This window comes from Trachurus japonicus, chromosome 8 (assembly GCF_045865225.1).
Source record: "Trachurus japonicus isolate A0001 chromosome 8, Traja_1.0".
Taxonomy (NCBI): Eukaryota; Metazoa; Chordata; class Actinopteri; order Carangiformes; family Carangidae; genus Trachurus; species Trachurus japonicus.
This window is the reverse complement of record NC_140914.1, coordinates 15,324,970-15,441,288: the sequence shown is the minus strand read 5'-3', so window position 1 is coordinate 15,441,288 and position 116,319 is coordinate 15,324,970. Positions and strand designations below refer to the sequence as shown.

Here is a 116,319-nt window from a genome sequence, read left to right as displayed (position 1 = left end):
TGGGCTCCAAAGTGAGTGAGGTCATTTAGCTGTGTGGTCAAGGAATGAAAGAGGAGCTCAGGGAGAGTGAGTTCACTGTGACCTGTGTCTGCCCTGGAGCTGAGGACTCTGGGGTTTGGGGTTTTTGGCCATGTGTACAAGAGGAGAGGAGAGAGGTCAGCCCTGGCGGCATCGCGCTCTCCTCAGCTCTTGGCTTATTCTTCAGTTGTGGTTCAGTTTACTTGTTGATTCCTTTCCGTTTTCCTTTTTGCCTAATCTCTCAGTATCTGTTCTCCAGCTGAGGACACAATGTGGAATCTATCAAAAGTGCCATATGAAAATATCACCCTTCTCTTCATTGTACACAGGGAACCAAGAGTGCAGAACATTGCATGCTAATAGAGGGAGAAACAGTGTGAGATGCAGATTCACCGTCTGGTCAGGTGTCACGACCGGACGGGGGGATAGATGTAATGTCTAGACCGTAACTAAACAAAACCTGTGTAATTACCCACCTCTCACTCTCCCTGGGATTTGGCAGAGGTGTGGAGCATACTGTATGGAGCTTGATCACTGGTGGTGGAGGAGGGTGAGGTTATGTGAGATAAGTGGCTGTCAGAGCTGTCATGTGAACACTAGCTGGATTAGTATGATGAAATTAAAGGAAGAGTGCATCCAGTCATTGTATTCACTGTTTTTGCAACTATTATGAATGTTTTGAGAATTGCATTAATCTGTTTAATCTGTGTTTGTACTGCGCTCTTTTTTTTTTTTTTTGATACACGCAGACATAAACACTCTCAGTCACACCCTAATACCTCCTCCTATCACTACTTCAACGCAGCGGCTCCTCACCTTTGCCACCCCTTCCCATTTCTCTCCATCTTCTCTCTCATACTCTACTCCTCTCTTTTGCTCTCTGCTGTTGTAAAGCCTTTCCGTGACTAGCTGTCATTAATCTTCCCTCTCTAGGGGCAGGATCTTGACTGTGTGCCAGCAAGTGCTCATACAAAGCCAAGACAGCCATCCAAAAACAGAGCCGCTTTTCTTGTTTCCAGAGCACCACATAGCTCACACTCATGCTGCTGCAGCCCTAAGGGCAACACTGCTGCACACAACAAAGGAATGGCTTACACATCACACCTAGGCTAATATCCATACATTTAGATCCACACTCAGGCATGCAGGTTGGCACGTACAGTACAAAAATCCAACTCTTTTTTTTAGTCTTCTCCCACTGCAGCAGTTGTGCACAGTGTTATCCGGATCATCGGATGCAGGCTGCAAGGATGTGTTGGCTTTTGCCTTTGTTTTCCCAAATCCTCTGTGGTCTATATTTTAGCAAACTTTGTTGTTGATACAAGTGACAGTACCTGCATCTTTAACTATGGTGGTCCTGAGAACTCACAAATGCAAATGCTCTGCAAATTCAGAATCATCATATTTATAGTGTTATACAGTGTTACCAGGTGACTATTAGTGATGGATCAGTTGTGACTTGTCATGTTGGCATAGAATGATAATAACAATGCTACTACTACTAATACTAACACTAATAATACTATTAAAGCAGAAGTAAGCGATATTTTTGTGTTAATATAAGTCTTAAATAGTTATATCTTCCGACAGCAATCACTTACATAGAGTGTTTGGACCGAAACACGGGTCTGTCAGTCACTCTGCTCTGCTCTGAGCCGAGGAGAAAACTTTTCTTGTATCCTACAAGTTTTATCCAATGAGGAGAGAGAACGGCATAAAGGGCTGTGTGTGCAGCCAAGGGATGCGCCTGAATGTGGTGACGTAGGGACGAGGACCAATAGATCCATGACGAGGGCGGGGGCTGCTAACTCCATCGGCTGACAAGAAGTTATGGTGCGTTCAGGGCAGCCCGTAACTCGTGTTTTTCCGACCTGTGAAGTCGTACCAGTTTGATCTGGTGCGAGTTCACGGGTCGGAAGTTACGAGTGGCCGTTATAGTGACTTTCACAGGTAAAACAGGTCGGAAAAACACGAGTGGGTTGCCTGGAACGCTACAAAGTCGTAAGTCGTGACTTGAAGCTGTAATTTACGGTTTCAAAAGCCTGCCTGGAACGCAGCATTAGCCAAAACGACCGGATCGCTTACTTCTGATTTAATAATGGTTTGCTTGTAACCTATAGTTTTAAATAAATAACGTGTGTCAGAAAGTTCATCAATTTTTTTTTCTCGTAATTTATTTTTGCTTTAATTCTGATGGAGAGAGAAGAAAGTCGGAGAGAGAGAGAGAGAGGATGATGTGGCAGAAAGGTGATGGGTTGAACTTGAACCCAGGTTGTTCTAGTCAGGATAATGCCTTCATGTTAACCCCCCTCCTTATGCACACTCACGTCAGCTGAAAATACTTCTGTTACATTGTGGGCTTAAATTTGCATATATTGTGATTTTTTTTTTATTTCAACATGTGTAGCCAAATTGATTTTTGTATTTGCATTTAAACTGCAGTGTGTTGAGCTCTCAGGGTCACTGTACCTGACAACACCTGCAGCAGCTCCCAGGAAGGAAAAAAAATGATTATTGTTACTACGAATACGTGAGTCAGAGCCAACCACTGTTGACATTTGAGTGTGATATTATCAAGCCATACACACACACACACACACACACACACACACACACACACACACACACCTATGTAGTACAACAATGCTGTTTATGAGAGAGAACTCCCAAAGCAAAAATAGCTGGAATTCTGGTAACGCTTTATATTAAGGTCCTTGTAATAAGCATTAGTTAATAGGTAATAAGGCTCTTATAAGTGATTACAAGATGCTTATTAACATTATTATGCATTCATAAGACTATATATGTATTAATAGACTCATAATAATATAGTTAATAGCAGACTATAATTGATTTATAATAACTTATAATAAACTTAGTTAACTGTTTGTTGATGCTTATGAACATTAATAAGATCCTTATGAGTATCTTATAATTGTTCATAATAACATTACAAACACATATATTGACTCAACTAGCCCAATCATTATGTCTTTGTTATGCCTTTATTAATCCTAAGGTATGTGTAATAAGCGTTAGTTAATAGGTAATAAGGCTCTTATAAGTGCTTACAAGTATTAATAGTCTCATTATTATATAGTTAATAGCAGACTATAAGAGATTTATAATAACTTATAAGAAACTTGTTAACTGTTTGTTGATGCTTAAGAACATTAATAAAATCTTCATGAGTATCTTATAATTGTTCATAATAACATTACAAACACATTGAGTGTAGCCCAACCATGATGTCTTTGTCATGCCTTTATTAATCTTTTTTGTTTGATTTATTAACATTAATATATACTTTATTGCTCATCTATTATAAATTAACTATGCACTTGTTAACAGTTAACTATGCTTTTTGCAGGTACTGGATCTAAAGCGAGAACAATGTCTTATTAAGGCTGATAAATATTTTTATTGTGCATTATTATGCCCTTATTATCAGTTAACTATGCACTTGTTAACAGTTAACTATGCTTTTTGCTGGTACTGGATCTAAAGCGAGAACAATGCCTTATTAAGTCTAATAAATCTTTTGTAATGCATTCATTAATGGTTAACAATGATTTTCACAACTTCCACATCTGTAATGAACAATACATGTGGTCAAGGTTGATGAAATGTAAAGAAAAGATTGCATAGTAATACAAATGTTTCAACAGTGAAGCCCAACATTGTTTTATTCATTGCTGTCAAGTAAAGAGACATTTTACTGAAAATGTATAAAAATCTAAATCACCTAAAACAGGTAGAAAGCACCTTTAAAACATTTAGGCATATTATACAAATAATTTAACTCAAAAAAGTGCAATTTTGCAAAGTGCAACATGATTTTTATACTTAAAATGTATAAAAATAACCTAAAACAGGTCTTTGAAAAAAAAGTACACTTTTATTTTTTTTAATTTTTAATTCCATTGAACATTTAACGCAGCTGCTCTTTTGCACTCTTGTTTGCATCAAAAGCAATTCCCTCTTCCTCTTCTTCTTGCCATCATCTGAGGTTGAGGAGCTTGAGGAGTCTGAGGAGGGGTCGGGAGAGAATGAGGATAGAGGAAATTTACATCTGAGTTTTCATAATGACATTTTTTTTAATGAAAAACATAAAAAATAAAAGTCTCGATATATCCTGCAATAACACTTTACAGTTTAATTTTCAAGCATTTTAAATAGAGTCTTAATGTAGCACATTTCATTAAACTCAAACTCAAACTCAAATGACTGTGCTGAATGTACACAGCAGTAAGTAGGCTATCATGTACAGAAAAGTGTCAAGAACATATCAGACGGTGCACAACGAAAGAGAGAAGTTATATATTTCGACAATGTACATTGTATGTATATAAGCCTAGCTGGAGACAAAATAAACTACATTTTAATATAAAAACGTTCTCACTGATACACAGAGGAGCGCTTCCGTAGGGCAGCAACAGTCTTGAGGCGGCTAGGTCTACACTAGCTTCGGCTAACGTTAGCTATGCATGTTTGAGTTTGTACTAACAAGTAGCAGCAGTTAAACTTACCAGAAGAGTCATCCTCCGTCTCACAACGCTTCCTCTTGTCAGCTGCTTCTTTTCGAGGCCCAGAATGGGTTTGAATTCTACTCGGGGGCAAAAATGTTGGGCAACTACCTCCATTTTACACATGGGCATGTGTTAAGCTATCAGCTGCTAGCTTAAACCGGAACTTCCGGTTTTGCTGTTTGCCTTCAAAATAAAAGCGAAAGGGTAAAATGTTTCAAGTGAGAAGAAACTCTACAAGTCTGCTCTTCTCCTCCGACGCACCTTTCTGAAAACCAAAATCAAATGCATAATAAAAGATTTATCAGCCTTAATAAGACATTGTTCTCGCTTTAGATCCAGTACCTGCAAATCAGTACTGTAAACAAGTAAACTTATAATACGTAGATGAGCAATAAAGTATAATGTTAATAAATCAAACAAAAAAAAGATTAATAAAGGCATGACAAAGACATCATGGTTGGGTTAGATTGATACTCATGAAGATTTTATTAATGTTCTTAAGCATCAACAGTTAAAAAGTTTCTTATAAGTTATTATAAATCTCTTATAGTCTGCTATTAACTATATTATAATGAGACTATTAATACTTGTTAGCACTTATAAGAGCCTTATTACCTATTAACTAACGCTTATTACACAGACCTTAAGATTAATAAAGACATAATGATTGGGCTAGTTGAGTCAATATATGTGTTTGTAATGTTATTATGAACAATTATAAGATACTCATAAGGATTTTATTAATGTTTATAAGCATCAACAAACAGTTAACTAAGTTTATTATAAGTTATTATAAATCTCTTATAGTCTGCTATTAACTATATTATAATGAGTCTATTAATACATATATAGTCTTATAAATGCATAATAATGTTAATAAGCATCTTGTAATCACTTATAAGGGCCTTATTACCTATTAACTAATGCTTATTACAAGGACCTTAATATAAAGCGTTACCGGAATTCTTTCTGAAGTGGTTTCACATAAGCAACAGCTCAGTCATTTATACATACTGTACAGTACATGAGATTTTGTTTTTGTACATAATTGGTTGTACATATTTAAGGTCAAAATACCCACCTGCATTCATCGCTTTCCTTGATGTCTCTATGACCCAGAGAAACCGGGGGTCACATGACTGTGCCAGTAATCTGCTGTGACTGGTGTTCAGGTGAGCCAGTGCTCCGCGTCATCCTCAGTGTGTTGGCAGCAGACTCTGGACTTTGTGTCACAGGCAGAAATCGCACATCGCAACGTGCAGGGGAAGAGAATGAGTAGTCATTTCAACAGTGGCCCCTAATAAAAACGCAGCTCCTTCGCCACCATAAAGAGCTATTGTTAGGTTAACAATCCATTGTTGGTGCTGTAAACGTCAGGTCAGGTGAATGAGATGAGCGAGAGAGAGAACAGGGGAGCTCACACCTTTCAGCTTCTATTTGTACTTGTCTTAATGTGTGTGAGTGATTGTGATTGTGTGTATGTGTGGTGTATGTGTGTGTGTCTCTCAGGGGCTTAGTATTACTTATGAATGGGTCGGATCTTTGTTATCTTATCACAAACCTTTTTTAAAACCAGTGCCCGACCCTGGTTTCTCCTTTCCTGTGAGATGAGATCCTGTGGTCTACACAATAAAGAGAAAGAAGGGGCCACCATCAGTGGGTGTATTGCAATATCTCCTCTTCACAACAAGTGCCCCATTCAGCCCCCATCAACCACTCCAAAACACTCGCATACTTTGCTTCCCCAGAACACATCGCCCAACCTCTACAGACCACCACCACACGCTACTTAACGTACCCGCTTCCCTTTTGCCTTTTTGATCTTTTAAAGCTCGCTCCCTACGACGTAGCTCGACCACTATGCCCTAAGAGTTCCCCACCTCTCCAGTGATCCGATGACAGGAACCACGCACGGTTTGCAGTCATGACTAAATAAACACAACGTGATTATGACGTTGATATGAATTCCTCTCTTTATGGGTTTGCGTTTGCACACTGGGCTTCTATACGGGTGCAGGTGGGGTGAAGTATGTTGCAAAATCGCAGTCACTGTGTGTTTTTAAGTGTGTATTCTGTTAAAACAAAACCTCACAGATCAATTCATGTTGCTTTGAAATGAACTGCTGCTGGGTTGAGACAATTCAGGTGTGTTATTTTCCACAGCCGTGACAGCCCTCAGACAGGCTGAACAGCATTGAAGAGCTAAAGACACACTCGTGCATTTATACAATATGTGTTTGCAGATCCACAGTGCGAAGGTTGATTTAGACAGCTGCCTTCAAGAAGTCAGACATGTCAGACACTGTTCTGTTATTGTTTCTACAGCCCATCATCAATTAACAGTATCACTTGTCCCCTTCAGAATCTGTTTGCCCTTGAGTCTGCTCACAAGCTTGTGTTTCTAAGATTAACTCTGCCGCACAAAATCAACATTAGCCGTGATAAAAGTTGACATTTGTGTCAGTTCTTGAGCTGAATAGAGTTAGTACTGACATAAATGTTAGACACTCCTAAGGGTTTTAAGCTCAGAGTGTTCTCTGTCTGCCCAGGGGGGGCAGGTGAGATTTACATCCGCTCATGGATTCAAATAGGATTGTGATGATCCTTCACTAATGTGTGCACTGGTGTGCGTGCAGTTAGTGTACTGTGCTAATTGCTCTGATGTCTCAAATGCAAAGATGGGATAAGCCCCATGTAATTACTTTTTTATAAAAGGAGTGGATGTGAAAATAAAAGTGTTGAAACAGAATTTTTCTTTTTTCTTTCGCACTTCATGTCCTCTGCCTTTAGGCCACAATCTGTCAGTTGTGTTTTATTGTGTTTGTCTGGAGGGGAACACATTAACCTGCCTTGGCTGTCACGCTATAGCTCAGAGCTGAGTGAGTCAGCGTCAGCCAGAGAAGCTGGACCTCAGCATACCGTTCCCACACATCAAAGCCAGGCTAAAGTGACTCCATACGCTGGTATTCACACATTCAGTACTGGGCTCTTTCCTGATTCCTGGTTCACACAACATGTTGTCGAGTGTTGTGATCCTGGCTTTGTTGTCACGCACCTAAATGGGCAATTATGACAATATAGTCAATACTAATCATACTGGATTTGCCAGTCAAAAAAAAACTCTAATGCTCCTTTGATGTGGTTGTTGGATGTGTTACCTGTGGGTGTTCCTTCACATGGCAACAAAAAAATCCTCTAATCAGATGTTGTGCAGCTGTGAAGTATTGTTGTTTGTATTTGAGGCGGACAAAGTGTAGCACAACTGTACAAAATGTGTTGCATACAAACTTAGGCAAACCCCAAATAGGGCGTCTTTGAGCTACTAAGTTGTTTATGGGAAGTGTTCTCTCTTAATGATGGGTCGTCATGACGCACTTGTTCCTCCAGAAATGTCACTGTGTTCTCAGATTTTAAGTGTTGTGCCTGGTTATTATAAACACAAGTTGAACATAAAATTATACATGGAGCAGGTTTAGTGTAATTGTATCGATGCATCATTTTGGTTTTTACTGCCCACCATTCAGTGACTGGCTATGTGCTGTACTTCTACATTAAAACAATATCTTTGAAATACTGTGTGAATGTTTTATATTACTTGATCAGGGGCCATCTTTTTATGGCTCTCTCATCAAAACACCTGAACAAGAAATCTTGTAACTGTAGTTCCAATCTAGGGAAGAGAATCAGCAGTATTATCCCACGAGCAAAAGACACACCTGTCTTCTCAGTGAGTGGCAGAGTAGCAGTTTGTTTCCCAGGATGTGCGTTGTGTGAGAAACACAATAAGAAAGACACTTTGTCATGTTTTAATTTTCTCGTTGACAGAGTAATTTTACAAGTAAAAATCAACTGCATTGTGACTGTTAAATCAAGATTTCAGCACCCGGGCAGCAGCTTGGAAACGGGCCACACTTCAGTCACCATTTCATACATCTTCATTTAAAGATCCAAATACAGTACAATGACATTAGTGTAATGTGTCATCATAACATTTAGTGACTTTTCAAGTAGGACTCTGCAGCAGTTATGTAGATGGCCACTCAGTAGGGGACATACCAAACAATCCAAGATACGTCTGTCAGGCTCAGATTGTTATCTCAAAATGAACTGGAATGTACAAAATGTCTAAACACCATAAATGTGGGTTTTTTCCCCCCAATATCTTAACGTTATTTCCTTAAGTGTTGAAAATTTCCCCATCTCACTATGTTGAGGTAAAATTACAGAAGAGCAGAACACAGACACAGACAGATAACCTCAAAGGCAGATAGCTACATCTTCAATTTCATACACTGTTCATACAAAGTCCTGCTATAAACTTGGTTAAGACCTGAACTTGTTTTGTTGTTTAAATAAGTAAATCAGTAACACACGAAGCTACATGCTTGCCATGAAGAGTTGCTTGCGTGCAGCTACTAATTCTTTCATAGATATGCCAACGAACCAAAATATATCAGACAAATAAATGAGAAAAAAATGAGAAACTGGTTGAAATTTTACTGTTTTTGTTGCTGATGAATGTCTTGTATTGATTTCAAAGCTGCTTTGTCAGTGCTGTTCTTTTCTCTGCTAGAGCGTGCCAGGAAGCCATTGTATACCAGCTCAACCCTGTCATTAGCTGGCTGTGGTGTGGGGAGGACTGTTTACTAACAGCTGCCTGACATGACCAGAGAGAAAGTGACACACGCTATGTGCCACAGCATACCCCAGACTTCTCTGTATCTGGCTGAATCACAGTCACACCCTATTTATAAAACTTTACAGTTAAAGTGTCAAAACACCCAAGTAACAATGGAGTGTTGAAGTAAACCAGTAAATATGTCCTAAAAAAGTACAGTAAAAGTGTATCAAATAACATAATAATAGTCGGAATAATATGTGGCTTTATGGTAAAACATGAAGACAACATTGCACCAACATCAAGTGTGTTGGGTTTTATGTTTTTTTTTTCTTTTTAAATACATAGAGAAATATTTCATTACCCACTTGATGTGGGTAATGAAAAGGAACAATGGTTCCTTTAGGAGGCATGTGGTACAAATTTACAGGGAGAGCGCATTTCATCGTTGCGTTTCCCCGTTGTTGGTCCGTCTCCAAGCACACCTTGTGGTGTGAGGAAGGACAATACAGCTCTTTCACAGCTCTGACCCAAACTGTCACACCTTATATCCAGGACATTCATTGGCTTCACGGACAAAAGCAATTGTTCCCAAGGAGAGTAGAGAGCAGATATGAACAAAGCAGGAAACAATAGACACAGGCGGGTTGAGTTGAAAGGTTAGAATAAATGGAACAAAAATATGGTAAAGTTAAAATGACAAAAGCTGCATTTGCAGAGGGATTTTTCTTGTCTATGAATTTGACGTGGAAAACTTCAATTTCTTTTGACTTTATTGTTTATTTAACTTATTGCTTCTTGGTATAGCTGATATGTTGCCTCTGTGTGTATATGGACTGGCTGAAGCTGCAGAGGAACTGCTGCTCTTGGGATTAATGAAGTTGTCTGTGTCTGAATCTGAATTTATTAGGGTCACAGTGTTTGTTCTGCATCCAGGGGTCCAGTGACAAACAGCGGATACTGTTAAGAAAGTATCCCTTTATTCTCCCTCACCAATTGCTTCATATTCCCAATCAAACAGCCCCTTTGTCTCAGCGTTTCGTCCGAGCATGGGGAAACAGTGCGCTGCATTGACGAGACGCAGACAGATTATCTTGTTTGAATGGCTTTTCCAGAGCAGCAGCAAGGCCGGCATAACAATAGGTAACTTGTTGTAGGCACAACAAATCTAATATTCATTTAACATAGCCTTGTAGCAGGCTACCCATGGGGGCTGCTCATGCTGGTACAGTAACTGTTTGTATTTGCATAATACACTCCACCTCAGCAGGGCTACTAATTGGGCTGGTTGGAGGGAGCCAAAAGCCCCCGGTGAAAGAGAGCCACAGCCACAATTATCATAGGAGACACAACAATGTAGGGATTGAAATAATTTCTTTTATGCGGGTACAGGACAGTCTGACTTTTCCAAATAAAAAGAGCAAGGAGGACTCGGCCAAACTTCAAGTTCAGAAAGAAATGTTAAAGCAGAGGACTGACTGGATGTCTTTTGATAAAGAAACAATGCAGTATATTTGGAAACCAAGCAGGAATCTCCATGCACTAAGTTAGCCCTCATGTCTGGGTTTGCCAAGAAGCAGCACGTGTGTATGTGTGCAGGCATGCAAGTGTGGGTGGGTATATTTGGTATCACTAACAGGCTAAAAAGCTTCTTCCCTGCCCATACGTTCATTAGCCCTGATTGAAGTCATATGTGCTGCTGGTAACACTGGCAGAGATTTGAGATTTTGCGTTTCTCTGCTTGGACATGATGGTCGATCATGCTGTGTCAGAACCAGCCAGACCTTCCCTCACTCACTCCTGGAATTTTCGTTGTGGAGTGCAGCTCGAGGGATGTGCGTGACTGAGATTGGCATTTGTAAGAGAGCTGGAGTTCACAGACCAGATTTGGACTTGTTTTATTACCTTCCCCTCAGTGTTCAACATCTGTTAGATCCCAATCATTCACACGCAACAATAAATATTTTGGATGTCATTCACACATATTGTCTTAGTAGAAGCTGCAGCAACAACACATGAATTACCAAAGGAAAATTCATTCTGATCTCATGTGTGGGTTGGTATGAATTAATTAAGGAGATGAATGAAGCATACATTTTTCATTATGGCTCATTGTCTATATTAAGATGTTACATTAATGGATCATAACAGAAAGAAAGAAACTTGTTTTCTTATTGAAGGTTTATTACACAAGGAGTGAACTGTGCTGCTGGCAACAGCTGGTTCTTGAACAAAAGTCAGGTCGGATTAATAGACGAACGTTCAGCAGTGCTGCTGATGTCTTATTCTGGTGTAAATTGAGGGTTGGCCCACCTTTTTTTAAGTTCTTTTATTTTTCTATAATAACTACATTTTTTCCTTTGATGCTTTATATTGCGAGAGACAGAAACACGTTCAACCTATGAGTTCCAACATATTGTAAGATGCCACGTAGATCATGCAGCATATTTATAAGGTTCATTAACCCGGATTTACTTGAAAATAGAATTTTACACAAAGTTTGGGCTACATTGTCTGATAGATGAGTTATTACACTAATGTTAAGACCCACAGTGGGCTCAAATTCAGTTTTCTTTTCTGAACACCTTTAAGAGCAAAAAGAGTTCAATGATGGGAATAGTGAGCAAGTGCTGTCAGTCAATTGTAAAAGTCAGACAGTCACTCAGCAAGATAGTGAGAAAGAAACTTTATAACCTCTGTAGGAAACAGGTGCTGAGTCAGTGAGGAGATGAATGTTAGAAAAATGGGGAGGGAAGGATAACTTGTCTGTGTGTGCATGGGCGAGAGAGAGAGAGAGGTGTGTGTGTGTGTGTGTGAGTGAGAAAGAAAGAGGGTGTGAGTAATGCTGAGTGGAAGCCAGGGAGCTGAGTAGAGAACAAGGGGAGGAGACTCTCTGGGGATTGCGTGCGGACATCAAATGTTTACCTGTAACAAAAAGAAAGGGGAAGGTGTAGAAGGGAAAAAAAGGAGAGGAAAAAAAAGGCCGTGGTTTACAGGGGTGGGCGGGGACCCAAAGCCTAAAGCATGAGCTTCGCACGCAACTTAACAATACTACCTTTATGAAGACTGTATTGCGTTAGCCAGTGAGCACACACACACTCATATTCACGTAAGATACCACTAGTGTTACACACACACGCCAACACACACACTTGTCAAGGAATTTAACAGGAATAGATAACTAAATGATGGCACTTGGGCTGAAGCTATGCCCGTGTAAAAAAAAAAGGACATAAAAGCAGTAAGGAAAGGCTTCGTGACTTTTAGATAATGGGATCAAAGAGGCTCAGCCACACATTATTCACCAAATGGGAGCAAATAACCGACCCCATCTGTGGAACAGCTGGAGTTTCTGTTTGACAGAAAGGGGGTACTTGTGTCCATCTAAGCTCAGCCCCAGAATGAAAAACTTCTGAAAGCAGATGTTCAGCATTCCCTCTCGTCCCCCGACCCTCTCTGCGGTTGCCCTGTTCATATTTCATCATAATTGGCCAACAAATCAAGACAAAATGAGAGTCAGCCTTTGTTGTGGAAACCATGGAGAGCCCCCAGTGATTTACCGACAGGCGGCCCCTCTCATGCTTTCTCTCTGGCACTCTGTCTGTCTGTGTCTTTCCCGCTGTATCTACATACACGGCATCTTAGCTCTCCATCTCTGGGCTGTCTTATCTGCACTGAGAACAAAAAGCCTTGAAAAAAACCTGGGCTGGTGTAGAACTGATGATAGATTGCTGGACAAAAGTCACATCACGGGTTTATATTTGGAGTAATGCGTTCTCCATTACGATGGGCCTTTACAGTAACTCCTATGAATCACCTCTGTGTAGGTGTGTGTAGCTGCAGGCAGGGTGATATTATTCACCATGATACACTTTTATATACATAAAACTGGACTCACTCCTAACCAGTATTTTCATTTTATGTGTATTTCAGTTAATTTAGTAGTCATGTGCATACAAAGTGTTCACAGAACAATTATGCATTTAACCGAATGCAACCTTTCTTCTTTTGCCAATGTTCCTCTTTGATTGAGAGTAAAACCTGTCCATCAAAGCTCTGACTGGCACCTTGCGTGTAAAAGGCAGAGTTATTGGGATTTAGCCTGGGGCGCCTGCGGTCAGCACAATATGTGTACTATAAATAATTTGACTGTGTATGCGAAGTGATTGTGTGAGCCGAGAGAGAGAGAGAGAGAGAGAGCTGCGTACACATTGGACTCAGGGTTTCCTCTCCTGTGAGCGTCTGCAGTCAGAGCGCAGGTACAATGGAGAGCATTGTTCAGCTGGCAGGCCCCTGCGTGCCGGCTCCCCCTCCGTACCTGAGCACAGAGACAGGTGTATTTCTCCTAGTCACGCATAGCCCTGCCACACTCCCAGCTGCCTACACACTGCTTGCCACTGAGATCACACACATACACACACCTAGAAAAGCATCCAGACAAAAGCTAGCATATAAATGCAGGCTGATTACAGATACACATTTTTCCCCTCATAGGTCTATTTGAACCCTTAGCCGTATCTTTTACCAATTCAAATTTTAACATAAAACCAAAGAACAGCTATTTTATAAGTTACAAGATCAAGCAAATTAAAAAAGGAAAACAACTCCACACATGTACTTACACTCGCTGCGTAGTGCTTTCCTTTAGGAAATTAACTTGTTTTTTTGTGGATCATTAGCACTTTCCAATTTGGTGTTTACAAGTTTTCCCCTTTGACACAGAAACCCAATAAGCAAAGCACCTGCAGGTAAATAATTCTCACGAACACTATGGTGAGGCTCCAGGAAGGGTGTGTTTGTCCAAAGAAATCTCCCCTTTGCCCAGTGGAAGTGTGTGCGTGTGTGTGTTAGGAAGCAAGAGGGAATGAGTCATGCACATGTCAGTTGTGCTGTGCAGCCAGTCCGGCCAAAAGTTCATTTAATTTCTCCTCAAGTGAAAACATGTTTGAGTAAACATTTGGTCCCCTGTTATAGTTTGACATCTCAATGCAGGGTGAGATGGAGCAAGGGGATAAATATAGATGCTGACACGCTCAGAATAAAAGAAATTATTACCAAAATCTCAATGATTAATTTGAAAAATAACATGCTAGGAGGGGTTGTGGTGGCGGCGATGGTGGTGGTCACTGATTACATGCTTTTCTTTGAAAGAGTCTCCCTTCCACAGGCCTGACTCCCTGAGGTGCTGGAGGGAGTCCAGCACTATCAGTCTCATAGCACAAGGGGATTAGCCCTTTATCCTGGCTCATTCTAAAGAAAAGAGGTACACGCCACATTATGTCTTATTATATAGAGCAGGCACAAGCCATTATTATTATTTTAACCAGTTTACACATGAGTAATCTGCACCCACGTCACTCTGAAACCTTGCCGTGACCCTCACTTAGCTTCTCTCTGCCCGTTCCCACGCAGAGGCCAAAAAGAAATCCTGATGGAACTCTGCATGTTGGCTGTACATGGAATTACACAATTCCCACCTCAGGCGTCCTGGCTGATATTTACCAAATTAATTCCCATGAGGATGTAGAAATGATAACACCCATGAAAAGTGGGAGAGTGAGAAAATAAGGAGGCTAGCGGGCGTGTGGTGGGGACCATGCCAGTGAAAGGGCATACTGTTGTTGGGGAAATACTTGTAATTTTCTCATCGACCCCTCGGTTTCCATGACGTCATGACGTGTTCCACATCTATTAATGTAGCTCACATCATACTATAAGATGGGCTGGGTGGTTAAACAGCAACAGTATGGCCTGCATCATTGTAACCTACTCTGTCTTTTGGTCTCATAGGCTCTTGCTCTCTATCCTGTTGCTGGAGTTTGGGCACTCAGAGCCACATAAGGAAACATTTGTTCCCAGTCTCGTTGAATAGAGCCTTGTGTTGGAGGTAGTCAAAGAGATACAAGGGGATAGGACATCCAAACAGTCCAACACAAGAGCTCTGCTCTGAAGCCCCTCTCTGTCTGAGCCGGGCCAGTAATGAATGTCCTCTAGTCTTAATCACTCTCAGAGCACACACTGGAGATATGACTGACTCCATTGTCCTCCTCTCTATGTTTTGTATGTTGAAAGCAGAAGTCGTAGAGGTCATCGCTTCCAGTAAATATTAGATTTGTTTCACCAGCGCCAGGTGGTCACGGTGACACTTACGCGTGCTTTTTGCGCAGAGTAAGTTCCCACGTATCCGGATTTTTACTGCTGCATTGGAGTGCGGTAGAACTTCAGGCGATAACTTTATGCTGCTTGAAAATATCTTAAGTTTCTCTTTACTCAGTAGAATTTCCCCTGGATTCTTTGATGCATTCCTTCATTTTCTTCCTAACCATCTGTCAGGAGCAGCGGACAGAATGAGTTTTGTGCTTTCTGGATATGATTATCCTTGTCACACTAATCTGGAAAACATTTGTGTCCACATTAGCGCATACCTACATACACACAGTGGCCTGAGTGGAGACATGGTGCAGGGAGATGAGCAGAGGTGGGCACATACGCTCACGCAGGGATTTGCATACATATTATAGGGAAACCTGCAGACACACATGCAATATACACATGCACATCATTAGAAATAATGTGTGTTCATTTCATCTGGCTTTGTTATGACTCTGGCTGATTGATAATCATAAAAGTAGGAGGAACTGCTGGCTGTGTTGTTGAAATTCATCACATAGTTTCAGATAAGAGATAATTACCTCTAGAAGATAATTACCTCTACTAATACTTTATATTGATATATATATTTATGTTATTTATTCTAATTCAGCCTTGAATGAGTAATGAGGTAAGGGGGGAACTTTTGTTGCAGGAAAGGGTCAACACAGTGAACCAGATAAAAATGTGTAACCTTCCTTTTCTTTCTTTCTTTTTCTTAAAAGGAAAAAAAACCCTTCACACAGCAGCGGTGGCTTAGGAATGTGAGACAGGAATGCTGTTGAGTTACTATAAAGGGGGTTTGATCACTGAAAACAATGTCTTTGTGTTTTCATCCCCAGCTCTAGTCACGCAATGCTGTGTGCACAAACCTCCAGCAACTTTTCAACCCCGGCACACAAGAAAGCCATCAAGTACCTGCAATTGACAGAATCGCGTGCAATTCAGGTACTCCTGGATTGTGCTGGAGCACGACCAAATGGGGAGTGAACAAAAAGTGGAGTGGAGTCTCACCTGGTTAAAATGTAAGAGGCACCGCGTCTTGTGTTCAGAGACAAACCATAATAATGTGGTCGAGGGGAGAAGCCAGTGTTATGCTGATAAGAAATCAGATGTTCTCAGATTTAACATATAAGATACAATTTTATGGAAGTAGCAGGCTAATTGTTTGCCCAATCAAGTTCATTTGATCAGCTCAGAGTTTACCCACGTTATCTCAGCTGTGTGGTATGGTTTTTATTACACTGAAATAAAACTGACTTATGCTGTTGGTTCACTTTCTTTATTTTCAAATGATCATTGAATGCAGATATTCTCTAAAATCAATCCACATAAATCCATAAAGATGACACATATTACAAAGAATGTTCGTTTCTGATACACATTTAATGATCAGTAACCCAATTAAACTTCACATTTTTGTCAGGCAACCATCCTTGGTTGTATTATAGTTCAGTTCTGCTCTGATTGTACAGTAAATCCTCTGACTTTGTGCTCCATTCCTCAGGATCCAGTCCTGGTTTTGAGGTTTAGGCGAAGCTATGATCCCAGAAATACAAGCAAGCCTGGAGGTGGTTAGGACATGAAAGTGAGGTAAGAAAGACAAGAGATTCATTCATGGGAAGGTGATTCAAGGCACCGACATCCCTGTATCTCTGCACAGCGACAGATGATCATTATTACTCACACTGCACACACAGGGCTCACACGCAAGCTGGGCTCAAACTGACAGACGATGAGTGACTGAAACTAGATCACAACAGCCTACATCCATGACATAATTCACTTATTCTGGTGTTAATATTATGTTGAATATCAATAATTATGATAATAATAATTTAACCGGAGTGATTGCTTGTAGCATATTTATAAAACAATTGATGCTTTAATTTAAGTTAGTTAAATCACCTATTATTTAAATGCTACTTTTTTTTAACGCTACAATATGAATCCTTAGTGTTATTTTTTCTCTTTAAGCTATGCCAAAAGTTTTAATCTCCTATCATTCTCCCGTTTTCAAATATTTGCCAGCAACAATAATAAACTCCACTTACCGTCATGCCTTGCGCGTCTGCGTTGGGCTGAGCGCAGCATGTGCTTCAGTGCTCTGTTCTCACTATGGCTCAGTGCTGCTCAGGCTCTTCACATGAGCGCATCGCACCCGCTGCAGAGGAGCTCGTTGGAGCTGAAGCAGGGGAAACCATCACTGCACCGGACTGTAAAGAGGAACTATTACTTATCGATTATTGGAAATAATCACACTGATCGATCTGCTTTGATTTGCCCGAGGCCAGATCAGTTTACGCACGGATTTTTGGGTAAAGGATTACATGCGAGCCATACTGCACTGACACGCGTGGAGTTAATGTTATTATTGTTGTTATTGGTAAAACTTGATCACGATGACGATGGCGACAGCTGCTGGATTCAACAGTCCAGCTGTGGCTCGTCCTGGAGGATTTAAGGAAATAGTGTCTCTGACACGGGATGAGCGGTGTCCAACACTCCCGCTGCCCCAGTCCTGCTGCTGGACAAGCCGTTTGTCGGACAGACAAGTCTCTTGGGATATTTCACGCGTGTTCGCGGGTGGTCATTGTTGCAGATGGCCGATACCATGATATACGCCCATGGAAATTTGTTGTGGCGCGTGGAAACGGAATATCCAGGGAATATATATTTTGGAAGCCGATGCTCAGCAGATGTCAAGCTATTTGGATAATGACAGAGCGCATCAACTCATCCAGCAGGTAAGTGACAGAACAAAACTTCTACCTCTTGGCAGTGTGAGGTGTAGACAGGGGAGGTGTAGACTCACTAACTGTTATGTTGTCATTTTGTATTTTTAAACGTGCAGCTTAGTCTCTTAGTTGAAGAACTTGATCCAATCAGCTATGATTTAACAAAAACAATAAACTGTTACACAGTGGTTGTTTTGACCAAAGGTTCTGTCGTTATCTCCCTACACACCCATTTGGCCTACATCTTCATTACCAAATTACACCTAACAATCAAACTTGTCTCTTGGGATTCCTTAGAGTAGCTCTTATCAAATTGGGGTCTGTGTCTAATCTGTATCTGTAGAGATGGGTGTGTTTTGAGAAGACGCTCCACATGTGTAGGTTCACCTGTTCACCGCTCCGTTATTCTCTGGGTTCATTAGATGCACAGCCCTCCCGCTCACAACTGATATATTTGTATTTCACACACAAATTGAACACTGACACAGCCTGACATCAGCAGTCCTAATCCACCTGCTTGGAAAAATGTACACTCTTATATCCTGCACATACACCTGCGCTGCCAGGTGTCCACAGCCCATCCACAGAGTCGTGACCTGTCATAAGCTGTGTAAGAGCAGGTGCAGCAACATAAATGAAATGTGTTGGGCACAGTGTCCATAGAGAGCCAGATGTGGTCCACCCACCACTCCCACAGTGACTCCAAACAGGTGAGAGGAAATGTGTTAGAGCCCCTTGTGGGCAAAGTTCTGGAGCTCAGTCATTAGTGCAAGCTGCTGCTGTTACCTGACACATGGCACGTACTGTATCAGAGATAAAAATCGTTGATACGCTTCCAACTGAAATGCTGTTTTTAGATGGAAGTTGGGAACTACAGGTGCATGAGACCACTTTCAGCAGTGAAACCTGTATGGTCAGGATCATACGAGACTGTTCTGCAACTTGGCATTTCCATTTCTAAGCATGAGCATACTATACATAATGATTTAATACATAATTTAATCTATGGTCTATAATGGATATAATGACAGTGTATTCATAGGAGGTGTGTGTTTGTGCAAGTTATCTGAAGAGGCTTCCACCTACTCAGAGCTCCTTCCTCTTCCTTCACTCAACCCCATCCACTTCCTTTGCAGTGAAGAATTCCATCTATTGTTGGGGTAGGGGACAGAGCCCCACTATATGTCTGTATACAGCGCTGAGCGCAGACCGAGCACCACCACCACCGCTCTAACTCAGCACCCGTCCCCTCCCACACACCCCCTCCATTAAAAATCTTCTCCAAACAAGACCCCCTTTCTCCGCTGAAGAGGGACCCTCTGTCTAATGCCAAGTGACTCTCATGGCCAGCATTGACGGTGGGACACTTGCTTCACAAAAGGAGCTGAAGTGTCAAATAAACTCGGTCAGAGCCCCCGACACACAAGAATTCCTTTATCTGGCACCCTGGGAGGCAGACAAAGACAGACTTTGTGTCAGTGAGCAGGCCTTGACTAAACACTGGGCCTTTTTTTTTTTTTTTTTACTCCTCTTCTCACAACTTCTGCCTCTTCTTCCTCCTCCTCCTTTTGTCATTTGAACGGCGGAGCGGGAGCATGCCTGTTGACATGACCCCCGCTCACCCAGCATCTGTCCTGCACATGGCCAACATAACCCTTGTGCTGTGTCAGCGCCGTGCGAACGCAGATGCACCCCTGCACGCCCACTTGCATACGCCCAATGTCTGTTCGACATCAAAGGAGCCGGAACATTGCAGTGGATGTTAATTCCTTTTTGATACTTTTGTTTATGTCTTGGCCCGTAGCTGAGAATAGTAAAGCAGGAATTTGCTTTCTCACAGGGCTGAATGTGCTGGCTGTGCTGTCATATGATATGCTTGTGGTGAACCGCAGTCGAGAGCCATATACACACCAGACTCAGACTCACTTAACAACCCCTCTATTTACTCGTCTCAACATTTCCGAGGAACTTTCCCATCACTCTCATTTCTTCTTAAAGTTAAGATCCTGCTGTATTGTCATCTGTTTCATCCTTAAACTAACTTCAGGCCTTAGAGATTGTGTTACTTTTTGTCAAGTTGCAGACATTTGTTTGATAATGAAAGCCAGTTTTCATTGCATTTTAATGTCACCTGGACAAACCAGATACTATCACACACTATTCTATAGAGCTTTGTAGTCTGGCCCTTGAAATGAAAAACCTAGTCTGTATGAAGTGACCCCAGAGTGGTGGAAAATGACCTCATACAGAGTTTAGACGACATTGAAGCAGCACTGCTGAGACAGGTTTGTGGCCCAGAGCTGTTGCTGGCTGGCTGGCCCCCAGTGATGGACGTATGCATCAGGCCCCCAGGCATGCTAACACAGGCCTGCCCAGAGAGCCATAGTCCCCCAGCACAGTGGTTAAGGTAAACAGATCGAGTTGCTGTGGTCGAGCGTGTTAATGGTGTGTTTATGAGCTTAACTTGAGTGGTGATTTATCATGTCTAAACTCAGGGCTCACCTCTAGGCCTTGGCCTTGATCAAGCTCAGTATCTGCAGTGTGTGTGTGTGTGTGTGTGTGTGTGTGTTTGTATGTGACATTGCACACAGGTGACAACACTGACCGTGCAAGCGTGAACTCCTGGTGAACTGTGTCTCCATGTCACAAGTGTTTCCGACCACTGGAGGGAAATGGAAGACGATAGAAACATTTATTACATATTAATTACGCCCTGTTTTTGTAGCAAACGTGCCCTCAGCATTACCTCATCAGGTCTACGGGGGCACACAGCTCAAGTCACAGGAAAATATCCTTCCATCATTAGTGTCAGATAACCTTTTAATGAGCTCCATGAGAAACGTCAGGCTGTAAAAAAGCTGTTGTGTATCCTCTCATATAGAGCACCATTTACACTCAGTTTTGTGTGTGTCTGTGTGTCTCTGTGTGTGTTTTTAGAATGGGCTCTAAAGTTTGTCTGAACAGGAGAACTGTCATTTATTAGTAGTGCAGGAACAATGGGGAGCTTGTCTCCGGGGGTGGTGGGAGCCAGAGGGGGGCCAGAGGGGGCCGGTGGAGCCAGGGGAGGGTGGCCTGAGATTGGGCAGCAGCCTCTGACCAAGAACAAGCCCCTGTCTGATGGAGAGAACTGCTGACCCTTCCTGAGTAAAATGGCACCTTTGTTTCGAGGTGTATGTGTTTGTGCCTATGTGTTTATGTGTGTGTGTGTGTGTGTGTGAGAGGGAGAAGGAGAGAGGGTTTGAAAAGCTGGGAGCGCTGTATAAAGTGTTTTTTTTTTCTCCTTCTCTGTACTTTGGTGATTTTCCCTCCATTTGTGATTTTCTCTTAGCTCCAAGTTTGTGTTTTGTCACAAAAGCAGTTTAACGACTTGGTTTCCAGAGTGGTCATCCTTTCTTTTTTCATTTTTAGACCATCTACTCACAGAACTTGTTGTCAGGGTGTGAGAGAATTAACAAACACATTAGTGTATTTATGATACTACACAGCGCTGCCATGACACCAGACCACCTCTTAAGACTGATTAGCGGTTTTGTGTTTCCATCCGGCCTGCTGCTGCCTTTTGTGCGGTGCTTTCTTCCTATAGCCGTATAAACAATTGTCTTTTCTCTAATGATGCTCATGAAGGAGAGAAATTGGAGGGAGGAGGAGAGAGGAGGAGTAAGTGCTGGTGGGTAATGGCAGCAGATTGCTGATTTCCGACAGGGAAACCGCACTTCAGAGGGAGGTGTGTTTGTGTTTATATGTGTGTGCGTGTGTGTGTGTTATCCTGCTTTTGGGAGTTATCAGGAAGTGGGGAGGCTGAGAGAGAGACAGCCAGTGAGTGAGAGAGTGTGGCAGGGTGATTTAGAGGAAGTGGTGAACATGAGTGGGGATTCTTCAGAGCGATGCCTCTGGGTCCGACACTTGAAGTCTGTCGTCTTTGATAAGGCTCCCTCTGCACCTGGTGCTCAGACCTTTTCAACTTGACTTTCTGCCACGGGGTTTGCCCCTCCCTGTTGGGTGATTTAAATATGGCACGCTTCCTCTGACTCTCCTGCCATCCCTCCTGTCCTTGACCTCCTGAGCCTAAAGAAAGCATATAGGCTAGATGGAGAGCGCTGAAAGTTGAAAGAAGGATGGGTGGAGGACAGGATCAGTTCCTCGACGCGCAGCAGTAAACAGCGAGACACACAGTGCAGCACAGGGCCATCTCTGTCAGCCCAGACACAGACAGACAGCACTCCATTCAGGGCGCCGCTACAGGAAGGCTGCATGCACCACCCAGCTCGCTACAAGGACACTATGGATCTGCAGAACAGTGGTGAATACGAGATGCTTAGAATAGACAGAAAAAGTGTTAAACGTGTAGGTAAGGAGGCTGCTGTGAAGCTTTGAAGTGTTTTCAGTACATTTACACAAGATACATTTACTTGTGTCAGTTGAGCAACCTTTTCTTGTTTTTTGAGGGCTAACATCTCTCTTCAGGTGTCTTCTTGACCTGCCTTGTATGCACAAGAATCAAAATTATCTGCTATGCTTTAAATACCAGACATTCCTCCTTCTGTTTTCCCTCAAACTAACCTCTCCTGATCTTCTCATGCTCTTGTTTTGGAGGGAAAATTCCTCCCTTTGTGTTCTGCGCTCACAAATGTCACATTCCACCAAACCTGTGACCCCACTGGGCCTTTACTTTGGCGGGTGTTGGGTCACCATGGCAGCGTTACAGAGTTTCAACGAGTCACACCTACACAAGTAAGCCATCCTCATTCAGGACTTGGGTCTTTTTTTTTCTTTCTATCACTGGTCTTCCCTTTTCTTTCGCCCTCAGTGGGGAGGATAAAGGAGACATTTTCAGTGTGAAGAGGAGCGTGAAATTTCCTGTGTGACCTCCCCGGGACACAGCAAGACCACCAGGCTCCTCAGTCGACTGTGTATGAGTGTGTTGAATCCAGCGCTTGTGTAGGAGATCTGTGTGACACTGACGGCCTTTACTGCGTGTCTGTTTTTGTTTGGTTTGATTAAAAGAGATTGAATGAGGCAAGGTTACACTCCGTTCCCCATAAAAAGTCTGATTAAGATGGATTGTTAAGTATCCTGACATTCAGAAAGTTCACACAAATTATCATGTCACTTAAAAGCGATTGGGAGGCAGATGCTAATATTCTCAAGTCCATCCTGGCAGCCGTGTGTGCTGGGCGGTCAAGCTATCACAGCGAGCCCTCAGCTTCTGACAGACAGGCTGTGGGAGTCGATATAGTGGCTGTCTGTGTGCTTGGCCAGAAGCTCAGATAAGTGCACGGTGGCAAAGTGCTGTAATGACAGCTGAAACGACATGGAGGCTGGCCAGATGTCAGGCTGTCATCACAGGGCATCACTCATTCAAGGCTGCACAAGGGTAGACTCACTCATGTTTCTCAATGGACAGTTGCTAATTAGATTTTCTGTGATCTTTTTTCAGAGCTTGGTTGATGAGCTGCACAGAGTTCATATTATCTGACAAAATAATTGTTACTTTGTGTCTGTCAAATCTTTATTTTGCAGAAAATAAAATTTGAAACCCTGTATGTTGTTGTCGTACAGTTTAGTGGTGGGGTTTGAAAAATGCCCATGTGCATTTCTTTAACTCTACTGCACCCTTGTGGACAAAAAAGGGAACAACAGAATACAAGTCTACAAGGCTGCAATTCCTTCTTGGTCCACATGAGGCGATGTTTTCAACATTAGTCTTTGTGAAGTCTGGTGGCCATAGACCTTATTATCCACAGTAATAGAGAAATACTTAAAGAATATTGTACTCAAACAGAATTTACCTCATGATTTTTTAAATTATATTGAATCCGCTGTACAATCAGACAACTGCCACTAATCTGATGTGCATAATTTGGTGCTGTTTTAACATATAAGACCATATTCACATTTAAAACACATTACACATTAAAATCACAATTTGCCGTTTCCCTGCAGGGGGAAAAGAAACACTCTTTAATTATGTTATTCCAACAACTCAGCCTTGAAATGTAAATAATCCAAACATGATACATTTTAAGTTGTCTAGAACTAATCTGGACATGTTAGATGGTTGAGGAAGCTTCTGTTTCTCAGCATCTTCACGACACAACTGTTGTGCTACAACACAACTGTGGGAGGAGAATGGAAGAAAGAGGAAGACAAATGTATGACGTGAATTCCTAGTTATACTGAAAATGGAAAGTGTAATAAGCAGCTTACAGGAAAGCAGGAAATCAAAAGAGGTTCGACAAAACAAAGAGGAGACTTAGATTAAAACAACAGTCATTGTATTGCTTTTACACTACCCTGAAAATAGAGAGCTCAGGTAAGGCACTACTAGCATGTCTCTTTCTTCATGTCACCACTAGAGGTCAGAGTTTGATCTTTGCTCTGAGACATACTGGTGTACTCACTGTTAACTCCTTCATGAGACACATTATGGTACATACAATATAGAGATCTGGTAGTCATCTAATGTCCTCAGTGGCTAGGCAGATGAATTGTTACTTCACCTGCATTAGACTTAGAAGTGAGAGTTTAAACCTGGGATTACTGACAATATCTATTATCTAATATATATATATATATATATATATATATATATATATATATATATATATATACTTACTGCAGGAAACTTACTGCATTTGTTTCTGTGCTTAGATTCACATTATGACAGAGCCTCCCTCCTTTCTTTTTGTGTCCTTTAAGATCACCGCTGCATGTTGCTCTGTTACCCACTAGGTGTCTCTCTTGCATAACAAAGTTTATAACCTACTTCTTTTGAATTTTATACTTGTTGTTTCAACAGTTAATCCGCAGTTATGATTTGCTGTGCACAAAAGCTGTATTAGAATTTTTCCACATCTTTAACCTTTACAGTTTAAAATACATGCACACAATTAGTGTAGTGTATGGAAAAATTCTGCTTTGCTGAAATCTGTTGCAAAAGTTAACCAACTACTGTGCATTCAAGACATTTCCCATAGGTTCTTCAGTGAAGAAAATATGAGCCTTAAGCTGCACCACTAGATGGCAATGTGGTAACATGGAAAACAGCCTCCCGGTGGAAAGTAAAAGCTACTTTGCATATCCGCAGCCCTGTGATCTGCGGAGTAATGGATGTAGACTGGCATTATTATCTTCTTATTGCCCCTCATTCTAACTCATCTCCCTTTGAAGATCAAAGTAGCCGTGTGCCTCTGTGTGTACCGACACAGATAAACCCAGAGTGAACTTCAATAAAGCCAACTGTTCACTTTGTACATCTGTCACTCCTCAGCCTTTTTCCGGCCTTATGAGTAGAAATGCTGTTGATCAAGAGAGTCAACTGTTGCAGCATTTCATGTGGATTGCCGACACAAAAGCTTTCAGTATAATTTCAGCAAAGATTAAGATATAGTTTTAAATGCATGGTAGTGTAGCTCAGTAATGAAAACAGCAAACACACCAAGTTACCAGTCTGGTTTTTTGGTTTAGTTGTTTTAACTATACAGAAACTTGGCAAGTGCCATAGCTCTCTGTTGGCTTAGCTCCTGCTCTGTCAGACACTGCAGAACACAGAATGAATGAGAGAGACACACAGGTGACATGGCCAAGGAACAGGTGTGGCACCTTATGACTTGGTGAGAGTAATTGCACAAATATCATGCCACTTACAGCTCAGTTCCCACAAGTCCCCTTTCATTATTATCTCAGGTGTATGTCAAGCACATTACGACCAGGCCCAAGTGGCAGGGCACGCTGATTGTTGTTTAATGTCTTGTGCATGTAACTGAACTCAGAGTACACTCACAAAAGTAAAAAACAAAGCTTAGGTTAGTGTTTGACCTCATGGCTGCTGCCGACACATGACGGTTTGATTTCATCTGCTGATTTTGAATGAATTTCCTTTTGCATATTGAACAGTTTCTTTGAAGAGGCGTGTTGGTCATGCTGGAAGGCTGAGACTTCCGTCTCCTTGCAGTGTGCACACCGCATTGTTGAACACTGATCAGTTCACCTTTTGATCAGATTTCAGAGTATGTTGTTACTCAGGTTCCTGTCAGTTGGAGAGTATTGGAAAAAAGTGTCATGGGAACTAGTTGTAATCATAAGTGAAGCATTCATTTGTACATTCTGAAATGTCGTTGTGCACACGCAGCGCACCGGCAAGAAGTTAAATTATCATACTTTGTATATACACGTGCAGTAAGATGTCTTAAGCCGTAGGTTTAGTGGGTTTTTGTATCAGAATTGTGTGTGTGTACTTTACACATGCCACACCTCTTGCACTGGCACAAGTGTATGTCAAGTTGTCCACAATCTACAGCAAATCAGGTTTCTGCTCTTGGGTTTGTCAAGGGAACTTTAGCCACCTTGAAGAGCAGCGCTGTAAAATTGTGCACACACAAACAGAAAGGCATGGAAACACAGCCCTCTGCTTAACCTTTGCAATATTTCAAACACTGTACAGTTCCTCCGGATCCCTCTTATCTCCTCCTTGCTTTCTAACGAAAACCCAAATCAAATTCCAACCTGTTGGCTTATCGGAGCAGTTGGCCATTATTTACTTTTGCTCCTGTTCTTTGTTTTTTTTTTTTTTGGTCTTTTTTTTTTCTATTTATTCTCAGTGAAAGTGCAAGCTTGCACTGCCCACAGTTTACTTTCAGGTCTTTGTGGAGAGCTTGTTGACATTAACACCTGCCTCAAATCTTTGTTCGTTTTCAGAGTGGCAATTGCTAACCCCAGCGCCAGGAGAGAATGGTTGCAACACTGCTCCCAGCTGCTTATCTCTGCCATCTCTTCCTCTAAGCTCTCCAAATGTTCTCATCTCTTCGCAATAATCGATCATCTAAATCCTACGGCAGCTTCTGATAACAGCCACTGCAGACTAGCTGAGCTGAGAACCTGACCAGACGTGCCCTAGGCAGACAGACAGGCAGGCAAGCAGGTACTGTAGCTGCTCTCTTGCCCTTAGGGAGGAGAGCCATGTTTTTCCCCCACGCTGCTTATTGCTGACAATATGTTGAGGCATGGCAGAGCGCGTAGAGTGAGCAAGGCGAGGTGGAGTTTTGGTCGAGATACGGAGGAGGAAGTCTGAGTGTATATCTGTCTAGTCGATGGCTCAAGTAAACCTTCATCTACTGTTCAAGTTAATAATTGACTCTGGAGTTCACTGTCTTTCTGTTCTTTGCAGGCAGGCAGGGCTTTCAGAAAACCTTTGTTCATTAACTGTTTTTTAAACCTAATAATGCATCTGCTTGCACATTTTGCAGCTGTGCAATAAAGCATTACATGGTGAACCTCCCTTTTTTCTGTAAATATGTCCTATTGCTGTGCGTATTTGCTCCCTGTGGTTGATGTTAATGGGGTGTTGTTGGTGGCAGCATCTCCTTTACAGGCCATCTTAGTGTATGCTGCAACCCCACACTCAACACTTTGTTCACCCTCCATGGTTAACCGGCATCACCCCAATTAGAAACCAAGGGAAACGCTAGCGCAATGAAAATGAATAACTACATCTTCCCCCTTATGCTGTTACCCCCAGTCAGGGCTACAGATCTCAATCAGCGGCTGCCTAAAATGGGGTGCACGTGTGTTGGGGGCGTGCACAGCTGGACGAGGGGGTCGGAGAGGTGGTCTTGTAGTTTAACCGGAGTGCACACATAAACACATGTGCTTGGCTTGCACACATAAACGCCGACTTCTCCACACGAGGAGGACATTAGTAGTGGTGCACGGCTGTTGTAGGCTCTGGGTTTTTGGTTCAGTGTGTAAGGGAGGGGAGCTTGTGTTAGGTGGATACGTATGTTTGTGTGTGTTCCTGTGTTCGTTTACAAAGCCTGCGCTCCTCCACCATAAACTCTGCCAACCTTGCCTCTTCCAGACATCTGTCTCCCTCACACACACACACACACGCCCGTGCACATGCCTACGCCACCCTCTCAGTTAATCCCCGAGTCAGTACAAGCTGCAACTTGAAATCCAAACCCTGTGTCCCAAAAATCTTTGCATATGAAAATGGATAATCCACATCCAAATATAATTACAGCTGTGACATTTCTAAAATCGGGATACACTGTGTTAATTGTGTATAATGTGTTCTGAGTGGGGAGGCGTGTGGAAGTATTGATGCCAAAGTAGCTGTTTACTGTTACTCTGAGGCTGGATTGGAGAGCCCAGTGGCCTTGAGGACGGGGCAAAAGTCACTCTGGGCGAGGATGGCCTTTTTCGGCCTCTCCCGCACCACACGTCGGAAGCAATCGGCCAAAGCTCTGGAGGGCCGAGTCCAGTCGTACCAGGAGAGGAGAAGCAGGGAACAGATTGAGGAGAGAAAGAGAGAGAGAGAGAAAAAAAAGGTTTTGGAAAATGTGAGCAAGGTGGTCAGGGACCTGGTGGTTACTGATGGCAAGCTTTCCTCCTGCCAGCTGCCAGCTTATCGACTTTAACGATGTGAGCGAGCGATGGCCAGTCCCTCTGCCCCCTGGGTCTCCGTGTCCTTCATGCCCGCCAAGGCTGCGAGAACGGCAGCGGCACACCAATAAAGCCCCACATGGTACTGATTGAGAGGTATTAAAGCTCTGTTTCCCTCGTTTGCGTTCACTCGTTCAATGAATCATGAAGATGAAAGAAATTGGAACAGCCCAGTACTTTTTGATAATCTTTCGGCCTCGGATGTCTTACTCAAATTGCCTCCATGTAGATTTCTTAACCACTTAAAGAACTGGTTTTCTAAAATAATAATAATAATAATGTAAACACTACCTGGCGGCCGCACTGCTTTTCCAATCAAGAGTTTCATTCAACAATGAACAACAACTTTTTCTTTGTTTTTGTTGGTAAAACTTGGGCTCTGGAGCACTGCAGGGCAAAATCATTTGCCAGTCCCCCTCCTACTGTAATTTTCATCCCACCTTCCCTATCACCTCCTTACCCCCTCCTCTCTTCTCCTCCACTCTTTGACTGAGCTGTTTTGGAAGGAGCTCCAGGGGCAGCATTCATTTAAGAGTCACATATAAACAGGCATTAAAAGGCAGCGTGGTCTTAATTAGCTAGAGCTGCTCTTGTGTTTGGTGTGATTGTGTAATGTTTATACTTCAGTATGTGTGTGAGTGTGTGCATGTTGTGTCAGGCCACCATGCTAATCGCCTAGCCTGAGTTTTATTGCTATGCGATGTTGTAACGACGCTGAGGACGACGAGCAGTTGACGTTCACACTGAGGGTGAAGAGCGAGCAGACGCCCGTCATTCACATTAATGATGATCTGTGCCACCCGAAAAAGAAAGGTGCAGTAGCAGCTATATACAGTATGCACCCTATTGCAGCATTGTGCTTCCTGTAACATCACAAAAATGTTGCGAGTGAGAAATAAGTGACACTAATTTGCCTCCTGTGCAAGCGGGTCTCCTGCAGATTTGCACATTGCTTCTAAGTGTAACTTAGTTTTCATACTTGATAGTTATTTTGTTCTGTTTTTTGTTTTTTTCTTGAAAGGCAACAGAAAACACATGAGCTGGCAGGGTTTGTGAGGCAATGTGCTGTACTGCAGTTAAAGCTGTGGTCGTCGAGTGCAAACTGTTTGCGTATGCGAGTGCCAGCACCAGTGATCTACTTGTCAAGGCTCCCTCGTCCTGACCACAGTTTCTCAGGCCTGTGTCAAGGATCCTGCAGTGATTATGAAAGCAAAATAACTGTCTAGTCCCTCCTCTGTCAAAATTACCTGCCCCTTTCCTTTGCAGTACAGTAACGCAATGACATTTGGCCCCAGTCATAAAGGAGCTACGGGGGCCATAAAAACACCTTACGATGTCTGGGTTTCTGTAGCTGGGCTATTAAGCTGTAAAGCTCTATTGTAAAAATCTAGATTGAACCGATATAGTTGAGGAGAGTGCAGGAAAAGATGAAAAGGGCCTTGCTCAGCCATACTTTCATAAACCTACAGTGGGCTTGGTTTTTACCGGTAAGCACACGAGAAAATTCTTTGAATTCCCCGACCTCACACCCTCACTCTACTTTTGCCGCCTCGCAGCCAATACCCCTGGCGAGATGGGCTTGTTTGTAGCGCGTTTGACGTCACGGAGAGTTCAATTAGTTCCTCAAATGAGCGAGTTGTTGCTTTTCCCCCTCCAGTTTTAAAAGATATTTTACTTTATAGTTTGTACATTGGACTGAATCTGTAGATAAGAAAGAGCACAATGTGAGAATAGGAACATTTAACCTTGCACACACGCTCGCACTGAAACACGCCAATATTCAGCTATTGCTGTGTAGTTGGGCCAGATCACAAAACCATACTGGAAGTCATCCACGTGTAAGTTTGGACGCACTGCTCTCCCACCCCTTTCCCTTTGTCTCTCACCTTCTCTATCTATCTTTCTATAATTGTGTCCCAGACCCAGACATGTCCATAAATAAACGGGGTCTCTTTCTCCTCAACCAGACCCAAGCCATGTTTATGTTCAGGCCTGTGTTGGGGGGCCATCTGGACCACTGGGCCCGCCTCGCTGCTCTCCAAGCTCAGGTGGAATCAAGATGTGCCACCAAACACCAGCATCTGCTTAATGGACGAACGTAGGCTTAAAACATAAGCACTGGGTCAGTGGTGGAATATATTTTTTAAACTTTTATTGAAGGTTAAACAATCCTTTACTCCAGTCCCACACTTTTTTTTCTTTTAACACTTTACAGTCTTTAGCATAGCACAGTCTACAGGAATAATAAAGATCCAGTTGTGCATTATATGAACACATGCACATATTTTTGTTAGATGTCATATCAGAATACAAACTGTACCTTTCAGGATGGCATTATCTCCCAGTTCCTGCTTTACTTATCCACAACCTGTAAAGAAAAGTGCAGAGATTTTTTTTTTCAAGACAGACATTGGTGGAGATTTCTGGTTTATTTACATTAGCTGGATGTGGTCTCTTGGTCTTTCGTTTCATTTGGTTCAGGAGCCAGGCTATTAAAACTAATGAACACTTATTACCTCGAGTTGGATCCTGAGCTCCTTGCTAAACATCCCCTCTGTAGCTGTTTGTTTTACTTGTACCTGATTATTCAAACAGAGCAGTAAAACATGTGGCGGAGCCTCTGCCTCTGGTCTTTACAGTCTGATCTATGATACATGATTGGACATGAGAGTCATAGTCTTTATGTGAGCAAACACGGGTGGTCTTCAGTTTTCTTCACTAATCATCTTGCCCTGGATCTAGAGTTTATTTTAAGGTCTTTATGATGCATTGCAATATCATGCAGATACTATGTTGTTATCAGAAAACAAACTGTTCTCCTATTGAGTAGGATACAGTTTTCAATTGAGTTAACTGTCTGTGTGCATGTGTATGTCCCTGGTCCTGTTGAGGAGAATGACATATTTGCTTGTTATGCTCTAATCAAGACATCTGCTTTGCAAATGTGAGACCACATGGAGCTTTGGATTCCTTGGCTGAAACAGAGTTTGTTATTAACATTTAGTTGCAGATGTGAAAAAAACTAAATGCATTTACTTGAGAATGCATACGTGTCTCTTTTGATCAATCGATCACTCTGATAATGTATTGACGTTTTACAGTATGCCTCCAGGTTACATTGTGAAACCTCAAACCTGCCAGAAGCTTCACCTCCTGGCCTTTTTATTATGACACCACCAGGATTTTCTAGCTTGATGGCTTTATAATTGTTTGCTGATCACCAGGTGTCAGATTGTCCACATGCTCCTGTGTACGTGACATCTCCGGTGCGTCACTACAGTGCAGATCGGTGTGTTGGTGAGTGACACATGAAAGTGTGTGCGTGTTTCTCTTGCCTCTCCGAGACCTTTGGCTGCATACATCAGCCTGAACAGCTCGGGTATTGTCGGGGTGAAGGAAATAAGCCCTTTCTTCTGACTCCTCTCCTGACACTTGTGGTTTTTTAATATGATATGTGCGTACGGAAAGCATGGTCAAATAAACAGCGTGTAAAGTTTCCGCATGTCTGTACCAATCCGTCAAAAAAGAGATGGAGCTCAGCTTTCACCAACCCCTCCTCAGCCACCTTCCGCCCCACTGATTCGCCCCCTGAACCAAAACCCCTCCCACTACCCCTGCAGCCCTTTTCATCCCCAGCCGGAATTTCCCTGGAATCAGAGTTGGCCATTTTGACTTGTTTTAGCCTAATTAAATATTATCAGGAGGTATGCTACTTAATGGCACCTTTGTTTGTCAAATACAAGATAAAAGAAATGTGCACCTTTCTGTGAGAGAGGGATAGAGGTTGCATGGAAAGAGAGACGAGAGGAGGAGAGAGTGAGCTTAGACAGAATGGAGTGATAAGCCTGAAAATGAGAGGCAGATTGAAGGAAGGACAGAAAAAAAACTTTCCTGTCTGCTTTTCTGCCAGTTACTTTACCTTTGCACCCCTGAGGAGGAAGCATATCAGGCCTTTTTTCATTGAAACCCTATATGGTGAAATTAAAAGGTAGGACTTCATGGGCTGCTATGTCTAGGTCAAAGCAGGGGTTCTAACACTCCTGTATTACATTTCACTTAACATGCTATCATTGTAAAAAATCTGTAATTAGATATAGAACACAAGGCACCACACCTATAAATCTAGCACGATTATAAAGGCCTGTGTTGGCTTGATACTCCGGACTCCACCTACGTCAGTGGCACAGCTGGCACTCTGTGACTGTGTGTGTGTGTCTGTGCTCACAGGTTATAGACTATATCAGTCCCTGTTGTATTTAGTCATTCTAAAGCTTTGCTCTAAAGAGTTTGGAGATCTCACAACAGCACGAAAACCTTCTTTTATGACCCTACTTTCCTTGTTTGTACTGAAAATCATAGAATATACTGGCAACTCGGCAAACAATGGAAAGAACAGATTACAACATTACGGCATGACGTGACGACCAAATATTTAGTGCACGATTGGGCCCTGGGCAGCTGTGTAAAGCAACATAAAGAAACAGAGAGCAGAGAAAATGTGGGCCAAGCATTGTGGGAGAACATGGAAGACAGACCTATGGAAAGAGTTTCAGATCCTCGGTGTGTCTTAACTGTAGCTACTGGTGGAGGAAATACTGAATCCTCACTGCAGGGGCCTTCCTCTGTTCTCTCCTGGAGAGCCGGTGCCTCTGAGGTGCCTGATAGTGCACGTTTGTCTTGGACGCCTCACAAAGTTTTTCCTCCTTCTCCCCCAACATCTGAAGATGTACTTTTTTATCACAGAACAGATGACAGGGGTAATCCTTTGGTGTCTTGCCACCCCCCAGCTGACTGTTTACTTCCTCTTTTTGTTTTGCTTTCTCTCTCTTTCTTTAGCCCCTCTTATCAGCTAATCCCTCCCTGTATAGACCGGTCAATTAAGAAGCTTAGTTGATAGAAAATGAGTCCATTTTGGATGCATGGAATGTGTGGAAATGCAGTGAAAAGGGGGGTTGTGACTGGTCCTCCAACCAAAGAAAAGAGGGAAATCGAGCCTTTTTTGTGGGATTCATTTGATAAAGGAGAGTGTGTGTCGCCTCAGAGAGGTTGGATGTAGCCTGTTGAAAAGCGGAACAAAAATTGAGTCGAGAAATCTTGCATCCCCGGCCGGATTTGTTACACAAGTGGTTTAGATCAGGATTTTTTGGACGTCACAGTTAGACACTTTTGTAACTGTAGCATTGCTGACCTTCATCATGGATGCAGGAGGAAAAAAAGGGCACAGCAGCATCTTGCACGGTGAACACACACATGCAAAGTTCTGATCTGCTTACTAAGATTAGACACAAATGACCTGGCTTATGACGCTGCTAAATGGCAAGATTAAGATCCATAGAATTATGGTTAAGCTTGTAGTATCTACTTTTGTCAGGAAAACATATTTCACAAGACTAGTTCAATTAGTAGAAGGCCTGAGGATCAAATATTAAATCACACAAAATTAGAATCACACTTACATGCATTTCTATGTCTCTACTGTAGTTCTAGGTGTTTGCTTTTGGTATCATACAAGCTGATATAACATCATTTATATATCATAACTAGCAATGATTTTGGTTAGATCTTTTCTTATCCTTCTCAAACGAAGGAATTCATACTCGACACACACTTTTCCAGCAGTACACGAACATCTAATCCACCTTAAGTCGATTGAGTGCCAGGCCATTTTTGCTGTGAAGTTTGAGATTCGGCTGGGTGGGGGCGAAAGAAACACTTTCTGTGTACAAAACATAAACTAGATGTGCTTTGGAACAGACTCCGTGCTGTGCTGCTGGGAGAGGAGAGAAGAGGTGAGGGAGAGGGAAGAGGGGGTAATTGCCACATTAAGGGGAAGGAATTCAAAATAAATTTAATCTCCCAATCCCTTTCACCCCCCAAGAGGTTTACAGTGAGCATGCTCCGTCTTGTTGTGAGACACAAGGAGAGCACAGAGAGAGTGAAATGGAAACGGGGGAAAGAAAGAGGGTGAGATTTTGACCGAGGCAACTTGAATGGCTCCTAACCAGAGTGAACTTGTGTGGGAAGGGTCTGGGAGAAGAGACAGCTTTTCATACATAAGCAGTGTAGCCATTTCGGAGTTGGTTGTGGCTGCATGAAGTAGCCCTAAAGAGCTTTGCTGCCAAAACCACATTTGCATTTACTCGTCTCTGCCGGCACCTTTCCCTCAGTGCCCCACTCAGTAGCTGAATAGTGTCATCCAGACCCAGGAGCGTGTTTTTAATCTAGCCAGACACACTACACTGGCTAATTGCGCTGCCTGGCACATCAACAAGAAAAGTAAGGAGTGTGGACGTCAATAAAATCAGCTGCTGAGGTGTTTGGTTGGACTTAAAACCTGCAAATCTCTCGGGTCACAGACAGAGGATGATTGAAAACCAGAGGTTTAGCCAACTGAGGGCGTTCTAAAGCTCAAATTCTCCCTTGTGATGTCTTTCAGTCCTGGTTTTCCATCAACTAGAGACTTGCTGAATAAGCAATTGCAGTCTTGGATAGTCACTTCATCCTGTCCTTTTTCTGAAAATAACTTTAGGTGAGTGGATCACCCAAAGCCGCGGTGAGGCTGTGTCAGCTCGTGAGGTGTAGAGGCAGGGTTAAAGGCCTGCTGGATTCTACTGTATGTCATCGTGTGGTTTGGGCTCTCACTAGGACATATGGTGTGGTGTATTTTTATAATGTAATCATTCCTCCTCCTGCAACAACACTGCTAAAACTTTGCGCATGCTGGGGCAAGAATTCAGTCAAGAGCCCCGCTGACCCAGACACAGCAGAGCATAAACCATGGAGCTCGGGCCTTGGCGGCGCACACAGCACACATGGACACACAACAGTGCACAGAATTGCAACTTTTGTTGTCACCCAAAAGCCATTTCTGCCTTGCAAGTTTGTGGCAACATGAACCTCGACCAAATGGATGTCTGTCACGCGTGTCAGATGTTTTCTTTTTTCTTTTTTGATATTAGTTTAAACATAGGTCAAAGATGAAAACAATGTGGGCCCCTTCCAGTGGTTTTATTGGTGTGGTGTGTTTACTTGGCCAAATGTAACCTGTGGCTTTCTGAGGTGAATCATCTTCCGCTGTCAAGGAGGGATGGTGAGGTCACCTGGAGTTCTTCCAGTTTAAGTGACATTGATTTGCCTTTCAGGTTGTAAAGGTAAAGACAGTTGCCCAAGCCTGTAATTACAGCCTTTCCCTATGCACCGCCACCACCCATATACATCCTGTCTGTCACTTATCAGCTGTAAACATCTACCTACTGTACCGTACCTACAGTTGAAAATGAGGTCACTGATTCCGTCATGGGTTTTATTAAGAAGCTGTTTGTTTATGGTGTAGCTACTGAGAAAAAAAATACTTCCTCAGAAAAATACTTCCTGTAGAAATGTCACCATACCTGCCGCTGTAGCTCAGGAGGATTGACAGCATGATTGAACGGGATAATGGGATTGTCTCCGCCATATCCCCTCAGCTCATTGGGGAAACACCAGGCTGTGTTTTCGGGGTGCTGACAGGCTGATACGACGTGATGGGGTGCCCTGCGCATGAACACGCTAACCCCCTTAGCTGCCGGGCGAACACTGCGCTCTGTGTTGATGTGGACGACGGGCATGCAGATCACGTTTCCAGCAGAAGCAGGAAGTGAGAATTGGAGGGTTCCTGCTACCAGGCCCCTTCTTTCCTCCCGGTCCTACACGGGGCCAAACTCAAACCATGTGTGTTCTCACCCTGTGGACGTCCACATGCAGCCGGCCTGGCTGCCTGGCTGCCGGGTTGGCGAGCTGGCAAGTGCTGTGGTCTCCCTGTGATCTCAGGAAACATTGAGCCCCTCCCTCTTGTCATTGTTATTTGAATCCCTTCTCTGTATAAGTCCAATGGGGTCTCTTGAGGAAAGTGGTAAGTGATTCCTCTCTGTGTCCGGTCTCTAAAGACACACCCCTCCCCTTTTTGAGCTTTCTTTCAAGCTTAGGCACACGATGGATGTGATTGGGGAAGTACAGTAGTATGTCCCCAGGGCCAAAGGTCATTTCCTGATACTCAAACTGCCATGGCTTAACTAGGACCAGATTAAGAAAAATGTCTTAAATTCACAGTGACAATGGAGGAACAAACCACTGATAGTTATGCAGTTACTTGGAAAATACATTAACTGATTGGTATATGTGAATACTATTAAGCATTATAAAAAAAAATCATTAGGCTATGTATCTATTTTGATTGAAGAAGCTTTTCGATGTCTTCACACGTCTCTTTCATGTTGGATTGGGGCCTTTAGTTATTGTGACATGTCCTTCCTTCCCCTTTAAAACACATCATTCCCTTAATATGCCCCTATGTGATTAACAGTGGTGAAAAATGCAGAATAAAAACACCTCACAGGCCTGGCCTCAGTCGTCTGTTTCAACATAAACACGCTGCATCTTTGCACCAGATGGTCAGCGTTTGTGCATTGAAGCTTCCTCAGAGCTTATAGGCTGTGTACAGTGTCATCAAAGTCAGAACATTGAAATCAATGGTGACATGTTCTGGCATGGGAATACCTTTAAGATGAGGTATTTATGTTGATGGAAAGTGAGGGTGTATGAGGCTGATTAGGTGAAATACCTGTCTCTGCTCTCAATCCTTCCACTTCAAAACTGAAGCTGTTTACAGAAAACACAGTCTGTTGAGGAGATAATCTATGAAAAATACATGTACTGCCACTTCTGTCTTTCTCTCGGTCTTTCTCTCCCATACTGGCTTTTGTCGCTCTTACATTTTCAGCACAGAGAAAGCTGACTTAACTGCAGCATGTGAGAGGGTATGCACACATACAAAATAGGGAGTTTTCTACTGTTTCTGCCGTCTTCGGGCCTTTTGTCTGCCTCATGTGAAAGTCATGCACGAGCCACCTCCCGTCACCCTTTTTTTTTTTTTTTTATGAGACACATTGTATGGACACCTGTGGGCTGCCATTTCCACAGTGAGGGGGCGGCTAAGGGATGGGGGCGTGCCAGCATTGCTAGCTCTTAATCGAGACGCGTTGACTAATCGCTGAAGGATTAGGCTCTTAGACAAGGCCTCTTTCATTCTGACACTCCATGTACCGCAAAGACTCTGCATGGTGATGGAGAGGGGCGGGGGGAAAGTAAATTGGGGTCTGGGTAGGGGAATACAGATGGCATACTGTACCTGGATGTGCTTTGTTTGATCATGCCTGAGCCCCGTGCATGTACACACACATACACAACGCACACATGCATTGATATCCTGAGGCTGGATCTTTCCCCAATTCTCTGAGTGGAGACAGCTCTGCATATTTCTCACACCAATCACATTCTGAGCCCATGACAGCAGAGGGGCAAAGGGATACTTTACCCTTGTGCTCAGCAAGTGCTTAAATGATTTTGAACAATAACACAATTGTACCATCTCACTTTATGCCTCCTAAACACCCTGCTCACCATACTGAATGAAGATGACATGTTTTTCGGGAACCTTGCCCTTCCTTCGGCCCACTTGCAAACAAACATGCACACACTCGTGCACAGACAGGCTCTGACTGAGATTGAGTTTAGCGTGCCGTGAATGGTTTGTGTATGTGTGCTTGGGAGTGGGCTGTGGACCTGTATATTGTTGTATGTAAATGAAGCGGGGAGACACCGTCGGGCCCTGTGGCATAGCTAAGACCTGATGTTGCCCAGGCCTTCGCTGCTGTGTATGGCAAGGTTTGATGAGGTCATTCATAACACACAGTACATACAGACACATAGGCAACACAGACCCCAAAAAGAAGCCATGTATTGCATAAGAAATTATCTCCCCACTGTAGGTTTGAGTACTGTATTAAAACATCTGCTTTTAAGAGCCTGTTCTCTAAATGTATTTTTTTATGGCTTTTATGAATGATGAGTATCTAACAATAGCTTTCATATCACTGCAGGAGACCGTCTGTTTTATTCCATACACACTCCTTCATTGTCAAAACATTGTGCCCACATTACCCACAATGCAACTCTATGGCTCATGGAGTGATTTGGGTGTGTGGCAGCGGATGTAGGTTTGAGCAATTATTTCTGAATCCATACCCCATGCATTTTTTATTTCTCAGACTTTGTGCAGCTCCCTCTGAAGCCATAAAAAACCGCAACTGTATATAACTTTTTTTTTTTTTTTAAATATGAAGCACTTTTCTTGAAATAGTCTTTGATGTGTAAAATTACCGTTTAAGACTACAAAAAAAACTGAAACTATCCTCTGAGGGAAAAAGAGATGAAATGCAAGATCCATTAGACAAGTGGAACAAAATTCCCAATGAAGATAATGTCTGATCTGCTGTCTTGGCTCACTCGCTGCCATAAAGCTAAACGTCCTCTGCAGATTACTGCTTCCAGCCGCTCTATATTTTATACACATGCATGTCATTAAACAGCATGCTACAATTCGTCATTTTTAAGAAGTCTGTGACATTGCGAGGGTGTTTTTTGCATTGCAAGTTAATACATTGATTTTCTAGATAATCTGTTTAAGATTTTTGGCAATTGAACCTGACATGGTGTGACTCATTGTATTTCTGGATTCATAATTTGCACCGTTTGTCTCTTAAGCCTGCGAGTTTCAAGTTTCACACACCTATCAGAGCAACCTGCTACACACTAAGCCCCCTTTGAATAGAACACGGTGCAGCGCTAGCATCAGCCCAAGACAACTTTGTGACATGACAAAGGAGGGCAAACACCTCAGTGATTCTTGTCTTTTTCAAAGGCTTCTGTTTGTAGTGTGCACGTTCTGGAGATCTTCCTTGTCCCCTCGATTAACTCTGTCACAAGTGTGTATTTGCACAGAGCACCCTTAAACAAGTAGGGCTGGAAATCTTCAGAAGTCTTTCTTGTGTCTGACCTGTCACGGTGACAGCTTTTTGTAAAGGTCACACATGAGCGGCCCCGTGGGGCTGGTCTCAGGTGTGCGACGTCAGCTGCGTGTTTGCTCAGTGGACTTATGTGTTCTCTCGAGCGTGTATACACTCTCAAGTAGCCCCGGCTCAAGCAAACATGGATGAAGGGAACAAGAGCGAGTAAGCCATCCTGGTTAAATATCAGGCTCGTAGAACTGTAATCTGCCACCTGAAAGTGGATTAGAAAGTTCCTTTTCTTTTGTTGAACTGTACCATTCAACTTCTCAGAACCCATTTCTCTGTACTGTGTTTGCTCTTGAATGCACACTGTGGCCTGTTGTTTGTGTAAGTCATAGGAGCAGCCTGGAAGTGGCTGCCAACTCGGCGCTGCAGTTTTTTTTGTGCTGTTTCACTCAGCTGGTGTCGAAATTGATAACAAAGGAAATAAATTAAATGGCACTAAAGCATTTGCGGTTGGGGAGATAGAAAAGCGAGACATACTTTACAGAGGATAGGAGGGGCAAGGTAGAAGCTGAGGCTGCAGGATATGAATAGGTCTGTGTGTGTTTACGAAGCACAGAGCTGGGAACTAAGTGTTTGGCCCTCCAGGTGTGTGTGCCAGTGGTTGTTGAGGCTTGTGAGGCCCGCTGCGGAGGTGGCTACGTGACAGCGGTAATGATAGGTTGTGGCGGGTGAAGACATGAGTGTATGTGTGTGTTTGTGTGTGTGTGTGTGTGTGTGTGTGTGTGTGTGTGTGTGTGTGTGTTGCTGCAGGCAAGTGTTAGCTTGGTTCCTGATGACATACACATTCACACACACAAAAGCCCATGCACACAGTTCACATCCCACGCAGCGCGAGCAATTAGACACATGACATCAGGACGAGTGAGCACTTGCCAAGTGAGGGAGGGCCAAGTTCTACAAGTCGAGGGTAGCCAGCGCCGTCCAAAATGCAGGTTCTTAAATAAGGTGACAGAGGGGTCAAGTTCAGGTTGAGCTGTAATCAAGCAGGGAGGGTCAAGTGCTTCTGCCGGTCTGATTACCTCTGACCTGTTGACTAAACAAGGTGATCAGTGTTTTTAGCTCTTCAGGAATGAGTCAGTCAGTTTCTGGAGTTTTTACTTGTTTGTTTTATTGGTGCAAATGAGAATCATTTCAACATGTTAATGTGTGCACACCATAAAAAAGTTTTCTAAACAGTCTATGGCCTGTTTAATCAGATTTACACTGAAATCACTGCACCAACTGCAGAAAAGGAGCCTGAGACATTTAAAACTGTTTTTTTTTTTTTTTTAAATGTCAGTCTCTAAAGGGGTGACCAAGATGCTGCCTATTAAACAAAACATTTTATATTCAAAAAATGCTTGCTGCTCAAGCACTTTTTTCCACTTGCAATTGGCAGTGTGAAGTTAAACAAATAATGAAAAATATGCTGCAAAATAAACATTTAATCCGTGGGTTGTGCTAGAGAGAGAAAAACTGTGTGATTAATATAAGCAGTTTCAGTTTATTTAAACTTAGATAAACTTAAACTTAGCTCACATTGTGTGGACTTAATTTCCACGGAGCTTAAGCCTTTAAAATGGTGTCCTGTAGTACCGGTTGTATACTCCTGTGCTTGTGAGTATTGCACACAATATGATAAAAGTGTTTGTCCACTGGTTTTAAGTGAAAACTGTTGCACCAAAGTAGAACTGTGTGGATTATAGGCCAATGTCTTGAGAAACTGCATGAAAAAGTCTACTATCATAATATATTAAGGCCAACATATCCCTGACTCCAGCTGTCTCCTGTACAGTGAATACAAACTGTTACCAGGGGTAAAGGCTCATGAGCTCAGATCTGCAGATGTTTGAATGTATTTCTTGTTTTATGACAAGCACATACCTGGTGCTCATTAAGTGGGATCCTCAATGTGCTACCCTCTCCTGTCATTTACAGTAATGTCTAAAGATAATAGCGCTTCTCGACAAAGATGCTCATTGTTGTGGCTTGCAGCGAGGACTTTACATCTCGGGGAAACAGAACTGTTTGCGGCTAACTGCCCCACACAATAAAGCTCCTCAGGAGAACCTTTGCACAGCCGGGGCCTTCCACAGCGGTTTCACCACTCCGTCCGCATCCGTTCTTCCAGTTCTGCGCTTCTCTGTTCTGTGATACCGCAATACCTGAAAACATACTCACACACAACCAAATGGAGAGAGAGAGAGAGCGAGAGACAACAGGCAAGCCATTGTCTTGTCTTACATAGGATGGACTCAGAACTACTCATGTCTTTGTGTCTCATCTTAAAGCTCCAGCTGTGGTTTTATGAAAGATGTTTGCAGTTACTGCTGCTTCATGCCAAGGTGAGTGTTTAACATGTCAATGGCCATTTAACCTCCCAAAGATGAGACATAGTGTTAATGATATAGAGAGAACTGACTTTTAGAGAGCATCCAGTTGTTCTCAAAGTGGCAACTTGCCACATACCGTGGAGTAATAAAAATTTACTCCATGACAGATGAGCAGCAGGAAACCACTAGTTTGATTTAGAAGCTTTTGTCCACAAAGATCAGACGCTATTGTCAGATGGATCTGTATGAGTCCTTGTGAGATTATTTCTCTATTATTTTTATACTCTGAATTGGATTCTAATGGGGCTGAGTTCAAAGAAGTGAAGAGGATATTTCCTGCTGTCTCGGGGCTTAGTGCTAGTTCAAAGATATCCAACTGCTGACAGCAGCTGGTCTTCTCAGGAGCTCCGACTTTGTCCTACTGTATAAAGAAGCTACTACTCGACTGCTTGAGTCGATCCTGAACAATACATCACTATATGTGCCCCCATGTGCTGCAGTAGAAAGCTTTATGATTTAGACAGTATTAAGCTGTCTGGAGAGATATCAAAGCTTCCTTCTTCCATCACTGACTCTTGTTGTTTCTCTACAGTTAATTTCTTTTCCAGTCCCAGAGACAGCAGTGCCCAGAGGCAGTGTCAGTGCTTATATTTGTGATTCTGTTGGCAACGGAACAATAGTTTAGTTTAGACAGTGCATTCCTGATTATTGACACACTGGTATGGAGAGGGATTAGTGAGTGCCTTGGCTTTCTGATTCTTCAGTGCTGGCTCGTGAGCAACACCTGGCTGTATCCATGGCAACACTGAACAGTGATTTCGCCACCAACCGGTTCGACAGAGAGTCCGTGATGGTGCTTGTGCAAGGAGGGTCACTTGAGAGTGGAGAAGTTGCTGATTGTGACTCCTTGCACAGGTTTCCGGCAACTGCAGGAACTTAAACTTTCCCTGCTCTTGAATGAAAGTCATTAAATGTCTTTTTTTTCCACATGTTTCTATCCTTGATATTCAGTGACATTTTTTTAAGGGTGGAGATGTTGGTTTATAGTTTCAGCAAGAGGAGCTGGTCCCACTCTGACAGCCCTGATTACCTGTGTCCGGCTAGCCCACACGTGGTCTGTGGTGAGATGGGCCGATAGCTGGGACTGAGGCCGCATTGTTTCAAAACCAGTTTGCTGAGGGTCTTCTAATGACCTGGTCCTCAATCTTATCAGCAGGAGCCCACAGGGCCCATATCAGGCATCCTGCAAAAGTCTCCCACTGACATCATGGCCTTCACAGTCTACCCTGGTTATGTTTTGATGCTTGAGAACCTGCCACTCGGTTCTATAAGGAAGCATTAAGAATGTGACAACTTAATTTATTGCATACAGCCTTACATTTTGCACTGCTTATCAATGAGTTGCATAACTTTACAAGTTCTCTTGAACTGAAATTAAATTGAGGATATAAGACTGACTGAGTCAGTATTGAAGGCCAAGTGCAAGGCTGATCAAAGTTTATTGTCATAGTTTTTGAATTTGAATCAATGTTCATGATGATGTTGAATAGAGACACATCTTAATGTTTTTATTTTTATTTTGACATGACGAAAATCATGTTTGCTTTAATTTTAAAGAATGGTCTAATCTTGGCCTTTTCCAGGGATATTGTGACAAAGAACACTTGCTCATGATTGACTACTGAAATATACATTTTTGATAAGAATTTAATTGTGTTTTTATTGTATTGATTTTAACATGCCATGTTGTACTGTATAGCTCTTTGGGACCAGGTGCAGTGGTGTCATGTTCAGCATTTCTGCACAGGGTTTAAGCTTCCCTAAAATGCAGCTGCACTGCACTGGATTTGAGACATTGATTCACTCTGGTAACTTCTGCACCGTCTCTTGAGTGATGCACAAACCTTGAGAAGAAGCAGATAGATGTGACAGCCTGTTGTGAAGGAAACAGTGTGTCCACATGAAGTTACTGTCTATACAGTACATCCCAGAGGTGACTGTAGTTTACAGCAGAAACTCTATCTTTAACTGGGTTACTAACGAGAACTGATAAGTGTGGTATTTAGGGCATTTGCATGTTAGAGGTGAACTGGTTGGCAGGCCAGACAGCTGACAAATATGCTACGACGGGGAAAATCCCTCAGTTTGGAGTCCAACTGAGTCATGTTGACTGACTGTTAGCTCACCTGGTGTGTGTGTTATAAAATAATGATTTGCACTTTCAACAGATTAGAATTTTCCACCTTTTAACCATATTTGGTACCTTTTCCCTCAAGACTGCCAAGCAACAATAAAGGAGGGGCCATATCTGTGCACTCATCTACATCAATAAACATGATTGATTTTTTGATTTCTCACCATGCAGACTTGCCCAGGTATTAAAATGTCAAGTCATATGAGTAATTACGTGTCAGTCTCTTATAAAATCAGTTTGTGTTTTTTATCTATCCACTAATCATTCCAGTGAGCCATGAGTGGAAATCAGGGCACGTCCTTGAGCTGCTCTTACTAGTCTGTCACAGGAATGGATACAAAAAAAAAAAAACTCAACCGTATAAAGAGAGACAAAGAATAAAAAGAGCTGAGAGGTCATCTGAGTTAAGTGTGGGTGGCTGCTAAAAATAGCAGAGAATTTGTGAAAGAAAAAACACATGACATGTTCTTCCTGATAGCCGAGATGCGCAGGAAAGACATATTGTGACTGGAAATGAGGGCTGAGCGGAGCGGAGTGGAACCGGACCTAGCCTGTTCAAGAGCCGACAACGAGTGGTTTTGTTTGGCCCTGTCCCTTTTGTTGACACTGTCAGGTTCTCATGCCTATTAGGTTGCTGTCGACGAATGGGCACCGCGATGACATGGGCCGCACAATGCCATCGGCTTGCACTGTGTCATTGTCAAATTATCACCTGCTTGCTTCACTGCGGTGGTTCTCCACGGCTCAAGCAGAGAGGTTCACTTCGTGCATTATAGTGTTACACTTTCAGTAGTTGACGTACGTGTAGGCTGTTGAGTCACTGCATTACGTGACATTACTAAAATAGCTCTCACATTATCTTTGATATTCCTGTGAGAACATTTATTTCCTATGAGAATGTTTGTCTTGCATCATGATTGTAATTCATGCGTTAGCATAGTCATGCTGATGAGGAAGTTTTGTATTTTTTTTTTTCTGATTGCTCATCATAGGCTGGGCACAAGCCCTTTTGGAAAAAAAAATCCTGCCAGTAATGAATGTTACAAGCTCGAACCATGGTCTTTTGGTGCAAGGCAGCGTGGGAAGTTTGGTGAACTTCCTGACCCCACGCACCACCGCAGCACATTGACCCTCATCACGTGACAAAGGAATGTTCCGCATCTTTTGTTTTAACATCCATGGCACTCATGGAGTTGAGAGCAATTTTGCATACTATAGAATAATCACTAGCTTGGCATTTTGCCTCCCTATTCTCTTCCAGTGTTATTCTCAAACAGGATTTGCAGGCAGCTCTCTCCTGCATCTTTTAAATCACTTCAAGCGCCGCTGAAGCCTTTTTCACCCAAAGCGGGCACCAATCTAATGGCATCATTTGGGCCTGCACACATCGAGGGAATCAACCCCTTTTTTTTCTGTGCTTAAGGTTTTGTGAAGAGGGGAAAACAAAAGGCTGGCCCAGTGAAGCGCATCTCTGCTGGCGGGCTGAATAGAGGGGCCCCTTTCATGGCTGTTTATGAGCACCCCTCTTCAAAAACACACATACAAATCACATCCAGTTCTCCCAATGGCTCCTCTGATACGAGGATGATGGCAGGGAGCAGAGGGGAGTGGATGGGAGGGCGCTGCAGTCTTGCGGTGCCTCTCCCTCTCTTTTCATGTGTTCCAATTGATGGATTTCCACCCAGTGTCACCCTGACTTTACTATGGGATCCATCAGCTTGTTTTTGTGGGTTTAATCACATGTTACATAAGAGCAAGTCCGGCATCTCTGCTGAAAACATCGTTAAAATATTTTCAATAACAGATGCCGGACAGAAGGCAGAAAAAAGGGCACTGTTATTCAGCTGTCGGATGCAGCTCATAGGGTAAATCATGCCACACCGAGGCCTTGTGACTGTATGGAAAACATATAAATCACTAAACAAACTTGTGGATTCATACTGTACCTCTTTCTCTGGGTGAGACATGATGGTCAGAGAGCTGACAGTATTTTAACAAATTGCAAGTCATTCCACAAAGAAGCAGATCTTCTTGTAACCACCTCTTCCAGTTTGTGTCATATCTTGTTCAACAGGTAGAGTTTGATGGACAGGAGGAATGCAGGCTGAGGGATTTGTTTTGTAATGGCAGTCCATTCTTTTGGTGTTCTTAAGCAAACAGAGCGGCGCTATGTCCTGTTTTTACGGGTTTCACACGTCACTGTTCAAACTCTCAAACAGGCTGGTCCCCAAGAGTACATGGAGGAGAGCAAACAGAGCTCTAATACTTCACCACTTTGACCTTCTGCTAACTTGATACACACATGGACAAACACACACACACACCTTTTGCTAATGCAGTCGAGCAGTGTGGTGCCAAAGGATGTGTGAAATGTTTCATTTTAATCTTGGGATTTTTGTGGTTTATTTATTGTGCAGCGGACTGAATAGGAAGCGAGAAAGACGCAGATGATGTTGACGCATAACCAAATGTTACCATTGTGTCATATCAACGAAATTAAGCCTCTGCAGGTGGATAATGTGAGCATGGGGATCCACCTCACACACACCCACTCAGTTATACTATCAGCTTACAGCTTTAGTTGTTCCTCAAAATATCCAAAATGAGAATTTTTTGATTCTAGTGAATGAAACACATTTTCTTAATGCAGCAGTGGCCTCGTAAACATGGGTGGTGGGTGCTATATGTCATGTTTGAGTAGCATATGAGTGCTCCATTCCATTCCAGGCTCCGTGTGCCGGCCTAATTGAGTGCTACTTTTAATGTGTGTGGGTCAAATGCATGGAAAAAAAATGGTGAGAATTCTGTGGGAAAGTTTGAAAACTCATAAAATGATGGATTTTCAAGTGCTCCCTAAATTCCAACAAAACGTATTGAAATAGTACGATGTCTGGTTATATTAATGGCATGGAAAAATGTAAGGGGAAACGTGTAGCGCTCCCCGAGTGGTGTGGAGAACTGTGTGTGTGTATGTGTGTCTCGGGCTGATTTAGTTTATGTAAGCATGTGTGAAGTAGTTAGGCGTGTATGCGTCTGGGCTTGTGTCGCTGCAGTGTGTCTTTGCATTAGTGCCAAGCGCTGCCATCTTGTCCCTTTGAAACACATAGAAAGGAACTAAACACCTACTGCTGGTGCAGATCCCTCTGTGATCCTCTCTTTACTGTTCTTTTCTTTTCTGCTTGTTTTAAATCAGTCTGTCATGTACAAGGCATTTCTTTGTGGTTTGTGTAACATGATTTGAACACAGAGCAAGAAAAAGACAGAGGGAGAGAAAGAAAGAGGAAGGGAGGGGGAGAGGGAGAGAGAGAGAGAGAAAGAGAGAAAGGTTTGTCTTGCTGGGTTTCATGTCCTACTGTGAGCTCATATTTCTCAACCCGCTTCACAGTTGTGGGTAGCTGGCTTATCGTTGGCCTCCTCAGCTCTTTCCGTCATGCGTGGCCTACCTTAATCTCTCTTGTGTACTGTAAACCGCCCCTAATAACCCTGCACACGATTAAAGCAAACATCTTAATAACGGCCTGCCTCATTATCAACTCACACTGGGAAAATGAGTGGTTCAGCCTTACCTCTGTAATGTGGCCCACAAATAAGCCAGAGAACAAGACAACCTGCATACATGTTTTGTTAAAAAAGATTAATAGATAAAGCCTCTTGTCTGATTTCTTAATTTGAAAAACTAAAAGTTAACAAAGTTTGTGGCAGTTTATTCCATATTTATTATCATACAGAGAGCCAGTCAGCAACAATGAGAATGAGGTTCAGGATTTAATGTAGGGTGCTGCTCTAGAGGGAGCTGTTTACTGAGGAAATGTGCTCGCCCACTCCTTTCCTCCCTGGTGCCTTCACTAAATCTTCATAATTTTTGCTGTCTGACAAACACAAAGCTTCAAAAACATCCCATCGATGTAAACCAAACCTAACCGTTTCTGTGCAGCTCATGGATTTTCCTGCTATTAGCAAATGTGTCCAGAGTTGAAGGATGAGGTCGGAGTCGACTCTCGAGGGAAAGACAAAAACATGATAAATAAGACGATCATCTGCCAAAGGAGAGATTTTTACAGTTGTTGAAAGAATGTGCGGTATTGTGCTGCGAGGCGCCTTCAATATGACATTAGACCATTGTAATCCCTCTATGTGTGTGTCGTCCTCACCTGTGGCTTCCAGTCCACACACACACACACATACACACGTACACACACACAGACATACAAACGCCCGCAGATGTTTACACAAGTTTTACACAGCCAACAAGGCTAAATGATGAGCTGTCAGTCAGACCTCCACCGGCAGAGCGGAGATGAGGAAGAATGCATCCATGGCCATGTCACGGTTACACCTGTGCTGTCTGTGGTTTCCTGCGGCGGTATTGCAGGGTGTAATCCCTAACATCGCCTGTGTTTATGCTTGTGTTTTAGTTACAGGCCTGATACTCACATGCTTTAGAGCTTAGATGGGACTTCTGCTTCACTTACTCCTCAGCCTGGCCTAGGGGCATCTTCCCCAGCCTGCCACACACAGGCTCATCCCTGGCATGTATGGAACCGGTAAACAAACACAGTAGCATCTTACATGTTTCATACAGCCTTATTCACTTCACATAGTACACACAGTCCTATGCAGCATTAACTAAAAGACTAGCTTCTTGTCTATAAATGAAATCTCTCGATATTAGACTAGAGTCTGTGTTCTGATTAAGTCTGTTATGTAAAGGGTTATTTATGCTCAAACTCTTTTCTAAAATTAGAATGTGAAAAACCATATTTTTCTGTTGATTTGGACTCGAAGTGCTGTAATAGGATCATTTACAGGGAACATTAAATTGTGGTTGTTTCCTTATGTACTCTGAGTATTTGAGGAGGTCTTTTTTTGTTGTTTTATATGGTTAGTATTTCGTCATGAGTGACGCCGGCTGCACCACTGAGGTCATGAATGGGGAGGAGAACGTTCCAGTGCCAGTGACTGAACTCACTTTTTTATTTTAGCAAATATGCTAAATTTAGAGCACAGCCGCGGCCAGGAGTTCGTCCCAAACTCCCTGAATGACACACCTTTCGAGAAGTGACTCTTAACATCTGGTATTTTTATCATAACCCTACTTTTTTCCCCTGTTTTTGTCCTTTCTCTCCTTTCTTTTTCTGACAGACACTGCACTATAAACGACAGGGTCCTGTTTTTCATTTGTAAGATTTGTTGGGTGGATTATTACAGACAGTATCCTAATTCCCACTAAAGGAAGAACATGCTTCAGCAGTGTTTGTGAAAACAGTGCTCTGACGTGAGCAGCAGTGGAGAACCAGTAACAGGTCCTCTCTGCTTACACACCCTCCTCACACCGCTGCCCAGTGAAAGGTCTGTTGTAATGGTGGCATTTCAGCCCTTCAAAGCTAGATGGCCAATTAGATAATGGGATTTGGTTTGCCATTCTGGGGAGTGGACCAAGCCGTGACAGTGCATAAAGCTGTATATGACATCTTGTGCTGACTGAGACAGAACCTAACACTACATAAAGTCTAGCCGAATATAAGTACTGTATTGAAGTCTTGTGGTTCCTCCTCTGTATGATGTGACACTGATGTGATTCACCCATCGGCCATTTGTTATTTCTGCCTCTGACCCATTATTGTCAAGCGGGGCTCTGCTCCACCGTAAAGTGGTCACTCTTTTGGATCCAGGTCCTGTGGGTTGAGGCTTTGAACCATTTTCCATTTGTACCTAATACAGTAGTATATGCTTTAACACGGTTTTACCTAAATGAACCCAGCTGAACAAATGGAGGGTGAAGAGTTAAGCAGATATAGCAATGGAATACTATATAGTAGGTATGTGAAATGACGTTTATCCTCTTATGATTTTCTTTCTCTTCTTTTTTTCAGTGAAGGAATCCAAATTCCTAGAATGAGATGTCAACTTTTAATTGCTTCTCAGGGATCTTCTGGTGAGTATAATTGCACATATTCCAAGTTTGTCTGTAGTGGTTCAGTATTAAAGGTCCCTCCTACAAACCTCTGCAAAGAACCACATGGGCTAGCCCAGTTGTCTTAAGGTCATGTTATGTCCTTATCTTCAAGTTGTTTCTGTGTTGTTTTTGTTCAGTAGTGTTTTTTTTTTTTTTGCCAAATGTTCTATCTATGTAACAAGATGGATAGACGCCAGGAAGTTAGTGTTACTGTGGTTTAGGCTTATAAAACTGATGCAACTCCCATTTTACCGTTGGCACAATTCGTAGCCAAATGTCGTTAACGATTTAGCTTAACATGAAAGCTTCCAGCAGAATGTGCTGGGTGACGTTTGTGGTGTTGTTCTTACAGAGATTGTTCTCATTCGCAAAGTGGCATCTTAACACAAATCATTTAATTACACTGCATCATAAGGCCACAGGCACCAATACTGTGTTAAAACTGTGTTTTCAGCCTGTGGTACTCTGTGCGCTTAGCCACTTTCCCCACATCCAATCAACCCCCTACTCCCCCAAAAGAGTGCCCCCCATCCCTTACTCTGGCTTTCAGCTGGTCCACCCTTTACCAATAGTGTGTGCCTGTCAGTGTGTCACCCCAGGGTGATGCCCCTCTCTCAGACCCTTGGGGCCCTTTTGACTCTGCAGCACTCCGTGTTTGCCCAATCATTTGGGAGCCGGATATGGGAATGAATTGTTAACTACAGCAGGTCAGCCTGTGCCCCACAACCCACGGCCCGCTCTGCTCTCCCCCCCCGACCTGCTGTTGACTCATCTCCATGGCAATGAGGCAGGAATTTGTTTTTTCTCATGTGTTTGCTGCCAGCCAGTTCCCCGCTTCCCTCCGCCACCCTTCATCTTCTCTGCCTCTAAGCAGCCAATCAGATGGCAGCTGGAGGAAGTCACATGGTCAGGAAGTGCTAAGGGTGCCTCCCACAGAGGGGAGCGGTGCTGTCACTGAGGCTTTGCTTTCCTCCGCTGGGAATGACGGGCCTTGAGGGAAAGTGTGTGTGATTTGTTTGGTAGGAAAGTTAGTACAGTCATCGATGATTCCCTGACACACGAGCACAGTCAGAAATGCACATCCACACGTAGACACAAAAAGGAGGCAAACTATATTAACCACATGTAGGTCAGGGCCCACAGACGATGTATAACTAATTCTAAAACATATTCTGTGTCACATTTGCAGTCTTTCTCCTGCACTCTTAAAATGAATCTGTATCTGTTATTTTTATTGTGTAATGATTAAAAACACTGTTAAAAGAGCTGACCATTTAAATATTGCATAGCTCACTAATATAACACAAATAATCATGGATATCTCCTGTGATATCTTGACTTTTGGAATGAAAATGCTGCAAACCTCTCTCTGACATGGGATTGTTTTTCTGAACAAATCCAGTTCTATTTTTATGCTACCACAGTTTTGCGCAATCTAATTCCAATCATTGTCTCAGCCTATCGACAGGCCCAAGTGTGTGCATGTGTGAGTGTGTGTTTGTGTGTGTGTTTGTATGTTTGCCTCCACATGCGTTATTAGCTTAGGGCAGGTGAGTGTTTGCCTACCTGTCTCCCTTTATGAGGTGAGTGTTTGCCCAAGGAATGCACTGCGTCCGATTTGTCATTGACTCTTATTGTTCGGCTCATCCAACTGGTGCCTTGAGGTTGAGTTGTGCTGTGCCCTGGCAAGTGAGAAATATGTGCTTTTCTTCCTTTTTTTTCTCCTCTTTTGCAGATACTTTTGGATTAAAATGTGACTTGGTGGAAAAGTAGTAAGGGTGTTAAATGCACTTGGGGTGAAAACGAAAGGCATCGAGAAAAGTGGAAAGTGAATTCATAAACATTGTGATCAAGCTGAATGTCACCCATATTTTAGAGAATTTACAAAATGTTTTGATGGAAGCCAGAGTCAGAACTTGGCTTCTGTCTCCCCATCTGTAACAGTGTTGAAGGCACTTTTGGACCTGACTTGAGATAAAATTGCACAAGTCATCAGTCTTCAATTATGCATTATGCAAACTAAAGTGAGGAAAAAGAAATAGTAGAAATATTATGATGTGATTGAGTGGAACTTCTTCCAACCAGGCACATCCTGTAGATACATTTGAAGTCTGATGAGCAAAGCTGGCTCCCTCCTGTTGTGGTAATGAGGAAACCTCAGCAAACTAATCCCCCCCACTGCACTTGACTGTTTAACTGAGCTGTTACACACTGCATGTGCAACTTTTCAAGTTTGGCTATGTTCAGAAAGTTAAATCTTTAATAATGAATGTCTTAAAAAGCATGATTTTATTTTCCATTAAGTCATTATTTGTTTATTTCTGTGGATTTAGGTGGATATCTGTGCAAAAAAAAAAAGCACATATAAGTGCATGCTCGAATGCATAAGTATATCTGAATTTGCGTGCGTGTGTGCCTGTGTGTGTTTGTGCCGCTGTCATCCTGTGCCACCATCTGGGTGGTCCTCACGGCTGGTTTGATGGTAATCCCCCTGTCCCATAAATCAATGTCCGGGCTCGGGCCGGGAGCTGATGCTGTGTGACCACTGGAGCGAGGGGCTTGAGGCACTAAGCCGAGACCCCAGCCGCTGCCCCGGCCTGGCCTGGCCACACGTCAGCTCTCCACACCACCTTTAAAATAACTCGTCATGCATGGCCAGCTTTGGGAAATGGCCTCGGCTCCAGGTACATGTGAGCCGCCAAAGGTATAAGCCACAGTAGAAAAGCAGGGCAACCCCATAAACTTTCATTTTCACAATATAGTGTTCACATTTATAACCGGAACAGTTTTAACATGAGTCCAAAACCTTTCCTTTCTGAAACTTTTTGATTATAGGTGATTTTCTTTTTGCAATTTTCAAATATGATACAAATGTATTTGCTAATAATACATTCTGTTTGTTCTGACTAGTGGCTAACAACCCCAAGTGACTTCTGATAGCTTCGCAGAGAGCTGCTCCGTGTTCAAATGTTTCTGTCTGAAAGTGCTAAGATTAAAGCCATATCTAAGTCTTTGTAGGGACTATACCGCTCTCTGAGAATGAGGAGGGAGGATGAAGGCCTGCCCAAGCTGTCTGGCTTGCATACAGCTCTCCGCTGAGCTTTTATCTAGGGAGATTGGTTGCAGCTCTGTCCAGACCCGGCTCCCAGGGAGTGCACAGTCCTGAGACCTGTGGCATTAATAAAGATAATGCTGTTTGGAATAATAACAGTCAATTCTGCCCAATAGAGGAGAGAGACAACAGACACAAGTGTAGCAGAATACAAAAGAAGACAAGATGAAAGGCTTAAAGGTACGCCTGTGCACCTCTCTGGTTCTCTTGTGGGAACTGATGGAACCTATATCAACATGGTCACACACAAACAGCATTGAGTGGGAGTCTTTGCCGATTTTGACCCTCGGGTGCCATGACGCAGAAATGCAATTTGTTCTTTTGTCTGCCAAGATCACAGAGGGAGAGCGGTGACTTGTCTTTCATTTTATTCTTACTCATTTTTTTCCCTCTTGCTCCCCTCCTTTTCATTCTCTCTATTCTATTCCCCATTGCCTTCAGTGAGTGCAATTTAGTTTGATGAGCAGGTGGTCTTTTTTGAATCTCACAGTGCTTTTGGCTCCCACCTCTGGCGTGTGGGGCTTTCAGTTGGAGTCAGTCATGTAGGCCAGGATTAGAAGGGTGGAGGAGAAAGAGGAGGAGGTCCGGTAAGAGTCTTGGTATTGGCGACCTCAACGCCCTGCAGTCAGAACCATGCAGAGTGCAGATTGAAAGAGTTATTTTGTTGCTAAAGCTCTCAGCTGCGCCCCAGATGGCTTTTGTGCTGGCCAGGGACATGCTTAGGGACAGGGTTAAAGCAACAGAGTCCTTCAGGCTTGGTGAGTCTCTGGGCTCAGCAGCTAAAGCAGTGTGGGCCAGACAGACTGAGAAGGCAAAACGTTGCAGTCTAGGCACTTTTCCACCGTGATTCTGAACAGTGGACCGAAACAAAATAGGTGGATTAGTGCAAAGGGAAGACTTTACTTCTCAGCGTACACACAAACACACACGGCCATGTACAGAGTGAGATTAGAGGCCTCCGAACATCCACCTAAATTAAGACTTGGTAGAGCGATTCATCTGATGTCACACAGCACAAAAGAGAAGAGATGGAGGAGACATGCTGTGTCTGCATTTCTAGTAAAACTTTTTCTCCTCCTGTACATTTCCTCATTGCAGAGAACTGCAACTGCACATTTCACTGTGTTACCTTTGAACTCTATTTCATCACAAGCTGCCAATTAACCAACCCTGTTACATCTGAAGAGAATTTATGGCCCATTACTTTATCTGTCCAGCATTCCTCTGAAACAGTCTCCATGGTGACGGGCTAAACAAGCAATCAATATTTGTCAATAAGACTCAACAGGTGTGTTGCTCTGCTGTCTGTCTCGTGTTGACTTGTGACATCAAATCCTATTTGCTCTTGAGCGTGAGGACTTTGTAGCCCGGTCACAGACCCTTAATTTGCCACTGTCGTCATAAAGTTTATCAAGTGATACAAAAAAAAAAAAAAGTGTTGGTGTGGAGAGCGGCTGATTCTGTGGTTTGTGACAGCTAGTTGTCCTGAATTAGATCACTTTCTGAGTTACAGATAAACAGACAAATTCCAGGCTACAGCATCAATTTGATTAGTAAGTTTAAAGTGAGTCCTTTAGTCTCTAAAATAGGAAGCAGTGAGAAATTCAGAATCAACTGTTTTGTTTGACTAAGGATCTTTATTTCGGTACACTGCTCATGCAAAAGTTTTCTTCAGCAAAAAAAGCTAGTGACTGGGCCAAGTGAAAGTTCATGTTCTGTCTATAAACCCATCGATTAAATTGGCCAATAGTTACAGGGCTAATCACCAATACAAACAGCTGATGCTAATGCTAACACCGGCTATGTACTGTAGCTACAGCACAATTGAATAGAATTGAAGTTCAAAGAATAACATGCTTTCTGAGGTCAGTTTAAGACGACACCTAGTTGTGTGCCATATGTAATGTGTGTAGGAGCAGCTTGGTTATACATAACATGTGTCTGTCACTAGAGGCTGGTTGGGGCAAAATAGTCATCTCACGAAAGAAAATGGCCAACAAACAGGCAATGTAAGAGTGAATGATGGAGTGGAAACAAAATGACCATTTTGGTCAGAATATTAAGATGTGAGGTCTGTGCTGTAAATCAAAGTGGAAGGAGTGATTTAGCTCAACTGCTCTGTTCCCCATTCTGGGTTTGTCTCCCAAGTGTTTGTCATGGAGGTTTTACAAGTGACAGCTTCTGCTTGCACTGATAAACAACAAGGATTGGATCCAGACCCTGCTGGGCTCTAGCTGGACCCCGGGGGCTTGTAACCACACATACCGGGAATGTTAGTCATTTGTTTATTATTGGTGATATTTGCCCGCTTCTAATCCCTGGCTGGATTAGCCTTGATATGTTCCTCATCCCACCTTTTTCCACCATTGCAGTCCCTGACATTTACATGAGGAGTTTCCTGGGCTTCATTAATGTGTGTGTGGGATAATTATGTGCACACACATGTGCATGCAATGGCATGCTTCTGGGCTTGTGCGTCGAAGCATAAATGTCTGTTTAAGTGTGTCTGCCATTTACCATGTGTCGCTCAAGGATGTTTGTAATCAAGGGAGTTTGACCCTCCAACGCTGTGTATAACTGTGATCAGTGTCGGTAGGAAAGTTTTGTAACTGTGGCTGATATTTTATCCCATGCCAGGGCATCTTGCACTGTAGTCTCGCTTGTGGCTGGAGGCATGTTTGTATCTAACAACTCAGAGCTCCAGAAAGCGTTTTTTTGTCATTTAACGGAAACTCTTAGAGCCCTGTAGGAACCAATTAATCAACGACACTGAATGTCAGTGTAGCGTCATTGGAATCGGAAATATAGGTGATGTCATGAAAACAGGAGAAGGTGGTCAGATTTGTACTTATGTATCTGCCCCGTGTGTCATGAAACTATTGGCAGAGAATCACCTGGATCAGGGAGGGAACAGGGTTTACTGAGCAGAGCTAACGTGTTCGTTATGACCTTTAAAAAGCTGATCCTGAACACTGCATTTCCAGTTTCAAAACACGACCATGCACATGGTCATTAACGTGCCATACACACCAGTGTTTGTGGGTGAGAAAGTTCTACAAATCCGCACAAACACTCCGGCCCCTGCAGACAATCCCCTGCTCACCAGTTCCTCCCACAAACACACAAAAGGAGATACACCAGCACTAAAAGACTGACAGACATGTACTGTAGCATGTAATTATCTGTGTTCATGTGTGTGGGCCTTCCGGGCCAAAAGGTTAAGTTTGACAGGTCCTTTTTTGAATACTTGTCTGTATGAGAATCCCATTTCATTAGGTGAAGCAAATTATACCAGACTTGACTTTAAGTAATTTAAGGAAAATTGGAATCAAGTAAATTAGACATTTGATCACTTTCCTTTCATCCTTTCCATAGTTTTACATAGCTATGGCAAAGCTATGGAAAAGCCCAATGATTTGATTTTTATCATGTCCAATCTTGAGACGTGATTGCTTTGGCATTCAAATCTCAAGGTAAGTCAAATTAAGTCATGATGTGTCTGTCAAACACTAGATGGCCATCAATCCCTCAGACTAGAGACGCTCACTAATGAGTAAGACTGACAGGGTAAATGTTGGACCCACCCTCTACATCCCCTCCGAGCCTACCCTGCACAGAAATACTTTTTACTCACTGCATATGGAAGCTCTCCAGCTGAAGCGGTCACAGCTGAGCTTCATGGGGTGTTGGTTAATTGGCAGTTTTTGGTAAGTGCAGATATGCTCCACTATGCATATCTTCCTCAATGTCCCTTGCACATTTTGCCTTTATAAAGTGTCCTTTAATTGGCTGCACAGTCACAGTCTCCTGCTTTAACTGTTTCCCCTGTGGTACCTGATTGTGGCCTATATGACCCTGACGCCCTGGGGTGAAACCCTCGTACTTTGCAGCCAAAACCAATGATGCATTACCTATTTTTTTCAGCTTTTTGTTTTCAGTCTAACCCTTTGTTCATTTATTTTTCCTCTATCCCTGGTTTTATTAATATGCTCTTACAAGGTGATCTCTTTACATAAGAACAGTTTTGGGCCTTTGAAAAGCAAAATCCGCTCCATTTCAACACCTTTTCATAATCCTTACATACCATTTGTTTGTGTGAGGTGTCTGCCAGCCTCAGTCAGGCTCTTCTGTCAACATGGTAACATGCCTGCCTCCTCAGCTCCAAAGAAAGGCATCAGATTCAGGCTCTAGAGGACCCTAACTAGTTCATCTGATAGATCTGGTTATGGCCTCTTCCTACACCAGCCACTTCCAACTGGGCTGCATCAGTAGTACTGACCTGTGAGGACTGTGATCCCACCATGGGGTGTATAGCCATGGCTCCGGCTGCACTACACTTTAATCCCCTTCCCTTTTAACCACAATGGGAAACATGTGCTTACTCTGTGTAGGGTACAGGCCCACCATGGGAGAGGCTGTTTACCTTACTCTAAAACTAACATTTCACAGCTCCTGTGACCACTCATGGTCACTGCTTCTGCTGGCTTAAAAAGGAGATAGAAGAGTAGGCTACTTGGTGACATTTTTGTAGATGATTCATCAACACTCTTGCTGCTGAATGAAACTGTCTGCTTGCTTCTGCCCTTGTAAAAATTCAACACACAAAGCTGTCTAATTTGTCATATTAAAGAGCTGGTTGATGTAATTTTTATTATTCAATTTAATTTCCATTCCAAAGGTGAGTTTTGGGTCAGCATATGACACCAATACTCACACCTCCTCTTGTTGAGAGAGTGAGAATGAAGCAAAACTGTGCCTCATCAAAACTAAAATGGAGGGTTTTCCCAGATGTGTTGCATCTGTCTCATTGCTTGAGATTTTCAACACCCACGGAAGTAAAGTCTAAGGTCATCATGCCTGTCACCAAAGTTCTGTCCCGGTGTCAGAGATGAGACGGTTGTTTTTCTAGTTGAGGTACTGTGGTGTAAAACAGGAACCAGTGGCCATATGCCAACCTGGTGGGCAGGAAATGCACTCCAGGTGAAGACACTGCATTGTGGTTTATTTTACCAATGTTTGTGTGTGTGTGTGTTTTCAGGAATGTGTGCTGTAAGACTAACCATATGTCTTCACAGCTTTTCCACCTCTTCCCCCTTATAAGCACTTCTGGTTTTTGATTGATTTACTGGATTAGGATTGATCATTCATCTTGCTCATAGTCGCTGTCAAAATTACAAACACTATTATTTGTTACCAGGGTTATTTTGGTGATGTCACATGTTAACGTACTTTATCTGTATAGAAATAATCAGCATAGGAGTTGTCAGTATCGGCCATTGTCCCTGAAGGCAACAAAAAGGACCAGACAGCGACACAGCTTTGACTCAATATCACATATTTATAGTTTTCCTGTAAGTTCGATTTTAAGAAACCAATGGAAGCCCAGCAAGTTCAAAACTTTAAATCTTGGTCTTGTATCTCATGAGCCAAAAGCATGTAAAACCATCAGTACAATAATTTATTGTCCACGCTTCTGTGACCAATTCCCAGATCCTGGCTGGTGCCACTGTGGATCAGATCCTGACCTCCACAGGTGTGGCAGGTGATCTGAGGGATGAGTGAGCTCTTCCTGGGGTAACAGTAGCCACAACCGGCTTTCCCTACTGCCCTGCCCAAATCTGTCCTTTCCTGTCGTCTTATCTGTGCACCAAGTGCAATCTAACCCAGTGCACAGTCCCTCTGCTCCTCCATTCCCTTCACTGGTAGTGTCCATCGCTGCTGTTCTCAGATGTCACTGTGAAGAGAAAATGACCTGCTTGAGTTGAACTGGGCTGACTGACAGAGTCCTGGGACCCCATTGTAGCTACAGCTATCTCAGCTTTCTGCCACCCACAACTTCCCACCCCCTGTCTTCCATGGCATCAAGGGCAAAACGAGCACAGGCAAACAGCTAATCTAGCTTCTATTTAGTTCATTGCAGTGAATACAGAGACGGTAGTGATTGTTTTTTCCAGACTGATGGAGAAGTAATTCAAATTTCCTTAAAAAGTTGTAAAGACAAATGAGATTTGGTTGTTGGTAGGGGCCAGAGGGGCATGCTGATGTAGTTGAAGGGCTTTCTGATTAGAGGAGTGGAGACTTAATGCAGGGACAGAGACTTGTACTTCCTCCAACTGTCTGGGTATGATTAACCTAACCAGTCAACAGCAGCCAGCTAGCTAGCTTCTTTTCTACTCTGAGTACTGGGATAGCTGCATGTTTGATTACTGAATCCATAGTTTTCAAAGACATCAAAGGTGTTCAGCATCATCAAGTACCAACAGTACGTAAGGATTCACGCACCCGCCAAGTTTATCCCTCTCACTTCAACCATTCATGTGTTCTGTTCTGCTAACTCAATCTCTTAATGGAGTAATAGCATGTTAAAAAACAAAACATGAAGCATAAGAGCATAAGAAAGCATAGGAAATTAGTTGTCCGCCTTAAAAGTGCTTGATAACCTGAATACAACTTTTATCACTTGCAAATCATCTATCGTTTGCAGTCCTACTAAACACACTATAAACATGTTTCCACATGTGCTCATTCCATAGCAGAGCTGCCAAACAGCAGTCGAGCGCTGCTGAAAGGTGACTTATCACGGCCCTCTATGATTTTCTTCAACAAAGAAATTGTTTTGTTTTTCATTCAAGGGCATTTGTGGCCTTAGTAGCAATCTTTAACTGTATACAGTATACTCAATGCATGCTGTATTTTATTTACTGCATTCTATAACAGCATGGTTGTATTACATTCACAGAGACCCAAAGTTTTGTTGGGCAAAATCTGATTAAGCTGTGTACGTGTTTGTGTGTGTGCCTGTGTGTTGTGCAGACCTACCGTGCTTTAAATGTGCGTGTGGACTTGTAGGCTTCAGCTTGGAGATGTAATCTGATTTGCAGAAAGAAACGGGTCGTTTCACATGACTGGTTTAAAGGACCACTGGCGTAAGGTTGTGGCAGTGTCCTGTGTGTGTGTGTGTGTCATAGTATTTATTTGCTTTCACAAAGAGCCCTGCAGAAATATGAGCATGTGTTAGTGTAGGCTCCTCAGCAGTAGAGGTAGAAAGGTGTTGAAGTCTGTGGTGTGGTTTGCAGAAACCAAAATGCTGCCTTTTCTTGGTTTTAAATGAGATTTATTTGGAGAAGCTACATGAAAGTAAGGCCACTGCTAATTAAGAGTCGATTACTCATCTGGAAAAAAGTACAGCTCTGCTTCAGACTACGATGCAGGTTTTGTTTGCAACTTTGTTTACACATCTCATATAATCAGAGCTTTATTTTGAACTAATGGACCATCAGAATTTATATCAAATAATTGAAATCATCCTATAGCCTCAGCCCTCTTTAGAGGGCTGCTAGCATCAAATCCCCTGAAAGCTTTGCCTCTGAATCCTCTGTTTTTTCAACATTGTTTGTTGATGTTTTTTTGGGGTGGAGATTCCTGGTGGATTTTTTTTCTTTTTTCAGAACTGGATGTGGTCCATCATGTGATTTTCATTGGAGAGTGGCCGGAGGAGACGATCACAGTAAAAGAAAGTGAGCGTGTGTGTGTGTGTGAGCGTGTGTTTGTGTGTCATCTGGCCTCGTTAATAAATGCAGGTTGTTTTCCATCTGGGGGTCATCAGTTGCGGTCATGACATACACAAGTGGAAGAGAGGAGGTGATGTTTGCAGCCATATGTGTGCCTGTCGGTGTGTCTGTGTACATGTGTGTTTACACATAAGCATGTACAGAACACGAGAGTTGTACATATGATCTCTCGCTGTTCATGTCCGTCTTTTCCGAGAGCTTTGTGTGTGTGTTTGGCTGTGTGTTTTCTCTCCTGTGTGTGGAGAGCTCATAAGCAGGACGGTGCAGCGGGCAGGAAGCTCTGATCCCATCAGGCGTGTCAGCAGGGGCAGTTTTTCATAAGGTAGTAATCTCACCACACAAAGGGGTGTCCAATATTAGAGAGAGCCCCTACCCCTGAGCTAATCAAGACCTGACCAACCCTTCTCCTGGCTCGCCAACCCCGTAAACATTACCTCATCTGGAGGCTTAGCCTAGCCACATGCAGCTCCAGCCTGCTGGTGTACATGATAACTCACTTAGCTCAGTACGATAGCTAGAAAAAAAGGAATATATAAGAAGGAATATAAAAGAAATGAGACCAGCACGCAACTACCTATGGTGCCTGGTGCCAGGGAAAGGTATTTTAAAAGGGAAAGGAAAGAAAGAATTATTTTACCATGTCCTCCAGAAACTCTGGGAAGCAATTTGCTGGTATTCAGTTTCTCTCCCCGCCGTCCTGTTATTGCTGTTTTCCCCCTCAACTCTTGGAGCCTTCAACCTGAAAGGAGGTTCTTAAGTTCAGGCTTTGTGTCACTCGGAAACAGTCCATTTGTTTCCAAGGTAACAGGTCTGGGACAGTGAAACTCAGAAGCAGAGAGCACCTTTGTCCATGACTGGATGAAGAGGGACCCAAGCTGTCACTGGTCCAGAGAGCACAGCTTTAGTCTTAAACACGTCTGTATGAAGAAACCTGCAATTCCCCATGATCCAGTATCTACCTGAACCTGTTGACCTTATAAAATAAAACCAGCACACCAAGTAAATTTTAATTGGTACAATGGAAAAGCCACTTTGACTACTTCCATTCTCCTGAACTGCCAGGTACAGCAGAGCTCCACTGAAACCTTAGATTTACATAAAACAGAGTTTGGGTGATCTATGTGGCTACTCCAGGTTTGACTTTTTAAATGTTCTGTGAAGATACTCGAGAAGTCTGAGTCATGTGGTCATTATAAAACCTGTGTCTGAGCGGGAGCCCTGAAGACAATGTGAAGTGTGGGCAATAAGGGCAGCTAAGTGATAACTGAGTCTAAGGGATTTCCTTCCATTCTGATGGTGGAGTGACAAACATTTTAATGATTGGCAAAAGATTTTATTATAGATGTTTAGAAAGAAATGACCTGTAAAACTGAGCTGATGTGTACCTGTGGCCCATAATTATCTGTTGTATATCAGTAATTGGTTAATCAATCTATAAATTATACTACACTATAAAGTTCTTATAAAACTGATAAAAGAAAACAATTTTCTCTCTGTTCGACATTGACAGATAAACATTATTTGAAGTGTTAATACAAGCTCAAATCTGATTTTTAGTCTTTTTGTTTGTTTTTCTTTTTTTTTTTGGTCAACTTTTTTGAACTCCTCACTCAATCATTTCATTTCCCCCATCCTTTATCTTTTTTCAGATTATCTCAGATGAACAACGAGAAGAGGCTGACTAATGGAAACATGATCTCAAGGGATTCAACAGGTAGAGATGACTTGGGTTTTTGTTTGATCTTGCTTCAGTGGAATATGTGATCGCTCACAGCACACTCTTATTATGAGCAACCGACAGTTGCCATAAACAACCAGAGTTTGGTGGATTCCCTGATCAAACAGAGGAACTGTAGCTGTGGTAGTTCACATGTAGAGGAGACATGATCAGGGTGGTGGCACTGGCATTATGCCTATGTCTTGCTTTTTTTTTTTTTATTGTGTAACTCAAGTCATGACAGCACAGTAAAGAATGCAGTGGCACAGAGATATCACTTCAAACACGGCTTCTCTCAGGAGCCTCAGATCCTTTCATTGGAACTGAATGAAGATATGCTTTGATGGCCCACCACAGAGTCGGTGGCCTTCAAAGAAACCTGTTGATGGGACTGTGCGGGGCAGCAAGCAGGCTGAATGAGTGGTACTGTATACGTGCGCCTCTCAGGGTAACCGTGGGTGTTCTCAACAGAGGTCAAACATGCTTGACCCCGACATGAGTAGTCTTTTTTTTTCTGTAGATTTTAGGCTTGCATTATCTTTTTTTTTTCTCTTCTGCCTGGCTCTCTCAGTAAATGAAGCGCGACTGTGTGTGTGTGTGTGTGGATGGCAGCGGGCCAGCAGACAGGTACAGTAGATGTGCTGATGAGGGAGGGAGATAGGATGACGGCCTCAGTCACAGCTCCAGGCACAGACAGGCGTACGCGGGCAGGCTGAGGCTCAGAGGCAGGTTGGGACCTGGTTCTATGTGCTGATGCTGCTCTGCTGGCTCTGCTCCAAGATGAGGCATAGGAGAGAAACGTGGGAAGGGAAAAACCAGAATGGAGGGCAAAGGAGAGATAGAGAAAAGCAGGTAAAAGGAAAGATTGTTCAGAGGCGAAGCTTAAAAAACACAGACCGAAAAAAAATGAGGGATAGATAAGAGGGCCGGTTGTGGCTTAAGCAGTGAGAAGCAAGCTGGATATGGACGGTGATGTGTGAGGCCCGAGTGAAAGAGAGTGGAGTGCCAGAGGAGGGAGATGAAGAAAGAGTGTGAGGCCACATCCTGTACACCGGTGGAACGTGACTCCTCGCAGGTAAAGCAGCTCAGAGGTGCAGACAGGCAGAAAGAAGATGAGAGACATTGATGGATGACTACTTATCCTCTGACATGTTGTTCCCTCCCCGGGCAAAGAACGGGCAGGACGGGCCGGTCCTGCCACTTGTCTGCCGTAGCAACCAGTAGGGCTGAGCTGATGGTGTTGTGTTGGGGCAGACAACATTATGTCATTACGTGGGAGGTTGTATGTGCAAGCAACAGGTAAACCGGAGCAGGGGTTGTCAAGAGGCCACCTACCTGCATTACCTCACCCTTGGGATGTTCTGACGTTGCTAGGAAGCATCTGTTGTACGCAGATCGACGCTTCTCTCATAGGACAACAACATAATCATCCAGCTGTTGTTCCCGATATAAATCAGTTTTCCTATCTCTTTCCTGATCTGTTCACACACACACACACACACAAGCTATAGACATATACATGACATAATCAGGACATTCTCTTTTGTTTTCTTTTTTTTTTTGGCCTAAATTCCCAAGACTGACATCTTAATTCTGGTATTGGACTGAAAAATAGCTTGTTCCAGCTGCACAATGAGGAGGCCCACTTATTCGTATCCACACTGCTGGAAGCAAAATGCACAGCTTGGATTTTGCCACCCCTTATAATGTGATAATTTCGGCTGCGGATGAGGCTCTGGGTGGTTCGTCTGCAACTTCTTTATGCCAGTTTGAATCCTCAGCCTGGTTTTCTTTTTTTTTGTGTTTGTATGTGTGTGGAAAGTTAATGATAGCAGCCAAATCTGTTTAGCAGTATTTTCTATTGATCAGTTTTAGGTGAATCTCCCCTTACTCAAGCTAACAGTTAGTTGTATTATTAAGAAAAGATACAGCCAGAAAAGCCTGTAATTTTCTTTAGAATTTGAATGAGTAACATGTGTCATTGTTCAAGCTGCGAGTGGTTTTTGGCCTCAGTCAATCATTATTTTCTGTATTATGTTTCTAGGATCATACTAAATCCTGGTTTGGGCTGTGGAGCAGCAATCCCCTGCAGCAGATGTTTGCTGCTGGCATGGCAGATGACAGCATGAGCTCCATCACTGACAATCGTGCGCTCAGGATCCAGTGCCAGCAGCTTGGACTTGGAGAAGCTGCGATGAAACTCAGCGGGACGGGAGAGTATATACTGCAGCTCAGACATTATGGAACAGATCAGTCAACCCTGTCTGGGCGAGGTGCTCGATAGGAAAGTCAACTCGACTGCGTTTACCGTCGTCCCCACAATGAATCTACATATTATTTGACTTTTTCTAAATTGAACCTGGATTAATATTTTCCTGTATGTACATCTGCTTCTGATATCCAGTGTTTATTCACACTGTTGCTCATACACTTGTACTGTAGTTGTGACATTTACTGTGTCGTTCTGGGAGCAGTATCAACAAGTGTTGGAACCGTAAATGGAAAATAATCAGATGCTATTTTCTTTTTTTAAGTTTTTTTTTTTTAACAAACTGAAGGCAGTGCCTGCATCGGTGTAGGCACGTTGTATCTGATGAGGGCACAATAAATGCCTGCTCCGGTGCAGAAGTAGTAAATACACATGTGGTCAAGATTCCTCACAATAATTACTCACTGGAAATGTCCATAATCATCTGACATCGTGCTAATGTCAGTAACAAAGAAGCTATTATCATCAAGGTGCTGATGAATGCAGCCCAAAACCTCTTCCTCTTGACAACACATTTCACTGTGACACATTGACAGCCAGTATTCATATTGCTTAATAAACCTGTCAAGCTGCTTATTATGATGATTTGTTTCTCTATAACGTTGTTGCGTCTGTGAAACGCTATTAACAGGAATTAAAATAATAATAAAAAAGTGTATCCAAGCTGCTGTGTGTTTATTTTGTTATTGCAGTGGCACATCCCTGAGATTATTAACTGATAAGATGACCTCATGATGTTTGTAATGTGCCAGTAAATGTGTGCCCTCTGTTATCGTCAGTCACCTCGCCTACTTACTAGTTAAACCAGTAACTTGCCAGTCTGTTACTGTCTGGGAACTGTCAGTTTTATCACTGTTTTCCTTTTGTCTCTTTAGGAAATGAGATGCAGAGTAAAAGTGAATCTTAAAGCTGAGGTGGGGGAAGTGTGACATTTAAATGTTTATAAACTGAATTGTCATTGGAAGTCACAGGGTTTTACTTCTCCGTGTTGATAATAAATCAGATTTGAATCTAGCACAAAAACATAGTTTTCCCTTATCACAAATCTGTTTTCCTGAAAGAAGGTGACATCATGGAAAATCTGTTTTTGCCTGCTGAGTTTACTTTCTGTAAACTATATGTATGATGACAGAGAAGTGTTTAATGTCACAGTCTAGGTCAACACAGGTCAAACTGCAGGGAGTTTTTAAGATGTGGATTAAAAATCCCCAGAGCTGCCAGTTTTTCTGCGGAAAGACATTCCAGCGTACACAACAAATGCATTTATTGTTTTCAATTAGTTTGAGGGAGTTCAGCGATTCAGCAGTGACTTCCCATTCAACTGTCGTTCACTGTCAATTTCAGCTGTGATTCAATAAGGGTTAGCCTGGGCGGGGGGGCCGCATTGGTGCAAGAGTGTGGGGCAGCAGAGTTGCTAAGGGGGTAATTATTCCTCAAGGGGTTGCTTATTGTTGTCTTTCTCTCTGCAATAAAACAAAGCCGAGCGGTCTGGTCTCCATTGCTCTGTGTTCAGGCTTTTATTCCAGTGTTTGACAAAGTCCTGACAAGTTATTCAAAGCATCATAGGGCTCATATTAAGAATCAAATTTGTGAGGGACGAGGTCACCGCCATCTGAGGAAAAAAAAGGGGTGTGATGGCTCCAGTGCTGATGGTTTCATGACATCCTTATAGCCTTGCTTACGGTCAACAACATTAGCATGTCGACAATGCACTTCCCTGCTTGCCTGCCCCCCCTCTCCTCACTTTTTTCACACACATACACACATACACAGCTCAGGGGAAAAATGACCTCTCTGCAGCTCTCAATTCACTGCACTTCTATAGCCTTGAATGGACCGGCTCAACAAAAGGTGACATAATTTTCTCAGGGTTTGATTGGCCCCCCTCCATGCTACAGGATGACATCATGCAACCCCCCTTCCCTCCTACAACACATCACAACCAGCACCAGCTCACAACCAACCAACCAACCAACCAACCCCCCCCCCTCGCTCCATGTTCTTGGATGCTGGGTTGCCAAGACAACAGAGTTAGTCCCATGCCGTGGGGCAGGACTTGGCACTATATTGCGGCTTGGCCGTCCATAATGAGCTCAGGCAGCGTTGCTCTTGTGTTTGTGGTAAACAGTCTTGGGAAATGATAGGGGGAGACAGAAAGAAGGGGAGGGGGCGAGAAACACCGTCTTGGATATAATGGCTGGTTCCCTCTTCATTCCATCTGTAGGGAGTGTTGATGCAACTCTCTGCAATTGGAAAAGCATTTCAGCAAGTCAGTGTCAAGCCACAATCTTTTAGAGTCAAGCCTTGTGTCCTCCACTCTCACTTGAAGCTCTGCCAAGTTTTGATGCAAGTTTCATTGTGTCTCACTTTCTCTTGCCTGAGTTTCAAGGAGGGAGTGTGTGTGTGTTCAAGGGATGTAAGATGTGAGGGCATTTGAAGGGTGATGTAGGCTCATGCTGTAATTCTCTGTAATCAACTTTCTGTAATTAATGAAGGCATTGTCATAGCGCAGAGGATTCATGCCTCTTTAATCTGTCCTACTTTGACTTTTCTCTCCTTCATCTGTGCAATTTCTCTCTTTTTTATTAATGTTCCAATCCTGATTTATTAACACTGAAGTTTTATTTTAAATATTAAATTTGGAAAATAAAAACAGCCAAAGAGATTCATGACATGTTTTTGCAGATAAACTCCTTTTCCCCAGTTTTGTTTTCTATGTACCCACAATGAAATGAATTAAATGAAATAAGGGCAGTTAACTGGGGTGTTCCTCTATTCATCGGTCTATGACGTCAAGCAACAAATCCTGGGTTCTCCCACAGTATCAGAGCCAGAGGAGCTGCTATTGGCTGCCTCGCTTAGTTCCGTACAACCTGTGACCCTGACTAATAAATGCCACTTTTCATGCTGGTGTGCATCCAGGACTATTACAGAGTCTGTACACCAGAGTATCACACACATACAAATGGCCATTTCCCCTTGGAATTGTCGTTAATGAGGATAATTTGAAGTGAGGTTGACATGCAGCCCGGAGCCAAACCTTGTTGGTTCCAAACACTCCTGCAGCACAGACGCCTTTAAGCACACTCCAAACCATTTCCTCAAATTGGGGCTGCATCCGAAGAAAAAAATGACACAATTACCACTTGGTCTTGGAGAAGCTCCAGGTTTTGTATAGGACGTTTGAGTAGCGTATGATGCATGGTAGTGCTTGTACTGGTAAATACTGGTTTTAATGGACAAGGTAAGATAACTTTCTCCTTTTGCTCTTCCTGCACAACTTTCTGTCTTTATCTTGTGCATCGTGCCAAGTCTCTTACCCACTTTAAAGTGCCCCTCTCTGCAGTCTTCATGCGTTCCCTGTGGTGTGATGTGATTAACTGTGGTGTGCCGCGAAGGCCCCTCCTTGGACTTCCTTGGAAGAAAGCATAGTTTTAGTGGGTTTTCGAGCTTGGATGAGCGTTGACGGGGTATCGGTTACCTCTGGCATGCTGAGGGTGCGTGGGCTCCCAGTGACCATGACGTTGATTCACTCAGCTCTGCTTGCTCTGGAGAAATGGTGGGAATCCACTATTTTCCCTTTTCTCTCTATTTTCCACAATTGTTCTTTATGGAGGTAACCTATTTTCCAACAGGTTTTCACTTTCTTATGTGTCATGGGATTTACCTTGAGTTTATTATGACCATATTTTCCCAAGAAAGAACTTTATCAAAGCATCAACAGAAATTGATAGTGACTTTAAGGTTATGGACTTCCCAAAAATCATAAAACATGCAGTAGTGATTCTGCTTTATTCAGTGTGACAGCCTTGATTGGCAAGGTGACATAGGCATGAGGCAGTTGCATGGCAAACCATCCCTCAGCCTGTGCAAGCACCCTCTTTCACCCACTCCATCGCTCCCTCTCTTTTAATCCCCATTGAGAAGGAGAAGGGGAGAGTCGGGAAGCAGGAGAGGATGAGGAGGTGGAGGAGGAGGAGGGGAGAAGCGGAACAGGCCAAAGGCTCCACTGACATCCATGGGAATCTGCAGATCCATTCAGCGGTAATTATCAGCATCAATGCAGAGAGGCAGTGGCGAGGCGAGGGGTGGGGGCAAGGGGGTGTGGGAGAGTTTTGGGGGTGGGGTTGGGCGTGATGGGGAAGAGGAGGAGTGGGGGGTGGGATGGGGGGGGTAGTCAGGCCAAGATGGAAATCATGGCCTATGGGAAGAGCCAAGAGTTTCTAATGAGAGAGTGAGAGAGGTGATGAGGTGGAGAGAGTGCTTACATTCAGTTATGATAAATATGTCGTGACCTTATGAGCAAGCACATTGTGATTCAGAGAAGCATTTCCCTTTCCTTTCTTTCTGGTCTCTGGAGAAGTGTTTGTAAGAAAATACATATTTATAGAGAGAGGAACTATATAATACATCATCACAAGTAAATCCAGTAGTCATACTCTCTGATTAAGTCTTTGTCCATTTTAGGGCATAGGTCACACAATGATTAAATCTTATTGAGTTGCAGTTTAGTTGTCTAGTTGAAGTAGAACATCATTTTTCAAATGGATGTGTGAGACAGTAAAACAATTTACGTGCGTATATGCTTCCTGCCTGTCTGCGTGAAATGAAATGAAGGGGCAGGGCAGACGCGCTCAAGTCCGGGATGCCAGCCCTCTGTCCCCTCTGCATCATACATCACTCTGACAGGCCATTTCACTCCTTGATTCAGAATTCCAGCTGAGAGACCACCTCAAACGCTCTGGGTTGTCCCCGCTCGGTGAGAACGTCACTCCAAGCCCACTGAACACCACGTTTGAACTGCTGCCGACCGGCCACAGAGCCAGATCTGTCCAGCGGGGGAAATTATGACAAATGATTTTTTATTTTCTCCCTTTTTTTTCACTTGAAATCTGACAATTTTCCAAGAGCACAGCAACTTCACTGGTCTGACCTTTAATGACTGGCAAAGAGGAAGGATCGGTTTCAAATAGAAGATACTGAAGTTTTTCAGAAGCGCACTTTCCCCTGTAGTGTGCTCATTTCTTTTCTCTGTGAAAAAAAGGTCAAGTCAAAGGTCAGGTCAGTACTTGTCCTCTTCGTTAGAAAGAGGACAAGTGATATTCTGGAGTTTACCTTGGGAAACACAGTCAGATGGAGATGTCTCATTATGCCTCTGGTGAATTTAGACAGAGGGTGTTAGCCTGTCAACTGCAGGGATAAATGATGTCTTCATGTGAAGCTGTCACATGGAACTGTCACAATAAGAAGGCCACATAATGTTGTCCTCTATGCAGACAGCGTTACAAGTGCTGTGTGCTCACTTCTCTCACTTACTGAAACTAATCTTGTTTGTCTTTTCAAAATAAAATAATTATTTTCAAGTTGGTATTTAAAATGATTCCCCTGAAAAGCAGAAGTGAAAATCACATGATAACATGAAATGACTAAAGGTGGCTTTCTAGAGAGATATGCAGATTTATTTATTATTATTTTTTATTTTCTCATAGACTGTACTGCATGTTTTCATTAGCTGGATATTTGCATGTTGGGGCTGCCCTGTCTGCCTCACACTACAGACAAAACCCCAGTAAGTCCATTTCGAATCCCTCATTAAAATTATGAACATCGGGTGAATGCTGTTGAAAAAGTGGGCAAACCCATTGTGGACATCCCACTATCCCTCTCATATACAACAGTGTGCAACAACTAGTGCATCAGTGTCTCCAGTCACTGTTTAGGATATTTCAAGTCTTTCTATTTCGCAAATGAAGCAGGCAGCTGATCATTTCTGATTATATTTCATTGAAGGGGTCACAATCTCTTTATTAACTCCTAAAAGACCTGTCAGTTTACTGCATCCCACACTGCAAGTGTCCTCTGGTCAGGGAAAAGGGTGACCCCTTGACCCACACACACAAAGTTCCTTTTTACATGCAGCACTTGAATTTCGTTTCCTGATGTGTAGAGCTGGCAGACGGGTGAGGAACAACTAGAACTCACACGACCATCTATCACAATGATAGGACAAACAAGATGGTGGTGGTGTGTCACTTATGCAGCAGCGCTGTGTGTGCAACCCTCACGTCCCCTTGCACAAAATCTGAACCCTTTCACACAGAATAACACTCACACCAGACACACACACACACACTCACATAGACTTGTATCTCACATAGCCAGCCCCATCTCTAGATAAGACCTGTCATTCCTGGGTCCGGGCTGGTCGATAGCTATCAGCTGTCAGTGTAGTTAGGTCCTGTTTACACAGAGTGAGAGAGGCCCTCAGCGCCAACACAGACATCTGATTTGCACACAGTCAAGGACATAACACACAGAGAAAATCAACACCATCTACTCCTTTCCCACCTCCTGCCGCTGACCACGGCATGCTTTTAATCAACCAGAGTCCAGACAGTTTAATGAAATGAAAAGCTACCTGCCGGATCAAATAGTCCTGGCTGCAAAACAAATTACTGCTGTGACTGGTCAGATTTGAGCAAGTTTATATTTAAGCTGTTAATAACACCACGCAGGGTAAAGGTTAAATCCATGGTGCATCCTGCAGGCAGAAATCTGAGGAATCCAAGACAAAATTAGGCCTGCTTTTTTATCTCGTAAAAGAGAATGATCAAAATACTGCAGACTCAGGCTTTTCTTCATTTGTGTTTGGATTTCAAAGGCAGCTTTGTCTTCCTGTTCATCCCGCTTGAAATGTAGCCCAGAAAGTTGACGGTGTGTGATCTTATCAGCGAGCCCCAGAATGTTCTTGTCCTCGCCAGAAATTTAAAACGCTTCCTACTCTCTCTCTCTCTTTTTTTTGAAAGTGCCGAGGTCAACACAATTCATAATTCTTTAGAGTATATCAAGTTTGATCCACTTTGGGTTCATTTCACATTGTGCCTTGAGGAAGATGAGCAAAACATTACATAATTATCACATTCACATGATCTGTTTTGTCAATAAACAATATGAACCCATTTTAAGATCATCTGTTATAGATTATCTTATTTCCCCCAAACACCAGAAAAAGTATTTCAAAGTTTAAGGAATTAAATGTAATTTGATATGACAATGTGTAAACTATAGTGGTCACAGATAGCAGCACAGTGTACTTGAATATGATAGACATCTGTGATGTGATCTGTTTATCATAAAAGCTGCCTTTTAGAGTTTTCTTGTAAACAAAGTGTATGTTTAGATAGCTTGAGTCTAGAAGTTTTTTCAGAAAGGGAAGTTTAGCAAATAGTGAAAATTTAAAAAAAGTATTTATGGTGGCTAATGGTAATCACACTAAGCAGCAATGATTTTATATTGGTCAGTTTTTGGATGTTGACGCTTTAATGTCCTGCTAATGATGATGCTAATTTCAACATCTGTCAAATCATGAATCATTTTATGGAGATTTTCGAAACATCCGTCCAGTATTTCTATAATTGAAGCTCTGTACGTTTTGGTAATGCAGAAGTGTCTGGACACGACTCAGCAAGTCCATTTGCTGAAACAACACTGAGCTTACTCCCCTGAGTTTACTCTGACTGTGCTCAGAAACAAACATGAATTCACTCGTTTAAGAGAATTTTGTTTGGACGTAGAAAAGTGTTGCACTGGCCTTTGTCCAGTCAGTGAGAGTTACTGAACGGGGTAAAGTGCAGCAGTAGTGTCTGTCAGTGGCAACGTATGACACATAATACAACCTGACTGGGCAAAGAGGAACGCCAAAAAACCCCTTCTCAGTCCAAAAGACCAGGCACCATGAATATGTTTTGTGTGACATGCTCATATGCTGAGGCACGTTTTTCAGGGGCCTATAACACGCATCAATCCCTGACATGGAGTGGTGTTTAAGGGGTGGGTGTGATGTGACTAAGTCAAAACTGCTAAATTTTCCAGCATTTGGCTGGTGTCCTCTCTCTGTCTCTCTCTCTTTCTTTTTCTCTTTCTTTCTCAGGGGACATGTTTGTGTGGGAGAGCAGAAACATGGTTCTGTGCGCCTTGCAGCCTCCTTTGTAAAATCTGGTAGTGACAAAGTGCTGTACACTAGTTGCTCAATCTGTTTATTGTTGAGCTTGAGAAAACGCAGGGACCTCTAATTGTGCCTTTTGTTGCTTTGTTTGTGTGCTTCTGTCAGGTGTGTTCCAGTCTAATGTCTCAGCGAACGCCTGTGTTGGTGTGATCCAGCTCTTTCCATGGGCGCCGATGTGAAGTTTCATTGTGCTCAACCTTGAATCCTCCTGAGAATGTCCATCAGCAAGCAGTCCCGTCTCTACCTGAAGCAGTTTGAATGACATTGTCATCTTCAGGTGAGTGTAATTTGGCACCTGTTGTGATTAGACCTACTTTCTCATGGGATATTATGCAAATATCATCTGATCTCATTACTGTTCAAGTATGACATTACTCTAAACACACCCTTCCTTTCATTCTCTGCTCTGTGAGAAAGCAACGTTCACCTCAACGTGAGTTAGCATTTCTTCGCCCACAGCTGCATACATTAAAGACTACACCTCAGAGGCCTAACAGAACTTCAAAAATCAATCTGACTGCACTGCTGAACTCACACTTGACACTTAGCAAGATGCTATCCTATTAAATGCCCCTCAGTCAAAGTCAAGCTGTCTGCTTCCTGTTTTGGTACAGTCTTCTCACATTTCGCCCCCTGTATTCATTTAAAGCACCTGGGAACTCCCCTGAGAGAGGTAAAGCAAGGGAGGGAGTTATTCACAATAATGGAAGAGGGAAGTGACAGAGGCTTTGTGGTGCAGACTGGGGGAACAGTCATCTTAGGCATCGCAAGAATCTCCAGTGATATCGACGTGCTAGATTCTTGTTTATGTGTTTACAATCGGGGCATGCTGGAGTCACTCAGCGAGCCAGTGGACAACATGGGTGTGAAGCTGTGGCTCCACAGCTGGAGCCAAGCTTTGCATATCACATGATTGGAGCGCTTGTGATGGCCATAATGACAGCAGTGGTGGTGGGGTTACGGAAGGGTTACGACCAGCTGAGGAAGAGTCATAGTTTATTGCCACTGGGGGCGACCAATTTACTGCAACACCAAAATGTCTTTTCAGTTTCACATGGAGAACCTCCACAGAAATTGCTGTCATTTATAGGCATTATTTATAGCTGTTTTACAAGACATGCATAAAATGTTCAAACTTGGTTGTTGTGAGGTAGAAATGGCTCTAAATGAACAAAGTCCTTAGCATGATTGATAACAAACACAGGGTGTGGGATGGATGGATGGGAGTGAAAGAGTGTCTTGGGAATGGAGTACATCCTGTCAGCTGAGCTCCCTCTCTACCTCTCCCCCCTTCCCTCCCTCGGTTGCTCCTCTTAACAGCTGGTGCTCCCAACTGCATGCAGGGTGATGTGTAGGTTGAAGGGGACTCTCATCGGCCTCTCCAGCTGAATCAAGGCTTGGCCTGGAGTACTGCTCTGGGGTTACCCGACCTTTTGACCCCCGGGTTAACCTCTGGACTTCATCCCTCCCCAGGGCCGAAGGCATAGCCATACTGAACACATTAACCCACTGACCCCCTCTGTCCTGCTTATTGATACATGGGACACTTCATCCTTACTCCGTAGTAACAAAAGCTATACGCCTCAGGACACTTGTTTGCAAAACTTAAAATCTGAGGTCTAATGAAACATTTGAACTGACCAGGAAATGGAGGCCGTGCATGTGAGAGGAAATTTGGCGCATGCTCACGCTGAGTGGACAGGGGCAGTTTAGGACACAGTCATGCCAAAGGCGGGCTCAGAGTCTGTTAAGCCAGACTTATAGCTGTAACTATTCAGCAGCTTCTGATCGAAGTTGAGCGCTGAGTCTCCAGGCCTGCAGGCCTGCAGGGCTGCCAGACTGGTCAGGTGGAAGGCTCGGGGCTGGGTGACTGCCACGGGGTAGCACCACTCCTCCCTCAGTCCCTGATCTGCCCAGCGTGCACAAGGCTTAGGGCAAAAGCCGGGGATTATCTCTACTGCACTTCCACCCCTACCACCCACTGCCTCCTTGCAACGCAACGCAACGCCATGCGGTACTTCACCTCCTCTCACCCCCTCTCTGTTCAACCCTGCACCTGCATAACACGGGACAAGACACACACACACATGCACACATTTTCATCTCCAGGAATTTTTTTTTTAAACATGCCAACATATTGTGCATAGTCTCATCAGTGTTTTTGCAACCATTTTAGCTTTGTTTTTCTTTCTCACCCACACACACACACACACACACACACACATACACACTAGTCACTGCTCAGTTTAACTCCATAACCAAACAATGTGTGAAATGAAAGGATGTTTGCTAAAGGTGCATTAACAGAAACGTTTTGCCGTTTTTTTGTTTTGTTTTGTTTTACTTGTACGATACTTGTTTTTCATGTTCTAATGCTTAACTCGTTACTCACCCACGCAGTCACTCGTTACCCATTAATCAACTCGGACAGTGTTTATAATGAGACATGTTATACAAGATTAAGAATGTCAAGAGAACAGAGTCTCATTGCAGCTGTGGTGACAGTTCTGATGAAGAGAATTTATTTAGACTAGATTTATTTAGGTTCTAAATTACCACAATATGAATGTAAACTTACCTTTAACAGGTTCTGTGGTTTTCTGCATGTCAGTGCTGTATTAAGATCACACACAAGTCTAATAAGAGATAAGCAGTGGAAGCTTTTAATGTGGGTTATACAGTTCTTTGTATTTGTTAAGGGTTAAGGGTGCATCTTTTTGTCAAAGAGGGCACCAGAGGTCTCTACCCCACTCTTCGTAGGGCTCCTCTCCACAGGATGTGGCTTTAAAAGGGAGCTTATGTTTCATTTCCCCATAACTCATGGCCCACTGTGTGTAGTGCTCTACCGATTCTCTGCCTTCCTCTCCCTTTCCCTCTCTGTCGTACACACAAACAACACAGTCCTACCTCTTGAGTGTCTCACACCTTAATGAGCTGCCTCTCACTCATGATGTCATGTATGAGTGCCGACAAGAATCTAGTCTCTGTGTAGGATTGAAAAGCAAACAGTAGCTGAATAAGATGACTACTGATAGGAACACTACCAAAAAAACAAACACAGAAAAACAGATCAGTCTTCACAATCAGATGACATCAGTTAGCCTGTGACTGACCCAGCCATGTTGCAACAAAAGGCTGGATAGATAAAAACCCAGCAGATTTATCACACGTTTAAGATTGAGTGATATAGCTGTGGATTAGGGAGAAGGGCATAAAAGGAGGAGGGAAATGACCTCATTATGTTGTAGTAGAGAGATGTGTCACTTGTAATGATTCAGTTATATTCTTTTGTGAGGGTGTGGGGGTATATTTCTGTCTGTCTTCGAGGGCTTGCACCGTGTCTTGTGCCTCCAGAACAGGCCAAAAGCTGTAGCGCAGCAGCTGTAGGGTGGGATCAGCTTGGCACAGTGACATAATTTTTGTCTTAAAGCTGAGGTCATCGAGATGTATACCATTCCTTGCGGATATTCATTGCATGGTGTTTTCTGATGTAAAGTGATATCAAAAATGATCCCCCATTGTATCGGAAGACAAATGCAGAACAGCTTTGTACTGTCTCCCCAGCTCAGGCTTAGACAAGCTAAAATGGCCTCCAAGAAAGTGGATGTGTGGTGACATGTTCTCACAGCGCTGCCTGCTGCAGGCTTTGGCTCAGACTCCACGGTAGAGGTGGCAGCGCGAGTGTGTATGCACATGCTTGTGTATTTTAATGGGGGATGATGGCGTGGAGTAGGGAGGGAGGGAGGGAGGGGTGGTGGTTGCAAGAAGCACAGGCAACAAATCATGGGCCCGATGCCAGGTGAGATAATGAAACTGCCGAACAGGATTTTGGGTAATGGGGGCGATAGTAGCTGTGGAAACAATGATGTCATCAAGGCGTTTTGGCCGCTATCTAGACCCACTGGTTTTTATACAAGGTGGTAGCTTTAACTCGAGAAGAAGACGAAAGGGGGAGGAATGAGAGATAAGGATTTGAAGGTGCTCAAGAGGTTGTAGGTGAGGTGGAGGGGAGTTTATATGAGTGTATGCCCACAGACATGTCTGCGATTGATGTGATATGGGAGGGATTACGTGTTATTTAGCTTGTCGAAGGTATGGACCTCTGCATAATGCATATGGCGTATCCATATGGTGGCAGAGCTTAGTGTACTGTATAGGAGATTTATCATAGTTCATCCTCTCCTCTTTCTTCTCCTCCTCTTCTCTCTCCTGCCCCCATGGCCAGGCCCCTGTAAAACCATTTTGCAGGCACGTAGCCACTGCACCCGTCCTTATACACCTACAGCGTACCTGTGCCTGCAAACACATCAGCTTCACATACTGCTGGCACATGGCCATTAAAGTCAATGTGCAGACTGCGTATGCCTGCATGGCTGAATACCCACACATGACAAACACAAAGCAGCGCAGAATTCTGAGCATCAGAGTAGCAGCTGCCTTACATTCACACAGCATGTTCAATGTGTTGACCTATGTTACATTTCTGAGGTGTTTGACAGGTAAAACCATGCAGACAACATTCAGGCCAGCAACAGATTAGTTCTGCTTCTTAAGTTTTTATCAGCCAGACACATAAAGTACACCTAAAACAGAAAGAGGTAGTGTTGTGGGTAATTCAGGAAGTTCAGGGGAAAACCTTAACTCGGGTTCAGCCTGTGCCACTTTCCCTGTAAATCTTGCTGAACTGTTCAGGATTTACAAAAGACAACAAATACATCTAGATTTGAAAGGGTCAGTGTGATTTCAGGTTTTGCAAGCCTTCCTTCTCTTAATCTTGCATTTGCTGTCCTTATTGTTGGCAGGGAGCATTGAGCAATCCCCTTTGTTCACAGCTTACAGAGGATTTAACAAGAGCAAACAAACTCAGTCCGTATAACTTAGAAATACGTTTGAGATTCATAGTGCTTGATGGAAATGCAGATAGATTTATAATGCATGACGGGACGTGCTTGCACAAGGACTAGCCCGATTTAGCCGCAGCACTTTTATGGTATAGTTTGGACCTTTTGAGTGAGGGCTGCCTGCGGTTTGAGGTGAAACTCAAGGCCTCGCTGTCTAGGTGGGCCTACTGTGTTAGCCTAGCTCTGACAGCACCTGGGACTGGTTAGCATCCTGGCCAGAGCTAGATAGAGCTGCTGGACAAAGTTCAGCTCTGTGGGAGAGGAATAAAAGTTACAAAGAGAGAAAGAGCTTTCTAATGTAAGCATGACGTTAATGCTGCCAGACATCCCATGAACAGTCTGAAAGCTACAAATCAATTCACACGTGCAACACGTAATCTCTCTCTCTCTCTTTCTATACATCATATACAGTAGGCATGCATCACACATGTAATCAAAACACATGTGAGTTCACACAGGGGGACCCACTGTATCTGGCTGTGCAGGGGGCACAAATGAAATAAAACAAATAGGCTGGAAATAAATACGACATAGCTGTTAGGGAGTTAACAGGCTAATTTGATCAAGCAAACAGTGTTCATGTTTGTATGTCCACATGCCATTACTTGATAGTATTGCACAAATCAGATGTTACTTTATTGCTCAGAAGCTTGCCAACAAGGACGCACATTTCATCTGTTGTGTCACAACTCTGAAAATGCAACAAAAATCATCTACTGAATAATGATATCTGGTCTGTTTTGTTAAGATTGCCATCTAGAATGTGGCTACTGGTGGATAATTTGTCATTTAAGATTAAAGAACATTTTTCTGCCCAGCGTATATTAATTTATCATATTCATTCCTCATTGTTTTTCTTTTTTTCCCATTTGTATCCCAGCAGGATGTATTCTATCAGTGCTTGAATTTCTCCACTGAAGGTTACATGCCCAAATCCCCATATGGTCCTTCCCCTTGCTCACACATACAGACTTACTTTTCATATTAGTGCAGGGTTAGAGCAGCGGTTCCACCTCCATAGCCAGTTGGCTGTCATCCTTGTTCCTGCTCCAGCTTCTGCACCAGAACAGCAGCATCGTAGCACAGTCCAAAGGGGTTGCACAGACTAAGGGTCTAGGTCAGAGAGAGGGGTTTCTCTCTTGTGACGCAGTCATTACACAAGCCAGGCTAAGCCTGCTTTGCTGGATGGATGGGGCGATGTTTTGCCCTGACCACGGTTGACCTGACTAGACGACCACAAGCACTTGGCCGGCTCCAGCTCATTTTTGGGCTTCCAGCCCACCTCCATGTTCTGTGCTCCATTTGGGCTTTCTTGATCCATCCCAAACAAAACCACAAAAGTGGAGGGGCTGATGCAGTGAGGTTGCTGAGCAGCTCTACCCCGCCGCAAAGCAGTGAGGTCATCAGACTGCATGCCCCAGCCTAGTACTTGGCATGATGTATGGGAACCGTCTTTGAATCTCTCTCAGCACCAATACCTCCTATCCGCTCTTCTCCTCCATCTCATTCCTTTCCTCTCCTCTATCACCCAGCGTTCTGAGTGTGAAGGATTTGACGTCCTAGCACCTCATCATCCTTCAACCTCCTGGTCTGGCAGAGATGCAGGGAAACATATGGTATCTATATCATGGTCATATATTACTCATCTTTGAAAGTCTCAAGATCCCATCCATGCATGGTGCACCAGCTTTCCCACACAGCACAAATCATTAGAGCATCTTGGCATTACAAAACAGTGCCATGACGTGATATGTTAGCATAACAGCAGTGCTGCCAAACTGGGCTATATAGTAAGGCAGAAGGGATTTTACAGTTAGATACTGTTCCATGTCACATAAGGGTATCAGCTTTTCAGCCAAACCCTATAGTTTTCGCAGAAACCCTCAGATTTCCTAATCGCTGTCTTGTTACACAGGGCCTTAAGTATTTTTTGTTTTTTTTTTACATTAAGTTGAAACAGAGATTTGCAGTGGATGATAGGGGTGTTGGTTTACATGTTAGGAGTCACAGGGACTCCTCTCAGGGGACACAAGGAAGCTCATAAGTAGCAATGGGCAAATAAAATAGCTGAATCCTGCAAATTGGATATTATGCATGCTGGATCCTGCTGTCTAGTATTTGGTGCTGTAATGTTGCCCCAGTGCAACAGGCCAAGCAATTGTACAGAAGAAAAAGGAGAATTTTAGATTTCCTTCCATGTCTGCTCTGCAGTGACTTGCACACACAAGACTGTTACACTTCCACAGCTCAGTTACTGTCTGGGCAAGCTCCAAGGGCAATTTTGTTGTGCCACACAGTTTTGAATGGTAATATCCCTCTGTTGTACAAACTGTACTGCAGCTCTGCACATGATGAGACCTGCATGGCTTGGGAACATATTGCTTGTCAGTCATACATTACCTTGTTCTAACACCTTCACAGACACAAAGGTGCCAGTATTGTTTCTATAATGCGCCCTCTTCCCATGGTTTAATTCTTTATTTTACAGTGGGAGGAAAAAAAGGGAAGAAGAAAAAAAAAAAATCACTTCCTGCATCAGAACGTGTCATGTTTCTGTCTCACACAAACAGCTCCTTGTCTCGCAGTGCAATTTACCTGTCCCATTGCCATGAGGGCTGTTGTTCCCCTTCGCTTCGTCAGAGCACACAGCACAGTTCACCGGGAGGACAGGTTTATATAGATGTTGTCTTGATGATATGCAGCCACTTGAGAGTGAGAGGATTCAAATTATGGGATGCCATATATGTTTATATGCTACAAGAGCGGATGGGGATAGGTTAGATGTGATGAAACATTTCCCCATTGACAAGTTTATGTCGTCTTGAGTTTCACAAAGTTTTTGAGGTTTTCTAGCTGTGGAGCATGAAACAATCAAAACATCAGTACCACACTTACAGTATGCAAAACAAGATCATCTGCTCTCAAGTTATCAATGGTGAAATGAGGTTAAGAGTTACAGGTTTAGGGGTGTATGTGTTGAATCTGAAGGACTCTACTGTTTTGTACTGCTTTGCCAGGTCTGGTGCCACAGTAATAGATATGTGAGCCTCACCCTGCTGTGACTGCCTACTGTGTCGAAGGCCTCAGGCCAAGGGTAATGAAAGGTGTAGGAACATACGCTGCTCAGACTTGTTCGGCCTGTCACTGTAGCCGCAGAGTATCCATACAAAAAGGGACTGTCAGCAGCTCTGCGTCTGATGGCTCTGTGCATGGTGTGTGTGTGTGTGTGTGTATGCACACTTTCATGTGCTGGCATGCACACATGTGAGGTAGGTGAGAGAGCAAAGGTGAGCAATTGAGAGAAACAAAGTGCATGTCAGTTGCTCACATGTATATATTGGCAGTGTGGAATACTCGTCCCTGTCTCTTAAGTGCTTTGACTTTCGTTTCCCGTTAACAGATTGGATCGAGCAAGATTTCCAAGCTCCATCCATGCCTCGAAATGTAACAATTTCATTGTGCGTCACTTGAAAAGCCGCTTCCTAAATTCACCATAAATCTGTCATCAGACTGCAGCCGTTCCAATTCTTACTAGCTACTTTATTACCACGTGCTTTAAAAATTAAGGGGAAAATTAAGGGGGGAAGAGAGAATGAGATGAAAGGACTTGGGTGGGGGTGCTTAAGTTTTATGATATTATCCTGCTTGTAAAAGTGAACTGGTGATGATTTCACATTGGTGGAAAATTATTCATAAATCACGTAGCTGCCCTATGACAAATCTCTCAGAGGCTCACTTTTGCATGACCATGACTTGCGAATAGAGCAGGATGTCAGAACACATTAAAAGAAAAACAATGTAGAGTTCGACAGGTTACATAGAGGGAGATGAGTGGATGTTTTAAACTGGAGCCTTAATTCCTGGAAAAATTCAAATATAGTTAGATCACAAAAATGTCATTGTGTCTAAGTGTTGCTGAGACATGCGTCCCTACAATGACAAACATTCACTAGAGACTGTTGATGAGCTTGTTTATGACACTGCAGCTTCCTCCAGTGTCATGATCAGTCACAACAGATAGACAAGACAGATAATCAGCTTACAGACAGGCATTTTTTGCGCAGGTTTTGTTTATCATGAGTTGTGGCTCTTCTCTCAATCCTCACATCAGTCCCTCAGCAATGTAATACTGTCTGATAGGAAGGATCATGTCTGTATGAGGTTAGAAGAATTATTGTGTTGAGGAATGTAATCCATCCTGAGAGCACTGTGCACTTTTCTCATTGAGGGAGAGAGCTGCTGAGGAGTTTGACAAGCCATCCCACTAGAGCTGAGGACTTGTCATCTTTCAACAAGGCGACATGTCAGCGCAGCTACAGGTGCAATACATCAACAATGTTTTTCCTCTGCATTGTCGTAACTACAACAAAACCCGTGGATGAAATGAAACAGCAGACATTACGACCGGTGGTTTGAACTTAATTCAGCTCACTGAAGCCATTGTTCACTACACGCTGAAAAAAAAGAAAGAAAATAAATCACAGCATTTGTTTTTAAGTCAGTGTTTTTACACAGAGGACTTTCCTCCATACCGTATCGCAAACATCATGCAACAGAGAACACCAGGCAAACAATTTGATGGTAGATTAAACATATACCACAACATTCACGCATGCCTCATTTACCTATTATATACTCAATACTATAATGTAAAAATGGCAGTTGCGCTCTCGCCAAGCATTCAGGGCAAACACCCCATAGTTTGCCAAAAAGGAAAAACAAAAACATCTTGCGCACGCATGCACGCATAAATTAACGCCAGCTTTGATGCCAGAGGTCAGAGGTATTTGTCAGTGACTGTACTTTGAACCTTCAATTTCATTATATCATTCCTTTCATTCGAGCTGCCATTAGTTGTCCTTCGGCCCCATTTGTTCCTTGTTGCGCTGTATCTATGCAAACAGGCCACTAATCAGAAAATCTGAGTCATGCAGAACACATAAGCTGACAGCTTGTGCCCAGTAAACTGTGCTGGGTGGGTGAGACACATGAACCGGTATGTGCTACTTTATGCCACACGCGCACAAGTATCTTTAGCCACCATTATTTGCGTACTTAACTGACATTCAAGTGAGTGACAGCATGAATAGCGAGCTATACATGCCAGCTTAAGTCTGTACTGTGAGAATTCAACATATGCACCATAGAGTAAACCAGATTAACGCACATCGTCTACTATATCAGGTGTGAGTAATTGTCAGGCGTACACTGCATGTCTGTGGTGACTGTTGGATGACTGTTTTGTTTGGACTTCCTGTATAGCGCCTTCTTTGAGAAGACATGGCTTATTGCTCGAGGTGAATCTGAGGCGGCTCTACCTGCTGCTGCCTGTCTCTCTTTCTGCGAACTAACAGTGGCGTATGTGCCACTGTGAGACTGGGAGGCTGCCAAGGAGATCCTTCATGGGCAGACCTGAGTACAGCGAAAACATTGATACTACATGTAGGAGTGTGAGCAGATGAGAGAGAAAAAAAGAAAAGTGGTATTAGAGGAACAGTCAGGGGTTTGACAAAAAGAAACGAGAAGAGGGGTGGAGGGATGGAGTGATCCTAAATGGCAGGGTGGAAATTCTGCCCTGACACAGGCCTGTCAGCACTCCCAGCAGCCATCTCAGAGCGCTGCCATCGCTATGGCGACGGCAGAATGTTTTCTTTAATAATAGGCAACTGTGAGCCCGTGAGCGTCCCTGTGCACAGATACACTTACTCATACTTTAACGACACCTGTCAGAGAAGCCGTCTCCTCCAAACCTGATGAGCTCAACAGCTACTGCAAGGAAATGCGGAGGCTTATGTTTGGTCATGCTCACACACACACACACACACACACACACACACACACACACACACACACACACACACACACACACACACACACAGACACACGTAGCTCTTTACAGATGAGTGGAGTCATCAGTGCAGTCAACAGATTGGAAGTCAAACTCTTCATGAAAGAGGCCTGAAGGAAAGGAGTTTTGACAAGGAATCCGTCTCGCTGTCTCCGCTTGACAAAACAAAAGCTTACGTACACTCAGTGGAACTCTGGGGAAGAGAGAGAGAGAGAGAGAGGCGAACAAATTAGCGATATTGTTCGCGGGGGGATGTTTTGGGGCCTGCATCTGATCCTATCACGGCCACCTGATGCTATCTCACCTCGAAGTGATCCTGGGAGATGCGCAGCAGGGAGGGAGGCTTGGTCACGTCTCATTGCCGTAAGCTGGATAACATGCAGCTGTTTACAACACAAGACAGACCAAAATCCCAGGGTTGGGTCCTCTGTCTGCCTTTTTTTTGTGTGTGTGTGATGAAGCTCCCTCATTTCCGATGTATGTCACTTTACAATCATGTTTTGTGCTGTGTTGAGATAAATATGATAGCACAAAGACATGATTTACTCACTTCCATATAAACTATGCTGTTATTATCATCGTATAAATGTGCCACCGGCTGACTTCACGTCAGCCTTAGCATAACAACTACAATCATAAAAAGCATTTTTATGTGATCCTGTAAGGTATACACTTTGATGATAGCTGGTGACTCTGCTTATTAAGCTTGAGCACTGAAGGTGCTCATTAAACTTGAAACCGATATGGCTCTCTATCTCCAGTTGCTCGACGCTTTTGTTCAGTATGGGAATGGCACTATAACCCAGAGTGCTTGGCAGTGGAGCAGCGGGTCGTTCTGGCTCTCTGGCCTGTTGTGTCTTTGTCAATCACCTGGCCCTGGGAGGAAATGGCTGCCTGTTGCGTGGGCCAGCAACATCCTGGCAGGCACCTAGGACAGCTGAAACCATGGGAATGTCTGTCCAAAAGAAACTCCTATTATTGCATTGTACACTATTATTGTGTATACATCACTGGAGAGGTTTTCTTATGGGAAAGTGGAAGCTCAGCTCGCTTCATGTCTTGATCAATATGACCTGCAGAATTTGTGAGACGGTGTTTATTGTTGTGATTTTTTTCATTTGATTTTTCCTGTTCAATTCCTCCTCTAATCCTGCACCCACTTAATAATAAAATTGCATCTAATAATCCAATGCTTTGTTTCCTTATTGTAGCATAAATGAATTGAGAAAGAAAGAAAGAAAGAAAGAAAGAAAGAAAGAAAGAAAGAAAGAAAGAAAGAAAGAAAGAAAGAAAGAAAGAAAGAAAGAAAGAAAGAAAGAAAGAAAGAAAGAAAGAAAGAAAGAAAGAAAGAAAGAAAGAAAGAAAGAAAATAGGGGTGGGGAGATTAAGGGTGCTACTATTGTATTTCTTTTGCTGTATCATGTGTGCACATGTATTATGTTGGGCAATATGACATAAGAGGATAAAATACATTTTTTTCTTAATAAGGTAACCTAATATCATTTGGAGCTTCCCATTGAAATGTTTGCCCCTGAAGTTCCCTGATGAAGTGAAATGTTAGAGAGCTTGCGCTGTCTGTGAGAAGTGGATCTGTTGTGGCTGTCAGCCAGCGTCTCCTCTCGGGCTATTATCACTTTGCAGTAAAGATACTCACTCTATGTGTGTGTGAGTGTGTCTCTCCATGTGTTGGCACATGAATGCATGCTAATGTGCACTTGTGTGGCTGTACTGTATCAGATATACAATCAGATGTGAAGTGTGAGTTCAGATAGAGGGCCATTTGCCTTTGGCAAACAGTTCATATAAAAGCAATTTTTAGGCAAGCTATATTAACCTGGTTAGTAACTAGCAGCAAGTGGGCAATTAATAACTTAGCAGCTTGGCTGAAAAATACTTTCCAAATAATTTTATAATGAAAAACATTTGTTCTTACTTCAAGTGCAGCTCCTTAGAGCCAGTTACAGCTCAGTGACTATTGGAAGGCCGTTTTCTCAAACATTTATGCTTTTGATTATTAAGTTTCATACAACAACACAAACGTCCTCATCTTTTCCTTTATGACCTGAATAGTCAGCAAGCCTCTTCATGCAGCTGCAACAAGCCAGCAATATAGCAACATAATGCTGGCCCATAATGCCGGCCAAGGGAGAACATATTACGAGGAGAATCCATGTAGTTTGTCATCATTTGAGGTAAAGCTCAGTCATGATCCTGTAATCACTCTGAACCCATATAACAAAGAACAGACCATGCAAGTAAATCTGATTCAAAGCAATTTGTTCAATTATAGGGAGCTGGAAAGTGGAAACTGATACCCGGTATGAGACTTTAGTTCCACTGCGTTCAGGAAAGGGTGCTGGAAAAATCTTTGTACTATGGCTACGACTATTGCATTTCTCTCATAGCATGTCCACGTTTGGTTGAGGGCTTTGTGGCACATTGAGAAGGTGTATAAGCATCAGGTATACGCATCAGGGTTATTGTTATTAGTCAGTAGCCAAGACAAGCTCAGAGAGATGTATAATGTTCACACCTGAATTAACTACAAAAAGCATCCAAGAATACCAGTTATGGTTCTAGCTGAGGAGAGCACTTTTCCACCTGCTCTGTGTCCTTTATGGCCCCTGAGTGGCAGCAAATGAAAGCTTTAAAAACTGTATATTAGATAATTATAGATGTACAAATAACTATACAAATGAATTATAATAAAATAAATAAATTATATGAATAGTCCTGAATACTAATGGGAACAAGAAGTAACACAGTTGTGGTGGTAGTGTTTTAGATTACACATTAACAAGCACTAAATGACTCATTATATGTCAGAAGCACTTGCGTCAGTGTATTAAACTTTAAACGGGACTATGATGATTTCCCTATTTTTAATCTGAAGAGTTACTTCTCATTACAAAATCAAGGAAAATCTGATCTCATGCCTTAATTCTTTAGTCAGATGTGGCTAATTGAATTTGTCTGCGTTATATTCAAACCCCGGTTTTCCTTTGTTCGTGTTTCATGTGGTGGAGACGTTCTCAGCATGATCAGATGGCTGATCTTAGGGAGACGCTTTGACATCATTGCTGTGGGCTGAGCACAGACGTTGTTCACTTTCACTTCTCTCTGTTTTCTCACGTCTGTTTGACACGACACGAGTGATATCATAGAGACACATTTTTTATTTTTCACCAGACCCTAAAGGGGAAGTTGTGACTAAATACGCTGCCCTATCTGTCAGTCCGACAGTGTAGTGACGTGGTGGCTGTGTGACGATTGATTTCTCTCTGAGCGGGTATTCTATAACTTCTGTGGTTTTGTGCTTCTCTTTTCTTCTGAGCTGGCTGGGAGTGTCCTGCGGCTTCCAGGGGTGCATTCCCTTTGCCGCGGGGAGTTTAAAACTTCACACATTCCCAGCTGTAGCCTTCTGGGAGTGGGGATTCACAGCTTCTGTCTCAGCATGCATACTCCTTTGTTTCCATGTCCAACCTGCCAGTGTGGCTAAAGGGTTAAAAATTCCCAATGGCTTCTCAAAGTTGCAGTAAATATGTGTGTGTGTTTGTGTTTGTGTGTGTGTATGTGTGTGTGTGTGTCAGGACAGATATTTGTCAGTAGCAGAACTGAAAGACACAAAAACAACAAAAACAATTACACATCAAAAGGTCACAAGTTATTATGGAAATTCCAACTACTGCCTCTTTGGTTTACACTTTTTTTTTGCTGCTCAAATGCAAACACATGCACACATCCCCATGCACGTGTATCAGGCTTGTTGTGCACAGACGCACATGCACACTCTCACATGCACACAGGCATGCACAAAAGTCACAAAACAAGAAGTATTTCAACCATTGTAAGTTGCTGTTCCGGGAGCCAAATTTATGGTGAGAACACAGCAGAGAGCAAACAAGCAGGGAAGTGTGGGATGCTTCATGAATACTAATTTTGGTGCTATTAGCCAAAAGGCTACCACATGAGACAGCTGGAAAATGCCTCATAGCAGAGTCTGTTGAACAGTGGGGAAATTGTTGTTTGAGCAACATCACAAACCTTTGGTCAATTTTTGTATAAAATCACGTGCTTTTTTAGCACCAATATTAGCATATCGGAGACAAATACAGCATTGTGAGACAGCTGTGGGAGATGGTGACCCCACTGGCAAGGCATTGCTGTTGTAAATGGAAAGTGGGAAGGATGGAAGGAAGAGGGAGGGGCAATAAGAGCCTGGATCAGTGGAGCCAGGAGGCTGACATCTCAGGTACCCACATTTCCTTGTGTTTGCCAAGCACTGACTTCACTTGTACTCCTTATGTGTGTGTGTGTCTGTGTAAGAGCAAGAGAGAGTGCGTATGTGTCACAGGAGTGGCGAGAGGTCATCTGTGACAAAAACAATTTCTCCCCATAAATAATCTGCTCCTTATTTTTCTTTTTGGGTAATCCCATGCCCCTGGGGATGTAACGATTTGGGATTAATCCATACTTAATGGATAAGTTAGATATTCCATGTTGCAAAGCCCGCCTATAAGAACTGGGTCAACTGCCATGAGGAGGTGATTAAGGTTTGTCTGTTTGATAGAGCCTGACAAAGAGCAGTAAACTTAACTTGGGCTCCTTATTTCTCATTGAGGTGAAAAATAAAGCCACTCTTCCAAAACCCATAGACCTACGGGGGTGGAACACCCCACGCTCTGATCGTTTACACACTCATGACCACCAGCTCTACAGTGATCCAAGGCAATTACTTTCATCTTGGACCTACTCTCTTTTACATTATTATTATTATCACCTCCTGAATACAAAACATTTTATTACAGAAATCGCTGACAAACATGACTTATCCAAATTCTGGAGCCAAGGGGCGCAAGGTGAGATACGCCCTCTGGAGAGGCATGTGTTGACCATGAGTTGATACAAGGCTTTGCACTCAGTGGGGAATGATGTGATGCACGGACGTCACTGGTGCTCCCCTCCACTGGTTGTGTTAGATCACTGGTGGCTCAGATGATCGCTGGGTCTCACGGTGTCTCACAGACGCAAAAGCATGACTTAATGTGTCCAGTAAACGCCAGCAAGGCCCTGTGCTGCTGCAGGCCTGGCTGGGTCTGTGCTGGGCTGCGGTAAAGTGCGCAGGGTTGGCTACAGCTGGCTGCCAGATAGCTACGTCAGAAGCAAGCAACAGACTGAGTGATGAGGGTAAACAGCCTGATGTGTTTGGAAGCAGAAGCTAAAATGTGTTGATTTTATCGGGGCTTGTACACATGTTGATGAAAGTAAACAACATGTTGTTAGTTGTAATGATCACTGAATAACATGGTTATAGCCAGTAAGACTGGCCAGACAGATGGCTTGCAGTGACCTGTCATAGTATTGGGTGGGGGTTGCAATTTGATCATAAGTAGTGCAGAGTTTGAATATTCCCCCTAATGGTCAACATGCAGCTCAGATTGTGAGAGGTGCACCTCAGCAATATGTGCATCAGCCAAAGTACGTGACTTCAGAGCAGCAGATGTACCATAGACCGCAATTATATTGCAATGCTTAATGGTTAAACTTCATGGTTCACGGTTTACTGTTGCTCTTGCTCTGCCTGTAATATAAAGCAGGTGAGGGAGGCAGTGCCACTGAGCCATGGCTTGAGTGGCTCGCCAGTTTGGATTGGGCAGCCCTTGCCCATATATTCTTCCCTAATGTATTAGCCCTCCCCCTGCCTGCGATGTCCCTACCCTCACCCCTTTTCAACCAGACCTGCTCCATTAATGACATCCATTTTGAGAGGCGGTAAGAGAGGTCCTTTTATGTGGCAGCGATAAAATAGCTTTTTGCCTATGCTTAGCAATGGTGGTGCACTGGGCAGTAGACCATTACGTGAAAATAAACCTAATTATTTTCTGTGCTGCTGCAACTGTGGCCCCCAGTCTCCAGCTGCAAACTCACACTCATGCTTTGGCCTTAGCTCCTGGGCCTCGTGAAGCTCAGCCTTCCCCTGCTCTGTAACCCGAAGAGTGAGATTGATTCTTTTAACCAATAACTGGAACAATGGTCTTAACTCTAAAATCATAGCTGTCATCAGATTCTGTCGACAATAATAATCTTTTAAGTGTCCTCTTTCAGTGCATTAACTCCAACCTGATGTAAGCGGTTTTTAAAAAACGTAACCGGGGAATATATCTGGTAAATCTTAATCTAATAATTCCCATTTGGGCATGAATACATATGTAAATGAGGTTGGAGGGGTTGCGTAAAAGGGGCAAATGGTGTAAGTCTGACATGCTACAAACATGAACCATATGTGTTTCCCTCTTTGTCTATAAATGCAGTCAGATGGCTTTGTTCTTGCAGTACCCCCTAGGAGAGAGTTCTGTTCCACCCAGATCTCCACTGTTTCCCCCTTGTCCCCTTTCCAGTTCATCCTAGGTCCCTTCAGGCAGCCGCAGACCTCTCCAGCCTGCTGGAGCTTTGTTTCCTGGAAGATCCTCCTCCAAGTGTCCCCCGCCAGATAAGGACAGTGATTGTGTGGGTAGTGGCAGTGTGGCTAGAATAACTCTGAATATCTGTGACCAACCCCAGAATAACTGCATTATGACGGGGAGGTGGACCGGAGGAGCCAGAAGGCACTAGAAACCACAGTTACAGAATAGAATGGATAGGAAGTTGATATTTTGCATCTTGTCCCAGAAGCTGCAGTTTAGCCGGTGGAGTGCTGCACAGGCCCGACCAGCAAGGAAGTGGCCTTCACAGTGGGAAACGGGGCTCATTGCTTGGCAGCTCATGTGTACCGCTGGGAATGTGACAATGACAAAAAAGAGCATTGCTCATAAGTCTTAATAATGCCAATAATAATCGCTTTGCGCTCTGTCTAGACGAGGAACGGTTAAATTGGGTGTGCGAGGGTGTTTGGGCATGGGGGGCGGCCACTGCTGGAATGGGTGAGTAAAGTGAGCATTCTATTGAGGTCTTAGTTTGGCTAATCTCCCCCATGTGACAGCACAGCCAGATTTGCTGCCATGGAATGCCACAGGCTGTTGTGCCGGGGACAAAAAGAGACAGAGGCTTAAGCTGCAGGGGGGCAACACTCCATGGTCCTGGAGAGCAGCACAGCTACGCCAAGAGAGAGAAAAAAAAAGTTCTCAGGGTTTCCACACACACCCCTTCCTCTTCTGCCCTGCATCCCCCAACACCCCCAACATCCCTCCACATCCAGCAGTCATATCTCTAGGGGCGCACACTCGCCACCAACCATGACTCACGTGCACACACACGGACACCCACACATATCTACCCATAGTCCTCATCCAATACTGGAGGGTGGTCAGAGGTGTTTTGGGAGGTGTCTTGCACACATTTGACCCACCACTCTCTCTCTCTCTCTCTCTCTCTCTCTTGCTCTCTCTCCCTCTGCCTACGGTGCCTACAGTGGTCCCTGTCCCACTCCGTAGTCGGCTCAGGACCACATCTGGTCCACAGCCGTACAGGGTACACAAAGTCTTCCCATGAATACCACAACCGTGGCGAGGACAAACAATATAGATCCCGAGGGTAAATCGCTCATCTAACCAACATTCAATGTTTTTCTGGTTTACTCTTTTGTGGCCCACATTATCTCAGGGGAACAGGACAGAAACCAGCAGCAACCGCTTTAATTTTCACCCTGCAGTAACAGACAGTCATTGTGGCTATCAATTCTTTTTCGAGTTTTCTGTTAAAGGGTCCAGTTCAGCAGACTGTCATCCGGCTGAAAAAAATATTATCTATTTTTTTACTCTCCGGAATTAATGCTGCTGATTAACGTGACTCAATATGACCAGTGATGAGGAACATTTTGTCCTCATGAGGTATGATCTAACCTCATCCTTAAAATATGATAGAAGAACCACAAAAACATGAGACCCTCAGATCTCACTGATCATTGCAGGTGTGCCAATATATTATGCATGTGCTGCTGTCATCGGTTTTTCTTGCAGTAATTGAAGCAGAAATCTTGTGTTGTCTGAGGCTTACATAAAACGATATGCTCTCCGCCAATATTAGTGACCTGTGTCACAGATTCAAAGGCTCAGCCCCAATCCGCTAACCCAACCAGCCCTTCACAAACCAGCCAAATCCCCCAGAGCCCCAGATCTCCAGTCTGGGATGGACGTGAGAATCCTTGTCTAGTAGGGGTAAGGACATGCAGTTCTGTCAACTCCACCCCTTCTACCCTCTTGCCCCCCTCCGATGCTTTAATTAAAGAAATAATCAGGATTTGCATCACAATAGCACCCAGGGCTCTTACCATTAGTGGCCTGTTTGCCATCAGAAGTCTAATGAAAATGTAACATCACCTAAGCCATCCTTCACAGATTCTCAGATTAGCCATAGCGGACTAGAAGAGAAAGCTTGGACCTTGAGTTGGTTTAATTCTTTTGTATGATAAGCATCGGCACCCTAAATCCGGCCCGGCCAAATCCTCTTGAGAGGGGCTAAGTGGCAGAGCTGAGTGAAGAGCGAAGAGGGAAGAAGAGGAGAGTAGAGGACAGGACAGAGGAGAGGACAGGAGGAGAGGAGAGCAGAGGAGAGATGAAGAGAGGTAGCCACGGCAGCCATACCAGGCCAAGGCTGGGCCAGACCCCTCCTCCCTCGACTGCCTCCGCCCCATTGCCCTCCCCCCTCAGCTGTCCTGGGCCACAATAGGCTGAGCATCTTTTGTGGCATTAACGGTTTGTAGGAGCAAGAGAACAATGTATGAGAAGTGAGGAGCGCAGGGTTCCCACACACAGGGCCGACATGTCCTCACACCCCCACCCAGCCACCCCTCAAAGATGGCAACCTGCACACAGCTGATCGAGGCCCCCCTCTGTGCCCCCCTTTCACACAAAACACTCTTTCCTCCACATGCATGTACAAACGCACACACACATAGTCCTACAAAGCAAACACTCGTGCATATAAATATACATTGCTGGTACGACACAGATATTTGCTCATGTTTAATGCATGAACAAGAATTTATGACATGGGATGCAGTTGTTGATATCAATGCATATATATGCATGTCCACATGCACATGCACATACACATACACTAGTTTAATTGCCTGATGAGGCCATAGAGGACTGGGGAAAATCCTTTTGTTGCATGAAGGGTGAGGGTTTGTCTGGGATCTTGATTAATTTGTACTGTCATATGTGGGAGGGGTCTTTCTCTAGGGGGAGCAGGATGGGAATGTCACTTACTCAACTCTAGGTTCCTCCTTGTCAAATAGACTGACAGTGAACAGGGGGACTACTCCATGAGCAGTTTCCAGCTATCTGATTAGGAAACGTTTGGCTGAAGCCTGATTTAATCAGCACTGATTCAAGTCTACAGAAATGACTTATCCCCAGCCAGAAAATAGAATATGTAGATTGGTGTAAAATGTTATATTTAGTCACAGTGAACTCATCAGAACATCGCAGTCTGAACACAGGCCAAAAACTACTTTTATCTTTTTACGCTCTTCTGATCTCTTTTACTTGTTGTTCTCTGAAGTGTATCATCAACATTGACATGATTAGTGAATCTGTCACCTGGAGAAAATTATAATATTTTCCGCACACATGTGTTGATGAGTTTTGATCAAGTAAACAATGGAAACTCAGTATTTGGACACTCTGTATTTGTTCCCTGGGACATGAAGGACATGATTTTAGCAGTACGCGTTATGGTGCTGAAACAATTATGTCAATCGTTTGTGTGCACCTGCCAGTGGATTTCTTCCAATACACGATAGAGGTGATGACAACCTTGTAAAAGCTTTGATAATCATATTTCAGAGAGTCTCCTCTGGGTCTTGTTCTCAGTGCTTATTTATTCCATTTTTTGTTCACTGACTCAAGGCCTGGAGGAATGACTGGTCACATGTTTAGGCCAAGCGACCGCACAGTGGCCCACAGTGCCACACTTTTGCGTGCACTTGGACTTTGAGTGAAATTAGTGTTACTGCAAGCTCAGCAAGGGTGTTTTAATGCTCGACAGAAAGCAAGAGGGGCGCTATATACTGTATATGTGTGCATGAATGCATGAGTCGTTTTTTGCACTTAACGAGAGCATTTAGCCTACTAATAATTCAACATGCCACTGTCAGCAGCTGCATTGTTAAACTTGAACAGTGTAATTCCCTTAGGACTGCAGTATAATTAAGCGAACCACAGAAACATGCAAAATATGAATTGTGCATTAGTGTTCACATGCCATCTGCTTCAGTGTCCTTCTCATTTATCTTGTTCCATGTGTGCATGCGTTCGGAGCGTGTCCTTGTCATCCTGTCAAAATGTCATTCTGATAATGTGGAATAACGTGTCTTCACCCCTCCCTCTCCCTTCTGCTCCTCCTCTGCTCTCTTGCCCTCCATCATCCAATTTAGCTGTGTGTGGTACTCAGTGGATTCCCACACTCCACTGCTCTGGTGCTGTCAGGCCCAATCAGAGGCCGGATCTGTATTGATTTTCAGCCACCTGTGCCAGGCGCCTTGCTGCTGCAAGGACTCTGCTCCCTTCCTCCTCTGCTCTCCTTCCCTGCCCTGAGTCCGCCACCGTCTCCCGGGGCAACTGGCGCACAGTGTGCAGTGCAGTCCATTTGTCACCAATTGTCAGCGTTTAGCAGGGCAATGATGTGTGGCAAGATGGGGGAGGGCGGGTGGGGATGTGGGGGGCAGGTGGAGGGGGGTTGAAGAGCTCCCTCCAATGGGATGAGAACCACATCCCACCATGAATCCCCTTGCAATGGGAACACATCATTATAAACTTCAAATGTGTGCATCTGTGTGTGCATTTTCTCCTTTGCCCCTCACAGTAGCTGAAAAAGTTGAGTCAGGTAGGAGCCCTCCCTTCCTGCACACACTGTGTTATCAAATCTACGGCTGTCTCCTTCATTCACTTCACAGGATAAATACTGGGCCACAATCACCATAACCTGATTTGATTTTCAAGAGGGGACTATTGAGTTGCACCAGCGATCCTCTAGATTGCCTGGGGACGGTATTTGTTAGTAGAGAGAGTGAGTGAGTCTGATGTCGCTGTTTGTTTTCCTTAATAACCAGAGACTTTTTAAGAATGTCAAGGCTGGATGTCATTAGCGGGGTGCGGCTGGTCCCCAGTGAGACTAGGCCTGAGTTCAGCTTACTCACTTCTAACACTGAGTCAACAGAGAAGGGGCAGTTTTCCGCCATCGCAGCGCCCATCGCTAAGCCCAGACCCTGAACTTAGTCAGGAGAGACTGAGAGAGGTGCCCCAGTAGGAGAGGAGATACCAGTGTCCTATATGGATCTGTTTTCATTCCAGGGGAAGTGGTTATTTAAGTAGACTATGGGGAGAGCCCCCCTTTCCAAACATCCATAGAGGGGTTTATACTCTCAGGGTGAATTGATGTTTTGAATAGAGGAGAGGCTATCAGGGAGACAGAGGAGGAGAGACTGGTAGATACAGTTCTGACATTTCTCAGCTGATGGAGTCCAAACCCACAGAGAAATAATTAGTCTCATGCAAATTTGCAGTCTTTTCAAGCACATCTCTGTCACACTCATCCTTATGACGACACTATTTGTTGCACCTTTCTAGCTGCAAAGGTCCAAACAGTTCTAGCTGTTCAACATTTTACCTTATTTCAGAGTCGAGGGATCTAAGTACCAATCTTCAGTCCAGCTGCCAGGATTTAGTTTGGCAGTGAAACTTAGAAGACTTCAGACTTCCACCTCATTAAAATTATATTACACCTTTTTCAGTCCAAGGTTGACAAAGACGCTCAGATTCTGTAAAGATGCCATCTGAATGTGACACCCTGATATTTTCTTCAGTTTGCTGAAGCAAACACACATGAAATGCTTTTGATATGCATTCCACACAAACGGCCCTTTTCATAGGCTGCCAGGCAAAATGTGTTGACTTGGCCTTGACTTTCAGGTGCCTGCAACAATTATGAAAATATGATGAGTGTAATCCTTAACAGTGCTTGGTGTGTGTTTAAGTGTTTGTGTGTAAGTACATGTGAAAGTGCGGGTGTTTTTGGCAGGTTGCTGCTCTGCTTGGTGCCGCTGTGCAGTCTACACTAATGGAACTTCAGTAGGGGGTGTCCTGATTGCCCAAGCTCTTTTCGTCTGCTTCCCTCCCAGCCTGCAGTGCCAGAGCACGGGTCCTGGGACACGTTTTGGGGATCAGCTCATGTAAACACAGACTGACCATTCCTGGGTCCATATGGAAGAGATCATCACATGGAGAGCGGCGTGACGCCTGTCATAGTGGGGCCATGGGATCACATATATCCCCACCCATTCCCTCCTAGAAAACACATTCAAATCTGTCAGCGGGGCTTGCAACCTGGCAAGCACTCCTGCTCCTCCAATCACTAACTGAATGTCTGGCCTCCCTGGATTGGCTGGTGGATGCTATGGGGACTGTTGTGTAACCTTTAAGAGCGCCACAACAACTGCTCTACCTGTTTTTCAAATGTGGTTGCATGTGTAAGAGGCTAAAAGATAGGGAATGTCATCCAAATCAGACGCATAACACTCTCTCGTGTCCTGAAGCTTAGAGGTTAACGAGCAGCAGTGTAATTACTGTGCTGAGGACTTGCTTATTCTCATCATGGATGACTGGCTTGGGATTAATTCATTACCCCCTGTCCTGACCACGCAATTAGGCCTTGCACCACAATTAAGTCCCCATGTTACGCCTCACTAGTCACTAGACACAGTGATTGCTGCCAGCGCACCATCGCTGCTACCTCTGATCTCCACTCTGCGGATGAACGGTGAGCTCTGGCCAGTGATTGTAATGACAGCTATTGTTTCTGCAAAGATCCTATCTGGTGTATGGTATTGATTAGGCTGGGTGTGTCCGCTTGACTTCTGAAGTGCGTTGACAGACAGGCACAGATGCGGAGGTTGTGGGCTGTCTGTGGTTGCTGTCAGTAACATTTTGGGTCTTGCGGGGTCCTCCGGACGTCTGCCAGGGTGGCCCAGGAACAATGCTTCCCATCTGGAAGCAGCTTCTCCTGCGTCTGAACTATCTGATGGATGGGGAGATCTCTCTTGGATGTCCAGCTGAGCCTGCCGACAGGGACACAATCAATCACCCCCCTCCCTGTCCCCACTGACGGGCACCCACCCAAACTAAGACCTACAGGTCAAGGGTTCTGTCAAGGCATCTTCAGATACTTACACTCGTCCCTTGACCACAGGCAAACTAATCTCATCGCATTTAGTGTCAAGGAGTGCTTAAAGTGCATCTACTTGTTGCTCTCAGGTTCAGATAATTGTTTTATCTTTGCCATTGTTTTATTGTTGGTCCTCTTTGTTCCCCATGTGGGCCTCCGCCCTACCCTTGAATCTACATTAGTTTGCTTCTGAGAAAAGAGAAGTACAATTTTAAAAGTGACGCAATTGTGAGCTTGGAAATCACGAAATATCAAATATGCCTGAGCCTGCACACTGATCAACTTCAACAGCACCAGTGGAGCCCATAAGGAATGATTTACCTCTAGTAACAGAGATACCAAAATATCACTTACAGTAGCTGTATGGTCTGGAAAGCCGTTGATTTTCTATCAATACATCTCCTCAATCAAGTTATTTTGACAGCTTCACAATCTATTATCTTGTCAGGATCTCAGAGCTGACTGGTAGTGAATAGCATGTCTTTCAACCAATCTCCTGTGCTGTGATTGATGGAGTTTCAGACTGATTTTCCATTGCTCCAGTGACTCCACTTGTCAAGAGACTTCTCAGGTTTCTGGCAGTAGTCCTCAGTTGCAGTTCTTGAGACAAATGTAGACCCACTGACAATATGGAAATGTAGAGACTGATTGATGACCACTATATTTTTTATGTATTTATATCCGACAGCAATGGCAGTGACAACACTAAACAGTAGTGCATATTTGGCTCTTTACCCACTCAGGGGTGTTGTCAAATAGGAAGGTGAGGGAAAGGTGTAACAAAAGATAGAACCAGCTACAGGGCCAATGGCAGGCATTTCTTTCCCCTGTTGCTCTGTTGGCCCACCTCAGCACTTGTCAGTCATAATGACAAATGGCAGCGCCTGATGAAAGAGAGGGGTTACATCATCACTTCCCTAATGAGGCAGCTCACAGCAGGAGGGGGAAAGAGGGAGCAATACAAGCAGTATGGAGGGATGGATGGACAAAAAGGAGGAGAGGGAAGATGCACTTTACTGTTGCCAAATAACCATGGCTGCCCAGATATTGTCCATGTTTATCAATGAGGAGAATTAGGGATTGCTGTGGAATACTAAATCTGTCATCAGTTATGTAATGGGGATGTATCTCAAATGATTAGTTTTACTTGATTCCAACCAAATGGTGCATTCAAGTGTCCCTTTGTCATGATCACATAAGCCGAGCTAGGACACATTGTTAAACTAAGCCATCTGTACTGTTATTAAAAGCCCACGTATGGATATTTGGTTAAAAAAAAAAAAAAAAAGGCAACAGTGGGATTATGTACATTTAAACAGTAGCATTTCACAACTTTTTTTCATCTGATTCGTGAAGTGTATGACTTGTTGTGGCATTTTGTCAGTGTAGCTTGGTAGCATCAGCAGCAGCCAGGTCCAAGGACATTCCCTGTGGGCCTGTGCCTATCTGTGTCTTTATGCCTGGCTCTGGACTTGGCGCTGGAGTCCGAGGGGGAGATTATCTGGCCTGTCTGCCTTCAGGAGCTCTCAGGGTTTGTGTCTTTGTGCAGCATTGGAGCTGGCTGGGAGTGCGCCCACCGAGAGAGGGGAAATGTGTTTGACATACGCTGAGCGCACACGGTCGGGGAGGCTGGAACAGCAGGATACGATTAATGACCACAGAATAAGATTGTTACAATATGGCTTCCCTCACCCCCACCTTCTTCACCGTGGGGCTGTCATATTTCACAGACTTGCCTGCCTGTGTGTGTTTGCAATGTGTTTGTGTGTGTGCGCCTGTGTTTGGAAGGGGCCCTTTTATCCTCTCTTTTTGTTTTCTCTCACCCTTTCTCCCTCTCTCTCTTCCTCTCTCTCTCTTTCTCTCTCTCTCTCTGTCTTTCTCTGTTGATGTGGGTCATTGATATGCAACAGTGCATTCCTGGATCTTACAGGAGAGTCTGTTCTCATGGTCATTGTGGAGTACTTTGGCAGATTAAACACATGGACACAGGTCCTTGGACTCTTGTTATGGTTTGGGTGGGACATAAAACCTGTGACTGCAGAGGTTAACAGATCCCTGAATAATCAGATGTATGATTGAATCGACTCTAAGAGAAATAAAAATGAAAGATCAAGTACCCAGTTTATATAATTATCTTCAATTAGATTTACAGAGAGAAATGTTTTGTTTCTCAGTTGTTGACCGATCGTATGAGTTTGGGATCCCTTGATGATGAGGTTGGGCTTTGTATCTGTCAACATTTGGGGTGAAAACAGAGTGCAGCTGAAACACTGGTCACATACCAATTTGCTGTACATCAATAAAGATAAGCTTTAAATGGAGGCTAATGGGGAAACCTTCAGGGAAAAAAAATCTGGAGGCCAAATGTTACTAGATTGTTGTGGTGGCTCGGAGGCTCCTTTGAGTGATCTTCAGGGCTCTGGGGTCAGTGCCCAAGGCCCAAAGGGCCACAGGGGCATGGATATGCAAGGGTAGATAGGGCAGGAGGAAGGAGAGGAAAACCTTAACAAGGTGTCAAACAGGCCTGTTGGATCTTTGCACATGAGCACATGCATAGCTGAACCTGCGCTGTGATGTTTGTTGACACGTCTGGGAGAGAATTTTGAAGTTTTCACAGCTATCATAAATCAGGAGAGGGCATGATTTTTCCCAGGGTTAGGAGCCCCATCTCCCTTGCTATTGGCTGATGCCAAGAGGCTATCGAGGCCCATGAACACCAGTAGGCTTTATTACCGTGGCAACCAGAGCTAATGGAGTTGGGGGATATGCTTTTCATGCATTTTTTCTCCCCTTCTCATATGCTGGGGGTTAAACGCAAAGCAAAGACTGCATTTACCGGGTAGGGATAAAGCTGTTATGTTTTTAAAGACAAATAGATGCAAAACAACAAGGAGTAAATTTTCTATAGGGTGAAAAAATATCTTTAAAACGTGTACTGCATTCAAAAAGTTGGCTTTACTGAACGTAAAAACCAAATGTCTGCCTCCTGATACTTCTCTTCCTGACGTCTCCTTGGAATTTCACAGCAAGTTACAAAAAGTGACTTGAGAGAAAGGCTGACAGAGAGAGGGAGAGAGAGAGAGAGAGAGAGGGCTGGATGTACCGTCTGGCAGCTTTGGCTCTGGACTTGGGCACAGCACTCACTCATTTATTGAAATCCCACTGTGTGATCCTGCTCTAAAGCGAGAGCTTCAAATTTCTCCTTCATCTAGCCCATGTCAAAAAGACACTTAACTGGCACCTTTTTTTAAAAATTTCTTTCCCCCACTGTCTCTTTCTCCAGATGTACTGTCTCGTTTTCTCCGCTCTAATCTGACAGAGACACAGAAACATAGTTCCAGTAGAGGTTACCATCCCCGTCCGTCTCTCTCTCTGCATTAGTTAAGCAGCAGTGTGTGTGTGTGTGTGTGTGTGTGTGTTACTGTATGCGTAAAACATGTGGCAGACCTCATCACCCTCACCATGTGCTCACCAAACACACCTGTTCCCCACCAGTTGCTGCTTCAATGCACTCTGGGACATGATGCTAATTCCATGTTTTCTAAGCCTCTGGCAGAATAGAAGGGGCACTGGAAAAGATATTCTCAGGAGTTTTTTTTTTTTTTTTCGTCAGATACACAGCTGTTGAATTAGAGAGTGACTTTTAAATCTTAACTTATGTGTGGTGTGGCCACAAATGACACTTGACAATCATAGAGATAAAACTACCTGGGTGGATTGGGGCATCTGTAAAAGCAACTGTTCTCTAAAATTAGAGGTGCATAAAAGCCCCCTGCAGAGAGTCCCCCTACACCTCGTTTCAAAGTATTCCCTCCTGCACACAACAAGGGCAAAAGTGCTGATGCTTCAGAGGTAGTTGGAAAGCACTAAACTGCCTGTGGAGAAAATAATAGGGGCACAGAGCAGAACCAGCCTAAGGCCTGCCTGCCCAACCCCCATCCCAGAACTGCTACCAATTAATGCACTAAAGAGGCTGCACATGTAACTTTGGGAAAGTTGCAGCATGGCAGCATGAGCAACTTCATTTTTGAAAAATCCATGAAGTTATTTTGCAGTATTGTGATCCTTGCTTCACGCATTTAACCTTTGTTTCAAAGTTAATGCAGATTTAACTTGCACTGTCCTGTCACCCAGTCATGTGAGCAGTCGACTGTCTTTCTGCTGTAATCGGCCAGAAAATCGTAAGCAGTGAATCACAAGACACTTGTGTCTTATTAGCCTCTTTACTCAAATTGAATTACTGGGTTCTATTTATTACAGTGAAGAGATATTTGCTTTAATTTTAAGGAAACTTAATACTGTCTGCTTCCTCCTGTGTTGTCAGCATCAGGCCTCGGGGGCTCTGGTTAGCGCTCTCTGACAGCGGTCTGCGTGGAGGAAATGAGGCCGGTGAAGACCCCATTGACCGTGAGGCATTCTGCCCATATTTCACTAATCTCTTCTCCCATAGGAAAAGGCAACAGAGACGAACCATATCAGAACACATGCTGGGAGCTGGAGGTCAACAAAGAAAAAGGGAAAAAAGCGAGAAACAGGGAGGAGAAACAACCTACGGTCATATAGACACACACACACACACACACACACACACACACACACACACACACACACACACACACACACACACACACACACACACATTAACACACAGGAGCAACAGACATGGTTTTTTGTGTTCTCATTTACTGTGTGACACAGCCCACTGTGTTGTATGTGTACATATGTGTGTGTGTGTCGGTTTGTGTCTCCATGACGAACTGAGTCACTGTGTGTAATTAATTGGTTTACTGCCAGGTTAGGCACTGTCTGTCTCTCAGGAATCTGCATTTGGCCCTGAACTTTACTTTTACATGTTAGTTGTGGTATTAACTTATTTGGACAAAGGATTAAGTCTCACTGGTTGTCCTGCAGATGGAATGGACAAACAGAGGGGAGGTATGTTTGAGATACTGGGCCCTTTAAGTAAAGAAATGGCTGCTGATAATACTCCTGGCTCACAGTAGTCACTGCGGGAACTATAGCAGCTAACACCTCTGCTCCCCTGAAAAGACATGCACATCCACACACCCCACCCTGTGTGCAGCTCCTCCCAAGTGTTCCATTTACATTGTTTTTCTTGCTGTTATCCAGTATAGAACAAATGTGACAGATAATTATGACTGTTGAAAGCAAGCAAATAGAAACCTCAGATTAGCCCTGCTATTTGCCCCACATGCCTCTATAAATAGTACACTGCATGGCAGAAAAAAGGGTTAATTACCATCCATTTTTGGTTATTTTATGCATAGTTGTGGTCACAATTTAAGACAATTAAGACAACACAGAAACAAGGCTGCATTCCTGCATGTTACATTTCAGAGAATCTCTACGTACAGTATGTTACAGCCGCAGTTATTCCACAAGGATCAGCTGCCAAAACTCGGCTTATATTCAGCTCTCATGCCCTGAGGACGGTGTCAACCAACCTGTGTCTCGATGGGCATGCACACTGTTAAATCATATGTTCTGTGGAGATGTACCAGGTACAGATGAGGGAATTAGCGAAGACAAGCTACTGTATCCCTGGCGGATTGGACAGCCCAAACGTTTCTCTCAGTGTCGTAATTGGAAACAAATGTAAAGATGGATGGAAAATCTCATTATTATTGGACAGAATCCTTCTCTGAAGGACAAGGGGATAATAAAGATAAGGATGAGAAACCTTGATTATAGACAGCTTACAGGCAAACCCACTTGAGCCATCATCTTGTTTAGGCTCCTGGATTCAATTATAGAGCATTGGTTTGCTCAGAGGAACATTTATATGCTCTTTTTTATTATAATATATCGGTGTCAAATACAACAGTTTAACCCATGCTGTCATAAAACACATGCTTTGGGAATGTTTCAATTTAAGTCTACACTAATATATAAGATTATGATACTGTAATTGAGGCCAATAATAATCACATAAGCTAAAGCATACACATCTAAAGTGCAGGTAATCTTTGACCTCATATTCTCCACTGACTGTGTTGTTTAGTACAAACCCACCCACTGCCAGCCCTCACCTACCTTCCTTCCAGACTGAGCTGGAGCTCATGAGGCCTCAGACACACTTAATGGGATTATGGTAATATAATTTTGTGACGCTGACCTCGGGCCGGTGCCAGGTTTCTTCCACATCCTTAGACAAAGGCAAGGGAGCTCACCAAGGGTTCCAGCGGGCTGGCCCAGCTCGGCCTCTTGGCACAGGCCGGTGCCCTCATGGGGCCAGCGCAAGATAGATGGCTGTGGGGCAAAGTTGCACTTCCTATGTCTACTCCAGCAGTGAGCAAAATCAAATGATGACAGGATTATAAATTTGTATCAATGTAATTTCTCAAGAGTGACTTCACGCACTGGTGTAATTCCCCTGATTTAATGTAAACAATGTTCAATACGGTTCAGGGTGTAGGAAACGTGTCCTCCCTGTGCTCCCACAGAGTAGTTCTTAAGCTGAGGGTGTAGCTTCCATGGAGACGGCCTTGTGGTCAACTTGTCTTTCCATGTGATTTAGCAGGGGTTTCCTCCACTGGATGTGTCTTATTGGTTTAAGAAAGAAAAAAAAAGAATTTTATGGACTGGACAATTTAAAAGCAACTCAGTGCGGGGGTCAATTCAGACTGTCCCTGTAGGTAATCTAAACAGAGGAATGATTGCCAGTGGTATAAGAGCACACACTAAACTCTTTACTGTAGGTATACACTATTACAGTATGTTTGAAACACAAATACAAATTGGGATATGATTTTATTATCATTTTATGGTCACATTTTTGACTTGACTAAACATCAGTTTGTGTTTTTCCTGAATACAGACACAGACAAAAGAGATAGTATATCCACCAACAGACACAGTCCAGCAATTAATACAGGGTACTGTATGTTGGAAATATGTTAAGAGTTCTCTGTGACTCTTCATCTTGTTTTGTCTCATTTTACTAAGTTGTGTTTTTTATTGTTGTCCAGTCTCCACGGGCCTATCACCAGATTTTTTCCCCCCTTTTCCTTTTCTTTTCCTCTTCCTTTTGCCCTCAGAAAGACCACCCATAGGGTTCGGAGGGGGCAGACGTCTCTGTGGAATAATAATGGGGTCGTCCTGGGAAAATTGCCCATGGAAAGGCCTGTCAGAAAAAAAAGGAGAAAGAAAAAAAGAGAAATTTGGTCTTGTTTCCGATCCTTCTCGGAAACATTCATCAGGGCACTCCTGCTGTTTGGAGGGGAGCGGTCCCATCACAGCCCCAGTCCACTCAGTGGCTGGGTCACTCCGCCACTGCCAAGACTTTCTAAGCCAAGGTCAGCGGGCTGGTGCACATGCTTCAGAAAGATGTTCTTCATTTGCCCTGCCCTGAACAGATTTGGAGTGGTGATAGGTGAACATTTAACAGAGCCCGGAACATCTGATGTTGTACAGCTGCTCAGAAATTTCTAGTAAAAAGTTGTATTCAGAAAAAGCATCTGCTTTGTGACATTGCTGGAACTTTTATCATTTTTTTGGCAAAGTTGCTGCATGAAAAACATATTAGATTTATCATTATGCTTGGGCTGCTGCTGGGCAAGGCTGTCTATGTCCACAGGAAAGCCCAACAAATGAGTCACCATGGTCTCAAAGAGGGAAAGCCTCAATACTGATGTCATTTCCTGACCACGTGGATACAGAGTGACACATTTTTCTGATGAAATGCGTTGAAAGTGACCTTTATGGTTCCACTTCCACTTCTTTTTTTCATTTCGTTTTATATTATCTTATTTTATTTTTGATTGTGTGTTTGGTTTTGAGGCCAGAATAATCAGACTGGTCCTGTTACATTTCCTGCACTCGTCCTCTAAGACTTATTTCTTTAGCCCCTTCGTTATTTCTAAAGTAGCCTGCACAGCAGGATTGGTCCTTCATAGAACCTTGTTGTAGTTACATCAGGCAAATTATTTTAAAATACCGGATATGTCTGTGGATATTCTCATTCGTCATCATTATAAGATAAGATAAGATAAGATGAGATTATACTTTCTTATCTCTGGGCAACAAATTGAATCGAAGGCAACTGGATTTGTGTTTGTCTAGGAAGACGTTTCGCCTCTTGGGGCTTCATCAGTTCGCAACACATCGGTCTGACTAGTCCTCACTAGACTGTCAAAGGTTGTTATAATTCAAAAACGTAACTTACTTTGAAAGAATATTTATTCCCCTAAAGCGATATTGATGTGATCACCTGATTTCAGTTTATCTGAATTCATAATTGCTTTTTGAGGAGCTGGACCTGCAAATGTAAACCTTTCACATTTTCCCACGCACACACACTGCTGCCAGCAACCTGTGAATGAAACAATTCAGCAAAGCTGCTCTGGTCATTATCTGAAACTGGGGGAACATGGACCTGTGTTTACCAGAGTCGACTCTTTCCTTGTTTGCTGAGCAGAAATTGATGGTTACAACTAAACATTCAGTCAGCAGTTTCCATCATGAGCTAATCATGTTCAGTGTTGTATATGACCATAATATTGTTGCAAATCGTTTGAGTGAGGCAAGATTTTATTTTTACACTAAACACCACATATTGTATAAAGTGAAACTCATAGAACCCTCTCTTCTGGTTGGTGGATTGACCTGTTGTTACAGAGAGGCGCCTGAGAGAGAAGAAGTAAAACTACACTGAGATGGTGTTTGGTACTTAAAACCACAAATATATCTTTTTGAAATAAAAAAAACAATAGAGAAGTGTACAATTTGGCACCTTTAACCGTGTTGCTCAATGTAATATGAAAGTCTGAGTTAAATATGCTCCCCAGTTTCCTGTAATTATTTTCATTTCCTCTAAAAAAACGAAGTGGTAGCATCCTAATATTTCAATTGGTTTAAAAAGACAAAAATAAGTGGATTAGTACAACTCTTTTGTCCCCCCCCCACCCCCAAACTCTCCCTCTTCAGGCTGCCTGTAACTCGCCTCCCTTTGCCCTGCTAGGCCCTGAGGGCCTGCTGCCTGGCTACTTTGCTCCAAGATCTGAACCAGTGGAGATCCATGATAGATGTGCTTCAGGGGCTCTCTGTGGGAGGTGGGCTCAGGGGCTTCACACGCTCTGTCTGCTCTTTACTGTCAGAGGGAAAGCTCCCCTACACATAAGGTTCACACTGTCATCAGAACAACAAGCTTACAGTATATCTGACTCTGCATTTATTGTTTTCTTCCCCTGTACTTTGCTTCAGCTAGTTCCTAAAAGTAGCAACAGTCAGAAGAAGACAAAGAGGAGCATAGTAAACATCTTCAGACTTCACAGTCCGAGGGAAAACAGACCATCTTATTGTTTTAACTGCATCACTCATTGATAGTGTCAGGATTTAAAACAATAGTTAAATTGTGAATGCCGATTTAAAACCACAACTCGAACTGTTGAGTCTTGCTGATACATGTCATATGTCTCTGACTGTCAGTGAGCACCATGAAGTATTGTGTGTTGAAATCGTGTGATTTCCCTTTTACTTGTACCCACATTCGCACAGCTTACAACTTCTATCTCAGTTACAATTACACTAACAAATCCCAGAGGATCATAGTGAACTACCACTTGGCATTTTAAAGTGTTATTTACCAATATGACATGAAGGCATATGGCACCACTTTTACTATTCAGAAACCTGAGAAATACCTAGAAATTCAGTTTTAAATTTCAACCTAAAGTTGAACAATGGCTGTGGCCCCGGGGAAGAACAGATTGTCCACTAATTGGAAGGTTGATGCATCGATCCCCGGCTCCTCCAGTCCGCATGTTGAAGTGTCCTTGAACCTCAAATTACTCCTGATGCTATTCCATTGGTGTGTATGTGTTAGAGAAGCACTATGAATGTTTTGAGTTGTTGCTAATACTAGAAAAGCATGATATGGAAACAATCCATGAACAATTATTTGAAAAGTAAATTTGCACTCATAGTTGCAAGACAAACATCAGTTAGATAAATTAGTACAACAACTTTTTATGAAACCAGTCTGTCCATTTTTACTATTTGAGTAAACAGAGTGAGAGCAATGTGCTTTAAGGAAGTTTTACTGACTGGTGCCAGTAAATATTTCAATTTCACTTATTCATTTGGTTAGTTATTCTGATGATGCCATTAAAACAGTCTAATGGTAGCTCATTTTAGTCTCTGACAGTTTTGCTTAAATGATGATATGATCAACATGTTTACATATTGAGCACTGTAGATATGTTAGGCCACATGCTTAGTTAAGGTTAGTATCATTTCTAATGGGTTGTTATGGAGTTGAGCCATAAAAAAAAATACTGTTATCGCAGTGAGATGAGGCGCAGCAGTGGGTGGCAAAGAAAGGTACAGTCCAGTTGATGTGAGGAAAGAGACGTCATCTGTGAATGTGCCTCAAATTTCAACACAAAGCTATAGTACCTGATTGTGTTTACACTGTCACTGATTTATTAAGTTCAGCTGTATTCCTACATTGCTTGGCCAGTGATGAATAAACAATATGCAATGTCTAGTTTGTTTCTTTAAGCCGTCATGTATACAGGCAGGGGGGGAGGGGTGTGGACATACATCTTCTCAATAGGCCGTGGTAATAACGGCCCTGTGACCTAACAGTCTGAGAAGGCAGGAGCCAAACCTTAACTATACCTCAGATTATTGCAGAAATTCTAAAAACATTTTGTCAATCTTCTTTATGTTTTATTTTATTTTATTTATATTTTTTGTCAGTGTATGAGTTGCACCCAGAATGTTCAGACTCTCTAAACATTTTGTTAGTACCCCTCTCTGAGTGATCCTACTGGGGATGTGGGGGATCGGTTGCTGTGAATGAGACATAATGGTGTACGAAACACACTTTGAATTAATGGCGCAAGATGGTCACATATTTCTCAGTGTTTTGTTTTTATTGCAAACAATATAATACAAAAGATAAGCTTTAAGACAATGGCATGTTTACCTAGGGAAACTGCATTAAGAAGAAGACAAAATGAGAACTAATGATACAGAATATAAAATGAGGAACACAACTTTTTCTCAAAAACAAAAAGTATCCTGTTGATTCCAGCAAATTCTTTACAAAACAGCCGCAGATTTCCATATCCATTTATTCATTAGTTAGAAAGAAAAAAGAGAAAACTTCCAGTTTTTCGTTTCTTTTTTTTTTTTTTTTTTGGAGAAAGACTCATTGTGTAATTATAAGTAATCTGTACATAACTAGATCACGAATAAAAGAAACTTTTAGACGGAAACATTTACAAATGATAAATAAACAAATTTGTACCACATATGTCAGCAGACTATTCCACTGAAATCTCAGTTAGCTGCTGCTGGTTTAAAAGATAATTGCAAATAGTTATTTTCAAATAAAATTAATGCTAAAGAATAAATTAAGAAAAAGGTTAGGAAAAGGATGGGGCTGTTGGAATGACAGAAGCACACCCGACTCAGACCTGCTGGCTGCTGAGGAGAACACGGGTCAATGGTCACTTCCTGTATCCCCTCGAGCAGGAAGTCGGAACTGTGCTGTGGTTTTGACACTGCAATGCCAATGGACGGAGCCTCTCTGCTGTGGCTCCGGAGGCACCAATGGTATCAAGGCAGTACCCAGATAAAAGCAAGCATTGCTCAGTTACATCTAGCAACACAATAAGGCCCCTAGTAGAGTTACATGGCACCTGCTATAGCATTTCCGACACAATAATTTGAGCTAAAGCGAAGAACAAGAAGTAGAAAGTTTGACTAACTCACTGATGACACAGTCATATCATGGCCAAAAATTCAAATCTATTTCCAACGTGCATTGCTCAATTCTTGCATCTCACGGGAATTACAATAGAATATGTACAGTACAAAAATCCAAAGCAGAATGTAGGCTATTATGACGGCAGTGTCAGTAAACGTAGATGTTTCTTACTTCCTGTACAAAAATACATTAGTGAGAAGTAAGGCCACTGAGGGTGATTTTTTACTCGGCATTCCTGCTCCTTTAAATGTGTTAAACCTTCAAATGGTGATGATGTGGATGCTGATGACACTGATTAGAATGAAGATGGCAAGAGCAGAACACATACACAGTACATACTAAAATATTTATAACCAGTCTGTCCTCACAGAGGATTTAACTTTTTAAAACATTATATCTAAAAAAATATAATCACAATTCCAACCAATACAAAAGGCACTGTTGTGAGCCAATTCAAAGATATATTTTCAGTACTATAAAAAAAGTCCTTGTCATGTTTTTCTGTTGGCAATGAAGGGTGTGTGGCGTGGTGGCACGAAGGCCACCGGGCAAAAAAGAGTCTTATGCGTGGTGGGGTGGTGTGTTGTTTACAGTCAGTGCTGAGGCTGCCTTCTCACGGCCTGGACAGCTGTGTGTAAATGGGCTGCTGCTCCCAGTGCTGCGGACTGTGGGTCTGGGGCACGGAGGGCACCCCGGCGGTGTCAGCGATCGGGGTGTACATCGGCCGCTGGCTGGGGCTCATGTAGCTGAAGGTGGAGTACAGGCCGGAGCCTTGGCCGGCCGCGTGGCTGTAGTAGGAGTTGGCACCACCTTGGTGATCTGAATAATCATACTGTGCTCTTGTGATTGGGGGGTAAGAGGAGCTGCTGTAGTGCTGCAGGTTGAAGGACCCATAGGTGATGTGCTGTGGGGAGCCTTGTTGCTCGCTGTAGTGACTCGGGCTCAGCTGCTCTGTCTTGATCTGGGTGGTTCTTTGTTGCCCCTGCTGGCCCTGCTCACCTCCTCCACCCAAGGTCGTCAGAGAGTGCGGTTGCTGCTGCTGCTGCTGCTGTTGTTGCTGCTGTTGTTGTTGTTGTTGTTGTTGCTTGGACATCCAGTTGTGGGCCCCAACGCTGGCCACCTGGCTGACTGAGGAGCCGCTGATGCCGTAGCTGCCGGTGTAACCAGCCTGGCCGGCGCCTGCCACCCCGGCGTGGCTGTGGGGCGGCAGATACTGATCAAACTCATCGACATCAAAGCTCCCCATGTTGGAGATGACTTCGCTGCTCAGCTCGCCAATGTCCACGGCTCCAAAGTCAATGTTGAGCTGGCGGCTGGTGCCCTCCTGCATGGGGCGTCCCTCACGCTTCAGGTCAGCTTTGCTGGAGGGGAGGTCTGTCTTGGGGGTGGTTGGGGGTGTCGGTGGGCCCTGGGATTGACCTATTGAGAGGAAAAGTTCACAGTTCAGGTTACACTGAAAACAAATCCACAAAATAATACACGTGAAACAACATTTCCAGCATGAAAAACTTGCACTAAGCAGACACTTCTATGAATATAAATGCAGTGAGGAGGAGGAGTTTACGGTAACTAATCTGACAGGTGTATTTGCATGATGGCTTGTAAAACCCAGTAATCATTAATCATTAGTCATCAACAGGTGTCTATGCAAGGCCATTAAGGACTGTAAGATTTGACTGTCAAAATAAGTAACTATAAAATTAAAAATAAAATAGAAAACGTCTATAAGATTTTTTTATTTTATTTTATTTATATCATTAATTATCTTCTCTTACCTGAATGTTCTCCTGGTGAGTGCACCTCGCCCATGCTCGACGCCGGAGAGTCGGCCTGCTGCAGCGCCTTGAAGATCGCGTTTGGAGATATGTGCGTTTGCTCGCCGTCCTCGGGCTCGTTTTGACCGTTCTTGACAGATTTTCTCCGCCTCGGCTGATATTTGTAGTCAGGGTGATCCTTCTTGTGCTGCACTCTCAAACGCTCCGCTTCTTCCACAAACGGGCGCTTCTCTACCTCGTTGAGCAATCTAAAAAATATATGAACAAAAAAAAAAAGTCATGTTATTTGTTGTCGGGTTTTTTTTTTTTTTTGCATTTGTTAGTGAAATGCAACAGTCACAGCATTAACTGTTTCACTATCAATAATCGTTAAAAAGCAGCTGAAAGGCTTGCGTATCAGTCTCCTTAACTTTTATGCAAACTCGGGCATTGCATTAGAAACTACATTCAAACTCTAAACACTGAACCTACTCGAAATACTTTTTGAAAAGCAATAGTCAAATCTGCAAAAAGGGTGAAATTCTACTTGAAACAGCAGGTGGAGCATTTCATCTAAAATGAATAGTGCGCTATGCAGACGGACGCGTAAAAGCGCGCAGCAAAAGAGAATCAAAAATGCAAAGCGAACCTACCTCCAAAGTTTGCCCAGAGTTTTGCTGAGTTCCGCGTTGTGCAGATGCGGGTATTGATCGGCCAGCTTCCTCCGTGCAGCCTGGGCCCATACCATGAAAGCGTTCATGGGTCTTTTGACGTGAGGTTTGCTCTTACTGGAGCCGTTGACGCGCACCGGCATGGGCACCAGAGTCCAGTCGTAACCCTTCAACACCTGGGACACTGCATCTCTAATACACACTGGGAACTTTTCCTCTTCTCCTTCTTTCTTGTAGTCTGGACCCAGGAGGAGGTGGTTGTCGGACGGCCGAGTGTTCTCAGTGTCCGAACCGGACCCGGACGGGCACGGCGATCCGGCGGAGTCCTCAGACATGCTGGGGCTCGGAGCGTCAGAGTGACACTTCTCCTGTTCTTCTGTCATCTTCAGGTAGGGGTCGAGGAGATTCATGCGAAAAAATTAAAGAACAACTTCTCGCAGTAAAAAAAAAAAAGACAGGAGGAAATCCTTCTTTCTAAATCCAAGTGCTGTGCCCGAAGACTGCAGTGACAGTCTGTGTGGGCGCACAGCTTGACTGGCAAAGTTGAATCCTTGCAAGTAAAAAGACAAAAAAGGAAAAAGCCAAGAAACAAAAGTTGCGGACGCTCCTTCAACTTTTCAAAACTTCGCGCACAAGAAGGCAAAGTTGCAAGTGATCGCTCTCTAATGCTTCACTTTGAAAGTGTGACTTTAAAGAGAAATGTGACAGGGAGATCTGCTCGTGGAGGATGGCTGAAGAGTCTGAGGCACAGGAGGGAATGCCTGCATTTATGTTTGACGGCGAGGAAATGATTGAGGGGGGGCGGCGGGAGGGGGGACTTTTTGGAGGCGGGGACGTAATATGACTCTGAGTCTGAGTCCACAACAGTGAAAACCCCGTTCAACCAGGAGAAGTGTTTTTCCCCTTATAACCTTTGTTTTGATTAGAATTAAAAAAAAAAAAAAAAGTTTAAGGAGCTGAGAATTAAAAATAAAAAAGACCCCTGAGAATAAAACTGTATGTTGCTATAAACTAATGTAACATTTTGATATGACAGTGATATCATGAAAGATAAAACTTCTGAATTTATCTCGAGCACAAAGTCCAGTGTGTCCGTGTCAACATAACAATTTTCATAACTGTTTTTGGTCTAATTTTGGAAAATCTGACTTACACTTCGTATTGCCTATTATAGGCTTTATTTCGTTCATTTAAATCTAACAAACTCATTAGGTGTACGACTAATTGATGGGATTTGTGCTACCTGCTCTTTTACTTCCCTTGCTTTACCAACCAAATCTACATATCTTTGTTTTTTCATGTACTTTCCTGAGGACAGTCTGAAGCTCTTTGTGTGACTTTGGTTAAATTCTAAGTAAGAGCAGTAATTCCTCTCTAGAAAACGTCTAATACTTCCCTTTTTGTCTCTTGAAATTGTGATAATTTGTTAGAATAAACAGTGCTGCTTGTTTGTGTGTTAAACGCGGGCAGTTGTGTAGGCGTGTGTTGCACAGACACAGTAGAGACAGTAGTGTGGCTGCCGTTACGGAGCAGCAGCAGCAGCAGCAGCGGTAGCAGCCTCAGCCTGTGTCTCTGCTCTGCAGTGACCACTAGGACCAACAGGGGGAGACAGCGGTCCAGAAACTCCGGAGGAAGCGTTGCATCTGTGTGCTGGGGCTGCAGGGATTGAAATTAAATCATAGGGAGTTACAAAACATATTAAAAGAAAAAAAAAAAAGTCTGTTTTTAGCCCTTCCCTTTTTCATACTGCAGGCTAGTGGTTCAAACAAAAACAGCAACAGTCCAGATAACAGTGGCCTTCAAAACTCTGCAAAATAATCAACAAGAGACCTGAATGTACCTTCATCTATGTGAAACGTGAAAGGTCTCCCTGTGGATGATTTATTTCGCTGACGGTATTTTTGGTGATTTTTATTTATAACCAGATCATTTAAAAAATAACTTCCTAGCAGTGTGTCAAGATTAGCAAACGGTTTAAAAATAAATATTAGGCCTTCCTATCAATCACTAAATTGCCCAGAGAAATTGTAAATGAAAATGCATATTCTATACGCAAATTACATTTTCATGAAGCATGCAAAGCATTTTAAATATGAAAAAACTGGTAGAAAACAAACATGTTTGTTTTGCAACACTAAAACTTAGTTTGCTGGATTTCCTCCAACGCTTGTTTTTCCCTGAACAAAGGACACTTTGTTAGTTCACTCACTATAATCCATGTGTTCAGCTTTGGCATTGCAATGTCAATAGTATATAGGCTATATATATTATATAAAAATGTATATGAATGAAATGTGAGAGTGTGGTTTTGGCGGGTGTGTGTGTCATAATAAGTGACTTTTGTCTTTCATTTCTAAAAATAATCACTTTGCCATGAAGATAATCTCTTTTTTTAAGAGGGTTTCCAGTTACATCAAAGCCTCTCAGTCTCTTCTAACTCTGACATTTTCATTAAAAATAGCCTATATGCCTGTCACATGCGCCCGCTAGTCGTGCTCCCGGTCTCACTAGATGACTGGTGGCTGTGGCAGACTGCCTTGTCAGCTCCTCTGCACATGACTAGATGACATACAACTTTAGAAGCACTGTTCTTCCAGAGTTCGTGTTGGAGAGAAACAGAGGGGGCATAGGAAAAGTTAAAGGATGGGAGTTGTTTTTGTTTCATCACCACTTGATAGGTATAATTATGCTGATTTAAAGACACTTCAAAGTAACCTGATTCTCCGTATTTGGCCAGAAAACCTTGACCCATTTCCCTCAATAAAGTGTAACTTTTGAGATGCCTGTGAGAGCCACAGCTAACATCATGCAGAGTTACTGACAGTCCAGTGATACTCTTACACTGAAAGCTTCCATTAAAATGACCTTGTCTTCATATAAAACAACATATATTTAGTTTTTTCTTGGTAATGTGATGAGCCCTGCTGCCATTTGAGAGTTTTCCGTCTGAGAGTCGACTGGAGTCAACCTGCAGAGGAGGAAACCCAGTGATGGGTAACACAGTAGCATCAGAGGTGTGGTTGGGCATGTTCGCGCCCCAGCACTGCTGACTGCAAAAAGGAGGGGTGCGTGGCGGGGCACAGATCCTCAGGGGCCAGGCTCACAGCTTACATGGAACACCCGCCTGCCGGCTGAGCAGGTCTTGGGAAACTTCTCAGCTTGACTTCGAGCCATGGCGTCAAAATTTTGAGGCAAACACTGAGGGTAAACTGCCAGATCATGTCTTCCACCTTCTCTAGCTCTCTTAGATTCCTCTGCAAATGTTTGAGCACCTTTCTTTTTTCTTTTTCTTTTTTATCTCTTAGTGTTGTGCATGTGTTTAAGGTGTCTGCTTGCTGATATCCCTGAAGTGTGTGTCAAAACAACTGAATCAAATCCAGCATGCGTTTATATTTATGTTGGCATCTTTTTTTGTGTGTGATATTTTTAGTCTTTTGGATCAAAACAAGTTTAAGTGCGCAAAGTATTTCTATATTTTTCATCAAATAGCTAGTTGATGTCACAGAAAAGGAAATCATACATTAGGCTGCATTGACAGCTTCTAAAAATACAAACACAGATCAGATATCATGATCTCTTTAAGTGCAGTAGCGCTACCAGTATGTTTTGATGATCAGCTGTGAGATCCATAAACAATTAGAAGATGCCACCACCTGATAAATAGATTGGCAGAGCTAAAGGAGGCAGAGATGGCTTAAACCACTCACAACCCAGCATCACACCTGTCTGAGACTTTCCGCAACTAGTGCCAACTGCCCCAGACATGGCAGAGGACTGCAAGAGGGAGAACTGAGAAAATCCTTTTTGGCGAACCATCTGAACTTTCCTTCCGGATGCTTCCACTGTCAGTTCCTCCATTTGTTTGCTAATTCATAAAAAAAAAAGTTGTATCTCAAATACGAGCCAGCTTAGTTGCAGAACTGTACCCTCGCCCACTGTCAGTGAACGTCTCATGGGGATGGGTGGGCAGCCCCCACAGGTGTTTGTCTAATAGATCAGAGCACTCTGGTCACGGGCAACTGTTGACACATGGCATTTTGCAAAGGGTAAAGTTTAAACAGGACTTATCAAGGCCCTGACACCCTCAGAAGGATGGGCTTATATTCTCTGCTCTGACTCTCTCACACCTCCCTGATATCCCACACATAACCACAACAGCTCCCAGTGGCTTCAGCAGTAAGACTCAGGGATTTCTACAATATTGATTGTAGAAAAAAAACACTCTGCATTAACAATTGCCTTTAAAATGATAACAAGGCAATTATTTATTGACCTGGCAGTTGTCACCTCCATCATCAGGTCAAACTAGACTCTGATAAGATGATGAGATATAGCCCAAGCTTTGCCGCTAAGGAAATACAGTCCAACTGAGAGATTTGCATTCTGGCCTTCACCCCTGAGAGCAGCAGTGTGTGGTAACTGCTGCCGCACGCTTTCTTGTATATCTTCTCCTTTCTCTGGCCTCCTCTGGAGATAGTGTCACTGTAATCTCAGCCTTATCTGCTCCTGGCTTCTAGTAAACTGAAACACCCCGGGCACTCATTGATAGTATATCTGTGGGGAAGGAAATGCGAACTGATCTGAGAATGCTGTGGAACCAATAGTTTTTGATAAATGTCAAAGGCTTTGGACAGGTGCCACCACCAGTGATGGTATCATTAAGCAAAACACCATTATAAAACAGTGTAAGTGTTAAGTTCACGACACAGCAGCACAACAGTAGCTCAGGATTCAACGAGTGAAAATATTTTCCCTGGAATTCTGGTTTTCATAAAACCTTGTGAAGCCACTTGCATGAAATCCAAACATTCCCCCTCTAACCTCTCGGACAGCACACCTGAAAAACACATCCAATATTGAACTCTGCTGAGTGACTACAAGGTAGCTTCCATGCCTTCAGGTGAAGTGACCTCAGAGTCAGTTGAAAAGACAATGAAATGCTATAAAAGCAGAGAGAGGGAGAGATCCCAGCAGGTCACTCTACTGCATTTCTAATAATAGGGCCTGAGCTGTAATTATGTCCGAATGACAATGGCTCATTGTCAAAGTGCTGACATTACCTGTGAGTCTTTGCAGAAGCTGATAAGGTACTCAACCCCTCAACAGGGGTCTGTTCAACAGGGAACAGGTGACTGCTACAAAGAATGAATTAAAATAACACTGATCTTCACTGTCACTGTGATTTACAAACCTGAGAGAGGAGCGAAACCTTTAAAGAGACAAAATGGCAAACGAAGAATAACATACACCCTTACTTAAATCAGTTCTTTGCTCAATACACAGAGATTTGTTTTATCACAAACCGTTAATCCAAAAGAAACAAAAAAAACATTCAAAATCAACTTACCACTTAAAGTCCAATCAGTTAAATCAGTTCATCTGTTGAGAAGATGTGGCTGAAACTGGAACTTAAGTCAGTTTATTTCATTGTCAATACACAGATCTCAAGGTCAACAACAGACGTCATCATGAGGCAATACACAACCAAAAATCCTCTCCATTCTGGTCGCTGTTCTGCAAAAGTTCCACGGTTTTGCTCTCAGATATTTCCTTGAACAATCTAAAACACTTTGACCACAAGGGAATTATCAACAATTATTTCCTTGTTATATGAGAATAAGGGTGATTTTTTTTTCCAAATAACCTTTAAAAAATGCCTGCTGCCAACTGTTTGATCACATGTCAGTGTAATGTACTACAAGTCGGCAGACTTGATGTTCAGG

At 43.3% G+C, this 116,319-nt stretch overlaps 1 protein-coding gene and 1 long non-coding RNA gene across 2 annotated transcripts; one reads left to right on the top strand and one right to left on the bottom strand.

Annotated features, from left to right (window-relative positions):
• Positions 1-16,161: 16,161 nt before the first annotated feature.
• Positions 16,162-66,383, top strand: LOC146982912 (uncharacterized). Its single transcript, XR_015036281.1, has 6 exons — positions 16,162-16,340; positions 16,823-16,908; positions 17,347-18,062; positions 49,768-49,829; positions 62,183-62,247; positions 64,295-66,383. It is a non-coding gene; the product is annotated as an uncharacterized LOC146982912 (long non-coding RNA).
• A 40,930-nt stretch (positions 66,384-107,313) lies between these two features.
• On the bottom strand, positions 107,314-111,333 carry LOC146982911 (transcription factor Sox-9-like). Its single transcript, XM_085784198.1, has 3 exons — positions 110,579-111,333; positions 109,947-110,194; positions 107,314-109,590 (listed from the first exon to the last, which is right to left on the bottom strand). Exons 1-3 carry the CDS (start codon positions 111,004-111,006, stop codon positions 108,785-108,787), a joined length of 1,482 nt encoding a protein of 493 aa, XP_085640324.1. The 5' UTR covers positions 111,007-111,333; the 3' UTR covers positions 107,314-108,784.
• Positions 111,334-116,319: the final 4,986 nt, after the last annotated feature.

Excerpts from the sequence above, each read along its gene's own strand:
- LOC146982911 (XM_085784198.1), bottom strand. The coding sequence starts at position 111,006 with ATGAATCTCCTCGACCCCTACCTGAAGATGACAGAAGAACAGGAGAAG. Across the intron at positions 110,195-110,578 it reads ACTCTGGGCAAACTTTGGAG|ATTGCTCAACGAGGTAGAGA; the intron begins GTAGGTTCGCTT and ends TATATTTTTTAG. Across the intron at positions 109,591-109,946 it reads CTCACCAGGAGAACATTCAG|GTCAATCCCAGGGCCCACCG; the intron begins GTAAGAGAAGAT and ends TCCTCTCAATAG.